The following is a 144179-nucleotide window of genomic DNA, read 5'->3' as shown; positions in this document are numbered from 1 at the left end:
CGCGTGGAGTTGTTTATACACGCTCCCTCGATGGACTGTCTGACGAAGAAATTCAGCACTACCTGTCTGACCAGGGCGTAACGGCTGTTCATAGGGTTATGAAAAGGGTTGACACGAAGATCATTCCAACCCGCACTGTCTTTTTGACTTTTGACAAAGTGCAACTCCCATCGAAAATCAAAGCAGGCTATGAGATAATTTCCGTTCGTCCTTACGTCCCAAACCCTACGCGTTGCTATCGGTGCCAGCGCTTCAATCACACCAGCCAGTCCTGTTCTAATCTGGCCAAATGTGTTACGTGTGGCAGGGATGCCCATGAGGGTGCTTGTCCACCTCCATCCCCTCGCTGCATCATCTGTATGGGTGACCACGCTGCTTCCTCTAGAGATTGCCCAGTTTTTAAGGACGAAAAGCTCATCCAGGCAATAAGAGTGAAGGAAAAGGTGCCGACCTTTGCTGCTCGGAAATTATTCGCCAGTCGACAGCCCACCGTGCCTCAGACAGGCAAATACAGCACTGTCCTTGCTTCTCCTCGGCCAACAAAGGAGGCGGCCATGCGGACTTGCGACCTCACCTTTAGTGCCACGGTCGTCCGATCGGCCAGCGCAAAGATCGCCTGTTCAACTTCACCACTTTCGCCTGCCCACTCTTTGGCTCACCCTTCGTCGGGTTCTGCTAAATCTCGAGCCCAAAAGTCAGACACCAAGTCTTCGAAGAAAGAGCATACTCGTGAAGAGTTTTTACGTACGTCAACTTCACCACCATCGGTTCCTCCTTCCTCTAAACCTCATACTTCCAAGAAGGCTACAAAGAAACCCAGTTCCTCTCCTTCTCCGCCAAGGCGTGTCCCATCCACAGCGCCACCTGGCGGAAATCGCCCTCGGCCGTCTTCTGTGTCGCCGAGGCGCACTGCTGGTGGCCGGTCAACCGGCCGATCGCTGGTGGCAGGAGCTGCTCCTGACCAACCTATGGATCAGGATCTTCTGCCTTCGGCTGAATGCCATTCCATGCTGTCGGTCGCAAGCTCTGAGCAGTCGTTGAGTTGACAGCACCCTTGGTCACATTCCTCCATTTTCTGTTCACCCTATGTCCATTATCCACTGGAATATCCGCGGCATTCGAGCCAATCGGGATGAATTGTCGATCCTCTTACGATCCTACTCGCCGGTCATCTTCTGTCTTCAGGAAACAAAGCTGCGTCCCCATGACCGCTTTGTTCTCCCTCATTTTCAGTCCGTCCGATGTGACCTCCCCTCTGTGGAAGGCACTCCAGCCCATGGAGGACTCATGATTCTTCTCCATGATACTCTCCATTATCATCCAATCCCCTTAGACAGTTCCTTCCAAGCTGTCGCCGTCCGTCTTTCCCTTTCTGGATACACGTTCTCTCTTTGTACTGTATACATTCCATCATCCACACCAATGGCACGAGCTGATCTCCTTCATCTTCTTGGTCAGCTTCCACCCCCCTATTTGCTGGTTGGGGACTTTAATGCCCACCACCCGCTTTGGGGATCTCCACATCCTTGTCCACGTGGCTCCCTATTGCTAGACGTCTTCCACCAAGCGGATCTAGTTTGCCTCAACACTGGGGTCGCCACGTTTTTGTCTGCCTCCACGACAAATTTATCTCATTTGGACCTTGCGATCGGTACTGTTCCGCTTGCTCGGCGCTTCGAATGGTTCGCCCTTGATGATACACACTCGAGTGACCACTTTCCATGTGTCCTTAGGCTGCAGCCTCAACTGCCATATATGCGCCCGCGACGCTGGAAGTTGCCCAAGCCGATTGGACACTTTTTTCGTCTCTAGCGACATTCGATGACCGTCGCTTTCCCAGCGTCGACGATGAGGTCACACATATTACCGACGTTATTCTTACAGCTGCGGAACGTTCAATACCACGCACCTCCGAATTGCCCCGGCGCCCCCCAGTTCCTTGGTGGAACGAGGCATGCCGTGACGCAATCCGTGAGCGGCGACGTGCTCTTCGCATTTTCCGTCACCATCCTACTTTGGCGAACTGTATCCGCTATAAGCAACTCCGTGCGCGATGCCGTCGCGTCATCCGCGATAGCAAGAAGGCAAGCTGGCAATTCTTTATTAGCTCCTTTAACACCTTCACTCCCTCCTCGGACGTTTGGAGTCGGCTTCGACGGTTCTCAGGCGCGCCTAGTTTCTCCCCGGTCTCTGGGCTCACTGTCGCGCATGATACCTTAGTGGACCCCGTCGCAATTTCTAACTCATTGGGTCAGCACTTTGCTGAGATTTCGAGCTCTTCACATTACCCGCCAGCGTTTCTCCCGAAGAAACGTGCAGCGGAAGTGCGACCTCTTGCTTTCTCCTCTCAAAATCGCGAAAGCTACAATACTGTTTTCTCCATGCGGGAACTCCAACATGCCCTCTCTTCTTCTCGCTCCTCCGCCCCTGGATCGGATGGTATCCATGTCCAAATGTTGCTGCATTTATCAACCCATAGTCTGCGTTACCTCCTTCGCCTTTATAATCGAATTTGGACCGATAGTACCTTTCCCAGACGATGGCGGGAAGCTATCGTCGTTCCCATTCCGAAACCTGGAAAGGACAAACATCTCCCCTCTAGCTATCGCCCCATTTCTCTCACGAGTAGTGTCTGTAAGATTTTGGAGCGTATGGTGAATTACCGTTTAGCTTGGTGGCTGGAATCACGCAGTATTTTAACACCTGCCCAATGCGGATTCCGAAAGCATCGCTCTGCAGTTGACCATCTTGTTGCTCTCTCCACTTATATCATGAACAATTTTCTCAGGAAACGCCAAACGGTAGCAATATTTTTTGATCTGGAGAGAGCATACGATACCTGTTGGAGGACAGGCATCCTCCGCACACTGTTCTCTTGGGGCTTTCGAGGCCGGCTGCCCCTTTTCCTTCGCGAATTCATGGCAGAGCGAACATTTAGGGTGCGGGTGAACGCTACTCTCTCCCGTACTTTCTCTCAAGAAAACGGGGTACCCTAGGGCTCCGTGCTGAGTGTTGTACTGTTTGCCATCGCTATAAATCCAATTATGGATTGTCTCCTTCCTGACGTCTCAGGCTCCCTCTTTGTGGACGATTTTGCGATCTACTACAGCTCTCAACGGACCAGCCTTCTTGAACGACGTCTTCAAGGATGTCTCGATCGCCTCCACTCTTGGAGCCTCGAAACCGGCTTCCGTTTTTCTCCCAGTAAGACCGTTTGTATTAATTTTTGGCGACGTAAGGAGTTTCTTCCGCCCTCCTTACATCTAGGTCCTGTCAACCTTCCGTTTTCAGACGTCACTAAATTCTTGGGTCTTATGTTTGACAGAAAACTGTGCTGGTCCTCCCACGTTTCCTATCTTTCGGCTCGCTGTCTGCGAACGCTCAACACCCTCCGTGTCCTGAATGGTACCTCCTGGGGAGCGGACCGAGTGGTCCTTCTCCGCCTCTATCGCGCCTTAGTGCGCTCGAAATTGGACTATGGAAGCATAGTCTACTCCTCTGCTCGGCCGTCTATTCTTCGGCGTCTCGACTCTATCCACCACCGTGGATTACGTTTAGCGTCTGGAGCTTTTTACACTAGCCCTGTGGAAAGCCTTTATGCTGAGACTGCTGAACCTCCGCTGTCCAATCGGCGAGCGGTCCTTCTGAGCCGTTATGCTAGCCATCTGTCTTCCATGCCTGCTAATCCAGCCCATGACCCTTTTTTCGACGCCTCCTTTGATGTAGGGTATGCAGGCCGCTCCTCCTCCCTACTACCCCCGGGAGTCCGCTTCCGTCAACTGCTCCATTCACTTTCCTTCCGCTTTCCTAAAACCTTCTTGACAACTTGGGGTACAGCACCGCCTTGGCTCCGTCCCCGGATCTGTCTGCTCCGTGATCTATGTCAATTTCCCAAGGATGGTACACCTTCACTTGTTTATCGTCGGGCATTTGCTGCTCTATGTGCACAAATGACGGACGCCACCTTTATTTACACTGACGGCTCGAAAACATCATTGGGTGTAGGGAGTGCCTATATTGTTGGCGACGCCCCAAATCACTTTCGGCTTCCCGACCAGTGTTCGGTTTATACTGCGGAGCTTTTCGCTGTTCTCCAGGCTGTCCACTACATCCGCCGCCATCAGCGGATACAGTACGTTATCTGCTCAGATTCTCTCAGCTCTCTCCTCAGTCTCCAAGCTCTTTACCCTGTGCACCCTCTGGTCCACCGGATTCAGGACTGTCTGCGCTTGCTCCACCTGGGGGGCGTCTCGGTGGCGTTCCTCTGGCTCCCGGGACACGCTGGTATCTGTGGGAATGAGGCGGCCGATATAGCGGCCAAGGCTGCAGTCTCTCTTCCTCGGCCAGCTATTCAGTCGCTTCCCTTCACCGATCTACGGAGCGGTTTATGTCGCAAAGTTGCTCATTTATGGCATGCGCATTGGTCAACACTTCCCCGAAATAAATTGCGGGAAGTGAAAGCCCTTCCTTGCGCTTGGACCTCTTCCTCCCGAACGCGTCGTCGGGAGGAGGTAATTTTAGCTAGACTCCGGATAGGGCACTGTCTTTTTAGCCATCGACATCTTTTAAGCGGCGATCCTCCCCCACTCTGTCCCCACTGCTGTCAGCTGTGGACGGTAAGACACCTTTTAATTGAATGCCCCTATTTTAATCCGTTACGCTCCCGTCTACAGCTATCGCCTGATCTATCGTCGATTTTAGCAGATGACACGCGCTCAGCCGACCGCGTTCTCCAGTTTATTAGTGACAGTGAAATGACGTCAGTCATTTGAAGTTTTATCGGGGACTATCAACCCCTCTCTGTAGTGGACTTTTAAGCCTTGTTTCTGCTTTTAGTGTCTCCAATTTTTTGAGTTTCGTTCCCATTTTTGCTGTTTTCCATTTTCAGTTTTTATTATTTCCTCAGTCACGGACCGGGCGCTAATGACCATAGCAGTTTTGCGCCCTAAAACCAAAAAAAAAAAAAAAAAATAGCAACACACAAAGTGCAGTAACATCAAGATAGCACGTATTCTAGTGGATCATGTGAGCAGGTTCTTAATGGTTCACGGCATACAAAACTGATTGAAGATCTCTTAACATAGCTTAAAAACTTACTTTCAAATAAAATACCAACGATGTGAAATTATGTAGCTTGACTTCAAAAGATTCTTAATTTTTACGCCTGAAATAGTGTTAAAATAGTCTCATTTTTATTTAGTGTCATTGTCACACTAATAGAATACGTATTTCAACACCTAGCGATATTGCCTAGTATGGTACAAATAGAAAGTGCGTGTATACTTACTGAATTTATTTCTGTTACTGTGTATCTTCAATTAAGAGTATTCTCGAGTAATGATTAATCTTACTCATGAAGAATGTGTTACCTGAACGACTTCGGTTTTAGTTACCTTCACCTCTTAATTATTTTACAAAGTTTAGTGTACCAGTCGTCTACGATTATAAAAACTTCACTATTGGACAAATTCCGTTTCGTCCAGGATATTCCCTTAGAACGGATGGGTGATGTAAATTTCATCGCTGTAACCACATAGGTACTTACATCAAATTAACTAAGAATTCTAAGATACATATGAACCACATTGTGCTGAGAGTAATGTCGGAAATGTGTACGTCTTCTTGCAGCCGTAGCATGAAAGCGTGACTTAGTAGGTGGAAAAGAAAGCAAGTCAGCCGACAGCAGGAATACGGTACAAACTATTACATCGTCAATAAAAAAAATTAGCAGCTTACTGTGTGAAAGATAGGCTTATATGTGATTTGGAAATGTCCTCTGAGTGAGTCTTTTGTCGACAGAAAATGATCTGTAGGCACTGAAATGGTGCAGGAAAAATAGTATTTGTAGCAAGACCGTTTCTTCTGGCTCGGGAACTGTGTTGTATACTAACATAACGTCATAGTACGCGAAATAAGACACCATCCGAGAACGTCTATGTGCACACCACGATTGCTAAATCTTTGTTCATACACTATATTATGGAGAACCCTAGTCGATCCTTCATTTTCCAGGTTTGAGTTATAATCATATGCAGCACGTCTGATGCATTTGTACATGACTGAACTTGTCAAAGTGTATATTCATTAATTAGTTCATAATGTATGTTAACTAACTTTGTATGACAGGTAACTAATACAACTTAGAAAGACATAGGTGTTGAAACTATTCTACGTCATGTGGAAATAAAATATGCGGTCATTATAAATTTGTAATGAACTCTCCCACAGCTCGGAAGCCAGATTCTTGTGCACGTTATTAGGTCAGACAGATGAACGTCATGTTCCGGTGTAGAGACATAACGATCGAAGGTGAAAATGTGTAATTACAAATAAGAAACAAAGCTACAAACAAAAATGTTTTATTTAAATTAATAAAATGAAACAAACTACAATAAAATTTAAAGAAATGTAAAATAAAATATATGTACAATAAAATATAATCAAATGCGTAATAAAAATGTGTGAACTGATATCAGAGGTGGAGATCTTGTCACGTCAGCTCCGGGGAGTCTTCGTCAAGAGCGAAAACGCCATGCACCTGTAACATCGAAAAGGGGCATATGAGTAACTATTGTTACAGTTCGTTATTAGACGTAGTCATGTCCGCTGGTCAACACACTGTTCCATACCGAAAAGGAAAACGTTGACGCATTCCATAAACCGCCCATCCGAATGAGCCACCAGCGCCTACTGTTTTTAATTATACTTAATTGCGTGGATCGTAAGCTGCAGTCGTATAGGACAGGAGCTGCTAAATTTTCAGTTGAAGTATTTATCATCAAAATGCGAAATTATCGAAAGCAGAAGATCTGAGGCAGGGGCAAGGTGTGGGAACAACGAAGTGGACTTGGAGAGCCCACGCAACACACGAACGCGAAGAGATGACACACACATCGAAATGGATTAAACAATGTTCACATGTCAGTATATACAACATTCTTAGCTTAACCTCTCGGGAATTCTTTTTTCAGTGAATGCCCAATAACGTCAGAAGCAACTCTATCTTTATCCTTCAGTAGGAGTGACTTTTTTCACTGTTAACAAGAGATCATTTAATGAAAAATGTTCTTAGTAATGCCTAACATTATCAAGAATGGAGGAAGCGCCCTATGCCTAGTTTTTTAAAACAAAACAAAATCTAAAAGTCCTGCAACGCCTAGACTAGGTTTACGTACCTAAGATGACTAGGTAGTTTCCGTTGTAACAATCATATTCGGATCAAATTTTGTATTTGTGGGGATCCACAGCCTCCAGATGTTAGTTAAACATCGTCTGTAGTAGACTATAATGTGATTTTCGTTTAATCATGCGAGTAGCTGTAAAACCATCATGGAGAAGCACTACACTGTCTGCATACATCACCATGTATAAGTACCACTTTACACACCTCACGTTAAGGTAAAACATTAGTGCAAAAATTCCTTACAACAACAACAACATGGTAACTGATAATTACCATGTGGTTTTAATAAATTTGTGCAGTAATGTCTTACCTTAATATGAGGTGTTGAAATGGTATTTATACATGACGATTCATGCAGACAATGTAGTGCTTTTCCATGTTCGTTTTACACGTGCTTTACAATGACAAGTACCGGAAATTAGCTAATCGTACAATCAAATAAAAATCACATCACAATATTCAGATCACTCACGTACGAGATAGGGTTCAACACGAACTGAATAGAACATTAATAGACAGCAGGGTGTCACGTGCATTCGTGTAGAAAGCAGCGTGGATAAGAAAAATTTGGAAGCTAACAGCAAGAACAGGACTGAGCTGTTTAACAAAGCAACTGTATTGGTAAAAATCACATCAGTTATTGCTTGCAATTACACGAAACACAAATTTAGTGCAAAAAGCTTCGAATTTAACGGCAGAAATATTGTGAGAGACCCAGCATCCTGGTTGTTAAAGCAGTATAACTTATAACATGGAAAACGATCAGCATTTCATCATGTAACTCGTCGGCGGCGGAATAAAATGGAGATATGTACTGCCGGTCTGACATAACTAAACTGCATTCGAATTCAAAACATAATTCGCTACTTATTGCTACGATTTCTACTGATACAGCCGGTTTGTTAAATCTGGGCCTCGTGAGAGGATATTGTACACCATGGCTAAATGTGCTTCCAATTTTTTTTCTTATTCTAGCTGCTTTCTAGACGAACGCATGCCACAGCATTATGATTACTACTGTTACACGAAGTTTATATTCAATCGGCATTTAGTACGTGCATGATCTGAATAGGGTTGTTACTAGACACTGAAACTAGCTAGTCATCTTCACTATCTTACGTAAATGCGCTGTAGGCATGAAGGTCTTTATAAGTTTTTAATTTTAAGAAAAATGTTTCAGTAAGTTAGTCTTATTAATCCATAAAGGAGGCTGCTCCAGGTATTGTAAATCGTTTAGAATTTCGCATATTTTACGCCTTCGCAGAAAAGGAGAAATACCAAAGTCCTCCAAAATCGTCTAAGCAAAGAAGACAAGGAGTAGAAACCCAAAGGCAATATCATCTACTGTGGAATGAGTGAGCGCTCTGGGAATCTGTTCTCATGTGTTCGCAGACTACACCACACACTCTCCCCCGTTCTCCCCCCCGCCGCACTAAGTACATCAAAACTTTATCCCTGAGAAACCCTGCGTTTGACGACCAGTTTTGTAGACGGACTTGGTGAGTGAACGCCACGGGCTTAAATTTGTATTTGGAATGTTTCGACGTTCCGTTGCGTCAAATGTAAACAGACAGTTAAGCCATTAACCCGTCCTCAACAGCGCCTCAGTAAGGAGACTACTCCTCTTGCAAAAATTTCGCTGTCGCGTTTAGTGAACGGCCTGTCATTAGAATATTAGAAACAAGCACAACACGAAGAAACGTCTCTACTTAGAAACAACTGAAATAGTTTCTATCAGTATTTGGAGTTAAGGGTGAGCCCAGTTTATGGGATAAATAGCCTGACTAAACAAAAATGTGGCTTTAGCTTAGTAGGGCTCATAAGTGGACGCTGCCATCTTCTCACACTAATTTGTACCATGCGAGTGGCAAAAGAAACGTCTCAGTTAATGGATTAGCATATATGCCACACGAATTAAAGTTTTCTTTCTTGTGGTCCATTGAAAATGGGTGGTAACAGGTGAGAGGAAGGGCATTTGGCTACTTGTTAAAATTGACCATCGCAGTTGTGCTCATAACAATGGCGACACTGCGTTGATGTGGGAGAGTCAGGCGAAAAATTGACTGGTGGAAACGTGTCATTATAAAAACACTGGGCTTATCAAATGAAACACCGTGATAGTGCAGCCACAGTAAAAGAACAGTACGCGTGGAAACTGACAGTGCTATGCTAGCAGCAAAGAGCCAAATGCAGCGAGAGGCTCACCTGGCGCCCTGGTACAGTCAGTGTGGGCTCCGCTCCCAGCTACCACCACCCTCCCTCGGCGAGGAGAGCCTCGGCAGCAGACTCGCTGGCCGCGTCCTCGTCTGGCAGCAAGACGGGGACGCAGCCGCAGTCGCCGCCCGTACACTCACTAGCCAGGTGGCCCCACCTGCGCCACCTGCGCCACCTGCTGACGAGCGACGCGACGGTCTAGTCGTCGTCGTCGTCGTCGGGCAGGCAGACCTCGACGAAAGGGCAGTCGTCGCTGGGGCAGTCCCTGGCCAGGTGCCCCCACGGCTCCTCCCCGGAGCTCTGGTCGGCGTCGGCCCAGTAGGCGCGGAACTCGCGGCGCCGCCACTCGGGCACGACCTCCGGCACGTACTGCTCCACCTGTTGGCGCCGCGGGTCGTAGGTACTGCTGCTGTCCTGACGCACCACCGCCGCCTCCACCTCCCCACGGCACTCCACGACTCGGTAGGGCTCTTCGCCTTCCGAGGCCTCTGCACTGCGTTGCCGCTTCGACGCCTTCCTGTCGAAGCTGTTGCGAACGGAAGTTTTGCCTGGTTGCGGGCCCATTGCTCCCTGTCGAATGAAAACAAGATCAGTTAAACATTATTAACAGAAAGTAGCAGTTACATGCACCTATCACAGCTGTAAGGCATCGACTAAATTCCACTAATAGTAAAATGACAGTACAGCAGCACGGCACTCCAGGACTAAAAACAGAACAGCGCAGTCCAATCTTAAACTGTAGATTCACAGTGTCAATCTGTTTTGGCCCGAATAACGGCGTACTGCGGTACTCCCACTGCACGTGTCGAAGAAATTTGAAAACACTCCTCAGACCGCACATTCTACAAAATATTTGAATTTTCTAGAGTTTGCTGGGCTTCAAAACCATTTGAAAAAGAAATTCTCTTAAAGTTAAGAGAAATATCACTTTCGACCAGGTCTAAGAATCACTGGCACTATACGTAGAACATCATCCAAGACACAGATGCAGATTCCTTAAAAGTACTGGTAGCACCTTTGCTGACATGCAGAAATGAGACCTGCACAGTAACTAATGAAGACCAAACAAGGACGAGATCAGCTAAAATGAAATATGTAAGGAAAATGAAAGGATGTGCTCTCAGAGATAAAATAAATTATTCTGAAATGGGTGAAAAAATAGAATTCTGTCCGACAAAACGGAAGCAGCTTAGTGAAAGAGAGGGCAGAAAGAATTTTCACATATAAAATAGACCATTTATACCTGAAGAAAGACGGATGCAGGAAGACAGGTAAAAGGTCGATTTCACGAGGACGGAACAGGCTGTAAGTTTACTGTATTAGGACGAAAATAAGTGACCGGGAAGCAGCTAGCGACAACAGATTTATACAGGCTCATTCCAGGTCCATGGAGCGTAACACCCCACGAAGATAAAAATTATTGTACTGATGACTTCTATTAAATTGCAAGTACAGATACTGTACGTGAAGTACCTTACAAAACTGAAAACAGTGCGATATGGAATGAAGTGCGTGTGGAATTACAAGAAACTACCAAATGCAAACAATTCAGTACCAAACAAAGGGTATGAGGGTTACATAGTGGCACGAACTGAAAATATACAAGATATTTCCAATCGCGAGAATAGACGTAGAAACTAGACTTACCAAGCGTAAATAAGTTGACAGTTCGTAGAGGCAACGCAAATTGTACCTCGAAACTCAGACACATAAAACGAGCCTTGGCTGTATAGCGTGTACTCAAGCACCGACACTGCACAGCAAAGACGAATGTCGCTGAATACTGAACAATGCAGTAAATGTTGAACATACACAACTATAACGGAAATTTCAGAGTTACAAAAGAAAGAACACGAACGCTATATTTGCAAGAGATGGCGGGGGCAGCAAGTCAAAGGAACGGGAGAGAGTACATAGACGCAGGAACGAAATGACGGACTAACAAATACTAAAATGGCCAACAAGCAAAAACGCAACATGGTACTCTACATGCATGGGCAAATTTGTGTTACGAGATAGCAGACAAGATAAAAGCTCCTGTGAATCAAACGGAGAACGGTAAAGACTCCACATCATCACATTACTTCGAATAAATACAATCTGTAAATTACGAACTCACGTAGTTAATCAGGACATCGGAACCAAGAGTGTTGACGTCACACAGCCTACAAGAATCCTATTACGACGCATATGGGTTCTGAGAGAAACACTGAGGCGGATTCGAACGAGTATGAACATAAGTAAAAGTATATCAGATCAGTTGAAAGAAGTAAAAAATCTAAAAACAAAATAGGTGGACATCCTTTCCCCCTGCAGTCTTATTCCAAATACTCGTGCATGTCTACTCCCTGCCTATTCTTGGAGTCCGAACTCGTCTGTCTCTGCACGCACAAAGACGCGAGTTGACGCTCCACTGGCGTGCTTTCCTTGCACGGCGTGCTGAGCAGCATAAGCAAAAATATACTGTTCCTGTTGGATAGAAAGGAAACAAAATCTCACCTATATGACTCGGCCTATGGTGACATGGTAATGATTTCTTCTGGCAGCATGTCAGACCAACGAAAGAGCTTTGGTGGCCGCACTTAGAAGATGGTGGTTAGAGAGGGGGTGGGGGAGGTGGAGGAAGACGTTAGGTACCTCCACAACACTCAGATAAGAAAACGTGTGGTCATTCAGTGGTAGCACTGAGCGGTAGAAAGTAAATGAGGCCCTTGCATTTAAAGGTCTTGCACGAAAGTAACGGCAATGTACCTTTTCCAACGTAAGTTCGCAATGGATTTCCGTTTTCTCAAAAGTAATATATGAGTAGATATTTGTCCATATCTTTAAAAATCGGCCAAGTTCTCATCCAATCTTCAGTTCGGTTTTTCATAATCTACCTGAATAATAACCTCCAGCGCTGTGATGCACACTCCTCTCCCATTTCTCGCAGCTCAGCATCTGCTCACGGCACAATCTCTCTTGTTCGCAGTTTTAAATTGTCTTTCCAAATTCTTTCTTCTCATTGCCATATAATTGCAGCAATCGACTGACATTACGTATCTTAGTTTCACTAACATTTTCAAATTTTAAGTGGGAATTCAATTGACACACACGAAACCTTGTCTTTTGTTTTTCCACAAGTGTGCGCTGCAGCTGGGACACTACTGCATACTGTGTGGACGTTTTAATACTGTAGGCATTGTTTGTGGCTATCTGCTATCTGGCGTCTAGTACCATTTGGTAGTTTTCTTTGTTGAGTAACAATTTGCCGAGTCTATAGAACAAATGTCGAATAGCTGCTTGTTTTTGTGGATGGTTCGATGAGATGCTAATGACAACGTTAGTTATTGTGGATTTACAGCAAACTTCGAATACATCCTTACCTTTTGATGTGTCTAGTAAATTATGATTATGTTCTGCTTCAATTGTAAATTTTCTCTTTATGTACGTTGTTAAATATCAGTAAGAGGTTTCTCAATTTTTGTTTGTAATTCATTTCTTAGGCAGAGGATGTCATCCATATATCTGAATCAGTAAAATGTATTGTAATACTTTGCAACTATTTTTGTGAAAATTGTCCACTTGACATGCTTCTCAAAAAATATTTACTAAAGCTCGTGGAATGGGGTCTTCCTGATAAGATACCCTCTTATAAATAGAATTTACTGTTCAACTAGAACTAATAATCGCAACATTGCTGAGGTTAATATTTCTTTAATCTGGTTACCAGAGGGTTGGCCACAAACAAAAATCTGAACACACAGCCAACTCAATGGTGACCAGATTAATAAAACACTCCCTTCAGTAATGCCTACGATACAATAAAACTACTTCCATTTGAACAGTTAACTTTATTTAAAATGGGATAGGTTACCAATGGGATCAACAGTTTAGACACTTAGTAAATACCTTTCATAAATCATGTTTGACAGATCATTTTCATAAAAGTAGTTGCAAAGTAGTAAACCTTATTGTATATATAGAACACCATCCTCTTCCTAAGTGACGAACCACAGACCGAAACTGAAAAACTACTTGCTGCCTTTTAGGAGGTACATAAAAATAAATTTATAATTGAAAAAGAACATGATAGACAAATTAACTTTCAAGATATAGTAGTCAAAAAACAAGCACATATTGTGAATTTAATATAAACCCACAGCAACTGATGAAATCATGCACCAGTCCTAGAACTACCCAAAGCAAGCAAGACTTTGGCACAGGCTTCATAGATAAAACACAGGGCCAATCAACAATGAAAATTTCCAAAAAGAACTATAAATCAAAGCAGATAGCCAGCAACAATGTATGGAATAGTAACAGTCACCAAGCTTAACAACAAAATTAAAACGGTAAAATTAAACAAACCAGTCACTTCCCCTTCCCAAACACACTGAACAAAACACAGAACAATTAGGGAAATTTAAGAGCAGACCAGGATGGTACACGATATTTTACAAACACAAACTTGCACACAAAATTACCAAAACACAAGGTACAAACAAAGCATATGCAGTAGATAATTCCATCAAAAAAATTCATTCAAAAACCGACAAAATCCGCAAGTTTACACATGAAAGCATACCTATACTAACTACAATGGAACTTACGTAATGGCAGGTATGATGTACAAACAAGTTGACATAGAACGTTACAAGGAACACAAGAGAGCCTGAAAGTATGAAACAAAGCAGTCAAATAGACGGAGCCTTTCGTCTTATTTTCCGTGATTCACGCGCCCCCCCCCCCCCCCCTTTCCCGTAGTAACATCTAAATAAAAAATAGTCATCCAAATACAGTACCTGAAACCTTTTACCCAGAATGAGTTCCGCAATTCGTTCTAAAATCCGGTCGGGAGAAAACAGAAATGAACAGTAATAAGGCTGTATTTGCCTTTTGTACTTCGTAAGGTAGGACCACTAATGTAAACAATTAAGAAAGCGAAATTATTTAGACTTCTGACAGATAAGATTGTTTTGAATGGACACACAAATGTTACTTGAGCAGCAAACTAGAAGGAGCTTTATTTTAGTTACATAAATAAAGACTGACAGTAAGACGTAGTTTCCACTCTTCCATTCACACTTTTAATACAGAATACTGTGGTGGTAAGATGCACCAGAGTCAGATTACATTCGTGACTGGCAGACGAAAGCAATTAGACGTATTCTTGCTCTGCCTCCCAGAGAGCCCTGCAGAAGTCAGATCAGAACACTTAATATGTCGATATTCCCCAGCGTTTACATCTACATGTCTAATTTATGCTAAAGAAAACGTAAACAAATGTAGTCTAAGAAATAATGCTCATATACCCAGTGCAAAACATAACCAAATGGTAGATTTACTGTAACACACACACACACACACACACACACACACACACACACACACACACACACACACACACACACACACAGACACACACACACACACACGACCCATAAAAAAATGAACCTTAAATTCTTAGGAAAAAACTAACAAAAACAGCTCATTTCACTCCCTTAAACAAATTGAAGGAAGTTTTAGGAACTTGGCTGAGAGAGCGAGAATTTATGGAGAGTGGTGTTCATGAACTGTATGTCTGTGTGTCAATAAAATTGGATGTTACGTTTATACTGTTAGACGTACGTAAGATCTGTTTCAACTAGCCATAAGTAATTGTACACATGAATGTATGTAATTATGTATACACAAGTAACTAGTAAGCAATGTACTTACAGATTCATTTAAATAAATAAGTATTCCGATGACTGTGTATGTAGCGGACTGACAAGGCAGCCAGTCCACAGAGACGGGTAGCCGAAAGGGCACGCGTACACACACGCCGACTGGCGCGAAGTCTGGAACAGGATACGTGATGAATGTGATAAAGAAAAGAACGCAGCTACTAGAACACTTAACTTTTATATTGTCCTTTGGTATACAGCATTCTTGATGATACAAGTGAGACTATCTTGAGATGCATGCAATGGTACAAATGGCGCCTTGCTAGGTCGTAGCCATTAACTTAGCTGAAGGCTATTCTAACTGTCTCTCGGCAAATGAGAGAAAGGCTTCGTCAGTGTAGTCGCTAGCAACGTCGTCGTACAACTTGGGCGAGTGCTAGTCAGTCTCTCTAAACCTGCCTTGTGGTGGCGCTCGGTCTGCGATCCTGACAGTGGCGACACGCGGGTCCGACATGTACTAATGGACCGCGGCCGATTTAAGCTACCACCTAGCAAGTGTGGTGTCTGGCGGTGACACCACAGTGTATCTACGTGTTAACAAGTGTATTAGCAACTGGCACTGTAATCTATTATGCACTTTAATTTACTCTAAACGTCTTTTATATATAAAGCTGATATACTGTGTGTAACAGCTGATTCTTAGATGCTGACAAGGCTAGTTGTATGAAGTCATTCTGAATGGCTAATAAGAAACGTTCTTAATTTTCTAAGACACTAAGTGAACACGAAGTTGCGACTGATATCACTCACAGATCTCATAAGAAAGATCTGCAGTTAGTGGGAGACCTTTAGTGGTGTTCCACAACAATTATTCTATGAATTGTAAGAAAACTGCAAAACTGAAAGTTCGTGACGTGAAAATGTCTCGATGTTCTATGAGTGAAATGATAGTGTAAGCTCTAACCTATGACCAGATGAGAGGAAACGTTTATTTCGGTCGGAGAAATAAAAACAGTAATAATATAGCTATGCGAGAATTACGATGTTCACTGTCATTTAATCGATGAGTATCGCTTATAAAAGTGAAACGTTAGTAGTCGATATGAAATCGAATGAAGATGCCTTAATGTGAAAGACAAACGCACCTGGACTTCCTAAAGTACATTACAGGGAGAAAACTGACGACTAATAAATAAAACATATTTACAAACGTGCAAGGAAAAACGGACAGCAAACAGGAGATGAGGAATAGTATCTGACTTAAACCGAGCACACAATAACTGTAATCCTTTCCAAGCAATGTGTTAGAATAACTTACGTGATGACGAGCCGAATTTGTGGTAAAAAGTTGTATGTTAAGTAATGGCTTGGGAAGGTCATTAGAAGAAAAAAATTAAAATACCATACCGTTCATGCATGTAGCTGAGATGCAGAAAACCAAATCGCAATCCATTTTATACTAAGCAAATGGCGGCAACATTAATAAAGAACTCAACATAAGCAGAACAACTGAAATAAATTGTACTAAAAGTAAGATAATTTTCTAATTGCAGAAAACAGTAGTTTAACTGGGTAGGCTGGTGATCAGAAATAAAGTAAGAGTGATTTTGTGATGAAACTGAATCATTCAGTTTGCAAAAGTAGTAAACGCTGAGATACATTGCCTGTATACGAAAAAGATTGCGAGTAAATTTATAACATGTAACACAGAAGAAATGGAGCTAAACGAAATGAAACAAAACATAACATATAAAATTCTTTCCAAGATTCGAATACAAGAGTGAGAGGGTTTTGAGAGACCCACCGAACAAAACATAAGGAAACACAACATGGCGAAAATGATTATATCTCGGTATTTTTCAGAGTATTCTCCGTCGCGTCATGGATTGTGCTAGAGAACGCCACACAGATAAATTCAAGATTTCAGTGGCACGTCACTACAGCATTTAGCTCGCTATATTTGCAGGCCTAAAGTAACACCCTAACCACAAAGATATGTAACGTATTTTTAACTCATTGACTGGCGTCTGCTAGAGCAGATCCCAACGTCTGACACCGTGGTCTACCGATGAAACATCGATCACTTTGTTTGCGGCGATCAACGTATTAACGAAAATAAAACAAAAACGTAATATTGATGAAAAGCATTTCCTGTTCGACGGTGTCACCATATGGTACCTTAGCCTAGCTGGGCTCTGTGTCGCCGGGTGCACCACCATCGATTTTTCATTGTTTGTATCCACGAACCGACTGCACAAGCATGCTTCTGTGGACCTCAGAGCAGGATCCTCCTGCCTCTGTGCCGTGCAGTAGCGATTCCACACAGGCTGTCTGTTGGTGGCCACTGAGTTGACAACCCTCCATTTATTCCTCCTCATGACCGTCCTCCAATGGAGCGTTTGTGGCCTTTGGTCCTGCAAACAGGGTTTACAGCTGCTTTTAGCATTGCAGCATCCCCTTGTAGTCTGTCTTCAGGAAACGAAATTGAGCCCACATGACCACTTAGAACATTCTTATTACTTACCAATTCATTTTGCCCTTCCCCTGAGGTCAGCATTGCATCTCATGGGGGCATCACACTACTCATACGGGATGACTTTCATAGTCAACCCATTTCCCTGACTACCTGTCTTCTAGGTGTTGCAGTTCACCTTTACAACCCAGCCTTACTTTTTTCCCTCTGTACTATTTATGTACTTCCATCATTCAGTGTCACCAGGGCAGACTTCCTTTAGCTTGCTGGGCAGCTACCTCCCCCATTTTTTTCTAATTGGTGACTTTAATGCGCATAATTGCCTTTGGTGTTCTTCCATGACCTGTCAGAGGTACCCTCTTGGTTGACCTTCTTAACCAACTTCACCTCTTCTGCCTTAACACTGGAGCACCTACTATCCTTTCCCACTCCTCGCACATCTATTCCCATTTGCACCCATCCTTTTGCACTGCCAACCTTGCCCAACATCTTGAGTGGTGCTTTCTTTCTGAACCCTACTTGAGTCACCATTTCCCCTGCCTGTGCCATAAATTTGTTTAATCCTAACCCACCTGAGTGCATGTCCAAATGGTAGCTTGCTATGGCAGACTGGCCACTTTACCCATCCCTGGTGACCTTTGAAGAACAAGATTTCTCCAGTTGTGATGATCAAGTGGACTATCTCACCTATGTTATCCTTATGGATGTCGAATGTTCCATTCCTCACACATCCTCTTTAGCATGTCATATCCCAGTCCCTTGGTGGACTAAGGCATGCCATGATGCAATTCGTGCACATTGACAAGTTCTCTGCATTTTTAACAGGCACCCTACACACATGAACTGCATTCACTGTAGACAGATGTTCGCAAAGCCGCATCGCATTCTCTGCGATAGCAAAAGAGCTAGTTGGATTTCGTTCACTAGTTCTTTTAACAGTTCCACACCTTCCTTTGTCGTGTAAGCCAACCTCTGATGGTCACCAAGATCCATTTCGCAATTTCTGGCCTGACAGTCGTTGATGATGTCATTGTGGACTCTCTCGCTGTCTCCAACACCTTGGACCACATTTTTGCCGAAGTTTCGAGCTCTTCCCACTATCTCCCAGCATTCCTCCATCACAAAAGCGGAGATGGTTTGGGGGATACCCTTCTCTTCTCAGCATCGTGAATGCTGCAATACCTCCTTTGCTATGATGAATCTATATCATGCTCTCAGTTCATCCTAATCCTCCTCCTGAGGGCCAGATGCCATCCATGTTCAGATATTGCAGCACCTTTCTCTTGCAGGCAAGCACTTCCTGCTTAACACATACAGCCGCAACTTGGCAGAAGGCACATTTCCTGGATTCTGGCGTGAAGCTACTGTCATACCCATACCTAAGTCCGGTAAGGACAAAAACCTTCCTTCTAGCTACCAGCCCATCTCATTTAACAGCTGCGTTTACAAGGTGATGGTGTGTATAATTCATGCCCGGCTGGTGTGGTGGCTCATGTCTCGCTATTTACCCATGAATGCAAAGTGTGGATTTCTAGCACCACATTCTGCAGTTGACCATCTTGTTACTTTGTCCACCCTATCATGAATGGTTTTCTGCGGAAATCCATGACTGGGCGTGTTTTTAGATTTGCAAAAGACCTAAAACACCTACTGCGGAACTTGAATCCTCTGTACTCCTTACACATGGGGCTCTGTGGGCGCCTGCCCTGTTTGCTTTGGGCATTTTTACAAGACCGAGTTTTCAGAGTGCGTGTGGGTTCTGCCTTGTCGGACATCTACATCCAGGAAAATGGTGTGCCTCGGGATTCCATCCTGAGCGTCATCCTCTTTGTTGCCGCCATTGACCCTGGCCAATGACAGCTGTGGTCTCCCACCGGGCATCTCAGGCTCTCTTTTTGTTGATGATTTTAACATCTATTGCACTTCTCCATGGACCTGTCTTACTGAGCAGCGTCCTCAGTGGTGTCTTGATCATCTTTACTCCTGGAGCATCGACTGTGGCTCCCTGTTTTCCACTGATACAACCGTCAGTATAAATTGCTGGCGCAGCAAATGGTTTCTCCCACCATCTCTAAATCTTGGACCTGTTACCCTTCTGCTCATTGAAACTATGACTTTTCTGGGGCTCATGCTCGATAAGAAACACTCTTGGTACATTTGTCTTACTTGGGAGCCTGCTGTATGTGGTTCCTCAATCTCATACGTGTGCTTCCTAGTATTTCCCAGGGTCTGAACGAACCACCCCCATGTGGTTGCACCAGGCTCTTGTCTGTTCTAAACTCGACTATGGGTTCTATATTTACGCATTTGCATGCCCATCCATCCTACGCCATCGCAACACTACCCACCATCATGGCATCTGTTTGGCCTTGGGCGGCTTTTACACCAGACTCGTTGAGTCTGTATGCTGAAGCTGCTGAACTACCACTGTCTTACTGCTGTGAGTTTCTCCTCAGCAGGTATGCATGCCGTTTGTCTGCGATGCATGGGCACCTATCCTATGCCGCCTCCTTTGATGATTCCTTTGATCATCTGTATGGTGCTCATCCCACTTTCGCCATTTACTACGGTGGTATATCTTTACATTACCTGCAGCATTCCCAGTGGGTGTGAACCCTCACCACCTTGGCTTCGAGAAGCAGCCTATGCTAAGTTTGACCTTCATTTGCTTCCAGCCTCGGTCTAATGCCTCCAATTTTGTACCTTCACATGGGACTTCAAGAGAGTACTTTGTAGACACTGGTCGCTCTCGAAACGACCGTGGGTCTATGTGTGCTGTCGTCATTGGCACCCGTATCTTTCTATACTGGCTTCTGGCACAGTCCTCAGTATTTACACCTGAGCTCTTCGCCTTGTATCAGATCACAGAGTACATAGAGCGACACAGCCTTTCCAATTGTGTCCTCTGCTCAGACTCAAGCAGTGCCGTTGGAAGTATGTGTGTGCTGTACACTGCCCATCGCTCAGTGCAGTGGGCCTGGAAACCTTTCACTTGCTCACTGTTGGTGGAGCCAATGTCGTGTTTCTGTGGGTCCCTGGTCATGTCAGTCTGCCAGGAAACAAGTACCTATACTCCCTCCAATGATCTCTGCATTGCTGTCTGTCAGGAGGTGGTGTCCCTTTGGAATCGCCAATTGTCCTTTCTTCGCAGGAGTAAGTTTCCCTTATTAAGCCTCTCCCAATGCCACAGTCAACCACTTCTCAGTTCTCCCGCCGGGAGGAGATTATTTTAATTTGTCTGTGTATCGGCCTTTTAGATATCGTCATTTGCTCAGTGGTGCAATCCCACCACTTTGTCCATATTGTACACAAATTTTAACTGTCTGCCACTTCCTGCTGGAATTCCCATTTTTTAACCATTTATGCTCCAGTTTGGGTTTGCTGCCTGATTTATCAGACATTTTACCACTTGACATGCGGGCTGTCATCTGCATTCTATTTTTTATCCGCAACAGCAATTTTTAGTTTTGGACGTCCATTACTGTACGATTTTTTAGCATTTCTCCACGTGCCTGTTTTTAGCTGTCTCCTATTCTGTCCATTGGGACTGAAGCATTGTCATTTAACTCCACTGTGTTCGTGTTCTTTAGTTTTGTCCTAGGTCATATGACACTAGCTGATTTTGCGCCTTAAGACAAAGCAAAACAAAATTCTCTCAGATACAAAATGGTCTTCCGTTGCTGCAGCAGGCGTCACAACTAACGCAGAGTGGTGTGTGTGCACTTTGCAAAAATTGAAGTGCGCCATCAAGGTATGTTGCCACAAGGGATTATTCTGTCGCAGGGCAAAGCCAGCCCACATGAAGCTAAGGCTCTTTTGACTGCAGTGCAGATGTTTTGCTGGGAATCCCTTACACATTCTCCATATATTCCCGATATCTCCCCATGTGATTCCCATATTGCTGGAGCCTTGGTGAATGACATTCGTGGCGGTCCATTTGGTTCAGATGAAGAGCTGCACGCCTGGATATATCATAGTTCCTTCGGCAAGCACAATCATTTTTCCATGAAAGCATTCATTGTGATTTTTCGCAGTGCAATAATTGTATTAACAGTTATGGGAAATAATAAACAGTTTGCTTACCTATTGTTCATCTGACGGGTTTTCACTCGACTGTCCCTTACTCTCACTTAGCATTAGCTGATCGGTACTGCAGTCACTTGTCCATATCCTATCTCCAAAGGGGTGAGGGTAGTGGTCTTAACAAAGGGCAGTCGCACACAGAACAGACCACAGTGTCTGCTGTGACCACACACTACCCTACGAAAATCATCAGATTCATTTCCTGAAAGATATTTGACTAAACTAATAATAACTAAAATAATTGAATGTAATAATGTTGACAGTCGCAGTCCTTGCACTTATCAGTTGGAGTAGACTGCTAATGGACTCCAGGAAGACTCTCTTATTCTATTCTGTTCAGGGATTTAAAGCCAATTGCAGGTAGTGTAGAGATACGGCTCGAATCTCAGGACAGGATTGGATTATGAAGGAAATTGGTTACGCCAATTGCAGAAAAAAATTGCAGCATTTATGTGGAGCAATTTAGGAAAATTCCAGAAAACCAAAACTGGATTACTGGATGGATACTTGACCACCAGCCTCTAGAATACGAAGCCAGTCTGCTGATCAATGAACTATTTCACTTGGCAACGTGTTACTGTTAAACCATCTAAGGCATTCAGTACAGATTTCTTCCATAGCTCTAAACAGAGTGAAGGATGCAGCTTAAGTTCCTATCAGCTCTTATAGTTCCCTTTATATAACACCAGTGTTCAGTACTAACACAGACACAATGTGTTTCCTCATCTACCAGATCCTTGTACTTAGCTATCTTCACATTGGTTTGCAGGTTATGTGAGCTGCGTGAAGTGTTACCTATGAGGAAAGGAACCTAGGTGTATTGATCTGTTATATCAGATTGAATTAAATAGATTTTTAATGGTTTTTATAGCACAATTCCAGGAACTTTTGAATTTGTCCATTTGTATGACAGTGAGAGAATCATATCTGTAGTATAAAGGGAGATCTTTCATTAACTGACTGCTGTCCTAACTTATTATGAATTATTTTGGTGATATCTTCATTTTTTTGTCAAGTATCCCATGGGTTCTTAGAGGTTTACATCCAGGTGTGAAGTGTAATATGGCTCCCGTTTCATTTACATGCTTCCTGCAGCTATCTCTCTTCCCTTACTCTTTCAGAATACAAGTGTGATAGTTTCTCTCTGAGATGACCTGACTTTATATAGCTTTGAATAATCAGGCTCCTGAGTGTTACATAGATGTTGTAAACCTACTTCAAGACAGTATTAACATGACTATCATTCATGGATTTCTTGAGCAGCTTTTCTTTAAGCCAAACTACTATCTTGAAATCAATTATATAGTTCTTCCCATTTCTGCCTGACTGAGTGGTGTGTAATTAATGTTTAAAGCTGCTACTGCTTTATTATTTTTATCATTGTTACATAAAAGTTGGTCATCCTCACTTTCTGCCTGTCAGAGTATCAATACCACCACATTGGATGAGAAATGCTGCACACTGTATCGCAGTGTGTGACAATAGTGTACCCAAGATCAAAGACATCACAAGGAGGGGCAGCAGATGGGATTATGGGAAGCTCACATTACTGTTTACAGAAAGATGAGGGCTGGAGGAAATCAGGTCAGTTTCTCTCAAACTTAATTCCAGACTACTGAAAAACAACACAACATAGTACATAACTGTTATTAAGTGGTAATTTTACTATCTGTAGTGTACTTCTGTAAAAATGTGCAGTATATAAGAAATTCACAAAAATTATTTGACTTTCAGGCATTTGGACACATACAAAGGTTTTCTTAATTCACATTATTTCTTTCTTTCAACATTTACTACAACTGAAGGAAATATAAAGAATTGAACACTGGTGTAACCTTTTATAAACCAGATCCATGTGGTAGCAATAGTTCAAAGCATAATACTGGTGGATGGTAAAGTTGTTTTAAGGTTCCATAACAAATATATCTGTATCCTTTCCATATAATAGATTTGTTTAAAATGGTGCAATTGTCTCTGTGACAGGGCAGGAAGTGAGTACATTTTGCAGAGGTCTCAGTTTTACTGGTGGGAGGGACTGCCCTTTTCTAATAATTGCTGGAAAGTGTCTTTGGTGAATATTTTAAAAAGTGGTGGCCCTTAGCTGAAAATGGAGCTTCAATTAATCATACTGGTTGTACCTAATCAAGTAATAAATCAAAAGCAAATAAAATGAGTTGAAACTATAAATTTTTAATCTGCAGGGTTTGATTTGAAGTAGGAGTCCATGACAGAAGAGATGGGCTCTTCTGCAACCTATATTGCTTCTGTTACAGTTGCTTCTGTTGGAAACCTGGAGAATGTATTTATCAAATTGAAGCTGTGCATGAAATACACAGGTCATAATGGGATAACTCAGTTGGAAACAACAATGCTTGTGTATGGCAAGGTGGCAGGTTTATGTCACACTCCCACTCATCATTTTAATTCTAACAATACTGTGGTATTTTCAAGAAGCATTATCAAGGGGGGAGGGGGTAGTATATGCACACCTAAAAAATTTAAAAAAACAAAATTCATAAGTTGTTGTTGAATTATATTAACAAGATACTTTTTGAAAGAGTTATTGATGTGGGAGTAGGGTCATGAATCTGAAAATACGTCTTACCTCACTCTCAGCAATATCAACACATGTTCAGAGCATGTACCACTGACTTCAAAACACCAAAAAAATTTAAAAAATGCAGATATGATTCCCTGTTGTTGACGTTTACTCTCAACACATGAGTATGAACCTGGAAATATTTAATATGACATTCAATGGGTAAACTGATACCTGTTACTGAGAATTAAATTTTTAGATTAAGTTTAACTAACTGAAGAATTTGAGACATATATGGAATTTGTTAGAGAAAATCATTAAAATAATAAATATTTTCTCAGAAATTTAAAATATGACGTAACTGTCCAGATTAATATATTTTCAAGGAGTGATTATAAGGAATCCTCCACCCGCCCCCCCCCCCCCCCCCATCTTGGTATTCTGAGGTTTAATCAGGAGGTGTAATAATGACATCACATCATGTGTATGGGTACCAGTGACGCAACAGTTCTGTAGTACATATGTTACAAATTGGTGTGAATAAGATTTCGTTTATTCTCATCTAACAGCATAGTCATGCTAGTATGTTGTGTGGACAGTCGTAAGTCATAATATGAGTGGAAATGCACTGTAAATACAACATCCCATTTGAAGAAGTTTCCCCATTCCTCCAACCTAGTACTCCAAGGCAGTTAGGAAATTGTTACTAAATTATGTCTGATGAAATATTTATAAAGCATTTGTATTCTCTGACACTGTGTGTCAATGAAATTAGCTCCAGCGTGGATCTGAAGAAGTTAAATTACACAGCACCCATATCACTCAGTTTGGAGTGGTTGTGGAATAGTTTGTATCAAGTGGTCTGTCTCCCTCTGTCAAAATGACTCACTTTCACACAAAACAAAAAATACAAGATTATGAGAGAATAATATGTAAAGATAAAGACGTATTAAGAGTAGACAATACTCAGTTCCTGAGACTGAATATTGATAACACTATCAACTATAGGCTGCATTACACATATCAGAACTTGGTACAAGACTTTACTCACCATCATTTGCTACTTCTCTGGTTACATCATCTTTTGTGAAAGATAACTATTCTGTGGTGATTTCCTTTCAGTACTGTATTCAGGCACAATCAAAAAGTAAAGAGTTTTTACTACTCAAAAGAGCTGGATCACAATTCTGAATAGAGCCCGTCCCAAATGCTTCTACACTGATTATGTCACATAAATTGTTAAACCAATTTCCTGGTAATTTTAAATTCTTTATGCATGTTAAACATTTGCAATCGAATTATGACCTTTGCACCTTTAACCTATTTAAATCTTCAGTTCAGCAAGAATTCTTTTTTATTACATGTAAGGCCGTTCCTCTTAGCTCAAGTAGTTTAGATGCTATGTTACTCACTAGGCCATTCGAGATCTTGCAAACAGAAAAAAACTTTAACATATTGAAAGCCATTTGTAGTTGGCCAGAGAAGTCTAACAGTTTCAGTCCTTTGTGTAAGTTATTAATTCCTGACCTATTTTCTTATATAGTTTGTTTGGCATCAGCGTTGTTAGCTGTTGTAAAGTCTGAAAAGTGACTTTCAACTTCCCATGGAGAATATATGAAGTGTCAAATCATATCCTCAACATTCTGGGAACGTTGTGGCAGTGTGTTGCATTTTAATGATCAATAAGAAGTTTGATGTCTAAAATGGTGTTAGTACAGTCAGAGAACAGATTATTTGAGATACTACTTTGTCACATCCCATTTGATAGATCTATGTCACATAACACACAAATATACATTACCTTACATCATTCTGTACTTTGGCAGCATATTACTGCTACTGTTACTTGAATACCTCTAGTCCCCATTACCAAACTGTTGTCTGCTACTACATGAAATTTGTTACACTTCAAACATTGTTGTAGCAACCCGACTATCCAATGGTTCTCCATCACCAAACAATCCCATTTCAACATCGCCCATAATGTGATTCAGCTGAAACACTGTTGCCCAAGGCTATGGAATTACAGAGTAATTAAAATATTTTGTCATATAAATTTGAGTGGAATGAGTAGCCGTTATTTTTTGAAAGCTATGGACTTGCTGTGTGGCCTCTCTTGGACAGACGCGACAGTTAGCCTCAGAACATGCCAGAACTGCAGTAACACTCACCAGCTAGCAGTGATACTTGTCCCACTCTCAGCTTTTATGTGACTGTGAGTCACTTACAGCCAGGAGGGGACCACGGCTATGCCTTATCTTTATTGTGACATAGAACAGTTGTAACCATGGAGAAGTTTCCTTTACATTTCAGAGAAGATAAACAGAACATAAAAGTAAACAAGTGAGATTGGATAGGTGTGTGTGTGTGTGTGTGTGTGTGTGTGTGTGTGTGTGTGTGTGTGTGCATTCTCAGTTTCTTCCTAGATATGAAGTCAACATTCTGTTTTGTCTATTGTAATCTTTGTCGAGCTAAATTTTGGTTTCATCTGCTTACTGCTAATTAGTATTAAAAACATGAATTTGGTGTCAAAATAGTTTTGAGATATGTGTGACATACTTCTGCTACCTTATTGTTCCAATCACAATACTGCAAGACCCAATAAAATGTTAGTAACTAATCTACATAGAATGTTCAGAGGTATCAGTTGCAGACAGCAACATTGTAAATGCATAAAGTAAGTCATGGAAATACACTCTCAAAAACTTTGTCTGGCAGCGGAGATATTCCATGAAGTAGATTACCATTTGTTACCAAGATTTCTGTAGATACAGTTCCAGCACTGTTACCCTGATATCACACATTGACATCACCCTGAAGAGAGATAAGAACAGAAAGAGTGTCGATTTATTCATCCAGCAGAGTTCATCCTATAACCATTAAAGTAGTAATAATTTTCATTTTCTTCATAACCAATGAATTAACTTTGAATCTTGTTAATGTTGGCACATCAAAGAGAAGTAGAGTGTAAGATAGTTGGGATTTCACGTGATGAGAGGCAAAGAATTTGAAAGTGACAATTATGCTATGACTAGCTGGTGTAACAATACTTTGGTTTCAAACATAAAACAATAGTTTAGCAAGTTCTCAGCATTAGGAAAGGGAAGTGCTGTGCGAAGAAAATAACGAAAATATATCACTATTTTTACAAAGAAAAAGATTTATTTTCTAAGAAAAATACAAACAGGAATTGCTAAATTAACCACTTGACGAAAGACACAACGGTAAGATAATAATAGTACACATAGTGCACATGTCATTCTTTACATTCTGTGGCTCTTTCAGAAACCACTAGTGGCATTTATTCTGTGTGAATGCTGCCAACGTCCTCCTCAGCAGAGCCACCAGGCGACGACACCGCTTGCCCAGCCTCTTCCTGATGGTTTGTCGCCTGGGGGGAGACCGCCGCCCCCCTTCCCCACATCCCACTCTGGCAGGAACCTCCTGATGGTCGCTATACTGTTGTTCTGCCACAGCTGGAGGCACTTCATCCAGGAAGTCTTCATCAGAATCGGAGTCGGAGTCCTCGGCGATGTGCCTCTGGACGAAGTCCTCGAATCTCTCCAGTTCCTTAGTCCAGTCCTCGAATAGCTGGTCCACCTCTGGTAGGTCCGCCACCTTCTGCAGCCAGAGCCGGTGGCTGTTGGTGGTGGCTCTCCTCAGCAGCCCCTGCCGCCTCTCCTGCATCTCTGCGCTGCGCTGGCGGAGCTGCTCTGGGGTCAGCACTGGACTGGGCCTCTTCATCTGAAAACAGCAAGGGAGCTGTGATTTGTAAAGTGGCAGGAAACTGCAAGGGTAGTTACAGGTTTCAGGAGAGTTAATCATGCATAGTTATCATAGATCCAGTGAAACAATTCGTACGGAAATAAACTAACTAAACTGATCAATAGATCTTCAAAAGCTTCTGACTGTGCCACTGCATTTGTAATGTGTTATATTAGAAACTTATAATTCCCTACTAATTCATAATAAAACTTTATATTAAACTAACAATGTTCAAAAACCTGTAGCACACACAAACCGAACACAAAATTGAACACTATGTTGCAGAGTAATATGTAACCTATTCCTTATTTATATGGAGCAGTCAATAGAGAATAGAAAATTTACATCTGAATGACTGCATACCAATATCTGAAAGAAAGGATTATTTTCAAAGATTTTTACAGAGACTTTATAATGTTCTCAAATTTTCAACAGAGAAATTCCCAAAACTAAAGCTAGGGGGTATGAGTCAGCTAGACACAATCTTACAAAAGTTAGAAATAAACACGTACTGGTACAAGGTCCACCCCTTATTATTTAGTTTTTACTTGTTTTGGGAATCTCAATTCAGAAATTATAAGTGGTAGATTAATTTCAAAAAGTCTAATAAGATGTGCCACAGGAAATTCTAAGAAAAACAGGAAAGTATTGAAAACCAACAACGGAATATTGCGAGGAATGTTGGAGGTCTAAATGTTGTAGGGAAGCAATAGAATGTCTAAAGGTTTATTCTAGATGTAGTTTGGGATGAAGGAAGTGAGCCAGAGAGGAGATAAGCATTTTTGGTCAGACTAATAGGCTTATAGATTTAAGTGGAATTTGTTTCATTGTGGATAAGAAAATAGCCTAGGTAATAGAATGAGCTTCTCTAAAGAGTGTAATTGTGTGACGTGTTAAAGTGAATGAACATACTAACGATAAAACTTGTTGGAATGAGAGTAAACCGAAAAAAGCGAAAGTTTTGACATGGGAGGATTAGCTGTAAAAATATTTCTACTAAATATAAGATCCAAATTACGGACGAACAAAGATCAGGAAGTGAAGGACTCATGCTACCAGGGAAGAAAAAAGCACGACGTATGACACAAAGGCGGACGAGGACATTCCTGGCCATAAAAAGTAAACTAATTTAAAACTTGGCTTTAATTCGAAGGAGAAAATTCTGTGAATGCACATTCAGAGCGCAGCGTTGTATGTTAGTGAATTACTGATTGTGGCAAAACAGCAAATGAAAAGAATGGAAGCGTTATAGATGTGCAGGTTTCGAAGAATGCTGTAAATTTGTGTAGGCTGATAAAGTAAGGGGGGAGGTGGTTCTCCACGGAATCAGCAAGGCGACGAAAATATGAAAAACGTTGACAAGAAGAAGGGACATGATGCTAGAACATGTGACAAGGCGTCCGAGATTAGCTCCCACGACACTAGAGTGAGCCCTAGGAGGTTAAAACTGTGGAATATATCCCAAAAATAACTGAGAAATTAGAATGTAGTGTTGCTGTGAGATGAAGAGAAAGTCGTACGGGCCGCATCATACTAATCAGAACAATCTTGACACGATATAAGAAGAAATATGCAAATGCAATGAGTACTTCACAATCCGATATCGAAATTAGAGCTTCCATACGGAAGATAAAACCGAAAATTAAGAATGTATATCGGCAACTCACAAGTGATGTTTTTGCTTTTAATATGTGACAATTTCTTAGGAGTAGATTGAAAAATGAACATATAGGATAAAGACAGCATATCAATAAAACAAGAGTTTCAAAATACCACTAAATGACGACAGCTTGTTTTAAGGATAATAAAGAATAAGTTTCAAAACAATGCCTAACGATAAAAAGGGCGATATTTATGCGATTCTATCTTCAACAGATTGGCTCATTTGAAACTCGCAGAAAAGACCGCTAACTAAAGACAAAGAGAGTATTCCACGTAAACAATGTAAATCTACGAGACACAGGGTAAGAACGCAGACGACGTACGGCTGACAGCATCAAAGAGAGACAGGTTGTTCAGAAAAGCGTGCAGTGACGCTTCTGGTTGCCGTGCTAAATAATCCGCGAGAAGAATGAGATACACGAATTGGTGAGTGCACGGATTCAACAAACAGCTCAAACATTAGTGGACTGTGAAGTCTAAAAGTCGAGTTAGTTTGGCGAAATTTGAGCTGCAATGAAAGCGCTCCTCAATTTAAAAGCTTCATAGTTGTTTAAGAGCACAGTATAACCGTACGCATAGGATGAGCTGCGGTTCTGCGACTGTCTCGTGATGAATTCGTCCAGATGGCTTGTCCTGGAACAGCTCGAGACTTAAGCTGACAGAATCTCTCGTCTGCGCAATCAGTGAACCGTGAGTGGGATTTACCGTTTGTAAAAGCTAAGCATGTAGAGACTTGATACTACGGGCTCTCTTGGTTCCAGAACCGTACAATTTTCTTAGTGTTTGTCAAGTTCCCTTCTTTTGAGGGAAACACAAAGTACGGTAATTCCGCAAGCCATTCCAGCGATAGTGTAACTACGAATAGACTGTTGGATATCCATCTATTGTTTAAAACTGTGGTACAGCGTGATGAATAGTCCATCTCATATTTTTTGATAAGTGCAGAAAATGTCTTGTTCATAACCGGAATGTTCATATGACAGCTATATAGATCTCATTCTTGCCATCAGCGGTTAAGTTCCGACCCTCTTAACAAGAAAATTGGAAATACAGAACCAAGTAAAATGTAATATTGCTCTGACTGTATTAACTCGTCTCTTATTTTTGTTCTTTTACTTTCTCTACACCGATAGTATATTAACTATAAACGACGACAGCTTTTAAAATCCTTCAGCAAAGAGTGCGGTCGTTGTTTTGCATAAAGCGGAGTCATAGTACTGTGCAGTGGAAGTACTTCTGAATTTATATATATATATAAACCACAGACTAGCCTACTAAATCAAGACAGGGCCAATACTGCGATGGACTGTAGCAACTGAAGTATTAAGCAATTACAGCATGTAACAATGCAGGTAGCATCACAAATTTCTCTGCTTCACCTATTACGCTTAATGTTATATCAATACAGATAGTGTTAACCGTTGAAAATTAACATTGAATAACAACGAATTAAATCAATTCATTCATCCGTCAATGATTTACGCAAAGACATGACATATTCTTATAGTTGTTCCCTTATTAATGATAACAATAATTCTGTTGGTAACTATATGGAAGAATAGTGCTGAATGATGTTAAGAAACGGTGTCGAAACAATTTTGCCAACAACTTAGCACCTAGAAGCGTTCTCAACGTCACCTTCTGTAATTAATTCACCATCAAAAACGACGACACACTGTATCACACAATTACAGAACACTGGTGTCAACATTCTTAAATGCAAAAAGGTTTCTTCTCCGCTCAGATACGGTTGCTATAAATTGGGGGAATTACGTAGTTTATCGGTGTGACTGATTTGAAAGAGGTTAAAGTAACGAAAGAAAACTATAACGATTTGGTCTCTAGTACTATACAGCCGACCAGCAGTAAGTGCTACGGCACACCGGACTACGAAATATGAAGAGCTAGAAACGATCAGAAAGACATTATTTTTTAAACGTATCTCTCAGAACGTTACAAATACCATGACTAATGGTTGATAGCTAGTTGAAGACTGTGAAGTTTTGTACAAAACTGATGTCGTAACACGATGTTTTTACAATTAACGAAATGATTATTTCTTATACAATCTTTAGATGCCACACAATTGTCACTTCGTGTGTGCTTCTGTTTACATGGTAGCTCAACACAAGAGTTACAACAGACACTATAGCTAACATGAATTGAAAATAAAATTTCTCAAAGGAAGCAACTATACAAGATAATTCCTCCTTCAATTTTGGACCGCTTGGTTCAACTGTTTCACAACTAGTATCATAATGAAACGTTGATATTTATTGCATTGCTGAACCTGATGATTCCGTAACAGTGTTGCCAGCGGAACGATCTTGCTCTAGTGGAATTCGTTTTCAAGGATGTCAACGCGATGGGACTCCATATGATAAAGGAGAAATACACGGCAGTAGAAACTCACATTACTCACACACACCAACAATTACAAGGAGTCCTACTCACAAAAAAATTTCGCAAAGGCAGTAATTTGTATTCGGGTTATATTTCACGAGAACGGATAACAGAAGCACTGGTTAACCCTAGAAGCAGTAATTGTGGTTCACTGCTGTCACGAAAAACTAAAACAGACGCAGATAAGTCTGTTTCCCAAACTCAGGATAATTCAGACAGAAAGAGCTGATAACAAAAACGGTAAAAAGGAAGCATTTTCAAAGGCAGTCGTGGAAACTACAAAACGAATCATCTGACTGGAGAGAGACAACACGTAAGCGAGATGCGCAGCATGGCCTGATCTCCTCACCTGTCTCATCTCGCGTCGCGTCGCTGGTTCCCCGGTGTGTGCAGCAGCGATGCTGGAAGCCTTCAGCTAGCGATGATGCCGGCGCGAGCTCCTCTAACAGACTGATTGCCGGGGTCGGCCTGTGTGTGACGTCACTACCACCCTCCCCCACCACCACTCCCACCCTCTACATCTCAGTGACGTAGCTACAGCGCTTCCTGCTTTTGTGACAGGCACCACTACTAGCGAATCCGGTTGGGTCACTTCTCACGTGTTCCGTTAACTATTTTGGTCTATGATAATACGTGTCGATTAGAGAGTTGGACATAATTCTTCGTTCATCAAATACTATAGTTCTTTATCGATGCCATTGTCTCACTTGAATTTCGGTTGTATTTGTAAGAAAATTCGAACGTTACTCCCTTTCTTTATGTGCTGTTTAAGTCACGTATTTTGCGCTAAACAGTTTCGATGGCGAGATATTGTTACTTTTTATATAAAATAGCCCTATTTTTCCAACCAACATTAAATTCAGTACCGATAAAAATAATAAAGATGGAACTATTTTAAAACTGAGCGTACAATCAACAGTTACTTCGTGTATGCTCTTAAAGTAACCAAATGAGTCTGAGCACTATGGGACTTAACTTCTGAGGTCATCAGTCCCCTAAAACTAGAACTACTTAAACCTAAGGACATCACACACATCCATTCCCGAGGCCGGATTCGAACCTTCGACCGTAGCGGTCGCGCGGTTCCAGACTAACGCCTAGAACCGCTCGACCAACCCGGCCGACCTCTCTTGAACTATCACGAGTTAACTTACGCTTCTGTTCCACTGGATGTACCATTAGGAAATAGTTATATTCGATCAGAAACTTAAGGAGAATACGTAAAAGAATTATCTGTTTTAAGTATTAAACAGTTTTTTTATCGAGAAGGCAAAAACTTCTCCTATCGCAAACCAGCACTCTTACACAAGTATTACTACAGAGCATGCTGTAGATTCTGGTCAGCAGAACCTTCTCATTGACAACGGAATGACGTTCTGAAGATATCGATACACATCAAAAATATGCAGGTACCAGAATAAGTATGACCATTATACTGCCTAACATTTTCAAGTAATTCTTCTCCAATAAAATTCCACAAAAATGGATAATAGGAGAAATGGTGATCGTCAGCAAGAATTAAGATTAACTTGAAAAGTAAACTGCAATGCAAAAAACGGATCTCTCTCTCTACTTCTAGTAAATCTGGGCAAACGTCCGCAAATAATAGCCTCTCAAAAACGGTGCACTTTCCTTCAAAGACTAGGAGATCCCTAGAGAATCGGGAACGATGTTAAATGGTACAACCACAGAGGGGATGCGAGACTAGACGTGGATCGCACCTGCTGCATCTGGTATTGGGTGCTCCCTAGGAGTCCTCTTTGCAGCGGCGGAAGTGGAGTTTCTAGCAGCCTCTGACTGTCGGCAGGACCACGTGCCATCCCCCCCCCCCCCCCCCGCGCCTTTGTAATGCCTACCCAACCCTTCAACCTACACACCTCAGTTAGGCGGCGATAACGGTTCCTGCATTCCTGTAACTAGCTCGCACACCAGTGAATGCACTGAAGTTACTTATCAGATGTTCCGTCTACTTTCGTGATCTCTGATCACATGTGTCGCACAAAGATTTGGGCAACATTCCTTTTTCAAATACGGAATTATGGGTCATTAGTGAAAATAGCATCTAATATTTCGCTGCAATTGTTTCACTTGACCTAAGGTTGTACACGTAAAAACATTCCCAATTGAGTGATTGTGCTCATGATGTGTTCACTGATCCTTCATAACGCTCAACAAAGACCTGAAAGTAGAAGTGTTTGGGAACTAGTCCTCCATTACGAGGCACAATTTACGGCGTCGGAACATTTCAACACATAAACCAAAGTTTTGATTCAAATAATTAAATCACTTAGTGGTCGCCTAGAAAACTCATTCACTTTTAGTCAAATTCCACAAGCGACATTTGCTTTGTGGCACGCAGTAACCCCAAATAGAATTTCACAATATACAGCTACGTCACGTAATTTGTTCACACTCACATTACACTTTAACAGAATCATTATATTATTCAGTCATTTATTTTTATCTCATTAACGACTCTATTGGAACCATTCCAACGGCCGTGGTGGCCGGGCAGTTCTAGGCGCTTCAGACCGGAACCGCGCGACTGCTACGGTCACAGGTTCTAATCCTGCCTCGGGCATGGATGTGTGTGATGTCCTTAGGTTAGTTAGGTTTAAGTAGTTCTAAGTTCCAGGGGACTGATGACCTCGGATGTTAAGTCCCATAGTGCTCAGAGCCATTTGAACCATTTTTGAACAACCATTCCAAGTATACATTTCACTCCGGTCGTTTTCTGATGAACGGCGTGAAGGTTATAACAGAGATACTGAGTTTTGGGCAGGAATTTACTTAAACAAGTCCAATACCACGTATTATACTGCTGCTCGTATTATGCCAGTGACTGATTATTACCCACAATTTTATTCTCTGCGATGCAAAATTTCAAACACCACTAAATTCTTCAAGCTAATCACGTTTGCTTACACTAAATTACCAAAAGAAGGAAATTACTGTAGAAGTATTAGCAGTAGCACCATTCTATTCTCGCATATCCATAGCTATGGAAGATGTGGTAGTTGTTGTAGAGAAGAATTTCATTACTAGATTAGTTTGGTGTTTCGCTGAGAGATTACTTCAGTTGAGTCATTAATGGGCTAATGCAGTTCTCGTTCGTGTGAACTTACACTTCAGGTAATTGAAAAGTGATTCCCTTTCTTCAAAAGATGCCTGAAGACCAGTACAAAGTATTTTACAATTATTAAATACAGAGAATAAATTTAAATCATAACTAAATGGATCTCAGAATTCTCCTCTAGTCAAAAATTTTGGTTTTACACAATTGTATTGTTGCAGACCAAATATACTTTTTGCGAGTTGTTCTCATCACTGTAATTTATATTCTCAGACATAATATATCCTTCTCTTGATGTCTTACGCGTATAATTATACATGTTCATCTCTGAAGCTAACTTCTGATCACGCGAACGAAAGAAAATAGGATGTGACGAAGCCCAAACAAATGAGAAAACACTCTTGAAAAATACAAAGCGACTGAGATGATTTTAAAATAGCAACGTGAAATAAATCGTATCATCACTTCCGGAGTGGATTTTCGCTCTTCCTTTCTTCCTGGAGTGCTAGTTCCGCAAGGGATGCAGTAGAATATCTGTGAGGGTTTCCAAGGCACGAGATGAAGTACTGGCGGAAGCATAACCACGAGGACGGGCCGTGAGTCGCGCTTGGGTAGCGTTCTCCCAGGTGGAAGTATTTTGCTACATCCCCACAAAACTGCTGATGAAAACTGACGAAAAAACAGAAACATAGATAGGAAAAAAAAGACAGGACGATTGAGCACTTGACCGGGAAAGGTATTTGCACGGTCCGGCAAACAGTTTTAATCTGCCAGAAAGTGTAAGATTACTCTTACCCACTGAAACCATTAAAGTTCTACACAGTAATTCTTAATAACTCGAATGGCATAGGAAGCAGTTTCATTCTGGAGATAGCAATTCATCCCAGAATGTGGGATACGTTAACCGGTTGTCAGTATTATTTCAAGTCTCACGTCCCTTACACTTCACAGCTGCGGAAGTACGGTACACCACTAACACGAATAAAGCCGGACTACAATGGGGACACGCTGGAGAGAATTCATTACTTGAAGTACGGCGTAAATGTGGCCCTGACTGTTTTATAGACGTATTTCGAGAAGACAGAAAAGCCTTCCTGCAAATAAAATATGCTGTTATTATCGACAGATACACCACATGGTCCCTGAAAACGGTAGTTTTTAATGGTGGTCGGAGCAGCTGACTGGTGAAAGAGAGGCGCGACAGGAGAGGGTTCGATTGTGTCTCGAGTTGTAACAGTCCTTTTCCTTGTTTCGCTTTTCCTAATGCGTGGTAAGTGCTCTATAGCGATTAGTTTTGAACTACATATCAACGAGGCTCACTTGACGTGGCAACTATAGTCAGTCATTTTATCCATATTGGATGTTGTGAACTTCGCGGCTGTTAATGATTTTGATGAAGAACGAAGCCAGTCACTAATATTTAAAAATGCTTAATTTCAGTACTACTACCAGTTACGGACTACCATGCCCATCAGTGTAATTGAAAATGTTAGCCACCTGAAGATGGGAACGAGTCGTAGCAGTGCAATGGGAAATTTTAGACATCTGAAGAGTGGCGTGGTAGCCCGAAACTGGTAATGATATTGAAATTAAGCATTTGAGAAGTGTGGCTGGTGGCGTTATTCACCAACCACCAAATGTGACTAAACTGGTGGCAAGGTTTGCTGCTGGGTGTCCTGTATGGGGTGGTTATGAATTCTGTGAAAAAAGTAATAATAGCGGTTTAGTAGTAATGAATTAATTTCACCACAGACTAGCAACATGGCTGATATTATTCAGGCCATAAAACAGCAGTAGCACCAACACACACGTTTTCTTACGATTATACGAGTACTGCAAGGGGAGGCTACACCGCGCGATCCGAAGATTTATTTGCGCTTTAAAATACGATATTGGGGAGAATTCAAAGATTACCGTTGTAACAGGGTTCGCGTCACAAGGCCCCAGTAAAAGCAAGTAGACAATCTGATGCATATCTTTCCATACTGTCGTTCAGGTATTCTCTTCCTAAGAATCGGTGCAGTGTTAAGTCATTCAAAATTTATAAAGATTACGTAACACACAATCTTCTGTACCATGCACATTTAATAAATTTCATTTTGTGTAATAATCGCTGGAAAAGAAACCTGAACTACATTCGACCATATTGTAAAAAGCAACATGCCCGTAAATGGTGAAAGGTAAGAAAATGCCTGAATAATAATAAAAAAAGTTACGCGTTTTGAAAATCTATAGTCGCATATTATTTTATCCTTACCTGTATAATCACAGTCTCTTCTAATTATTACCGCCGGGGTAGCCGTGCGGTCGTAGGCGCCTTGCCACTTTTCGCGCGGCTACCCCCGTCGGAGGTTCGGGTCCTCCCTCCGGCGTGTGTGTGTGTGTGTGTGTGTGTGTGTGTGTGTGTGTGTGTGTGTGTGTGTGTGTACCTTACCACATATTTCCATTTTTTTTTTAGTTATAGCACCCAATAGTGTTTGTCCACAGTTTGATAAAATGTTTTGATCATCTAAGTGGAAAGTAAAATTTAAAAAAATGACCTCCAGGTCGATAAGCAGCCGTTATAATCGCCGCGCCACTTCTTCGGGATAAAGAATCAAAGCGCTCGGACGTGGATCAGCAGGACCAGTCCACAATAAACACATCAATGGGGATGCAGGAGTGGTCTGCAGAACAGAGTGAGATCTCTCTTCTGTATTGGCCTCATTCTGTACCACGCCTCAGCTCAGAGGAAAGCGTATGGCCGGAGAGGAAACGGATCATGTTATGAAATTTCTTGACCCCGAGTGAAAAACCAGCGATGTTTTTGCAACATCGGATAAGCTCAGTGGAGGTGTCATAAAATGAACGATTTATTACGCACCTCGTAAACTCCCTTACTTGGAAAATGCAGACTGTTATTAAAACGGTAGCTTATTGAAGGTATTTTAAAAGCTAAATGAAACCATATACAGCGCCCGTTTGAGGGTCGAAAAATCTTTTCAAGATCTGTGAATTTTTCGTTGCGTCAATTTAGAGGTTTCTCTAACTTGAGCAGGTGCGAGAAGGAATAAACACTGAGGGTTCCGTACAATCTTACCTATGTATATATGCAGACATCCCTGGAATCGAGGATGTGGACGATTTTTGCCTGTTATCGACACTGATACTGGCAAGATACCGCCCCAGACATTCCAAGACTTTCGAGGACGTTTTTATTTCATGTTCGAAGTGGAATGATGAATGCGTGTGGTGTGGTGGTCGTTGTTATCATTACAATTTTCATTTTCGTACTCGTGTAGATCACCAGATACTTTCCCTCATCCAGGTACAGTTTCCACTTGCAACACAATACAGATATCGTGGTAAAGTCATTTTGCAATTGTTTTAAATGTTCGAGAGCGGAGGGGCTTGTTTACTGCTATAAAATTCCTTTTCTCTGTTTTCCTCGTAGACTGGAACAAGGCCGCAACACTGAACTTCTTTCCACTAACATCGATTAAAATGAAAGTTGCAACACATAGCACCTGTTTCAGGAAAGAAACTTCTAGGTGATTGGACGGTAGCAATTTCGAATCATGACAGAGGCACGGTTCTCTCCAAGCACGTTGGTTTTAATAGTAAAATAAAAACGGTAGCGAAATGTAGACAGCTGAATTGGGTTTGTTTCCTCTCAAGAATGTGTAAGACCGACGTGAAGTATAAACAACTGTCAGTACTATTTGATCGGACTGTTGAACGTTCCAATCAGACACAGTGGAAACAGAAGAAACAGCTTGATTAACAAGATTTTACGTTTCTGCCGGCAGACATCAATATTCTGTGTTCGGTACGCTATTTCCATCTACATATAAAAATTTGCTGCCATAATTAAACAGTAAAATATTTTTTCTGAAAGAATGTGTCTGCAGATCCCGTGTATTTTTTCCTAATGCCATCGAGTTACTGTTTCGCACGTGTATGTGATGGTAGTGAGGTTGCTAAGTTATAGCATAGACTGAAGACCTTCTTTAATGTAAATTGATAAAATTTTAGTTTCTTCTCCTTTTTCATGATGTTTTGCACTTACAAATGGTTTTCGAACATCATTTACAGCTTCATTTTGAATACAAAGACCACAACCTCAAGCTAAAACTTTGTCATTTTTAGAGAAGTCTTTTTTAGGCATTTATTCTTTATATCGTTTACACAACGCCAGTAGCCTACATTTTCTTCCGTGATCAATTCGAATAAATACTAATGCCCGACGTAAATCAATAAAGACATCCCTTCGCTGAACACCACGTCTACAACACACAGAATTCAGAACAGTACTTGCCAGTCATAGATTATCTGCAGTATTGGACTCTGTATCTACATCTACATGATTACTCTCTAATTCACAATTAACTGCCTGGCGGAAGTTTCATCAAACCACGCTCAAACTATTTCTGTAGCGTGTTACTCTCGAACACCATTCGGGAAAACGAACACGCAAAACCTTCTGTGCGAGGCACGATTTCTCGTATTTTGTTATGATGTTGCTTCATCTAAATGTTCTGCGAAAGAAATCGCGTTCTTTGGTTCGTGCTCCCTACAGCATTTTCTATGTGATAGTTCCAATTTAAGTTATTCGTAATCGTAATCCCTAAGTATCTAGTTGAATTGACAGGCCTGAGGCTTCTTTTATTTAGCGCGTAACCGACGTTTAGCAGATTACTTTTAGCAGTCATGTGGACTCAGTTTTCTAACCATCCAGGTAAGTTGTGTAATTTCGCAACTAGTTTTGATGATCTGATGACTTCACAAGATGGTAAATGAGAATCAGCATTATCTGCAGACAATGTAAGAAGGCTGCTCAAATTGTTTCTTAAATCATGTATATAAATCAGGGACAGCGGAGGGTCTATAATACTTTCTTGGGGAACGCCATATATTACTCCTGTTTAACTTGATGCTTTTTCTTGTTACTAAGAATTGCGACGTTTCTGACAGGAAATGAGGAATCCAGTCATTCAGCTCCGTAGACAAACACTTCAGAAATCGCTTGAGAAGAACCGTGTCAAGACTTTTGGAAACCTAAAAAAAATGGAATCAATTTGTCATCCGCTGTCGGTAGCACTCATTACATCGTTTGAATGAAGAGCTAATTTTGTTTCACGACAACGATATTTATCAATAAATAGCTTTCTTCGAGATAATTCGTTCTGTTCGAACACAGTATATTTTCCGAAATCCTACTGCAAATTGATGTAATTCAGCCGATTACTCCTATTTCCTTTCCCGAGAATTCGTTTGACCTATGCCACATTTGTCTTTGGGTTCGGATTTTTGAACTATCGATCGGTTCTATACGACTGGCTAGTATGGAGTTATTCTGTGAGCTTACTCTGAAAGGAACCAGTATACAAACTGGACTGGAGGCCTTGTCTTTCGCTACGCCGGGGATATCAACGTCTGAGTTACATATGCTGGCAGTTTTTCTTGATCCCAATTCAGGAATCTTTACTTCGTCTTCTTTGGTGAACGAATTTTGGAAAACCGTGTTTAGTAACTCTGTAACATCGTCGCCAGTTACGGTACTGATTGCGCCTTACCGCTAGTGCACTTAACATACCAAAGAATGTATTTGGGACTTCTGCCATATTTAGAGTCGGAGTTTTGTTGTGAAAACTATTAAAATCCAGTGGGGGGAAGCCACGCACCACAGTCTTCTATCGGCGAAATAGTAAACAGAGAGAGTTCTCAGAGCAGGAAGTGACCTGCCCAGCGGTACATCGCAGGTAGCGGCGGACAGCCTGGTGTGTCCTACTTCTGGAGCAAACGGCTCTGAGCACTATGGGACTTAACATCTGTTGCCATGAGTCCCCTAGAACTTAGAACTACTTAAACCTAACTAACCTAAGGACATCACACACATCCATGCCAGAGGCAGGATTCAAACCTGCGACCACAGCGTTCATGCGGTTCCAGACTGAAGCGCCTAGAACAGCACGGCCACACCGGCCGGCCTTCTAGAACACCCTGCACTGAGGTCCACCACCTGAAGCATCCTGGGCTCGTAGAAATGTCAGCACATTCCATCTGCGTACAAGCGTCACTCCTCACAGGTGTCAGAGTCTTCCTACCTGTCCGATACAGCAAATCATCAGCAGTTCCGTGGCAGTTAAGCAATTCTCGGAGAGTCAGAAAACGCGACCCTCAGTTCAGAACTTTGACATCTCCGACGTCCAGTGACCGTCGGATATATGTCGGTCGAAGTGAGGAGATTGTTTTGCCATTTTCCTCACCATCACGTTCACATAAAACGGCGTATATGTAAAAAAGGAAAGAAAACACACACTCAGGCAAGGGAAAGAAAGATGGGACACCGAAACAGTAGTCATTTGAGACGTGGTGCAGGCTCGCCCTGTGTTTACCAGGAGGGGCCAGTGAGTGTCCAGTGTCCTGGTCACCCACAGTCCAGGAGAGTAGTCTCTCCTGCCTTCCACTGCGGTACAAAGACCGCCACAACTATCCTCCTTATGCACTACATGGTAAGCTGTATACTACCAAGCACTGAGTTAGTGCCACTAAATAAATTATGTGAACTAACCAAATGTGTCACACTATGCGGCTAAACGAATGAATTGAATAAGACAGACTAAAAAGAAATCTTTCGATTGACGGCATTTTTTTAGACACCTGATGCTCGATTTATAGTTTCCATCTCGTAGAGTCATACCCTGATTAGTCAGAACATCATGACACCTACCTAATAGCCGATACGTCCACCTTTGGCACGGATAGCAGAGGCGACGCGAAGCGGCATGAGAGCAGTGAGGCCTTGGTAGGTCGCCACTCACACAGGTCCCATAACTCCCGTAAATCTCAAGGGGGCAACGAGCTCTGTCGCCACGTTTAATGACATCCAAGATGTGTTCGATCGTCTTCAGATCTGGCGATTTGGGGAGCCAACACATCAATTGGAACTCACCATTGTGTTCCTCGAACCACTAGATCACATTCTTTTCCTTGTAACATGGCGCATTAAATTGTTTGGAAAACGCAACTGCTGCTCGGAAAAATGATCGTCATGAAGGAGTGTACGTGGTTTCCAATCAATATACGATACTCCTTGGCCGTCATGGTGCCTTGCACGAGCTCCCTGGAAATATGAATGCCCAAGTGAATGTTCTCTAAAGCATAATCGACCCGCATTCCAGCTTGTCACCGTTCCGCAGTACATGTGTCAAGCAGCTGTTCCTCTGGAAGACGAATGATTTGCGCGCTCACATCGGCTTGATGCAGGTGGTATCGGGAGTCATCAGATCATGCAACTGCCAACAAGGCGTACAGTTTCCGAAATGATCGTGCTGAGCCTCCGGGCTGTCATCAACTGTCCTCGGTCAAACTCAGATTGATTGCGTACCTTCCTCACTCTACATACTAACAGAAAGCTCACTGACACCAGACGCATCGTACGTGTGTCTCACTAACAGTCATTCCTCGCCAGGTGACACCGCTAACGCCTGGTCGGATTTACATCGATAGTAGGTCGTTGTGCACAATGTTCTGGACAATGAGCGTACTTTTTATTCAGAAATGAACGTTTGATGAAATGCACTGGCTTATTACTAAGTAAAGTTTGCATTTGTATTATAATTATTATTCTTTTCGAAGTGCTATTCTTCAGTTAAAATTGGTAACAAGCTAAAATTGTAAAGTTAGGGATGGTGGAGAGAGAATCAGTGGCAAGTTGAAGTCGATAATTGAGATATGATCGGACAGCAGAGCTGGAAGAGAGCTGGTGGCGAGACGGTAGACTCTTGATATGAGTCCCGACCTGTCGCACTGTCTTAAACTCTAACAAACATTCCAGTTAGGTTAATATATGGCTAATGCACCGAGAGTTGGAATAGACATTAAGGCTGAAACATTTTCGTTCTTTGAAGATCACAACGTAAACCATTCATGAACGTCACAAATTCCTAACGTAGATAAGGCGCACGAAGTTCCCCACCTCACTCTCTATCTTCGCCCCTCCCCCACCTCGCCGCAATACCTGTACCGTTAAGTACGCTTCGCAATGACTGGTCATTATCTTACTTTGTTCCGCAACATCTCACTGTGAGATAATTATCCCATTTACGTAAGGCTACTTTTAACACAACTTTTACTGGTTTTTGGAGACAATAACGTAAAATATTTGTTACATAATGGCTGGCACTCAATTAGCATAGGCAGTATCAGATATGCTGTGCGAAAACTAAAAGGAAAGGAAAGAAAATGAAATCGCTCCCGTCACCGAACCCTCACCATTTCCTACAACATTAACCTTCTCACCGATTCCAGGCAGGAACATTTTTGTCCGTTTGTGGATATGAGTTACTTCTATTGTGAGTTACGTACTGATCTACAGTAATGTAATGCATCGGACGAACACAAAGGATCCAAACACTAATTCTGATGGAGGACGGATAGCATCCGGTGCTATACGTTTTTATGTTGTATTTTCGATATGAGAAGAATTTGCTTGAATACTCGTACACCATGGTATTTTTTCTTCTAAACATGAAGCTGTTTGTGGTAAACTGGCGTAGGCTATACAGAAAAGCAAACATTCTTCCGTAGCACGTCATACGATTGATATCTAGCTATAGAGATAGCGATTACCAAGTTACTTTGCCCTTTACTTTCCAGACGAGTCCCTCTGTCTGTCTGGAACACTCTTATAGAAATTTAGACATCCGTACTGTATAGCATCCGTGGCGGTGCGACACGAGTGCTCGCTTGAATTTGTCATACACAACTGTTGTAGATTTATTTGGTTGTGAGTACATGCAGGACAATTCCAAGAGAGACACATCTAATATCGACACAAGCTCAAGACAGTTGTTCTTCAGCTACTGAAGCTATTCATCCCCCATCGTAAAAAGAAACGTAAACCTCAAATTGGAATATAAACGATGGGGGATACTAACATTGTTAAGTCCCTTACGTAAGTGATATATGGTAATGGACTTGAATGTCATCTTGCAGCGGTTCATAGTCAAGACAATCACATCTTACAGTTAATTCTGGTATGTAAAAATGTGTCGCTGTTTATTTTGTACGGGCATATCCCACGAATGAAGGCCTCCGAAGATGTAACGAGCTCAGTCGTCGTCGTAATAGTGGAAGCTTACACGATCGCAAACCACTTGTAATAATGCTGCGACTTCAGGCCCTTTTTCAGTTCGGCGGTTAAAATTTAAGATGATAACATCATACTCTCCAGAGCACGTGCCCAGCTGTAAAACCATAGATGGTGTTTTTAAAAACTCTTCGTAATTCAAGTTGTTTTTAGATACTTTTCCCTTTGGCTCAGTACTTTTAATACCAGAGGATAAGGCTACAGCTTTACATGAGACTGCATTACTCGGATTCGTACCAGATTTGAAGGTTGGAAACACTTTTGTTTTCTAGTCCTAAGTTATTTCTCTTGTTTTTATAGTTCGTTAAAAACCAATTTATGTAATGTTGAGGAGGGTAAATTACTTAACATTGAGGTAGCTGATGGCACTTGAAACTGAATAAACGATTTTGTACGCTTCGGGGTTTTGTCCTGGTCTTGCGCAAATGGAGACACGTCGCAGTTACGTTCTTGTCTGTTGCTTGGAAGTGCTGCAGGTGCTTCAGAACTGTTTCCAGGTGTTCACATAATCTTTCGCCGTTGGATTAGATGCACCAGACTTTGACAGGGACAAGACGGCAGGCGATAGTGAGGTTTGCTCATTCTCCTTCCTTTACACAAAGACTTCACAGGGTACTTTATGGCTGACAAATGAAATGTAACAGGTAATGCTTTTCCTTAACTGAGTCTGAAAGCTACTTCTAACATCGACAATGAAGCAATGTAGAAAAACGAGCACTTTGGTGACACCAGCGTGTTTAAGTGAGGCAACTGCAGCGCTGCGTAACGCAATGGATTGCTTCAGTTTTCGCTACGGTTATCTCGTTTAATAGCCGTGCTTTGCTATCGCGTTTTCTGTGCTCATCATCACAAATTACCAACGCAACGACAGCAGAGGTCGCAGTCAATACCACTGCTGTAAAGCCAACATCGTTCTGGCACGAGAATCCCGCGTGATGGTTCGCTAGGTTGAACACACAATTATGTATATAATAAAGGCAAGACGGAAAATGATCACTTCAATACAGACGTACACAGGCTCGAAAGCTACCAAGTAAGGAGGAAACTCGGATTCGAATCCCGGTCGGTCACAAATTTTCAACTTTCCCCACTGATTTCATCAGTGACTGACTGCTTGCAGCTAGTGTCTGTGATATCTTTCAGTCACGAAAGATCAAATTGTAGGACCACCAAGCAACCTGAAGAAACATGGGGAACATGTGTGGATTACTTAAAGTAACTCCCTAAATAAAAGCGGTAATATTTGGCAAGTGGAGGAAAAGGTAAGAGCGTTAAAAGTTGTCCTCAGGAACGTCTTCAATGAGAGAATGGACGGAGGAAAACTTTAAAGGGAAATCTGTGACTGTACCGTGAGAGGAAAGCCAAAGTTGTTGTCAAAGGACGTAACACGTCTCTACTGTTTTGACACATTTACATCAGCTGTTTTGTCTGCAGTTATATTTGATTAATTTTATTTCATTCCTTACAATAGCGTGAGACACGTCTGTCTAATGTAACAGCAGATAATGTTTAACTATTTCTCTAGTATCTCCAGTAGGTGTCAGTTACACCGCACTACTCCAAAAGAGGTTCGCTGCCTACTGCTTGATTCGTTAAATTGAATTCTCTCTCTTCATGTTTTAATGGTTTCGGCAGAAAAATGATCGATGGTGTGATATCTATACAATTTCCGAAGTCGCTGCCTACTGCTTAATTCGTTAAATTGAATTCTCTCTCTTCATGTTTTAATGGTTTCGGCAGAAAAATGATCGATGGTGTGATATCTATACAATTTCCGAAGTCTAGATTCACTGGCCAACTACTAATTTTCACGTGCGATCCTCTCTTGGACTAGCGTCTCATCTCAAAAGTTTATAGTGGCTTTTCTTAAGAGACGCGTCTGCCAGATTCTTGAGAATACCACCAATTTACCATCATGTGGGTGGTCCGTCGCAACTCCTATAAACAGCCGTACTTCATTTGCAAGAAATAATACCAAAACAGATTCCACACATGCTCAGCTCCAGTTTTTCAACGTAAAGATTCAGCTTGTTTTGCTTTTTGTCTTGGGTTAGCGCCGGGTATCATTATCGTCTGTTGACGGAACATAACGTCATCAGTCGGACAGTAACAGACCTTGAAGCAACTTTCTTACTTGTCACATGAACCAGATCGCAATCCCCCTCATTACTCTGGCCGCTGCGCTCGTTCCCACCTCTGGCGGAAACACGTCTCCCTTATCACCTGGCGGGATCAGAGAGGAGGCGCCGGCCAGCCGCATACCTGCGCTGCAGACTGCGTGGTGCGCCTCAGAGATATAAGAGATAACGGGCTGACGCCGTTTCAGCCGCTAATGGGGACATTCATCTGTCGTCACATGACGTCTTATAGCACGATGTCACTGGAAATTCTTACTGTCAGCAGAGCCGTAACTAATAACTGCTATATAACATTAGTTTCTGTCCAACACGGTGTCATACCACTCTCCACGGAAGCCTCCAGTTCACATTCCACAGCAGTACAGCTGGTGCTGCTCACCGTATTGAGTAGTGGCACTACATTTGTTTTTAAAAAAATCTTCTTCGGATGGCTGTCATTTTTTGTTCGTAAAGAAAAGATTTTCGTTGCTTTCTTGTCTTGCTTAACTTGCTTTGAAACATAAACCAAGAGGATAATTTGCTTGTTATTAATTCATAACATTAATTCCCTTGCACGCTAGGTGAATCGTAAAATATGATCGTTTGACGGGAACTACGTTCCGCCACATTATGTCTGACTTGGAATGAACTTGGACAAATGTATCACATAACTTCTCTAGTGGCCTTTTTACCTGTTATGTTTAGCGAATAGGAATTTATAAGAGGTCGCGATAAAGTGAAAAATCCTGAAGCTATGCTCATACCTATATTTCCGAGAGAAACTGTCAAACACAAAGTTCCAAACTGAAATTTCCCTTTAAATATACGAGTAGAATAGGTCATCTGGGCCTACACATGATTTGGCAAAATACGTTAGGTACTCTTTCGGCACCCGTAGGGTAGAATTACATTACTTCATTATGGGAGACATGTAGTATTAATTTAACAGTATTACAGATGAATTCGATTGATGAGTTACATGTAAATTGTAATAACAAATACATTAAATCATCCCTGCTTCCCGTTTTTGAAGATTTTTTTTTCCATTTTCGTCTGCGTTTTCATTCATTTAGTGCACTCAAATCTACTTTATCTTCTAGAAATCCGTAATGTATTATTGTCCGATGTTTTATTTTTGATTCACATTCACATTTTATAGTAATGTTAGGTAAACAAACGAAAATTAATACGAAACGACATTAAATTTTTTTTGCAAGCAGTACTGAATTCTCGTTGTAAGAGTAGCTTTTGATCTGTAAGTGTAGTGTGAAAGACAATTAGGAGTCGGCCTTTGTGGCCGAGCGGTTCTAGGCGTTGCAGTCTAGAATCACGCTGCTGCTACGGTCGCAGGTTCGAATCTTGCCTCGGGCGTGGATGTGTGTGATGCCCTTAGCTTAGTTAGGTTTAAGTAGTTCTAAGTCTATGGGACTGATGACAGTGCTCATAGCCATTTGAACCATCTGACAATTAGGATCTCCTCCATGTCGAGTGGTTTTGTTCATGTTATGACACGTGTATGAAAACAGATTCTGTATTAAAACAAATTCTGTATTAAAATTATTAACGTTGAAAGCACTGGTGTATTTTTTAAAATGTTGCTGAATACACCTTGTTGTTTGACCTACGTATAAATAGGTAGGGGATAGTTACAGGTTCACATGGCAAACTAAGATACGAGCCTCTTTGTGTTTATCTGTTAAAGTTGTTTGTTAGTTGAAAGTGGCTATTTGTGTTTCTTTTCTCTTTCCATATTTTGGTTGGTTTTTTTTGTTATTCAGACTTGGTGCAGAATACTGAAGAAATATTTGTTCGATATTCCGTGTGTATGTTTATTTCGTGTATCGACAAAGTACTCAATGAAATTAGATTTTAATTAAAATTCTGTATTTTCCATACTTAACACTTGTTTGATATTCCATATAATTTGATTGCACCATCGACAATTAATCCCTGGGATCAGCTACAGCTAATTAATAAGTATCGGTATCCATCAGGCGCTATTTACTTTGGAAAAAACCACATAATCACAATTGTTGGAAGGGAGATGTTAAGCCCTGATCTGTTTCACCAATCAGTCTTCAATTACCCAGGTGCCTTATAATATTCATTCGACCTGTTATCAAGAATTGTTCTTCAAGATGTGGGAAGAGCGCCCGTTACAAACATTACTCCACAACCCGACAGGAAGCGGTTAGCACAGGCCACATCGATTGCACTCTATATGCTGTCGGTGGTAGATTTGCGAGTAGGAATAATGTGGGACAGGAACAACTGAAAGCCCACCAAAGTGCTACGACAGGGAAATTCGAACGAATTAATAGCCACTGCTATGACTAACACAGTGGCAAATGGCTCTGAGCACTATGGGACTTAACATATTTGGTCATGAGTCCCCTAGAACTTAGAACTACTTAAACCTAACTAACCGAAGGACAGCACACAACACCCAGCCATCACGAGGCAGATAAAATCCCTGATCCCGCCGGGAATCGAACCCGGGAACCCGGGCGTGGGAAGCGAGAACGCTACCGCACGACCACGAGACGCGGGCAACACTGGCGCCTGGAAAGTGGATGACGGGAACGTCAAAATGTCGTCTCCCTAAAACTTATCCATGAAGAACGAAGCAAATTGTTCGCATATCAAGTGTGTCACCCACCACACTCTCATGAAAGTCCTCAGCGACGACAGAAGAGTGAAAAGCCGCGAGCCCACCGCCTCTTCACATCGGCAGGTAAAGCGGAAATCAGCCATTACGACTTAAGCCTATGCATCATCACAGTAGAAAGTAGTGAGGGTCAAAGTGTAGAGATATACGAACTTATGGCCACAGAACGCTTAGTTCACTAATCTGTCCTCAACTTAGCCCAGTTTTCAGGCACATCAGCTGATCAATGTACGGCCGCAGCTGAACTGACAATAGCTAGGTTGCTGATGTCCTAGACAGCGCCAACGACTTCAGTGCCTGTTGTGATGATGGTGCGTATTCCGGCAGTGACCGAGTCGAACAGTGAAGTCGTAGTTACCAGTGCTGCTGAGAGTGTCCTACGTCCGAGGACAGAAAGCGTCTGGAATATGCCCTCCAGAAAGAGGTCAGAGAACCAGCACCACAAGTAAACGTCACATCAACTAGGTATGAGACCGTGTTCTAACGCCGTAGTACAGTCACCCAGCAGCCCCGCTGTTTGACAGTTCGAGGCGTGACGTTAGCTGTCGGGAGGGGTCTGCTAGACGCAGCGCAATCCCATTCTCCTCGCTTCATACCCCCCCCCCCCACACAAACACACTCACTCACTCACACCCTCACTCAGAGGGCACCGGATGACCATCATACATTGCGTTACACAAGCACCCATTAGACCATTAGTGCCCAAAGGGAAGGAACTGCAACCCTAGTGACCAGCACAGAAGCACACTACCGACAAGACGTCGACATTATCACAATACCCTGTCTCAAAATTCAGCAGACTGCGCGTCCTGAACCGATTATTAAAAAAAAAGCATTGAATCCTGAGAATTGCGGACACATTTCACCATTATTACATAACTCAGATACACCAGCGTCGCACATTAGTCTGGTTGTGACGCAGTTTAGAGTGTAATTTTGATGTAGCTGGGTAGGAAATTCTATGCTAGATTACAGATAATTCGTGGGAAAATCGAAGTCGTCTCAGAAACAGTAGACAACGGTATGGCTGGGCTACTCCGGGCCGAAACTAGAATACGAAAAGTCAAGAAAGGTAGTAACATGCTTTTGAAAAACGTAAAATCAGTCGATAATGTGAATAAAGAACTGGCACAAAAGTCTAGGGGAACGGCCTGTTTCGGAGGCGACTCAGCCGACACCATTTGTCGAAACGGAGGAAATTGCTATTGCAAAATGGAACAGTGAGAATTTAAAAAGAGAAGCTGAGGGTCCACAAGCGATGGACCCGCCTTCGGCCCTATTCGGATGGAGGAACACGGAAAGACAACGAGCCCATCGGGTGCAAATTTTCATTCAAATGGCGCGACATGATCCGATACGGAGTGAATCCCTGTTAGGGAAATGAGTGCATATTCGGAGTCCACGCCAAGGGTACATAGCTTTATTAGAGCTCCACCCGTTGAAGCAATGCGTTTCCAATCACACACCATTTTCATAAATTTCTGAAATCAAATCAACATCTGGATCAGCCAAATAACTGTGTTGAGGTGATCCACATATATTCGATGCCATTGGTCCATGAAAGATAACACACTGGCTTGGAAAAACCTACGTGGAGGTATTTAGAATAATTCTGTCTGTCTAGACGAGATTGAGCGTGAAGAGGACTGTGCGGGAGTCGCGCACGGCAGATCCCAATATCGGAGTGGCTGCAGTAGCTAGCAGAGAAGCACAAATGCAAAGCGAATGACAGTGGAAACAGAAGCAACCATTACAAGTCGAATTAGTGTAGCCAAAAGTCACGGCAGTTTGAGGAAGAGACGCCTCAAAAATGGAATGTCGGTGCCGCCAAGGGAGCAAGGACATTGCTCTGTGGAGACGATCAAATTTCGCAATTCTGATTCAGCCCGCAGCCGACAGTCCTTACGCGAAGAGAGCAGGTAACGAACGTAACTAAGGGCCGGGTTTATATTCTCCATATGATACACTATGAAGAAGTCAGAGACAACTTGATAGCTGAAATGGAGAGTGCAGACAAGGGAAGCGAAATTTTTTAATGCTCCTTTCCGTTAACATTAGCTAAAAGTTTTCTTCGGTTTTCTCTGTACGTATTATTCCTTTTATTTGATGCCCAGTACGTAAACTTTTTGCTGTATTAGGTTAAATCATGCTTAGAGAAGTTGCTGTCTATAGAATGGGGTACGCGCTTCGCAGATGCTTTAGGCGAATGTGTGTGCGTGTCCCAGTATACGGCGGTCTGTTCATTTTACTTTAATACCAGTTTTTATGAAGATTTGTTCACTGCCAGAAAGCTGATAAGAGTTTTCGATCATTATAGAAAAAGTTACGCTGCGGCGAGCTACCAGAACCAACCGCACTATGTGATGAGAGATGTGATCTTTGCTTTGTTTCAAGATATTGGAAGAAAGGAGCAAACTACCATTTATCGCTCTGCCATACTTATCCTTTTATTACATGTTATGTGGTACCTCATTCTTCGTTCTTCGATTGCAGTTTCCCTGTGTTAAATATTGTGACTACTGTTAAGAGTTTTCGGACTATTAAAGTTGTTGGAGACTGTCGATGCAGGCAGTGGTTGACAGACGTGAATTTTTACATTCACTGAAAAGAGTCTTTGCGATTCGTGATTATATCAACTCTTACTGTCACTCAAATGAACTCCAAATCACGAGAATTCATGTCAGGATGACTGTACCACTTATATACGAAGAGGTAAAGATATTGGAGGAACATTTACTGTATTTATTCCTGTTGCTTTTTATTCACTTGTGAACAAAACTATAATCAAGAACGTCTTTTGCATTTTGCTTTTTCTGTGGAAACCACATTCGATGGTTAAATGCCATAAATTGCGCCACGGTTCCACTTTCAGTATAAGAGTGTTAGCATCTACGTATGGGACTATGATGAACAGAGTGAATGATGCGGCTGTTCAATGAAGTCTATACTTGTTTCAGATACAGCGGCGGTGACCGCGCAGGCGGAAGGTGGATAACTGCAGCGGGACAAGGCGTTTTGACCTTCAGCGAACGGGCGGCAGCCGAGCCGGGGGACACCACCTGCCTTTATACCGAAAGGGTGGCGCGTGCCACGTGTCCGAGGACTGAGGACAGCTGTAAGGGCTCTGCAGAGCACGGCCGTCGGCACCTGGCCACAGGACGCGGCGTTTGGCGTCTTTGCTGTAAACGATGATGTCAGCAACGGCTCGGCGTGACTGAGCTGCGTCTCAGCGTCTTGTTTTTACTGAACCACACACACACACACACACACACACACACACACACACACACACACTCACATAGACCCACTCTCGCACTTAACATATTTATGAATTGTTCTTGATAACCATTTCACTTACAGTACACAACGTACTGAGACACTGGAGTAGATGTTTTAATGTTACAATTTGTTGTGGACTGGCAAGACAGCCAATCCACAATGGACGGGAGACCGAAAGGCACGCGTTTAAGCTCACGCAGGATGGCGTGAGGTCTGGAACAGGACAAATAATGAAGACTAGCAAATAAAGTACGTAGCTTCTGGAATACTTAACTTTAATCCATAAATGGTGAACATCGGTCTGACGGTACATGCATCACAAGATAAATAGAAAATGATAATGGCGCCTTGCTAGGTCGTAGCAAATGACGTAGCTGAAGTCAATGCTAACTATCGTCTCGGCTAATGAGAGCGTAATTTGTCAGTGAACCATCGCTAGCAAAGTCGGCTGTACAACTGGGGCGAGTGCGAGGAAGTCTCTCTAGACCTGCCGTGTGGCGGCGCTCGGTCTGCAATCAATGCTAGTGGCGACACGCAGGTCCGACGTATACTAGCGGAACGCGGCCGATTTAAAGGCTACCACCTAGCAAGTGTGGTGTCTGGCGGTGACACCACACAATTAATTTAAATTTGGTTATTAATGCTTTGATTGTTAGTTCGTTGTGGCCTGTTTAGAAGAAGGAAGCTTCAGGCTGTATGTGCTAAGGTATTCTTTAGGCAAATTGGGTAGTCAGTTCAGCTAAGATTAAAATACTGTTATCATACACTGCTTTCTGCCAGGACTGCATTTTAGCTGAAACTAAATAAATTAATGCAGTGATGGTGTGAATGAAAATCTGTAAGTTGGAAGTGACGTATTGCGACAGTTGGCCATGGAAGGGCGTCGAGAATGTTTTCTTTTTCTCCGCAGCCCTAAAGGCTGAAACCTTAAAAGATTTGACACGGGGAGCGCTAATCTTCCGAATGACAACATGTACAATCATTTAACAATAATAATATATACAGGTAGTCTGAAACCGATTGAATGAAATAGGTGTACCTTATCACGGACCTGAATCTAGAGCTGTTTATCGAATGGCGGTCACAAAGCACGAGAGGTTGAATACTGTCTCTAATATCTTCATACAAAAAACGACAAAGATTCTACTCTAGGCTAGTACGTTGTGCATATTCTTTGCTTGTACATTACCCCTTTTTGACAACAAATATAATTAATTAAATAAATAATTTTCTAATGTAAAAAAATCGAAGTGATCATATGGCATTGTTGGCCGGGAGGCCCCGTTCGGGGAAGTTCGGCCGCTAAATGGAAGTCTTAAATAGTAGGCGACACCTCATTGGGCGACTTGCGCGCCGGTGATTAGGATGAAATGATGATGACAACACAACACTCAGACCATGAGCGGAGAAAATCTCCAACCCGTCCGGGAATGTAACCCGGGCTCGCTGCGTGGGAGGCAAGCACGTTACATTTTCTGATAACACTGTAGAAAAACACCACAATGCAATTAAGACAGATGCAATTATTTTCATATAGTTCCCTACTTCAAATTTAGTGATTAAGATTCTCATTTGTTTTGCATACGTGACAAGACAAATGGAAAAGTAACCTCTGAAGATCATTTCTATTATTGATTTATTTCCTTTCTTTATAATTTTGTTGCTACTATGAGCAGATCACCATATCCTTAAGTTGTCCCTAGTATTAGTATATATTTCTAGCGTAATGTTAATTCACATTTCCTTGTAATACTTAACACGATTTTATAATTATAATATTGTAACATCCCAATGAGGAATCGTGTGAATTTAAAAACAAATTTAGAACCTTGTTCTATACACTGTAACCAAGAAAGTGTTCATAAGAAGCCAGCCTGCCACGTGGCTCAGGCTAGAAAAGAACAAAACTGTGAAGATGAAATATCCTAAGGTTTTAGGTGGCACCGTACTGTCTTTACATTGTAATGCCATGAATTCAGATATACTATGATGCCTTGTTATTTTTATAATAGTTTAATGTAAGAATTTTAGGAAGTTCGGTTTTCGAGTTACCGGAGTTCATTCGAGGTAGCCTCCTCTCTTAAGGAGCCAATACACAAGTACTATCTAGTTACTGCCTGACTTCCGCATGGAACACGCCTATCTCACCACTGACTACTAGTGTTAGACACATACGGTTGCTGTCAACAAGTATAGACCTGAAGATGATGTTATAACAACATCGAAACTAGTCGCCAATAAAACCAACACCTTAATACAGCTGGAGGAATTCCGTCATTTTTAACAAATATTATACTAGCTGACGCCCCAAATCGTCCATTTCAATTATGGATATACGAAGAACATGCCTGTCCTCCCAGACTGCCGAACCAGGTCTGATATTACAGTCGAACCACTTCACCCGCCCTCCACTTTAGCCACGATCCGAAGATCACCGAAGTGCTTCCTCTATCTTTGTTTATTATTCTGCTCGTTATTAATACATGTGAAATAAAAGAATCATAGCACGCTATTGGAGATACTTTAATATGAAATTCAAATAACTACGACGTTTGGTTTGTCTAATATTAACAGAGGATTATCATTTTGACGTGGAACTACCGAACGCAGCAGCCAATCGCAGAGAAGCACCACAGTATAGGGCTTTTTCTCACAATACCCGTACCGAGCAAACCATCTGTCATCGGTGCCTCAAAGCACATTACGTCATCTTGCCACTGCTGCCTTCTCAACTGCTCTAAGACGAGCTTCTTGTAGCCGAATATGATGGCTGTAAAGCAAGAAATATTACAAGTCTTCCTCTTCAACCTGTTCTTCCTAATCAATATCATCATAATCATAACGACCACCACCGGCCACCCTCACTCTACCATCATTATCATCGCAACGAACACCCTTTCATTAACATTATCAGCATCCCTATCAAGGCTGACAACACATAATCATAATTCCATCAGAAATATGATATTCAGTGCTGCATAAAGATCTTTTCTAGATTTTTTTGCATGTTTTAAGATCCTCAGCTATACACGACTACTTAGGTTTGCATGTTTTGTAACGTCATCTATGCATTAGGCGGTCTTTGTGTTATCGTCTTTATTGGAATGCAGCAAATAACGTGCTTCATGTATCTACCATACATTCCCCTGAATGCAATGTGCCAAGCTGTTCACTTACTGCACCACTTCCGACAGAGGGGGTGTAATCTTAAGCGACAAGCGTTTTGTCAGTATACTCGCTTTGTTCAGACTTCTGACGCATGTCGTAACGGAAGATCAGTTAAGAATGGCCTTCCAGGAATTATAAAACAGAGATAAGTGATTTTAATCATCAGCACTTAGCACTTGGTACAGAGGGCGAAGAAGAAAGAATGTGTTAACTTTCAGTCGAAATTACAGTGCAAGAGGAATTGCTTTTGCTATCCTTGGGAGTAGCTGTGATAACTCCTAGTTCCCGAGCACTGAAATTCCATAACATTATTAGTTCTGTTGATATGACTTGGGCGATAGACCGTAACAGAGGCTTAACAGAAAAATTCCCTATTATGGTGACTGGTCTAGTGCAAGAAGTCGTGCAGGCGCCATGACACACGCCATCTGACTGCGACTGCTCTCCAGCGTCCTACGGCAGTGTAGTCCCGCCCCTCCTCGCCTGAAACAACTCCTGGCACTAATTCATCATAATCGAGCAATAAACATCTCTTCCCACTTCACGTATCAAGCGTCAGATAAACAGGAAACTGCATTGTACTGTAATTAACAGGAATCGGTCATCACCCCGTGACTCATTTTTCTCAGTAAGCCTAAAATAAAAGTCCTGTCATTCAAACAAACACACTGCGTGTATTCTTCAGAAACAAAATACAACAAATGCGCTTTTTGAATGAAAAACAATCAGGGCAGACTTCAAATGTTCTCATTTATCTTGACCTGGCGCAAAATACAGAATTACGCCAGCCAGCAACGAACAAGAGACAATGAATGGCGTCCAGTACGAAGATTTAACGGACTCTCCTTATGGCACGGCAGCAGCAAGCACATGCAGACCTGGCTCACGCTCTCACAGTCCAGTTTCTGCGTAGGCTAGGAGTGGAGTGGAGTGATGGGGCGGGAGGGGGGGGGGGAGGGCGGTACAGCTGTGTGGCGGCTCGCACAATAGACAGGGAACATAGACACCTCCCCAAAAGCAATTTAGAAAATGATTATGCCCCACTTTTAGTTATTAGCTCCTCACTCTTAAAGCACTGTGACTGCAACATTTCAGTACCATGTTATTAGCCAACACTTCGCAGAGAAATTAAAAGAATGAATGTACGGCGAATATGAGAATAGGGTCGGATCGTTACGCCTGCTAACCATTAGTGGTGAACAGTAAGGGAAAGAGCTCGGTTGTCCTCAACGGTATTGCCACATGGACCAACCGAATACCAAGCGAGGTGGTGCACTGATTAGCACATTGGACTCGCATTGGGGAGGTCGACGGTTGAAAATCTGCGTCCGCCCATCCTGATTTAGGTTTACTGTGATTTCCTAAATAGATTCAGGCAAATGCCGGGATGACTGCTTTAAAAGGGCAAAGCAAATTTCCTTCCCAATTGTTTCCCCATCCGATGGGACCGATGACCTCGCTGCTTGGCTCCCTCCCCCAAATCAACCAACCAACCATGTAAGCAGCAGACTGAGAAAAACATAAAGAAACCGTAACTTGGAAACTGCAAAGACTAAACACAAACGTTGATCGGTAGAGAACGTATGCGCTTTTCATCGGCTATGTTGAAGAGGCTGTGGTGGCCTCTGTTTCGGAAATTAGAGACTTTGAACCGATTACGGACCTCAGCGCTGTGAAACGATGTAACAGACCGATGATGCTGATGGTACGGCTGGACTCGCGCTGTTTCTTTCCGTGAGCGCACTCCCTGGTGTGGCGTCAAGTGAGACGTCTGCCCCAGGCGTGTGACGGCGGCAGCTGCCTGCTGACCCTGCCGGCAGGGGTCGTGCACCGTCTGCTGGGGCAGACAGCTCTGGACTCTGCCGATCACGGCATATATGGGATAGAAGGGGTCCATGTTCAGATTCAAAGCAAACACGTCACTGAGCGAGAGATGAAGCGATTACTGCAGCTGCGTAGAAGCACGGCCCTCCATCCAGGCAACACACATTAGCTCCGCGTGATCGTACTTGCTGGTGCGGGGGCAGAAACCCCACTGAAGTCTTTTTGATATAATGTTTGACTCTGCAGCTTGTATTCCGCACTGTATGTCGACAGGAGTCTTTCATATCAAATTCTCTCTCGCGAGTGCTGCTTACACTCATAGGTCTACACAATTCCATCGGCTCCAGGCTTATAAGCTGCCTTTGCCACCTACAGGCCCTGGAAAAAAATAAAACTCAGATTGGTGAGGTCGTGTAAACAAGCCAGATTCACAGATCTTTCATCAGTTGCAGTTGGATATCTTGTGGCGGCGTTCACATAATGCCTGTCATGTTGTGTCGTATGTCTTAGCCATGAAACTGCACACACACACACACACACACACACACACACCAAATGACTACCAGCTTTGTGACAATCAGTCTGCTATTTAACTACTCGACAGATCACTGACAGTAAAACGCTAAAATAATTAACCACAGTGTCACACAAGTGCTCTTGAGAGTGCATTGACGCTAAGAGTGTAACATAAATAAGCGGACCCTGGGACAGGGGCAAAGAGCTTCCACGAGATGTAGTGTCGTCAACGCTTGTGTTTCGCATGTTCGCAGATGGATTCACAAGACACGTGAGATGCAAAAGTAAAGCCTCCGAATCCACCCAAGCACCTGACGCAGACCTAAATTATCATCTGTGAAATATAATGCCACGCAACTAACGATCATTTTGTTTTGTGTAAGTCTGCAGGGTTTCGTGGCCATTGCCACTGGAGATAAAATTTTCTAGGCTGTTAAGCCGCGTCATACTCCTTTTCATTTTTCTTTTACAGTCGACGTTTCGACCTTCTTAAAGATATTCTGGTGTCGCTGTTATTTGACAAGTATCGAAGATCAATGTCAGGTTCACAGAGAGGTTTTGTTCTGAAGAAATATGGTTATTCGGTCAAATTTTTCCAGCTATGGGCCATAATCACTGGATAGGTAGCGAAACAGAGAAAAGTGTTCATCGACGTGGCTTCCTGATCGGTGTTAGCTGGCGGGAAGCCTCAAATCTGGAAGCCTATAGTCGTCATCTTTATGGAAAAGTTTATTTTATTTGTTTCTTTCAACTTCCAACCGCTTCTCTTCTTTCTAAAAATGATTCTTTCCTTGTCAAGCGCGCGTTGTCTGAGGTGTTTAATTTTAATTCCTGACCGCAGTTCTGCTAATGATTCATTGCAGGATACTTCACATTTAAACGCGTCAGCCGTTCTGCTTTTACTGTCCTTTTAGTTTCGCCTCAATACACTTCATCAGAGCCACATGTCACTTCAAATACTCCCGCAGTGTGAAAGTAATGTGGTGCGTCTGAAACGACTTTCATTGTGTTCTTAAAGTTTTTGTTTGACAGGTATAGGCTGTGTGTGCACTCTGAGATCCCCGCTCTGTATGTAGAAACCTAGCACGCCGTTACAAGAGCCAAAATAAGATGCCGTAGCATTAGCCCACTGATACAGTAACTATTTCTCGGTGACATCAGAAATGAATTATCTCACGATACTACGCTTCATCAATGAAGCGGCTCATTTCGTTCAGGTCCATTTAGCATGGGGCGCAGACTTCACTGTGTGCTCTGACTGCATGCATGCACCTGAAAATACGCAAAAAATTAACTACGTAACCTTATTTTTCAGGGGTGATACTAAAACTTTATGACCAACCGTCGTATTTACACAGAGAGCTAAAGCTAGTACTGAACCTTCTTAATAGGTAGCTACATTTCCGTCCGTTCGTTCTCAGAGGTTTTTGTCTTCGTTTTCCATTAGTTCTATTTACGTTAATTCGAGCTCTAAAACAGATGTCTAGAAAGAGTTCCTGGAATTTTTTTGCTGCATTATAGTGTAACAGTTTTTTTTCCATTCTCTAGATTTTTGAAGGCTTACTAGATGTTCATTTTTATTATAAGTTCGCTCATTACAGCGCCATTCGGATACAGATGACATTCCTCAACAGCTTCTGTTTCAAAACTTTTCGCTTGCACCATTGATAAAAATAAATATTCTTGAAACTCTTGCATTAGGACTATATGTAGTTTTTAAGTGTCCTTTGGCTTATTATATCAAAACGTTTGCAATATGGGGTCTTTTTTATGTTTACGATTCTACTGCAAGTTATTCCCGAATGGGTGGTTGCACTTCACTTTCACGCAGGAATAATTTCAGTCCGATGAACTACCGAAGTTCTCCTACTGCGTATAACTCATATGGAGACAACCAGTTTCCTTGAAGTTCTACCGAAGTGTATTCTCGAGATACCGCAGTCTAAATGATTTCCCAAGTGCTAGATCCACGTGCTTGTGTATCACTAGCAGACAGTCTGTGTATAGATTAAAATACTCGCCTCATATCTGGAAGGACTGCTGCTCAAATTACTGCCCAAGCATCGGGATTTTTTCTTGTATTCCTTACATGATTCTGACGCGATGCTCAGACGGTTTCTTAAATCTGAAACTATTTCTGCCTTTATTTGTGCACAATCTCTAATGACCTTTAGGTGAAGTTAAATGTTAATTCTCGTTCCATATTTCTTTCCACAAGTAGATAAGTACATGGGTGGAGATTTGTCCTTACGTGGTTGTCGATATGCCGTATCACGCCGTAAAATTAGGTTCTAGAGCTACTGAGGTGCGAAAGCCCTGTCGGTTATTCTAATCGGTGTCTGCGTTCAGCCACCACCAGGCAAGCTGCAGAGCGCCATGACACCGCGTGGGTGGCTGTGACGTCAGCACGGAGGGTCCCGCCATTGGCTGCTAGGCTGACCAATGGCAGCAGGCGTCGCTCTCCCACCCGCTCACAGGAAGCGAACGCACAGCCTGCGTCGGAATGTTGTACTCAGATGACGCTAATCACCACTACCATATAAAGCTGCTATTCTGGTAAATCTAACGAGCTATAAAGCTAAAGCTATAAGCTAGAAACGCTTATCTAAGCTAAAGGAAGAGACAGGGTAGTAAGACGCATGAAGGAATAGTTGATTTAGTAATGGAAGGAAGTTCAGAGTACAAAAGTGGTAGAGGCAGACGAAGGTTTCACTGTAGTCAACAGGTGGAAAAGAAAGTAGGTTGCAGTACGGCAGTGACGCAGAAGTGAAGAGGCCTGCACGGAACTGGGGAGACCACTATGTAGCATCGAATCCAAATATACTTCACACAAGGGATAACAACCTCAACACATGCGTTTTGGTCACAAGCGAAATCTGAACCTGACTCCTCACCCCCCCCCCCCCCTCCTCTTCCTAATTGCAAGTTGTTCCTTCAGTTACGTCACAAACTGATCATTACAACTGAACTAAATTCTATATCCTGATATGTCTTTTATAAGTTGTAAACTTTCGAACATATGTTAAAAATTTCTGATATTTCCTGCTGATTACACACTGCAGTAAAACGTTTTAGGAAGTTTTTGATTGATAAGCCTTCAGAGGCATTTTGCTCTGATTGTTGCCAGCATCATATTTAAAGTACTAGGGAAGCAGGTTACTATCCTTAGTTGGACCAGGTTCCATTGAGTTTTACCCCTAACGGTTGAGGGACTAACCGGGGGATTTGATAGTCTTTGCCGTCTGAGCACAAAGGTGACCATGACTCAGAATACGTCCGAGATGCCCAACCTTATTCCTAACTAACTGCTGTCCCGACTGTCAGGACCACTCACTTGGCCACTCATACGTTGCCTGTGGTTCATGAACTAGGACATGACAACAAGAACCCACACCATGAACCACCAAGAAGAGGCACCAACGTTAGCACTGAATAGGGGATCATGGAGGAATTTCATAAGGGGGATTATGCTCCAGACTGAACGCTGAAAGGCATAATTAGTTTTAGATGGTGGTGGTGGTGGTGGTCACGGATCACGATGATGAGCCTTCAGAGAGCAGAGCCTTCTCGAAATTATGACGACGCAATACAACGAAATGCGTACTGTTCTACTGCATCTGTAGCACACTGTAGCAAAGTGACCGGAACTTAGGCGCAACATTCGGGACACAGAGGCTTTGCTCCCTTTGTCAGAGTATCGAATCATTTTCAGAAATGCGTGAAAATGTTGACCGTCTGCTATGCACGTCCTCTCTCCACAGATACAATTTCTACTTCTCATATTTCTATAAATTCGTCTTGTAGTTGAGATTATACCCCACCTTCCACCGAAGGCCGACGGATAGGGTAAGTGAACCGCTCGATAAGCTGTTAAATCATGTGAATACTCGTACCCTCAAACAGCAGAATATCATAGTTTCATTGCAATAAACTTGAGAATCTTTGTTGATATCTGAGAACTGCAGCGAATGCGAAACGTCAACTGCTTATCGACATTTACGGTCTACTTGCATGTTTCACTCAGACAACTTTCATCAGAGACGACGAACACATGGCGAAGGTAACAAAGAAGGTACGGTACATCGCATCACAGCACTGATTTCTAATAGTAATGAAATTAGCTATACTTTCTGCATTTATGCCACATAGTGACACAGTCGTGCATGTTTAGAGCGTCACTTTCGGGAAGAGTAGCTGCGGCTACTTTGGATCGAATGTGCCCGGGGGATTAACGAAGAGGGTCGCTGAGCCAACGAGCATGGCTGTGGTTTTTAGGCGGTTTCCCACATCCCATGTGCTAGAAAGTTCCACTTCAGGTACAGGATTCGCCAACTTTTCGAAAACTTCCGATCAAATTCACATGATTAACTCTACAAGCAGACATTAGAGGTAAACATTCCCTCACGGAGGGTTGTTAGGCAGGACGGGGGCGGCAGACAGGGTGGCGACAGGAGGGGCACCCGATCAGCCCTTACACCCACCTCGCCTCACCCGTTAATGACCACACCGAGCCTGTGCAGATGCGGTCCAAAGGCACAAGCAAAAGACAGAGGATGATAGAATTTGATTTCATTGTTAACACTTCTCAACGTTTCAAATCTGTATGGAGACGTCTGTATGGAATAGAACAAAATATTGCTGAAATAAAGAATAATTGTTATAATAATTTATAACGCAGCGATATCCAAGAACACACACATCCTCATTATGATGATTTTTAGTAGATTAACTCTACGCAACTCTTAGTGTAGTGGTTAACGTTGCTAGTTCAGGGAGCCCTGGGCTCTGTTCCCGGCCTAGCGGAGATTCTATCCAATAGAGGACTGGGTATTGGGACATCCTCATCATCGATGTGCAAGTTGCCCATGTAGCGTGAAATAGAGAGACTTGCGCCAGGCTGCCCGAAAACCTCAGGTGGAGTCTCCCTACCAAAAGCGCCGTACGGCCATTTCAGTTTCATTAAACGAACTGTAATTTTACAGAATAATAACATTTGTAAGTAGCTTTCCGCATAAATAGGCTCATGTTATTTTGAACTAAATTTTCAAAGTTTCATCTCAGTGTAAGTTGTAGACCTAACAAGATAATTATTTCGTCCATCTTACATAAATGCGTTTATGACGACAATCTAACGTAGTCAAGCACACTAAAGATTTGAAAACAAATCAGCAGAATCAGACATAATGCCAGTTCGATTTTACAAAGAGTACTCGGTGGCATTTGCTCCTTACCTAGGTTGCATTTAACGTGAGTCCCTCGGCAAGCTCAAAGCCCCAAGTGCCTGGTAAAAAGCGCATGTGACTCCAGTATATAAGAAAGGTAAAAGAACGGACGCGCAAAATTACTGAAACTTACATTTGCTACAGAATCCTTTACACGTTCTCAGTTCCAATGTAATAAACTTCCTGAATCAGCGAGGTTTCGGAAAGTATCACTCTTTTGAAACTCAGCTTGCCCCTTTTCTCACATGATATACTGAGAACTATGGATGAAGGGCAACAGGCAAATTCCGTATTTCCAGATTGGCGGAAATCCTTTGACCCGGTGCCCCACTGCAGACAGTTAACCAAGGTACCAACATATGGAATAAGTTCACAGATATGTGAGTGGCTCGAGGCCATTTTAGGTAATAGAACCCAGCACGTTGCACTCGACGGTGACTGTTCATCTGACAAGAGTATCGTCAGGAGTGTCCCAGGGAAGTGTGATAGGACCGCTGTCGTTCTCTGTAAACGTAAATGATTTGGCGGACAGCTAGGGCAGAAGTCTGCGGTTGTTTGCTGATGATGCCGTTGTGTAGGATAAAACGTCGAAGTTGAGTGACTGTAGGAAGATATGAGACGACTTAGACTAAATTTCCAGTTGGTGTGGTGAATGGCAGCTAGCCCTAAATGAGGAAAAACGTTAGTTAATGAGGATGAGTAGGAAGAGCAAGCTTGTAATATTCGGATACCGTACTACTAGTGTCCTGCTTGACGCAGTAAAGTCGTTTAAACATCTGGGCGTAACGATGCAAAGCGATATGTGGGGGAATGAGCAAGTGAAAACTCTCGTAAGGAAGTCAAATGGTCGACTTTGGTTTATTGGGAGAATTTTTAAAGACTGGTTCACCTGTAAAGGAAACCGCATATTGGACGCTTGTGCGACCTATTCTTGAGGACAGCTCGAGTGTTTCGAACCCCCACCAGTTCGGATTGAAGGAAGACTTCGAAGCAATTAAGAGGCGGGCTGCTAGATTTGTTTCCGTAGGTTCGATCCAAACGTAAGTATTATGTAGGTGCTCCGGGAACACAAATGGGAATCCCTGGAGGGAAGGAGGCTTCTTTTCGGGAAACACTACTGAGACAATTTAGAGAACCGTCATTTGAAACAGAATGCGAACGATTCTGCTCCCGCCAACATACATAAGAACCACAAAGATAAGTTACGAGTAATTAGGGCTCATACGAAGGCGTACAGTCAGTCATGTTTGCCTCGTTGTATTTGCTAGTGGAGCAGGGAGGGAAATTACAAGTAGTGGTACAGGGTACCCTCCGCCACGCACCGTACGGTGACTTGCGGAATATGTAGAGGAATCAGATATATCGAGTCAAACTCTTATAGTCGTATGAATTCCTCATTTCTGATGAAATATATGTTTACGTTAATTTTACTGCAACAAGACCACACTTCGCATAGGATAACTGCTTTGAGCTGTTTCGTCATTATGTGATGACTTGCACTTAATCTCGCAACTCACGTAATAAGATAACAGTCTCTTTTAGAAAAGACATATGTGACAATATAGTCATGTTGTAGCCTAAAGTACATAGTTCAGGCCTTGAAAAGCTACACTATATCACGTGTCCACTATTCACGTACCTGTTATATGCACTGATGAACGAAAACGTTATGGAAATGTCTAGTAGCGGTTCAGGTACGCTGCTCACTTTTATTTGGTTGAAAGAAAGAACAAAGAGCGCTGGAGGAGAAAATTCTGGAGAGAGAGAGAGAGAGAGAGAGAGAGAGAGAGAGAGAGAGAGAGGCGGGCGGGGGGGAGGGGCACACGGGGAACTATGGAGATTTTTTATATTTTGGAAGAGGAATGGAGTCTTCTTAGTTGTTATAAAAGAAGTTCTATTTCCAAACCTGTTAAAAACATTCAAAATGCCTACTACATCATTTTCCCGGAAGAAAAATACCTGACTGTGTAATATTTCTGCCTTTCCCTAAAAGCTAGCGGGGAAGGGGTGGCCCCTTCTTCGCCCTCGGGTATGGGCGCTCTTGACAGGAAGAGAGAGGAAGGTTTTCGGTTGTCAGTGTACGATCTCGTCCCCTACTATGGTAAATTAGAGAAGTGTGTCAGAGCAGGGAGTCAGTAGCCGATTTTGGGGGCGAGCACGCAGCGACGGTTAGCGTCTCCACGCTGGAGAGCCGCTGTTCGGTGCCCGGCTTCAGCTTGGCACCCTGTCAGCTGTTCCGCAGTAAGTGTCGCGCTTAGCGCACGCACTGTGTTTGCAAAGCATAGCTCACAATTTGCGAGTCTATTTCGAAAACTTGTGAAAGCTTTTTAACGTCACTCCTCTATCATATTAGGATCAAAAGTCGACGCTATCCAGTATCTGTTCCTTTCGTGTTTTGCCCACACTTTGGAAAGTCATTTCTATCTCAGTCTACAGTGTTCCACAGAGTATTTGGCTGACATCTGCACAGATACGGTATTTTAAAACTGGATATTATCATAATGTTGGTTCAAAAAATCTTAAGATTGTATGTTTATTGCTATCTACATTTTTCGACGAAATTTCTTTAAATGATTCTAATCCCTACCTGAGCAATATTGACTGAGAGCAGAAAAGTATTTTTAAGATAACTTTTCCTCACTCCGTCATTTCCTTCCACTACGATCCCATGAGATATGACCTTTTACATTAAAAACAAATAGTGAGGGGTATTCAGCTTACTGAATTGCAGTCTCAGTGATGCAGTTTCCAATATAACAAAGGCGCCGTTACGAGAAACAGTCATTTCTTTATCCTGAAATGTTAGCTGGGCCCCTTTTAATTGCATGAATTGTACTAAATTTTACTTTGTGGATAGTGATACTTCGTCTGGATTAGCACTCAGCAGCGTAAATAATTATCTATTTAACAATTGTACGATTGTATTGGTTTCCGAGCACAGAGTCGCTTGTTTGGTTATTTGTGCGTTGAGTTCGCGAGTGTGGCAGGTAACTTGTACAGTCGTGGTCAAAACGAGCGAGACCCCTCGCCTTTTCGTTATGCTGGTCCGCACAGCTTTAAAGTCTGCTACACAGCATAACAGGCAAGGCGACGAAGTGCTACCAACATACTATGCAAGTTCCCTCAGCTGATGTACTGAGATAGCAACACTGGAGAAACTCGCGCTTCGAAGACGCCACAGAATCGTCTACCACCACTTCGTGGGAAACGAAATACCTCAAGCATAAGCCAATGTGTTGTATTCGCATATATGTGACTGTGACTTGGATCTAAAGTGTGGTTATGGATAGTTCGTATGCTCAGATTACGAATTTAGCATCATGAATAAAGACAAGGGGAAATGAATTAGGCGTCCTTCCTCTTCCGTAACATGAAATATATTTTAGTTATTCTTTCTTGAATGGACTGCGCAGAAAATCATTCACCAGAAGTGAATAACTTTTTAGCAACACCAGATGATATTAACAGCTTGCCGGCGCGGGTTAGTCGTGCGCTCAACGGCGTCATATCGCGGACCGCGCGGCTCCTTGCGTCGTCAGTTCGAATCCTTCCTCGGGCATGGATGTGTGTTAGGTTAGGTAGGTTGAAGTAGTTCTAGGTCCAGGGGACTGATGACCTAAGCAGTTTGGTGGCATAGTTCTTAGAGCCATTTTTTGACCTTTCGCGTAAATTTTCTTTACATAAACGTTCGTATCTTTAGATTGCGTTGATATAGCTCACTTTTTTACACCACCAAGGGACCGTATACCGCAGGAAGTGCGATACATTTCCGCTTATTATGTCCACCCGTACTCGAGGTAAACGGGTTTTAAGGGTTGGGTAGACAAATAGACGGCCAAGAAAGTGAGACTAGTAAGGTTCCATTTTTACCGATTTACTTGACGAAATCCTAACAACGAAAATAACTATCACAGTTACTGAAGATGAGGGCCGCATAATAATTCCCCCTACTCTTTATTCGAAATGTTCCAGTTGCAGTGGATACATCAGCATATTAATCTTAGCTACGCTTTCGATCCAAATCACGTTTACAGTAATGCAAATAAAGTCCATTTGCCTATACACGTGGTAATTCAGATCCCACTATTAATGCCACCGCGTTTTAGATGTGCGAGCATTCCCATTGGTAGCTACCTTCCGCTAATGAACGTTTTCTGGCTGTGGCACGTCTAATGGAGAATTCTAAACATTGTAGAATACGTTTGGCAGCTACGTCGCCGTTTATTTCCTGGGGTATGCAGAATTATCCTACTAAATTTACTCGCTAATAACAGTTTTTTGTTATTTCTATGAACATCCCGAATGATTGTCACATTAGCGGTGACATAAAGGTAGACAATATGTGTTTTTGAGTCCAGAAAGCTCTATGCAACAGAAACTGCAGATCATTTAGCCATTTTCATTGTGAAATTGCCGGCTTATTCATGTCTGGAGTAATAATAAAAGGGCTGTTTGCCTGGATCGTCTGCTAGCGTAGTGAAAGGTGTTTGCTACTGCAAGGGAGGTCTGGTTTATTATCTGTTCTAATCTCGATGGATGCGGATAGACTATCAGCAAAGGAATTTTAAGAAATTCTCGCGTCCCTTTATTCTGTACCGGCGTCCTGTGGATGTCTATATGAAATTCTTGTAGAATTTCATACTTGTTACTGCCTATGTTTTTCCGCTTCTGTCAGTAACTGAACTGACTTAAGTGTGGCACTGAATGATTTTTAACTGAATTTCGTTATGAATCGTCACGCATTGCTAAATTTGCGCTCTTTCATGGTAGGTCAGCAACGGTAATCCAGTATGACTGGTCTGAACGTTGACACAGACCATTTCGCGGCCGAATGCGCATAATATTTTGCTAATTCGTAACGATCTGGGTTACTTTGTCTTACTAAAACAGTTATGTTATCTCGATAAGCTGAAATTCATTTTTATTAGTACAGTTCGTACTAACCAGCGTTTCTTCTTTCATTTATATCTTATATTTACGTGTTGTGTTTCACACACTAATCAGCATTAATATAGTCTTACACATGATTGAAAACAGTCTGACAAATTTCGGACAGTTTTTCAATTTCATGCCTGTGCATAGTATGTTGGTAGCACTTCGTCGCCTTGCCTGTTATGCTGTGTAGCAGACTTTAAAGCTGTGCGGATCAGCATAACGAAAAGGCGAGGGGTCTCGCTCGTTTTGTCCACGACTGTACAAGTCGACTCGCACGCACGTACAAGTACGGGAAGAGACGTAAAGCTTCAATTAACTTATCGGCCTTTGGTTTCACTTTTACAGCCAGTCCAAACAAATAGCGTCTTAGAAAGTTCAAACAATACATTGGCCTCTTAAGTTAACAATCACATTGCAAACAGTTCGAAAGAACTCCTTTAAACACACACACACACACACACACACACACACACACACACACACACACACACACACACACACACACCCAAATCCAGGTGTAAGAATTACAATTTAATTCCAAATTTGAAACAAATTGCACTATTAAATAATAAATGACTAAATTCTTTGTGAACGGAGCACCAGCTCTATGAAGATCCATTCGGATGTCCTGAAAGGTAGTTTGCCTTGGGGAATTACTCAAGAAACAGTCAGGTTTGAGTGCGAAAATGAAAAAGTGAGACCGCTACGGTCGCAGGTTCGAATCCTGCCTCGGGCATGGACGCGTGTGATGTCCTTAGGTTAGTTAGGTTTAAGTAGTTCTAAGTTCTAGGGGACTGATGACCTCAGAAGTTAAGTCCCATAGTCCTCAGAACCATTAGAACCATTTCCTGGAAAAGTGAGAGCTTATACTCTACACCATGTCGTCTGTCTGAACTCTGAATCTCGTCCTTCTCTAAAGAGACCAAGAAGCCAAGTAACCGATTTTGCATTTCTAAAGGGTCCGTCATCCAAAAGCAACGAATAAAATTTATAATCAGGAGCAGTCTCCCACCCCCCTCTCCTCTAAGATCTATATGTAGTGTTTATTTGTTAATGATCACTACTTTTACTATTAAACTAAGGTATTTGCTATTACTTCCGGGTTCATCATGCAGAACTCGCTCGGTATTCTTCCTCCATAGACGTTTCTGTGTACTGATCATTAAATGACACTTTTGGTCATCGGCTTCCCTCGTGTTCCGCGCCTGCTGGCCTCGCTCGGGGCTTCTGAAGCCCCTTCCCCCCCACCCTCCCTCCCTACCTCCCACTCTCCCTCCCTCCAACTCTCCCTCCCACCCGCGGTGCCACCTGTTGTACACACGGCAGCGGCCGCCACCCTCGCCCTGCACCGTGTTTGGCGATATCGCGGTGAACGCACATTGGAAGCGTGCATTCGTAATCGCCATACTGGCGTGTCACCCGGCGTGATGGTATGGGGTGCCACTAGTTCCACGTTTCGGTCACCTCTTGTTCGCATTGACGGCACTTTGTACAGTGGACGTTACATTTCAGATGTGTTACGACCCGTGGCCGTACCCTTCATTCGATCCCCGCGAAACCCTACATTTCAGCAGGATAATACACGACTACATGTTTCAGGTCTTGCACGTGCCTTTCTGGATACAGAAAATGTTAGACTTCTGCTCTGGCCAGCACATTATGCAGATCTCTCACCAATTGAATGCGTCTGGTCAATGGTAGCCGAACAACTGGCTCGTCCCAATACGCCTGTCACTACTCTTGATGAACTGTGGTATCGTGTTGAAGATGCATGGGCAGCTGTACCTGTACACGCCATCCAATCTCCGTTTGACTCAATGCCCAGCTGTATCAAGGCCGTTATTACGGCCAGAGGTGGTTGTCCCGGATACTGATTTCACAGGATCTAAGCACCCAAATCGCGTGAAATTGTAATCACATGTCAGTTCTAGTATACTATATTTGCCCAATGAATTCCCGTTCATCATCTGCATTTCTTCTTGGTGTAGTAATTTTAATGGTCAGTAGTGTATATGAGTTCATGACATCCAGTCGTACAAATTTCCTTTTTCTGGCGGACACACGTCCAGATCGTCCGCTCTCAAAACTCAGCCATCTCTCTCCCCTCAACCACCACTGCCGGCGGCTCACCTCCAACAGCACAACGCTACGCGCTGTTCACATCCAACTGCCCAAAACTACAATAGCGAATATTCCAACAATGCAAACCAACCACAGACTGCCCACAGCACAGTGATTTTTCATACAGAGCGCCACGTGGCGTTACAAGCATAAAAACCTAAACAGCCTACTTACAAATATTAATTATTAAATACATGGTGCAGTGATAATACCGAGAGATTTGACGAGCGCTAAATTGCTATTATGTTCTCACGCTAGAGAATTTTGAGCCCACTTTTTGGGCCAATGTAAATCTGAATTTCCTTTTTTCTCCGTGTTCGTGCATTTTGCTTTTCTTTCCTTTTAATAAGTTAATTAGTTTTGTAGTTTATACTTTTTCTTCTCTTGAGGCACTCACACCATTTTGCGGAGTGCGCCCTACCGGTTGAGAATCGCTGCACTAAGTTCGTGGGACTCGTTGACAGCACATTGTCCGGCCAGGGCGGTTATCGTCAGACAGTGGTCCAGCGGACGCATTTGGCCAGAACTGAGGTATTTTTGCGGATCGCTGTTCTCAGTCATATTTCTTTGTTGTTGTTGTTGTTGTTGTGGTCTTCAGCCCTGAGACTGGTTTGATGCAGCTCTCCATGCTACTCCATCCTGTGCAAGCTTCTTCATCTCCCAGTACCTACTGCAACCTACATCCTTCTGAATCTGCTTAGTGTATTCATCTCTTGGTCTCCCTCTACGATTTTTACCCTCCACGCTGCCCTCCAATACTAAATTGGTGATCCCTTGATGCCTCAGAACATGTCCTACCAACCGATCCCGTCTTCTGGTAAAGTTGTGCCACAAACTTCTCTTCTCCCCAATCCTATTCAGTACTTCCTCATTAGTTATGTGATCTACCCATCTAATCTTCAGCATTCGTCTGTAGCACCACATATCTAAAGCTTCTATTCTCTTCTTGTCCAAACTATTTATCGTCCATATTTCACTTCCATACATGGCTACACTCCATACAAATACTTTCAGAAATGACTTCCTCAGACTTAAATCTATACTCGATATTAACAAATTTCTCTTCTTCTTGCCAGTCTACATTTTATATCCTCTCAACTTCGACCATCATCAGTTATTTTGCTCCCCAAATAGCAAAACTCCTTTACTACTTTAAGTGTCTCATTTCCTAATCTAATTCCATCAGCATCACCCGACTTAATTCGACTACATTCCATTATCCTCGTTTTGCTTTTGTTGATGTTCATCTTATATCCTCCTTTCAAGACACAGTCCATTCCATTCAACTGCTCTTCCAAGTCCTTTGCTGTCTCTGACAGAATTACAATGTCATCGGCGAACCTCAAAGTTTTTATTTCTTCTCCATGGATTTTAATACCTACTCCGAATTTTTGTTTTGTTTCCTTTACTGCTTGCTCAATATACAGATTGAATAACATCGGGGAGAGGCTACAACCCTGTCTTACTCCCTTCCCAACCACTGCTTCCCTTTCATGTCCCTCGACTCTTATAACTGCCATCTGGTTTCTGTACAAATTGTAAATAGCCTTTCGCTCCCAGTATTTTACCCTGCCACCTTTAGAATTTGAAAGAGAGTATTCCAGTCAACATTGTCAAAAGCTTTATCTAAGTCTACAAATGCTAGAAACGTAGGTTTGCCTTTCCTTAATCTTTCTTCTAAGATAAGTCGTAAGGTCAGTATTGCCTCACGTGTTCCTGTGTTTCTACGGAATCCAAACTGATCTTCCCCGAGGTTGGCTTCTACTAGTTTTTCCATTCGTCTGTAAAGAATTCGTGTTAGTATTTTGCAGCTGTGACTTATTAAACTGATAGTTCGGTAATTTTCACATCTGTCAACACCTGCTTTCTTTGGGATTGGAATTATTATATTCTTCTTGAAGTCTGAGTGTATTTCGCCTGTTTCATACATCTTGCTCACCAGATGGTAGAGTTTTGTCAGGACTGGCTCTCCCAAGGCCGTCATTAGTTCCAATGGAATGTTGTCTACTCCGGGGGCCTTGTTTCGACTCAGGTCTTTCAGTGCTCTGTCAAACTCTTCACGCAGTATCGTATCTCCCAATTCATCTTCATCTACATTCTCTTCCATGTCCATAATATTGTCCTCAAGTACATCGCCCTTGTATAGACCCTCTATATACTCCTTCCACCTTTCTGCTTTCCCTTCCTTGCTTAGAACTGGGTTTCCATCTGAGCTCTTGATATTCATGTGAGTCGTTCTCTTATCTCCAAAGGTCTCTTTAATTTTCCTGTAGGCAGTATCTATCTTACCCCTAGTGAGATAAGCCCCTACATCCTTACATTGGTCCTCTAGCCATCCCTGCTTAGCCATTTTGCACTTCCTGTCGATCTCATTTTTGAGACGTTTGTATTCCTTTTTGCCTGCTTCATTTTCTGCATTTTTATATTTTCTCCTTTCATCAATTAAATTCAATACTTCTTCTGTTACCCAAGTATTTCTACTAGACCTCGTCTTTTTACCTACTTGATCCTCTGCTGCCTTCACTACTTCATCCTTCAAAGCTACCCATTCTTCTTCTACTGTATTTCTTTCCCCCATTCCTGTCAATTGTTCCCTTATGCTCTCCCTGCAACTCTGTACAACCTCTGGTTCTTTCAGTTTATCCAGGTCCCATCTCATTAAATTCCCACCTTTTTGCAGTTTCTTCAGTTTTAATCTACAGGTCATAACCAATAGATTGTGGTCAGAGTCCACATCTCCCCCTGGAAATGTCTTACAATTTAAAACCTGGTTCCTAAATCTCTGTCTTACAATTATATAATCTATCTGATACCTTTTAGTATCTCCAGGGTTCTTCCATGTATACAACCTTCTTTCATGATTCTTAAACAAAGTGTTAGCTATGATTAAGTTATGCTCTGTGCAAAATTCTACCAGGCGGCTTCCTCTTTCATTTCTCACCTCCAATCCATATTCACCTACTATGTTCCTTCTGTCCCTTTTCCTACACTCGAATTCCAGTCACCCATGACTATTAAATTTTCGTCTCCCTTCACTATCTGAATAATTTCTTCTATTTCATCATACATTTCTTCAATTTCTTCGTCATCTGCAGAGCTATGTGGCATATAAACTTGTACTACTGTAGTAGGTGTGGGCTTCGTACCTATCTTGGCCACAATAATGCGTTCACAATGTTTTTTTAGTAGCTTACCCGCATTCCTATGTTCGTATTCATTATTAAACCTACTCCTGCATTACCTCTATTTGATTTTGTGTTTATAACCCTGTAGTCACCTGACCAGAAGTCTTGTTCCTCCTGCCACCGAACTTCACTAATTCCCACTATATCTAACTTTAACCTATCCATTTCCCTTTTTAAATTTTCTAACCTACCTGTCAGATTAAGGGATCTGACATTCCATGCTCCGACCCTTAGAACGCCAGTTTTCTTTCTCCTGATAACGACGTCCTCTTGAGTAGTCCCCGCCCGGAGATCCGAATGGGGGACTATTTTAACTCAGGAATATTTTACCCAAGAGGACGCCATCATCATTTAATCATACAGTAAAGCTGCATGTCCTCGGGAAAAATTTCGGCTGTAGTTTCCCCTTGCTTTCAGCCGTTCGCAGTACCAGCACAGTAAGGCCGTTTTGGTTATTGTTACAAGGCCAGATAAGTCAATCATCCAGACTGTTGCCCTTGCAACTACTGAAAAGGCTGCTGCCCCTCTTCAGGAACCACACGTTTGTCTGGCCTCTCAACAGATACCCCTCCGTTGTGGTTACACCTACGGTACGGCTATCTGTATCGCTGAGGCACGCAAGCCTCCCCACCAACAGCAACGTCCATGGTTCATGGGGGGTCATAATAAACTAATAATCATAAAGTTTAATAATTTTATAATATGCATCTAGCAACTAACTGCTAATATCAACCTTCTATCCGCGACCATCCTCCGCTACTTCTACCCTCCACGGATTCTGAGGATGATACCCGCAGTAGTCTTTCCTCTTCATCTAACTAGGCGTCCAGACCACATCCGTCTTATTTCCTTCATCCTTCGCACATTAGCTTTTGAGTATAGGTCTGCCAGTTCCTGGTTTTTTTAGTATCATCCATTCCTGCGACCGTGTGTCCCTCTTCGGGCCAAATATATTCTTAATATCTTTTTTAAAAGACCAGCAGCTTATGTTCATTTGTGTTCCTTTAAGGAGACTAAAAGTTTCACAGCCACACGGAGCTTCAGGGAGTAATTACACTCCGGTGAAGTCGGATTTCAAAAATTCTCGAAACAGCTCTACTGCACAGCACGTTCCGTAAGCCAAAATATGCTCTGTTTGGCACTGCGATCGTTGCCGTACCCTCAGTTTCTCTTCTGTCTGCACGCCAAAAATCCCTCCCAAATCTTTAAATATGTCTATTCTTTTAAAAGTGAATTCTTCATCTGTCAGTAGGGTACCATCATCGACTACCTTACACATGGCCATGTACTCAGTTTTGTCCTCATTAACTTGTAGCCCTGTTTTACTTGCAATATTTCTGTAAGAAGTTGTCAGGCGTCGCAAGTCTCTGTGGCTACTATTTATTAGAACAACTTCGTCCAAATATGGAGTCCGGTATATTGTGTTATGACCTAGTTTTATTTTTGCTTGGTTTAATGCTTGGAATTCTCTGTCTACCTTTTCTAAAATTAAACTAAAAAGTGTTGGAGCTAATGCTTCTCCCTGTCCAAAACCAGTTCTGAGATCAAAATGCTCCGACATTCCTGTAACGATCCTTACTCTGCAAAAGGTTTCCGCTAAACACATCTGTACTAGACTAGACATAAACTATTGTGGAAACTGAAATTCTTTCAAGACAGAGGTTATTGTGCCTCTACGTATGTTGTCATAAGCTTTTTATTAAGTCAAAAAAAAACCATGTGAAGCCGGCCGCGGTGGTCTCGCGGTTCTAGGCGCGCAGTCCGGAACCGTGGGACTGCTACGGTCGCAGGTTCGAATCCTGCCTCGGGCATGGATGTGTGTGATGTCCTTAGGTTAGTTAGGTTTAAGTAGTTCTAAGTTCTAGGGGACTGATAACCACAGCAGTTGAGTCCCATAGTGCTCAGAGCCATTTGAAACCATGTGCATATCAATGTGTTTCCAAAATTTCTCCGTTAAATGTCTGAACACGAAAATCTGGTCTGTAGTTGATCTGTTCCTTCTGAAACCACAATGCTGCTTCCACATAATTGCTTCTGCAATTGGGATGATTGTCTCCAGTAGACACAGATAGAATTTTGTAGCTTACGTTAAGGAATGCAATCCCTCAATAATTACCTCATACCAGGGCAGATTGTGGCCAGTTTAGAGTCGTCAGACAAACTCCCACATTCCCAAACATTCTTTAGTAAGTTGTTAATTATTTTTGTCACTACAAGTGCCCCATTATTTATTAGCTCTCCCGCAATTCACCGAAAGACTTAATGCTCTTTGGTTTTTTATTATTATTTGCCTTATTTATTCTTCGTTGAAGATCTCTACTTCGCTGTCATGGGATCATCACAGTTAAGTAATATTGCGAAGAGATCTACCAATCGATATTCTGTTTCAGTTTCATTGGCCGGCCGGAGTGGCCGTGCGGTTAAAGGCGCTACAGTCTGGTACCGAGCGACCGCTACGGCCGCAGGTTCGAATACTGCCTCGGGCACGGATGTGTGTGATGTCCTTAGGTTAGTTAGGTTTAATTAGTTCTAAGTTCTAGGCGACTGATGACCTAAGCAGTTGAGTCGCATAGTGCTCAGAGCCATTTGAACCATTTTTCAGTTTCATTCGTGAGAATCTTCCTCTATGTATCTTTAACGAATGATTCTTTTTTCTTATATTTTTGCGTCACTTTCTTTACTTTTTGGTACGTTTGTCTTGTCCTGTGATGGATAAATTACTCTTCTACTATCACTTCCTTGTGATGCTTCCGTTCCTCCTGCGTCCGTATAGCTATCGTTACCTTCATTATTGTGATATGCCTGTGTTTCAACTCCTGAGCGTTCACATCTTCTAACCACTTCTTCCCCTCAAACCTTCTGTCTTCACTGCTTTGCTGGCAGATTTAACTGAACCACACGTTGTGTGACAGCCTTCGTTTCCCTAGAATTTAGGATTCTCCCTGTCTACTGTTTCTTCAATCTGAGACCAGTCGCAGGTTGATATCACAGTCTCCTGCCCTTTTCCTTTCACTTACTTAAGTTTTCTGCCACTGTTGACTCTGATTTTCTTTTAATCTCTCCCTCTTTCAATCTGTTTATATCATAATATGAGGTCTGCCTAGCTATTCCACCCACCTTAAAATTTAAAGTCTATCTTACTTACCACCAGGAAGAGATCAGTGTCACAATATGTTGCTCTATACATTTACGTACAATTGATGCTGTTTGTGTAGCACTTCTGGATACACAGATGGTCTGTCTGATACACGGTTTGCCTATGTGGTACCATACATATTCCTTTATGCATTTTTATACTGAAGCAATGTAACGACGATGCAGATATTCATTGGCGAGTGCGAAATTACTCGTATGCGTGCCATTGTCACTGCTCTCTTTATGATGTCTGGTATTGCCAATCACCGGTTTATACATGACTTCTTGAGCCAGTTTGGGGTTAAAATAACCCTGTACTATTTTAACATTGTGGTTTGACAACGAGCTATGCACGCAGTCCAATACAGCGAAAAATTCCTTCTTAACCAATTTCCTCTTTTGGTTGTTAATGGATTTAAACTCTTTCACAGATTTCATTGCTGAGTCATGTCATGAATGCCAGTATGTAATTCATGGCGCTCACCACAGTCCCCATAAAGGATAAGCCCATTGCTTATCTTGATTAATCCTGTAACCTTCCATCTAATCTCCTGGAGAGCTAAAATTTTCAGCTCGTGTTTCTCTAATTCTTTGCTCCAACGTCCATGTGCATTAAACTGGAATGTGAGTTGTTGTTAATCCTTGTCACTCTCAGCAGTATTTCACGAAAAGTGAATGTAAACCAAGAAATTTTCTACTAAAATAATACAATTTTACGGGTTCCTAGAAAACGAGTAGATCAGACTGGACGAGACGTATTAAACGAAAAGTAGAAACTTAGTAACATTTATAAAGAATACCTACTGTATTGTTTACTAGAATTTGAATAGAATTTAGATGTGTAATTTAGCTATGATAACATGTTTATCACTAAGAAAATATACTATACGTATACTCTAATGAAATGACAAAGAAATTGTTCCCTTAGCATATCACAACGACACGAGACACAAGTAGCCAGTTCGTGCATAAGTGACATTCCGCTTGTATATTTGAAAGTCAGATTAAATTTGCATTCAGTGCTCAGAAGTTAATTATGGCGTGTATGATGCTGTTTAGTAATCAAGCTACCTCCCTCCACATACATATTACCACAAACTCTTAAAATTTCTCGTTCTCTCAACAAAAAAAAAAAAAAAGCCGAAAATACCACGAGAGGGCGAAAGAGCACTTCTCTTCTTCTACCGCCCCATGGCTAAATTCCAATCAATGGGAAATATGCTTCAATTTAACTTTGGTGAAAATGAATTGTTTTTCCTGCACAGAGAAATGTTTTCCTCAAAAAAAAAAAAAAAAAAAAAAAAGAAACAAAAATGGTTCAAATGGCTCTGAGCACTATGGGACTTAACTTCTGAGGTCATCAGTCCCCTAGAACGTAGAACTACTTAAACCTAACTAACCTAAGGACATCACACGCATCCATGCCCGAGGCAGGTTTCGAACCTGCGATCGTAGCGGTCGCGCGTTTCCAGACTGTAACGCCTAGAGCCGCTCGGCCACTTCGGCCGGCATGTTTTCCTCTCTTGATTAATGTACGACAGACAGTTTTGCACTATAGGAATGTAACTAGAAACTTTATTTTAGAGGGAATAATTGATGACAGTATAAAAGACGTAGACTTCTTTTACCAAGATTATCAAATGTTCAAGAAGCATACACGCATACAGGGGAACTACTAGAAACGCAACCTATACGTTTCAGCAACTACCTTTCTTGAGTATTTAGTGCGGGCTTCCACGAGGAGTGGAAGAATACCATGCTCAATGTGCAATGCGTAACAGACAAAACACATTCACTTCCCAGTTACACCATTCCTGCACAGCAACAGTTTCCAGAAAGTAACACGTGTCGAAAGATGAGTCATCGCATTAGCTGCGGCGGCAACCTCACCTCGTTATCTCTTTTAGTAAGCGTTCTGGGCCACGCAGTGTGCGCGCCAGGTATGCGGCTGGTCGGCGCATTGTCTGTCATCTGTAAACAACTGATCGCGCCAGCCGATAAGGAAGTGCAAGTGGGAGCTGGCAACGAAGACTCATCCATTAATTTTAGCATTCGGAAATCGTTCACGCAGGAGGACACTAAAAACATGCCATCGTTGGGCCATCACGCTGACTCCCGCACAGAGGACATAGTAACGGGCAGCCGTGGAGTAGAGAAGAGTTGAAAACAAATAACCCGCCAGGTTCCGTTTCAAGGAATTTTTTTATATTCTAACGGAACAACTTAGGTCAACAAATCAGTACTGCTTTAGAAAGCATCGCTCCTACGAAACTCACCTTGCCCTTTTCTCACATGACATCCTGCGAACCACAGATGAAGGACAGCAGTCATATTCGACATTCCTAGATTCTAGAAGAACACTTGACAATGCGCCCCACCGCAGACCAAGATAAGAGCATACAGGAAAGGTCCCCAGATAAGTGAATGGCTCTAACACATCTTAAGTAACAGAACCTAGTGCGTTGTCCTGGATGGCGAGTGTTCATCAGAGACAAGACTATCGCCAGGAGTGCCTCACAGGAGTGAGACAGGGCCGCTCTTACTATCTGTATACACAGTACATAAATGGTATGACGTGCAGGGTGAGCAGCTGTCTGTGGCGGTTTGATGACGGTGTGTTGTACGGGAAGGTGTCGTCATTGAGCGACTGTAGGGGGTACAAGATGATTTAAACCAAATTTTCAGTTGTGATGAATGTACGAAAACGGAAGTTATTGCAGATGAGTAGGGAAAATAAGCCCGTAATATTAGAATAGTACGTTACCAGTATGCTGCTTGACACAGCTGCTTACATTAAATATCTGGTAGTAAAGCGGTACGAAATGGAAGGAAAATGTAAGGATTGCAGTAGGGAAGGGGAATGGCGGACTTCCGTTTATTAGGGGAAGTTTAGGAAAATGTGGGTCATCTGTAAAGGAGATACGGTATGTAACACTAATGCTGGTGTGTTTGGGATCCCCACCGCCTCGGATTGTAGAAGTACATCGAAGCAATTGAGAGGTGGTCTGTTAGATTCTATACCGGTAGGTTAGAAAAACATGCAAGAACTACGGAGATGTCCGGGGAATTCAAATGGGAACCTCTGGTGGGAAGGCGACGTTCTTTTCGAGGAACATTATTCACAAAATTGAGAGAATCGGCATTTTAAGCTGACTGAAGAACGATTCTATTGCTGTCAACAAACATTACGCGTAAGGTCAACGAAGGTGGGATGAGAAATTAGGGCTCGTACTAAGGTATACAGTCATTTTTTCGCTCGCTCTGTTTGTGAGTGGAACAGGAAAGTAAATGACAAATAGCGGTACAATGTACCCTTCGCCGCGCGCCGTACGCCGCGCGCAGTAGATGTAGATACAAAATCTGTGGACTTGCAATCAGGGACTTGCAATCCCATTCTTGTAACTATCAATAAAAGAAATACTGTTTTCAGAGTCAAGTATTCTGTGGCAGGTGACGTAAAGTTCCATCGACACATGACTAACGAAAATCCGGATGACTGCTTGCACAGAAAATATTGCACATATGTGGGATTGATATCAGTTTTCCTATTATATCTTGCAGATGAACTACATTTGTTTGCAAGAGTAGGTTTATTCTGAGAATCTGCCCACACGTCAGTTTGTTGCTGTCTCCCTAAATAACTTGCCAGATCCTTCCATAGCAAAAGCTAGCACCAGTACCACAATGGTAAAAGTGCTCAGATGAGACAATTATCTTAGGGAGTTCAGTACCTGAAGCGTGGTGGTGGGCAGTCCGGCTGCTTTCGCGGAATCGGTACTGAAGTCGCGTCGTAGAATGTTTTTCTGCCAAAATCAATAAGATTCAAAATGAAGTAAAATTCATTTTCGTGAATGAAGTAGCAAACAGCTCAACTTTTGGTTAATATGACGTCCCGGTGCAGTTAAACTATTATGAAGACAGTACTGATGTAATTAGAAGTTAACCAAGTGCGTCTCATATAACCTTTCCAATAGTGCACTATTTTTCATACTTGTACGCAACAAGCGCTTTCTGAATGATTAACGTGCTGGAAACATCGAGTGACGAGGTTGAGTGATTACTTTTTCATAAGTGCTTATTTATTTAATTATTCATTTCAAAGTATGCAAAGTGATCTTGTTGCGAAGCCACGTTGTTTCGTTCATCACGCATTTGATTCTGAATTCACTGCACTAGTCATTGTGGATATCGACGTTCCCTTTCAGAGACAAAAGCGAAACCCTTCGTACGTCGCAACTAAAGTATGGCGGTCTCACACGCCATGCTGTCATCCAGTGGTGTGAGACGGGTACACGTCTTCTCCAGCACCGGAATCCAAATGTCGTTCAGTTTCACGCCGCACTCCTTCCTGCTGAAATTCCTGAGGTGTTTTTCAACGTGTTTTCAGGTGAAATCCATTGGGCCACGGCATAATATCCCGGAACATTTTATTCATAGTAAAAGGAGCAAGTTGTCCCGCACAATTTCAGTTAGAATCTTACAGGTATCCTATTAAGTGCAGATTATTCTCCGCTGCTGACTGATTTTGGTTAATTTTCTATTCCTAGATCACTTACGTAAATATGTGGCACTTTGGCGTTTATTTAGCAATCGAAAATAGACTTTAAGAATTTTGCCGAGAAACAGTTTCGCAAGATCGAATTCGGTTTTTCGCTCTTGTCTCTGTGATCTCAGGTTGCGGTGCATTTATACTCACTGGGCAAATATTACGTGGTTCATCAGTTGCGTTCAAGTAAGTATAAAATATTACGTAGCTACTGTGCAAGTAATTAAGGCATTACTCCTGTCATTACATTACTAGCACTGGTACTGCAAAACGATCGACAGTAGTTCTGGGTCAGGAACTGTCTGCACTTGCTTGAGAACACCAGTAAAACTTCCAGTGAAAACTTGCCTCATGGAAACAAAATAGCGGCTGCTCAGTGGGATGTGACTACAGTAGCAGCAGTCAACAACCAATCAGCAGGCAGGGAATTTCACGGTGCTGCTACATGGAAGATGGATGGATGATTCATCGCTGAGTCATCCACGTTAGGTTTCTCCAACTTTCAAGGATATTATAGAATAATGAAGACAAAACATATTCTAAATAGCGGTCTGTTTCACGTTGTGCTCTTGGAAGAACGAAAACGCTTTAACTTTACCATTATAATTCATCAACTGACTTGTTTTTAAGTGTGTTGTACATGATGCTAAATTAGTTATGGCTTAACAGCTAAAACACCATCAGAGACAAACTGAAGTAGTGTGAAGGACCGGGACTCCTGCAAGTCTCCAAACTCTCACAAGCAATTTTCTTCTAAATGAACGACTCCAACCCCCAAACTTACCACTTATTTCTTTCTCGTCCTTCCTAACTTCACAGTTTTACCGTTTTAGCAATGTTCAGAGAAAAATAACATATCGGAAGAAAGCTAAATATTACAGTTCAATTCAGATATTTGACACTAATAAATCAACAGAATTTGAGTGAAGTATATAGTTCTCCCAGATATGTCCAGTCTCGTTGTGTGAGATACGTTTCAATTCCCATGACTTCTTCAGTGGCATCAACACCGTACAGAGGAGCACGTTGTTTACTGAGCAGAGGATAAGGAGTACTCAGCTCAGAACTCCTCGCATCCGTGTCGAATGCAGGAGAAACTGCTTTTGCTGGCTCAGAGTCCACCTCGGATCTGTGCGTGTAGAGATACAGGAGACGTCAAACACCTAGTCTGACCGGGCGGAGTGCATACGTTGTTAATTCATTACTCATATTCGAGAGGAGTGGCGTTCAAACCCCGATCAGACCATACACAGTTCTACATTCCTGAATCATTTATGGAGGTTTCCAGTATGGTACCTTTGAAAGACACACCGGCAAGTTCATACCACATCCTTGGCCGTTTGGAGAGAGTGCTACGTCTGTAATGACTTGGATGTTGACGGAACGTTAACTTATAATCTCCGTTCCCTTTCCTCTGCTTTACCTTAAATATTGACTTGTATCTGAGGGTGCTGATGCGAAAATTAAGCGGAGAGTGGACATTATCAGATACGTTGTACCATCCATTGGTGGAAAAGAAAATTGTGAATCTAGTGGTTAGTTTGCTAGGTTTTTGTTTTAATAGACCCATGTCGCGGGCTTCAGCGAATTCGTAAGCTATCGCAAAGACTGCCGATAAATGACACCAGATCAGTAGGTATACAGAGTAAGGGGGCTAAGTCAGGCCACTCCAAATATGTTGTTGTCTTCAGTCCGAAAACTGTTTTCAGCTCTCTATGCAACTATATCCTGAGCAAGCGTTATAATCTTCAAATAATTACTGAAACTTACATCCTTTTGAATCCCTTTACTGGGTGGAGAATGGAACAGTATATTACTGAGGTGCAGTTTTCGCCAAGTTATAGCGCACAAATGGCGAATTTCCTGATGTTCGCGAGTGATTTTTAACTTTTATAGTCGTCTACATTGACTTTGTTTTTGTAATGGAGATATACACATTTTTTTTTCTGTGACATTTGTAAGGAGCTTCTAGGAGAAATTAAATGACCTAACATGTATAAGACATGATCAAAGCTGACAGCACCGCAAACCACGGTCCTCATATCAGGACAATAGGCTCTTCAAACGTCTGCCCTGTTATACTAAGTGTAAGCTAACACGTAACTCAGGTATGTCTCCTCTGTTTACCTGTTAACTTGAAGCCTATAATTCTGTGTTCTGCTATTGCAGCAATAAGAGAACTTGCTCATAAGGCTATTCAGACATTCACAATATGTACGACAGTCGAAAAAGTAATTGCCATTTATGGAAAATGCTGTCAAAATATCAGAGTAGAGGTGCGGTTGTAGGCTGAAGAGCATCCAGATTGTGACAAGCACTCACGACCTGCTTTTGCAAATTTTATAAAAAGTTCTGGAAACGCCAATTGAAAAAAGAAATTCCACGTTGACTCCAAGAATGGATAAAAACAACAGTTTTGGTCCGTCGACGTTTGGTACGCGTTTTTCAAGACCCGCGTTATTGGCTCGTGTTTTATTGATGGGAATCTAAATACAGTCAGGTATCTAGAGCAGCTGATATTTACTACTGCCGCAGTTATTGGAAGACATCCCGCTGGCATAAGGCAGTCAGCGTGGTACCAACATGGTGGAACGCCCTAATGCGAGGACGCCTTATCAACATTGTGGCCAGCATGGGCTCAAGTTACAGAGGTTTTACGGTAGTCCGTGGTGATCGCCCACTTTATTAAGAACCATGACCCTCCCCCCTCCAATCCCCTTTGTAACGACCATGGGAACGTCATAAATCGCAGATACCTCTGTGTAACTTTTGGCTTTGATTAGAAGTCATTCCTGTTTAAAGCATTGCATATTTTTTTTTTCAGTTACCTTCTGCACTATACCATACCAGTTCGTTTTATGTATGGTCGAAGTTTCATAGAGCTATATTACTTGTAGGAATAGATTACGAGGAACTTACTTTCGTCCTCAGTTAGCACTCCAGTGTGTATTCGTGCCTTTATTGAAAAACAACTTCTGTAACTAAAATATTCCCCACTCTTTGACTGGTCGTTCTCATTTTACAAATATACCGTCTACAAAATGAGTGTTTCTCATTCCGCTTCAGAATTTTTCTCTCCTTAAAACTGGTATTACCTCTTCCTTTAGGATGCATACACTAATGTAGATTTCCTATTAATAATCCATTGCCTCTTGCAAAGTTATGTTCTAAGCTGCCCACAATTTTCCATAGTCACAATTGTTGTAACTTGTTCCCAGTCTCACATCAGTATATTTAACTTGGCTTAATTATTATGTTATGTTTACGTGCGATGTTATTTAGAGCAAATTAAGAAACGAAAGAAATTTTATCTTTCACCTCTAATTTCTGTTTTTTTCTTTTTAATTTTTTAATAGTATTTGTATCAACATGGTCCCGGTAATGGCCGTACAGTTAATGTATTAAAAAATTGCGAAACTTTTCCTTCTTCTCCCTTTCACTATTACTGTGACACTCTCCAGTGCAGTTTCATTTGAAAAATTTCTTTCACGCAGTGAAAGGCACTATGTAGCCGCGCGGGATTAGCCGAGCGGTCTTGGGCGCTGGAGTTACGGACTGTGCGGCTGGTCCCGGCGGAGGTTCGAGTCCTTCCTCGGGCATGGGTGTGTGTGTTTGTCCTTGAGATAATTTAGGTTAAGTAGTGTGTAAACTTAGGGACTGATGACCTTAGCAGTTAAGTCCCATAAGATTTCACACGCATTTGAACAGTTTTGAAAGGCACTATGAGGGCACAATACGAAAGCGTGATTAGACCTTTTAGCGCACTATCTGTGTCTATCTCTTTGTATTTCAGGTGTTCAGTTGTATGTGGAATGACCACTTCGTAACTTGTGTGCTTATCTTTGTAAAATTACGACTTGGATAAAATCACAAACCTACCACTATCCCACAACCATTTCCACCTGACAGTTGATTTGGGAAAAGTTAAACAATTAATTGTCAAGAGTACTAACAAATCACACGGACGACCGCTTAGTAGCCTACTTTACTGCTTAGCAGACCTTTGTGTGTCACATGACATGATCCATAAATCACATATAAAAAGCGAGAATGAGATTTCTTACACAATTTATGGTTTTTTATCATCGTGCGATGAATAAGATGATGATTCGTACACGAATGCTGCAGATATCCTAGTCAATACATCCAGAACAATTTCAAAACAGAGACCCTTAAGACTGACCCTAGCCAAAGTCAGATACTCTTCATTCTCTAACGCTGTTTGTTCTGTACCACCAACACAGATGCCATCGCCGTACTGGAGAAAACGAATTAGCATGGTATTTTGCTAAGGCCTATGCTCAGAATTCTCTTTTACGAGTGGCAATTCTTGCGTTAGAAAAGATATTTCGTTGTTAATGCTACGGGAGCACATACCACGGATGAAGGTCCATTGATGGTCGAAGACCTGCGTATTTGTCGTAATAGTAAAATGTGTTGATGATGAGCGCTACAGCGTTATCTATGAATAATGCAATCACTTCGTTTCCTTTTTAAATCACTTTTTAGATCACTTGTCCCTCTTCTGTGAAACTAAATTGTCTTCTTTGGTATAATCTGTTTGATTCTATCCATCACTACCGTTACTAGTATCCCCGACACGGGAAGGTGAAGTTACAGGTCTACATAAGGAGACATGCATGGCATCGTTTGCAGATTCCAGAATGGAAATATTAATTGTGGTTTCAGGTCTGTGACTATTTTGCCATTTTTCCACAGTCTTAACATTAAACAACATATGTACCGCTATGGAGGGAAAACGATTTAAGACGGAGACAGTATATTAATGAAAATTGAGTGAAATATTTTATGTGGTCTTCGGGGTTTTGTCCTGTTTCCATGCAGATTGTAATAGGTTCACATAACGCTCTAATCGTGTAGACTGAGTAGATGTGGTACCAGGCGCTGGTGTGACCATCCGCGGCACTCCTTACCCATGACAGTGTCTGGAAGCGGTAAGAAGGCTCAAAGTGGAGGCGTGAAGCGACGTTAGACAGGAACTGCCGCCTGTTGACGTGCCGATGAACATGCCGTGAATGAGGCCTGGTTTCCCAAGGAGCGGGAATCTGGCACCACGTGGTACGTGATGCGCTCGGCGTAGTGTGTCGTCGTCTTGACAGCAACAAAACAGTGAAGGTGTCTTCAGACGGAGCGCAGTGTGCAGAGCGTCGGCGCTGTAAGTCAGGCGTGACTGACCAACTGTTTCCGGGCGAGTCTAATGCTTACGCTGGGTCTCAGTGAAGCAGTAGCTGCCACTCGAGTAAAGCTCGTGTGCAAAATAACTACAGAGGGTGCTAAAAAGCTATGAGTGAGTTGCAGCGTCGAGGAACGTAATCTGTTAGTTGAAGCAGTGTTAAAAATGTATTGATAACTGGTTTCCTGGTCTTCGCATAAGTCTGGAGCAAGTAATACACTTCTTCATCGTCCCTTATGCGTGTAGCATTCAGCAAAGCAAGGTGTTTTCTTTCGTTTCCGTCCGCATGATCCATCAATACTCCACATTATATCAGCACTTCAGTTAAATTACCAACACTTTCATTGAACAGTCTTCCCAGACAGCACGCGTGGACTCGATAGTTATTGCGCTTGCCGTTTCATTCCCTGGGCAAATCCGCGTTGGGTAGCCGCGCGGTCTGGGGCCCCTTGTCCCTGTTCGCGCGGCTCGCCTCATCGGATATTCGAGTGTTTCCTCGGGCATGCGTGTGTGTTGCCCTTAGCGTAAGTTCGTTTAAGTTACATTAAGTAGTGTGAAAATCTAATTACTGATGACCTGAGCAGTCAGGTCTCATAGGAAAGTACCACCAAATATTGGGCAAACAATTGCGCATCACACTTGAGTTGACCATCCCCGGTGACTCAAAAGGCGCAAAGTTCTTGCTTCTATGAAAACCAGGCTTGAAGTCGTCACATTTGTCGCCGAATCAACTGTAGTGTAATATATGAGTTTGATGAGGTCATTTGTTTCACAAGCGTTCTTCGAACCGATGACTGATGATCGACACTATAAAAAGTTTGTTTTCGTAATGAATTAAATAATCTACTGTCTGGATGTATGTTTTATTTGTGCACGAATGTCATGAGGTGAAAGACACAGCGTATCAGCGTGAGGACAGTGGTCGCATAAAGATCCTAATCGACGGGGTCCGGGGGCATGGTCTTGCCTGTGCTGATTTTTTTATATAAAAATTTTCTTTTTCGTTCGCGTGAGACACCTGTTGAATCTAACACTCTATACTTTCCTGTAGTCTTCGGAACGGTTTAACTGTCCGGCGCCGTTATGTTAAAATCGTGAAATGGAATTGTACTATCCTTTTAAGTCTTTGTGAGTTCGGCAGAAAAAAATATTCGATGATGCGGATTCAGAAGAGATTTTTGCAAATTCGACCTGACCTGCCAACTACTAATCTAAAAGTGAATTACGTTTGGCGGTTCTCTCACCTGAACTCTTTTTATCTCTGTTGATGTTTTTATTGGCTGAAGTGTCTGTCACGTTCTTTAAAATAACAGCTGCAAACTATGATGTGGGTAGCCCATCACAAGACACCAGCGTCCTACAGGCAGATGCATTTAACCTGCAAGAAATAACAAGAAAACTGCTCCCTATTTTCTACGTAAGCATTCACTTGGTTTCTCTTGGCTTTGTCAGCAGTGGTTTTAATTACTCTCCGTGAATCGAACAAGACGTCAGCTGCCACACAATATGTGTCCATTGTTTAAAGCTTTCTAATTTGCCACAAGAGAAGGTCGCCAGCCCCTCATTACTCTGGGCACTGCGCCTGCTCTCAGCCATGGCGGTAACGTCTCCCGTATCACCTGTCGGGATCAGAGAGGAGACGCCGACCAGCCGCTTGCCCGAGGTGCAGACTGCGAGACTGCGTGGTGCACCTCAGAGATTCAAGAGATAACGAGCGGACGCCGTCTAAGGCCGCTAATGGCGACATTAGTCTTTCGTCACAGACCGTATTACAGACTGCTGTTCCCGGAAATTCTAGTTTTCACCAGAGCCGTAACTGGTGAAGGTGAAACAACACTACGTGTACCGCTGAATTCTGTTCAGCATGGCCGCGGAGTGGCCGCGTGGTTTAGGGCGCCATGTCAAGGCTTGCGCGAGTCCTCCCTCCGGCAGGAGTGTGTGTGCTATTCTTAGCATAAGTTAAAGTTAGTTTAAGTTAGTTTCACTAGTATGTAAGTCTAGCGACCGATGACCTCAGTGGTTTGGTCCCTTACAAATTCACATACATTAGAACATTTTTTTGTTCAAGGTGTCGTAGCACTCTTTGTGCAGGCATTTAGTTTATGTTCCGCTGTGGTGTCACCGCCAGACACCACACTTGCTAGGTGGTAGCCTTTAAATCGGCCGCGGTCCGTTAGTATACGTCGGACCCGCGTGTCGCCACTATCAGAGATTGCAGACTGAGCGCCGCCACACGGAAGGTCTAGAGAGACTTCCTAGCACTCGCCCCAGTTGTACAACTGAATTTGATAGCGATGATTCACTGACAAAATACGCTATCATTTGCCGAGACGATAGTTAGCATAGCCTTCAGCTACGTCATTTGCTACGACCTAGCAAGGCGCCATGTTCAGTTACTATTGATATTGTAAATAATGTACAGACAAGAGCTACGTTCAACATTAATGGATTAAAGTTAAGTATTCCACCATCTGCGTCCGTTTTTCTAAGTTCTAATTTCCTTGTCCTGTTCCAGACCTCACGCCAGCCTGCATGAGCTTAAACGCGTGCCTTTCGGCTTCCTCTAAAATTCGCGGGTTCGCTCTCCTGCCAATCCACAACACCGCAACTGTACAATACTGGTATTGTTGGCCGTTTCGAGTAGTTTTAGTGGGTGCTGCTATATTTTAAATTCCATCCGGTGATCAAAACAAGCAAACAAAAATTCGAGTAGTGTTGCTTTTTGTTTCTAAAGGAAAATTTCCCAAAGCTTTCCTGTCATGCTCAAGTCCCATTTTCTACAGAAACAAATAAAGGGAAATGTACTTGTCATTGAATGATAAAAATAATTCACTTGTCTGATATCAGTCTTTGATTCCAATTATGCTATGTCTGGAAATGGAAGAGAATGTAGCTGAAGACGAAATGGGAGATACAATACTGCGTGAAGAGTTTGACAGAGCACTGAAAGAGCTGAGTCGAAACAAGGCCCCGGGAGTAGACAACATTCCATTAGAACTACTGACGGCCTTGGGAGAGCCAGTCCTGACAAAACTCTTTCATCTGGTGAGCAAGATGTATGAGACAGGCGAAAAACCTTCAGACTTCAAGAAGAATATAATTCCAATCCCAAAGAAATCAAGTGTTGACAGATGTGAAAATTACCGAACAATCAGTTTAATAACGCGAATTCTTTACAGAAGAATGGAAAAAAGCTAGCAGAAGCCAACCTTGGGGAAGATCGGTTTGGATTCCGTAGAAACACTGGAACACGTGAGGCAATACTGACCTTACGACTTATCTTAGAAGAAAGATTAAGGAAAGGCAAACCTACGTTTCTAGCATTTGTAGACTTAGAGAAAGTTTTTGACGATGTTGACTGGAATACTCTCTTTTTAATTCTAAAGGTGGCAGGGGTAAAATACAGGGAGCGAAAGGCTATTTACTATTTGTAGAGAAACCAGATGGCAGTTATAAGAGTCGAGGGGCATGAAAGGGAAGCAGCGGTGGGGAAGGGAGTGAGACAGGGTTGTAGCTTCTCCCCAATGTTATTCAATCTGTATATTGAGCAAGCAGTAAAGGAAACAAAAGAAAAATTCGGAGTAGGTATTAAAATCCATGGAGAAGAAATAAAAACTTTGAGGTTCGCCGATGACATTGTAATTCTGACAGAGACAGCAAAGGACTTGGAAGAACAGTTGAATGGAATGGACTGTGTCTTGAAAGCAGGATATAAGATGAACATCAACAAAAGCAAAACGAGGATGATGGAATGTAGTCGAATTAAGTCGGGTGATGCTGAGGGAATTAGATTAGGAAATGAGACACTTAACGTAGTAAAGGAGTTTCGCTATTTGGGGAGCAACATAACTGATGATGGTCGAAGTTGAAGATATAAAATGTAGATTGGCAATGGCAAGAAAAGCGTTTCTGAAGAAGAGAAATTTGTTAACATCGAGTATAGATTTAAGTGTCAGGAAGTCGTCTCTGAAAGTATTTGTATGGAGTGTAGCCATGTATGGAAGTGAAACGTGGACGATAAATAGTTTGGACAAGAAGAGAATAGAAGCTTTCGAAATGTGGTGCTACAGAAGAATGCTGAAGATTTGATGCGTAGATCATATAACTAATGAGGAGGTATTGAATAGAATTGGGGAGGAATTTGTGGCACAACTTGACAAGAAGAAGGGACCGGTCAATAGTACATGTTATGAGGCAAGGGATCACAAATTTAGCATTGGAGGGCAGTGTGGAGGGTAAAAATCGTAGAGGGAGACCAAGAGATGAATACACTAAGCAGATTCAGAAGGACGTAGGTTGCAGTAAGTACTGGAGATGAAGAAGCTTGCACAGGATAGAGTAGCATGGAGAGCTGCATCAAACCAGTCTCAGGACTGAAGACAACATCAACAACATGCTACGTCTCATTGTGTCTGACATGGAAGATGATGTTTGGTTTGTGGGGCGTCCGTACAAATTCCCAACCTCTGCTCAGTCCAGTCTCTCCACTTTCATGAATGATGATGAAATTATGAGGACAACACAAACACCTAGTCATCTCGAGGCAGGTGAAAATCCCTGACCCCGCCGGCAATCCAACACGAGTCTGACATGCAATGAATGTGGAGAAATGTACCCCGTTGCTTCTCTTGTGTCCTTTTAGCTCTTATGCTGAGAGAATGGAAATTTTTTAAGAGTTTGCGATAAAATGAATGATCCCTGAAGGTATTATAACTACCAGTCAGGGATAGAGATTTCTCGGAGAATGTACGAAACACTGACTTGCTAAGTGGACTACGTCATGTTCACATGGACTAGCTTTGTGTGTTAGATATGCAGGTTGTGGCGTCATCTGGCCGACTTTTCTTTATTGTTGCCTTCCAGTGTACAATCAGCAGTACTGTAAACGAATTCGATCACCAAGCTACATTTTAATTCTAACAACCAGTACATTAAATCACATGTTCTTTCGCCTTTTCATTTTTTTTATTCATATTGTGCACTCAGATGTTCTTTATTTTCAAGAAACCACTGTATATCATATTATTGTCACAGGTTTTATTTTGTTGTTCTTTGTTGACATTCACTTTTATTGTAAAATCGGGAAGACTGGTGATAATACGAAATCACATTAAATTTCATTCACAACCAGTTACGAATTCTAGTAGTAAAATTACCTAGTTACGGATATACGAACTGTTGTGAGGGACACATAGGATATTCCGCATGTCCAGCACCGTGTGTTTGGCTTCACATGTCTGAACCCAAAGTCTCTGTCGAAATCATTTACCTCAGGAGGATTGGTGTGCTAATGGTTATTGGATTCTGCTTGTTTTTTGACCTAAGTAGACGCTAATTGTAAGTTCACGGGCCAACTTTAATATGACGATATTTTGCCTTTATCTGCTCGTCCGTCCATGTTGTTTGTTACTAGAAAGCACAAATGGTTTAAATGGCTCTGAGCACTATGGGACTTAACATCTGAGGTCATCAATCCCCTGGAATTTTGAACTACTTTAACCTAACTAACCTAAGGACATACCTCACATCCAAGCCCGAGGCAGGATTCGAACCTGCGACCGTAGCCGTCGCGCGGATCCAGACTGAAGCACCTAGAACCGCTCGGCCTCAGTGGCCGGCCTAGAAAGCACAACCTGGGCGGTAATCTCCTTGAATGTGTTGGCTGTTTCTCGACATATTGAGTAAGGTGCAGAATACCGATATTTTTTCGATATTCTGTGGGCTTGTATATTTCACGTAAAGACAAAGCAGTAAATTAAATCCGTTTTTTTTATAAATATTCTATCTGGTGATGCTGTACAACTGTATAATATTTAATGTAATCACTAATCACCAATCAACGATATCAGATAGAGCGATCTAATATAAATGGGTATCCATTAGGTGTGATTTGCGGTGGAAAAATTATTTAAGACTAATTGTGGAAAGGGAGATGCTTAACTAATATCTGCTTGACAACACTGAACAACAAATTTGAAGTGAATGTGTAAATTGCATGATTTTTAATTATTTAAGTTTATTTCAGTATAAAATGGTACAAAATCATAATCTTCACAAATATTTAGCTCTAGTTTTCTAAAACAGTTATCTACATTTTTGTATAAATAACTAACTAAATATGCATTCATGCTCCAAGATTCAGCATAACAAATTTTAAGTGAATAATTACTTGAATTATGTGTTATGCATTGATAAATATCAATGTCATTCTGGAAGTTACAAAAGTAAAATATTAACAAAAATTGAAGGTAATATTACATGAATGACAATACTTTGTAAGTCGACTTTTTACCAGAACTATGTAAAGCACAAAATAAAATATATAAATTAACTGGTCACAAAGGTATATAATGGATTACAAATGTTAATGTCCATATGTACAGTATATACCATAACATATTTTGTTCAGAGATAAATTCAGCAGATGGCCATTTTAGGTTGACTTAACATTAATACAAATTCTCGGGAACATCCATTATGACAGTCCAGAAGTAATCTGCTACAGTAGTTGGACTCCACTTACCGCCATGCCTCTTCTCAAATGTGGCAATATCTTGATGAAATCGCTCCCCATGTTCGTCACTTACTGCACCACAATTTTTGGGGAAGAAAACAAGATGACTACGTAAAAAAGGCATTTTCAATGACATGTTGTAACCAAGTTTTTCATAAGATGACAACATGTTATCTACAATCTCCTTGTAATTTATTGCTCTATGTTCCCTAAGAACTGTAAAGAGACTGTTTTAAGACATTCTCATATATGATTCTCATCACCCTGTATGATTCCATCAAAAGTATGCTCTTCAAAAAGCTCTCGAATCTATGGGCCTACTAAGATGCCCACATTTGGCGTCACTTAAGGGGAGCCGGAACGATGCATCTCCTCCACGTTAATTTTAGCAAATAGAACATTTTTTCATAAACCATTATACATATTGCTCTGAAATTTGATGTTCAGTGACTATTTCTTTGCAACTTCATAATTCCATGTTAAGAAACATTTATTGGTTTTTGTTTTACAAATTTTGTAAGCAGATGCTTATTTTTTTCTCTAAAATTTTGCTCTTTTTCTTTTATAACCCTTGAATTATACAATTTTTTTACAATTTGCTATAAAAATGAAAGAAAAGAAGTAAACAATATTGTGTAAAAATTTCATGATATACTGTTAGCAGTTTTTGAGAAAATGTACCTCAAAGATGAAAATTTTAAAGCTACAGGAAATGGCTTCCAAAGTTTTTTAATACATACCTGCCCCATACGATGGATTATCAGCATCCTCTTCTTCTTCCAATGTTAATTTCCTTTTCACTGGTCTTTTCTTCCGTTTTGCTGCATGTTGTAGGCTTTTGCCTCTTCTTGCTCCACCTATTAATAGTCTTTCTTCTTCAGTTAGGCGCATTGCGTAAACGGTGTTGTGTCCTGGTAGGAAACCTAAACGTTTCAGAACATCACATTTCATAATGTTTCCTTCATTGTATGTTGCCACTGCATCATATACTCCAAAATGCAATGTTTTCATCTGTAGAAACTCTCTTTTGGGAATCCTAATACAAATTAAATTATTTACACATTCATTTGAATTTTGTGTTTTCCCATATAAACACTTTTCCAATAAACTTGGCTGTGATAAATCTCTGATTATGGGCTTAATTAAATCAATTACAGCATTTTGCAAACTGTTTATACGGGCATATTCCTTTCCGGATTGGTATTTACACCATGAGTCATCACCTGTGGGACACAGTGCATGTCGTGGGTGCTCATTTGTTGATGCAGTATGAAAAAATAGTGCACATATTGCTCTCCTCATATGCTCAATGCTTCTTGTATTTTGCCTAATTGCATACCCATAATACCTCTGCAGTCTATCAATTCCTTCATCTGTCAATCTTCCTCTTCCTCCAAGGGTCTTACCGTCATTAAGCTTCTGGGATCATAATGTCTGCTTTAGTTTGTGCAAGCGAGTGCCCATGTGCTTCTGCACATGTCCAATGCACTCCTGTTTTTTAATGTGAATTTCCATAAACTATCTCCTAGATAGTTAATTATCGTACATTATACCACTCCTGTGATCTGGAAAAAATTGCTTTCACTCACTCTACTTCGATCGCTCCACTCATGCCGTACAAATTTTTTTTCACAACTTTCACTATGTTCGTCCTTGGTATTGCCCTTACATCTACAGTGTTTTGAGAGAATAGCAACATCAGTTACTTTGCAACTGTCTCCACTGGTAGCTGTCACAACTCTATTTAGAGATTTATGACATTTACGTTTCCATGATCCATCTAAGGCAACAGTTAAATATCTACATTTCCCATTAACTGTCACAGGTTCTTCAAGTGCTTTCTTCATTGTTGCTTGAGCAATATCTTCAGCAGAAGATCCTACCAATTCATTATGAAATCAAAACTTGGTTGGTGGTTTTGGCAAGTTCATAATTCCATATAACATTGTCCCTGCAGCATTGCCATTGCCAATGCTACGCAAGCCATTCACTAGCATAACATTTGTATCATACACCTTCTTTCCACTATTACCACAACGAGGAATACTTTTAGAATTAGAAAACGAAACTTCTGCAGCACATTTGTTACACATCAATAACATTCTACATGCCAAACCAATGTGTGAAGTTATTTTCAAATCCAGTCCTCTTTCTTTGCTAACTTCGCATAATACATTATGTTTCAGAATATTAGAGAGCAAGGAAATATTAATAATTTTATTCACATCATTACTGTCACTTTCACAGTTTTCAAATTTTTCTTTGCTGTCGCAATGTTTCCTGTTGGAAGTAGTTCTATCAAAATGGTTCAAATGGCTCTGAGCACTATGGGACTTAACAACTGTGGTCATCAGTCCCCTAGAACTTAGAACTACTTAACCTAACTAACCTAAGGACATCACACACGTTCATGCCCGAGGCAGGATTCGAACCTGCGACCGTAGCAGTCACGCGGTTCCGGACTGAGCGCCTAGAACCGCGAGACCACCGGGGCCGGCGTAGTTCTATCACATTCATTTGGAGTAGTCGGTGAAGCACTCTGATTTCGTCTTCCGTTCATTGTGCCTTTTCGTAAACACTAGATTGCTGAAACGGGGCATATTGATATTTTCAAATCAAATATGTAGCCGGCCGCAGTGGCCGTGCGGTTCTAGGCCCTCCAGTCTAGAACCGCGCGACCGCCACGGTCGCAGGTTCGAATCCTGCCTTGGGCTTGGGTGTGTGGTATGTCCTTAGGTTGGTTAGGTTTGAGTAGTTCTAAGTTCTAGGGGACTGACGAACTTAGAAGTTAAGTCCCATAGTGCTCATAGCCGTTTGAACCAAATACGTAAAACAGGTACGCACAAAATTCGTGAAATACGCAAAATTGAACAGCTAAAGAACACAAGCAAACCCCATAAGTCAACACACACGGCATAGCGTTTATGTTTACCGATATGAACAGTCACTTGTCACAGAGATAAAGCCACACAACAATGGGAAACAAAACCCTCTCTAATTACGCAAAGATACCCTGCTTGCAGCCAGCGAGCGGCGCCGTCAGAGGTGACACACCAAGCCGCTACAGCCGTTTAAGCGGCGCGTCAACTTTGCAGCGATAAACACTTAGAATCCACTTACAAGGGTGAAACTTGATTTGTTTTATTCAGAAAACTCCAAATAATTTTATAATGAAAACAAACCAAAAAACGTTAATTTTGTCATTTTCATCGTTCCGGCACCCTTAAGAGAATTTTTGCTTTAAGTACTTAAACGCGTCATTATTTTTGTTCATTCCCTTAACAAAGTTTTAAGAGACCCAACTTGATGTGCAAAGGCGGGAGCAGAATTTTTTTAGGGTCTACTACAGGTTCACTACTAATGTTCTTTTTACCTGATTGAAGAGATATTCTGGTGGGCCATTCATGCTTACCGTAATGAGATGCACGAGCTCGGCTATCCCATTCCCAGAGAAAGCAGCAATATTTACTATACCATACCTAATAGCTGTGCAACCACTTTCAAGTCACCACAAATCTGCCATTGAGAGTCATTATACTTATTGGCTTCTAGTAAAATTTTCATGGTTTGGATGACTCTTTCATATACACTCTATGCCCAACTTGAATAAAAGGAAGCCCATTACCAATATGTAAAAGCACTGGTTTTAAACTCAACTTGGCCGGCCAGAGTTTCCGAGCGGTTCTAGGCGCTACTGTTGGAACCGCGCGACCGCTACGGTCGCATGTTCGAATCCTGCCTCGGGCATGGATATGTGTGGTGTCCTTAGGTTGGTTAGCTTTAAGTAGTTCTAAGTTCTAGGGGACTGATGACCTCAGAAGTAGAGTCCCATAGTGCTCATTTGAACTACACTCCTGGAAATGGAAAAAAGAACACATTGACACCGGTGTGTCAGACCCACCATACTTGCTCCGGACACTGCGAGAGGGCTGTACAAGCAATGATCACACGCACGGCACAGCGGACACACCAGGAACCGCGGTGTTGGCCGTCGAATGGCGCTAGCTGCGCAGCATTTGTGCACCGCCGCCGTCAGTGTCAGCCAGTTTGCCGTGGCATACGGAGCTCCATCGCAGTCTTTAACACTGGTAGCATGCCACGACAGCGTGGACGTGAACCGTATGTGCAGTTGACGGACTTTGAGCGAGGGTGTATAGTGGGCATGCGGGAGGCCGGGTGGACGTACCGCCGAATTGCTCAACACGTGGGGCGTGAGGTCTCCACAGTACATCGATGTTGTCGCCAGTGGTCGGCGGAAGGTGCACGTGCCTGTCGACCTGGGACCGGACCGCAGCGACGCACGGATGCACGCCAAGACCGTAGGATCGTACGCAGTGCCGTAGGGGACCGCACCGCCACTTCCCAGCAAATTAGGGACACTGTTGCTCCTGGGGTATCGGCGAGGACCATTCGCAACCGTCTCCATGAAGCTGGGCTACGGTCCCGCACACCGTTAGGCCGTCTTCCGCTCACGCCCCAACATCGTGCAGCCCGCCTCCAGTGGTGTCGCGACAGGCGTGAATGGAGGGACGAATGGAGACGTGTCGTCTTCAGCGATGAGAGTCGCTTCTGCCTTGGTGCCAATGATGGTCGTATGCGTGTTTGCCGCCGTGCAGGTGAGCGCCACAATCAGGACTGCATACGACCGAGGCACACAGGGCCAACACCCGGCATCATGGTGTGGGGAGCGATCTCCTACACTGGCCGTACACCACTGGTGATCGTCGAGGGGACACTGAATAGTGCACGGTACATCCAAACCGTCATCGAACCCATCGTTCTACCATTCCTAGACAGGCAAGGGAACTTGCTGTTCCAACAGGACAATGCACGTCCGCATGTATCCCGTGCCACCCAACGTGCTCTAGAAGGTGTAAGTCAACTACCCTGGCCAGCAAGATCTCCGGATCTGTCCCCAATTGAGCATGTTTGGGACTGGATGAAGCGTCGTCACACGCGGTCTGCACGTCCAGCACGAACGCTGGTCCAACTGAGGCGCCAGGTGGAAATGGCATGGCAAGCCGTTCCACAGGACTACATCCAGCATCTCTACGATCGTCTCCATGGGAGAAAAGCAGCCTGCATTGCTGCGAAAGGTGGATATACACTGTACTAGTGCCGACATTGTGCATGCTCTGTTGCCTGTGTCTATGTGCCTGTGGTTCTGTCAGTGTGATCATGTGATGTATCTGACCCCAGGAATGTGTCAATAAAGTTTCCCCTTCCTGGGACAATGAATTCACGGTGTTCTTATTTCAATTTCCAGGAGTGTATTTGAAACTCAACTTGGACGAACCAATAGAGTGTCTCCACTCATTGCGGTTTCTGAGAGCCGTCATTAGTTTCTGAGAGCCGTCATTAGACCATTTATGTCTACACATGCCACAAGACTATATTACATGTTAAAGAAGGAGTCGACTGCTGCTCTTTTCTGCGGCAGAATGAAACATTTACATTGTTTTCCAGAAAACTGCGCTGCTGCAATCTTGATGCTAGAATCTCAGCCTCAGCTTTAGAGAGCTCCAAATCTCTAACTCATTTTGAGACAATTTTGAGGATCATCAGTTGATGATAATTTGGAAGACACTCTCGATCTTGTGATGTACATCGTTCAGGACATTCAGAATGCCCATCAGAAGTAATCTTGTACTCTGTCTGTAGTTCAGGAATTGGCAATCCTTCCCCATGTAGAACTGGACGTATGGCAGGTGGAATGTTAGGGTGGATCGCTGTCGGTTTCTTCTTCTTAGATATTCCCTACTTGATAGGAGGAACCATACAAAAGTAGCAGTCATTGACATTGTTAGTAGGCTCACGCCAGATCATGGGCACTGCAAAGGGCATTCAACGTTCTTTCCCATGCATTCCATTCCTGTGGTTGCTGGCACAAGTGTCGCAGATCACATGTGGAGCCCAGGGTTTATCATGATCACCTATTTTGCATGCAAAATAATAATTGTAAGCTCTTTTAACCAATGTAGTTATTTGCTATTTTTGTGAAGCAAATGTCACTTCTCCACACAAATAGCAAAATGTGTCAGCACTGTTAACACATACTCGTGGAATTTTTGTTCATTTCAGTAGCAGTCAACTTGATCAACTGGTAGTTAATCTGGAAACAAATGTGCAAAAATTATTACATGCATTAATAAAGTCACGGAAGTCGGAGACGTGGGAGACAAAAAGTTCACTAAAATTGGCATCAGAATGATTATATCTAAAATATTGCACACACGTAAAACCAGGGACAGTAATATAATCAATTGGTACTTGTTATTATGACTTTGGAAAAACATTATAATATTTCATTTTAAACTTAATATAAAAATCCGTATATTATTATCTCACCGTAATAAAACAGTGTAAAATGAAAACTAGAGCTAATTTTGAATTGTCTTTGTGATATTCGCGATCAGCACATTAGAATTGATAGGGATTGGCTATTTTCTTTCTATTTACATTTTCATTGGTGCACAGTGCAATTATACTTCCACGAACTAAGTCGTTTAAAGAACTCTGTCGACTGACTGTCGAGGATTTCACTTTGAGATGTGAGAAGAGTGGCTGTTATTGACGCTACAGGACAGGACAGGAGTCGGTCACTTAAAACCGCAGTGGCCGCTTTCGACACAATGCCTGTGGTAGCCCGACCCCTGTCAGTAATATGCGGAGCACATCTGAGAAGAATGAAAATTCGAATAAACCAATAATCACCACCACCTGTAGTACAGTAGCGCCTCGAAAGTGGATGGCGGAAACGCCGAGACGTGACGTCTCGAGTGCGCGCGCACACTCAGCTGTGTTTAGAGGGCTACGTCAGCCTTCGCCAGAGGCCGACGGTGAGTCGCCGTATGCACGCCGAGGGGCGCGAGCGGCCAGCGGACCGTAGGCCCACCGTGCTGGAGAGGGAGGAACCGCGAGTGTAGTGACCAACACGTGTATGGATTACATGCGAGAGGTCGACGTTACTACGACACAGTACCTGATAATTCAACATAGCGCGCGTCCAGAAACGTTCACAGAAATTGCTGAATAACAAGTGGAAGACGTATTTCACAAATACACGGACGACACACATCAGTCTGGCGGACCATAATGATGCCGATGGCTTCCTAAGTGAAATGTTTGCGGTCGATAATGATGAGTAAAACGTGCAATGTACTGTTCATCTCGCAAAGGCGATAAGTACAGATCATAACCACATTTTAGCACTTCACAGAACCTTTAGAATATTTTGATTCACAAAATCTCGGTTCTTCCCCCGTCAGAAGCAAGTAGAGTTGGCGCGGGTAGGAGAGACGATGGGTTTTCCGCTTTTGCACTCGCGGTATGTGGCAGCACCAGTCTGTTAGAAGATGCAGAAGACACGAGTGACGCAAATTCTGTACAAATTGCGAGCATATTCTCAAGTATTAGAAGGAAATCCTCTCGCCGACTGGGTGAGGTAGCTGTCAGAAATTTCTCGAACGGAGTACAGCAGTATCATACAATGGGCATGCAGAGGAATTATAGTTCTCGTATCGAACCATGCGCATAACACATGGCTGAGTTCATTTTTTAAGAAGAAATCGTGAGCTCTGTACAAGGAAAAGTGAACATTGCTCTCGACGAAGAACGAAATGCGTGAACAGAAAAGAAATATCTGAGTATTTTGAACTTCTGACCAAAATGGAAAACCTTGATATGGAATGACGATGAAACTAGATTCGCGATGAACGATGTTGCTGGACAAGTGGTTGCTCGTAACCGTGCAAAGACGTTAAAGGTTTTACTTCGTCAGAGAAAGGGGAAATGTGACGCAGGTACTGCTTTGGGTTGCTGCAATGCAGGAGGATACTTTTTACCCCCTAACTGCATAAAGAGTGGGTGTACGGCAAACCAGCAATTTAGAACCTTTAAAATGTGTCTATCATTTAAAAAATCGGAATACAGTTGCAATGTTGTTAGCATATGTAATTAAAGTGTATTTTTTTCTCTTAATCCCTGACTATGAATATTCCGAGTGTCTATCACGGAAACTAGAGCTAAGGAAATTTTTTCAGTGTCATGATTGTTTCTCTCGACCCAAACTTAGTATGACTATCTCATGAAGTGCAGTAAACATTCTAAAAGTCTATTTTCCCCTAATGAGCACCCTATGCTGCTGCAGAAGCTAACGTTCCTTGATATCAGTGTCGAGAGAGTCCGTGAAGAATACCGAAGATGAATTCTGGCAGCGGCAGTTGTCCGTAACAATGATTGGGTAAGAACTGGTAAACTATCTGAATGAGGAATGGGTCGATTAGAAGAGGAATATTCGTGTAGAGTACTGTTTTTTCTTTTTTTCCTTTTTTTCTTCATAGACAATTCTGACTTTATAGATGGAGTCAAACAGAAATAGCAGTAATCTGTATTGTTAATCGGCTCCTGCCAAACCACAGGCACAGCAAAAGCCATAGGTCGTTTCGTATTTTTTAGCCATTCTCTCAGTGTAACTGAAGATATGCAATTTGATGTGGTGAGCTACACCTGTTGCCTGGACCGACAGCTCTCGAGGCCTGACCGACTGGTGCTGTCCGGTCGCCGGCTAGTGTACCTGCCTGCGGCAAAATACTGTGGGGACTCTTTCTGTGGCTCGCGGACGCACGTAGATTCCGTGTTGGCAGCGCCCTCTGTAGGCTCCGGCTTCACCTCTTGATGGTCGGTCTTGACGGCGTCGTGTCGCACTTGCAGTGCTGGGGCGTGCAGGGGCAGTGGCAGCTACCCGCGTGATGGACTTGGGCGACGGGTTGCCGAACTATTAGGCGAAAGCCTCTGACAGTTCCCTCAGCTACACGACATCTGACAGACGCCCGCAGTCTGGATGTGATCAGATATGTCCGCGACGCAAGTGAAAGTCATTTACTTTGTTCTTCCATATTGTGTTTGTCTGCAGGTATGTGTCTACTTTCGAATACCCTCGCCACATATTCGCAGCACACCGTTGGAAGAGCCTTAACAAAATACCACACACCTTTGAAAAAGTGGGTACCGTGCTGCTGTACTATTGCTCGGTGACTTTGCTGATTGTCCTTGACTGGAAGCATACACCTGCAAACAAAGAAAACATTAATTATGTAACTTTATTTTCCAGAGGTGATATTTAATAGTTTATGACAACCCGTCTCTAATAGAAACCTTCTTAAGAGGGTAGGCCAGAGTGACGCTCGATTTTGGAACCGATAATCATGATTTTTTCGATAAAATAATACACAAATTATACATCTGTCTTTAGACCTTTACTGTACACCTTTAAGATTGTATTATGGCATTTTTTAAAGTATAAACTGGCACCCAGAATCGACATCGACGAAGACCTTCGTGGAGTGCGAGGGCGGTCTGTGGGAATTCTGAACGCCATAATTTTCCCCTTAGATCAATATTTCAGTAAAAGCCTTGAAACCGATGATAATGTCTAACATAGTAGGTAGTGGTATTTAACAAAAATGTTTTTTTTAACAAAATTGCGACCTTCTGAAATAAGGTCAATATTTTCGAAAGCAAAGTCGTAATAAGAAGGTGCACAAAAGCCGAAACTATAACATACCGCAAAAATCCTACGTACTACAAGAGAAAACGCCGACTCGCACGTTTCCGAAAGTTATAGCCTAATGTAGTTTCACGTATGTTTCATGAGTTGGGCCTACAGCTGCTGCCAACTTTTGTTTTGCAAAAGGAAACGTTTAAAGGTTCTGCTTGTGTTCTTTTAATACTGAAATTCAACAAAACTTTATCCGGCTCCGTACAGTTGGCCTTTCTTTCGTCAATGTCAAACACACTCATTTTGACGCAATTGTATCGATTAACTGGCTTCCACGTAGCTTTCGAAGTGTTTTTGGCAGGATTGGGATTAAGTTTCGAAACTTTTGTATGCGTACAAATAAGTTTGTCACTTTCAACGACACGTTTTACTTCGTATAAAACGCAAGCGAAAAGACAAGTTAAGCAGACGCAATACAAGTACTTGGTGTTAGACTCTTTACGATGAACGGATCATGTTATGAAGAGAAATGTTATTGGGAATAGTGTTTTAGTTGATACTAATGCCATCTGTCATGCTATCCGAAACTAACAGGACCTCCACGCAGTAAATCACGATTTTAACATATTTCAACACTTATGGCAAGCTTCATTTGAACGAATCTTGAAAAAAAACACTACAAAGAACATTTTAAGTAAATAAAAAATTAGACTCAAAATATTTCTACCGTGGCCTACGGCAATAACAACTTCTTACTTGCATTTCCGGCCTTTCGGCCTGAGAGTTTTTCGTAAGAAGTTGCTCTGTTTTTACTTAGTTTTTACGTTAATTCAACCCCAAAACACACATGCTTGCAAAAAGTATTTCGAGTTTTATTGTTACATTATAGTATATTTATTTTATTTATTGACACCCAACGCCTTATCTAAGTATGTAACTGTGAGGACACGATATCCTTTTCAGTTATCTTATTAACTTTCCTGTAAAATCTTCATGAATTATTTGATGTGCCATTGCTGACACATGGTAAGCTCTCTGGTTGATTGGCTGGTGATATCCAGGGTAAATTCGGTGCCTCGAAATCTTCGGATTTGCTTTTCAGCTGTGGATCGAAACATTCAGAAAATTTTTGAACAAGTAGCTTCTCTTATTGTCCCTTTTTTAGATCTTGTTATAGCTGAGCATGAAGATCTTTTCTTGTAGTGAAATAAAATGTCGTATGGCTAGGGCCTTTCATCGGGTAGACTGATTGCCTGGTGCAAGTCTTTTCAGTTGTCGTCACTTCAGCGATTTGCGTGTCAATGAAGATGAAATGATGAAGACCACACAACACTCTGATCGGAGAAAATTTCCGATCCAGCTGGAAATCTAACCCGGACCCCTTGGCAAGGCATTCTGCCGCCATGACCACTTTTTTTTTATTCAGATATACTTACAGCAACATTATGAAATTGCTTATCGTAGTGATATAGGCCTAAAGATAATCTTATACATTACTGGAAGCCTTTGTGAAAACAAAGTGCATCTATCTAAGCGAACTTTTCTCGTAATGGTAGTGCGAGTTTGATATACAGACTCATCGCAGGATGTTTCTAAGACATTCGGGTGCTCTTCAATTAACGGCGCAGCATTTGCTATTCGTCAAAGCCCTGTGTATGGCCATTTATTTCGACATAAATAATCGCATCTTCCAGTAGGTTGTACATACTTCGCAATAGCCACCTTCACTGGAGACGGTTTGTTGTCAATGAGTACGGTTTTCTGAAACTGGCGGCGATGCTTCTCTGAAATGACTGAATACGATGCTCCAGAGGCCACAAGAGCTCAGCCTGGTCAGCCATCTATAAGGTTAAAATGGCTCTGAGCACTATGGGACTCAACTGCTGAGGTCATTAGTCCCCTAGAACTTAGAACTAGTTAAACCTAACTAACCTAAGGACATCACAAACATCCATGCCCGAGGCAGGATTCGAACCTGCGACCGTAGCGGTCTCGCGGTTCCAGACTGCAGCGCCTTTAACCACACGGCCAGTTCGGCCGGCTCATCCATAAGGATATCAACGTAGTTCCCCATCATATTTGTAATGGTCGATGGCAGGGGATATTTCTCTTTGGTAGCCACACCTCCAAGGAAAGTAGCATCATTTTATTTTCCAGGCTACGGTGTCTAGGTGATTGGCTGGACCTTCTAAACAGAGAGACCTTGATTGGTGTCAAGGAGAGTGTCCTCTCCAGCGGCTAGCTTGCGACTATGGTAAGCCGGCCAGGGTGGCCGAGCGGTTCTAGGCGCTAGAGTCTGGAACCGCACGACCGCTACGGTCGCAGGTTCGATTCCTGCCTCGGGCATGGATGAGTGTGATGTCCTTAGGTTAGTTAGGTTTAAGTAGTTCTAAGTTCTAGGGGACTGATGACCTCAGAAGTTAAATCCCATAGTGCTCAGAGCAATTTGAACCATTTGACTATGGTGATCTATGCCGTCTTGTAAACACATCACCTTGTCCTTTTTCGTCGTCCTGGGGCTAGCGTTGTTTTAGTCCTACCTGCCATCTTTCTCGGCAGTAGTGTCCTGGTCGCTCGCTGTGGGCACATTTGCCGGTTTCTCGAGAGGCCAATCTTAATTGAGGCATAAACAGAATCCTCACGAAGCATTGTAGGAGCATATATTCGTCCTGACCTCGACTCTTTGTTTTCAATGGAGTTGAACGACGAGAGATTGGAGCTAGCGCCCGTTGCAGTTCTTCTCTTATGATCCATTGCAGCGTCTCTTACTACTGACAAATGAAGTCTGTCAAATATGTTTCCTCCACCATTACAGCCATCGATATAACTTTCGAAGTCGTTCAAACCTCTAGCAGCCAATTCGTTTTTGATGCATCGTCTCAATGTAATGACCATTTTATGAAATCATCTGCTGTGGACACTTTCTAAATCCCTTTCATAACGTGCCCAACTTTCTCTTCCTCCTTCATCTGACGGTTGACAGATTTGCACAGCTCCAAGAAGTCCTGAATGTACGATTATGTGGTTTCTCCTACCGCTGTGCTGTGCATTTTACTTTTTCTTCTGCCTGTCGCTTCTATCGCTGGGTGTCTCCGAAATACTTATGTAATTCCGTCTACAATACTTCCCAACTTGCCAACTTTTCCTCATTATTCTATACCACTGCTTGGCCGTTCCCTCCCAGTAGAAAAATGCATTAGTCAAGCATACTGTTTCGTCCCACTTGTTGAAGTTTGCGATAGGTTCGTATCCCTTTAACCATTTGTTTGTATCTTGGTCGTCATGTCCAGAGAACGCCGTTGTATGTCTTATACGTTGGAAAACGGCTGGCGCCATTTCGGTTATCTAGACTACAGCTGTTGCCGAGATCTTCCACTCAGTAGAGTATGGCTCGGACTCGGTCTTCTCGCCACGTAAACGACGGCTCTGTCATGACCTCATGGGAGCCACGGTGTCGATAACAATGCACGCGATCACAAGTTCAGATATCCAGGGCCTCCACCGGAATAATGTCACGTAGACTACGAGTGGTCTAGGGGTAGCGTCTTTGATTCATAATCCCCGCCACTGCCTAAATTTTGATAAATAATCAGCATTGGCGGCCGAAGACTTCCGGCATAAGTCAGCCTCATTCTGCCAACGGCCTTGTCAAAGAGGGCGGAGGAGCGGATAGAGGTTCAGGGCACTCTCTTGTCCTAGGGGTGGGAAATTGCCCCTAAAGGCGGAAGAATCAGCAATGATCAACGACATGAGGATGCAGAAGGCAATGGAAACCACTGCATTAAAGACACGTAACGTGTATCCACAGGACATGTGGCCTGTAATTGAAGAAGTGTCATGATGATCTCTCCATTGGCAAAAGATTCCGGAATAGTCCCCCATTCGGATCTCCGGGAGGGGACTGCCAAGGGGGAGGTTACCATGAGAAAAAGATTGAATAATCTACGAAAGGATAACGTTCTACGAGTCGGGGCGTGGAATGTCAGAAGCTTGAACGTGGTAGGGAAACAAGAAAATTGAAAAGGGAAATGCAAAGGCTCAATCTAGATATAGTAGGGGTCAGTGAAGTGAAGTGGAAGGAAGACGAGGATTTCTCGTCAGATGATTATCGGGTAATATCAACAGCAGCAGAAAATGGTATAACAGGAGTAGGATTCGTTATGAATAGGAAGGTAGGGCATAGGGTGTCTTACTGTGAACAGTTCAGTGACTGGGTTGTTATAATCAGAATCGACAGCAGACCAACACCGACAACGATAGTTCAGGTATACATGCCGTCGTCGCAAGCTGAAGATGAACAGATAGAGAAGGTGTATGAGGATATTGAAAGGGTAATGCAGTAAGTAAAGGGGGACGAAAATCTAATAGTCATGGGCGACTGGAATGCAGTTGTAGGGGAAGGAGTAGAAGAAAAGGTTACAGGAGAATATGGGCTTGGGACAAGGAATGAAAGAGGAGAAAGACTAATTGAGTTCTGTAACAAGTTTCAGCTGGTAATAGCCAATACCCTGTTCAAGAATCACAAGAGGATGAGGTATACTTGGAAAAGGCCGGGAGATACGGGAGGATTTCAATTAGATTAAATCATGGTCAGACAGAGATTCCGAAATCAGATACTGGATTGTAAGGCGTACCCAGGAGCAGATATAGACTCAGATCACAATGTAGTAGTGATGAAGAGTAGGCAGAATTTAAAGACATTAGTCAGGAAGAATCAATACGCAAAGAAGTGGGATACAGAAGTACTAAGGAATGACGCCATACGTTTGAAGTTCTCTAACGCTATAGATACAGCAATAAGGAATAGCGCAGTAGGCAGTACAGTTGAAGAGGAATGGACATCTCTAGAAAGGGCCCTCACAGAAGTTGGGAAGGAAAACATAGGTACAAAGAAGGTAGCTGCGAGGAAACCATGGGTAACAGAAGAAATACTTCAGTTGATTGATGAAAGGAGGAAGTACAAACATGTTCCGGGAAAATTAGGAATACAGAAATACAAGTCGCTGAGGAATGAAATAAATAGGAAGTGCAGGGACGCTAAGACGAAATGGCTGCAGGAAAAATGTGAAGACATCGAAAAAGGTATGATTGTCGGAAGGACAGGCTCAGCATACAGGAAAGTCAAAACAACCTTTGGCGACATAAAAAGCAACGGTGGTAACATTAAGAGTGCAACGGGTATTCCATTCCTATAGCGTAGGCTACCTGAAAAGAGTGAAATATCTTTATTGATCCTCTGCTCGTGTAAAATGATGTTTAAAGCGTGTTTCCTTTCGATAGTTTCTTGTATTGTATGATTGTGAAGACATTATTTGTTAATTCTTGTGTTGTATGACAATGTTTCTCGCGTGTAAGATACCACTGTGAAATATCTGTCGTAAACACAGTAATTGCTGTTTGTTGTAAAGGGCGATTAACGATATTGGACTATATGAAACATTGATCTGTATTTATTTTAATAAAGAACGGCACATCATTAAGGTCTGCTCGATCCTGCAGAGGAGAGAGCAGATAGGTGGAAAGAATACATTGAAAGCCTCTATGAGGGTGAAGATTTGTCTGATGTGACAGAAGAAGAAACAGAAGTCGATTTAGAAGAGATAGGGGATCCAGTTTTAGAATCGGAATTTAAAAGAGCTTTGGAGGACTTACGGTCGAATAAGACAGAAGGGATAGATAACATTCCATCAGAATTTCTAAAATCATTGGGGGAAGTGTCAACAAAACGACTATTCATGTTGGTGTGTAGAATATATGAGTCTGGCGATATACCATCTGACTTTCGGAAAAGCATCATCCACACAATTCCGAAGACGGCAAGAGCTGACAAGTGCGAGAATCATCGCACAATCAGCTTAACAGCTCATGCATCGAATCTGCTTACAAGAATAATATACAGAAGAATGGAAAAGAAAATTGAGAATGCGCAAGGTGACGATCAGTTTGGCTTTAGGAAAAGTAAAGGGACGAGAGAGGCAATTCTGACGTTACGCCTAATAATGGAAGCAAGGCTAAAGAAAAATGAAGACACTTTCATAGGATTTGTCGACCTGGAAAAAGCGTTCGACAATATAAAATGGTGCAAGCTGTTCGAGATTCTGAAAAATGTAGGGGTAAGCTATAGGGAGAGACGGGTCATATACAATATGTACAATAACCAAGAGGGAATAATAAGAGTGGACGATCAAGAACGAAGTGCTCGTATTAAGAAGGGTGTAAGACAAGGCTGTAGCCTTTAGCCCCTACTCTTCAATCTGTACATCGAGGAAGCAATGATGGAAATAAAAGAAAGGTTCAGGGGTGGTGGAATTAAAATACAAGGTGAAAGGATATCAATGATACGATTCGCTGATGACATTGCTATCCTGAGTGAAAGTGAAGAAGAATTAAATGATCCGCTGAACGGAATGAACAGTCTAATTAGTACACAGTATGGTTTGAGAGTAAATCGGAGAAAGTCGAAGGTAATGAGAAGTAGTAGAAATGAGAACATCGAGAATCTTAACATCAGGATTGATGGTCACGAAGTCAATGAAGTTAAGGAATTCTGCTACCTAGGCAGTAAAATAACCAATGACGGACGGAGCAAGGAGGACATCAAAAGCAGACTCGCTACGGCAAAAAAGGCATTTCTGGCCAAGAGAAGTCTACTAATATCGAATACCGGCCTTAATTTGAGGAAGAAATTTCTGAGGATGTACGTCTGGAGTACAGCATTGTATGGTAGTGAAACATTGACTGTGGGAAAACCGGAACAGAAGAGAATCGAAGTATTTGAGATGTGGAGCTATAGACGAATGTTGAAAATTAGGTGGGCTGATAAGGTAGGGAATGAGGAGGTTCTACGCAGAATCGGAGAGGAAAGGAATATGTGGAAATCACTGATAAGGAGAGGGGACAGGATGATAGGACATCTGCTAAGACAGGAGGGAATGACTTCCATGGTACTAGAGGGAGCTGTAGAGGGCAAAAACTGTACAGGAAGACAGAGATTTGAATACGTCAAGCAAATAATTGAGGACGTAGGTTGCAAGTGCTACTCTGAGATGAAGAGGTTGGCACAGGAAAGGAATTCGTGGCGGGCCGCATCAAACGAGTCAGTAGACTGATGACCAAAAAAAAAAAAAAAAGAAAAAAAAGACTACGAGAATCGTGTGTCCTTAGAAGTAGCTAGTTGGATAACGAACACTAGTTAGAACTCAACGAAGATTTATTGAGAACTGAATTTACAGACGTACACAAGAGCCCGGAGCGAACTACCTCTGGCTGGAAGATACACAGTGCATATCCACTTACAGAACCTTACAGAACATTGCTTCTTGACATATCCAGAAGGCACTAGAAATGATAAATTTACGTATCAGGTGGGTCTCACACACATGACTCTTTGTGTAGGAGTTCCAGTACCATATCCAATGCATCACACTAATACTCGGTTCTTTATCTTCTTCTACATTAATATAAAACTTTGTTTTGTTTAATTCGTCTGTTTGGAACCATAATAAAGTTTCAGATATTGCTGGCCCTCAAAAATTGCCGTGCTTGGATAGTGGTATGTTTCGCCCAATGTTAGGGCCTATCCTGCAGTCTAGCCCTTTTGTGTAGGATGTAATCTTTAAGAATTAATCCTTTCCCATTCTCTTTTAGTTATTTTCATCGTTATTCATTCATTCTACTTAATAATTCTACAGAATATCCGTCTGGTCTGTGCAGTCACTACACGACATTGGTATAGACCTACTCCCTCCGCTGATGTCTGCTTAAAAAAATTTATTTTCTTTTCCATTTTTATGACTTTTGACATGCGTAAAGGACTAAGGCATGAAATCGTAATACACTCTCTAGCATAACTACATCTAGACACGAGTCACACAACGTGGATAATACTCCAGATTCATCTACTTCTATCTAGATGGTGCTACATATTGTAACAATCACTACGACACAAGAAATAAATATAAATAAAGTCTTGCGGAGGTAAATTACCGTTACTGTTCTTCATCAAGCTAAGGATCGAGCAGACCTTAATGATGTGCCGTTCTTTATTAAAATAAATACAGATCAATGTTTCATATAGTCCAATATCGTTAATCGCCCTTTACAACAAACAGCAATTACTGTGTTTACGACAGATATTTCACAGTGGTATCTTACACGCGAGAAACATTGTCATACAACACAAGAATTAACAAATAATGTCTTCACAATCATACAATACAAGAAACTATCGAAAGGAAACACGCTTTAAACATCATTTTACACGAGCAGAGGATCAATAAAGATATTTCAGTCTTTTCAGGTAGCCTACGCTATAGGAATGAAAGCAGAGAGCGGTCTTGGATAGAGACTTCTTTCGACTAGTAATACACTCTTCGTCTGTGCTAGTTTACTTCTTACGTCTTCCTTCCTTGCTCCTCCCGGCATGCATTATTTTCCTTCCAAGGTAACAGACTTACTTAACTTCTGATACGTGGTTCCCAATTTATTCCATTATCAAGCGTGACGTCAAATTGCCTATCTGGTGCTTTTACCTTTTCGATTGCCAATCCGATCGTCATCTAAGAGACGGTCAATTTTCTTTCCTTGTGTATATCATTCTTGTTAGCAACTTGGACGCAGAAGCTGTAAAGCCGATTCGCGTACTTATCCACTCGTACTGTCTTCAGGATTGTTTGGAAGATACGTTTCGATGTCCAGGACACATATCTCCAGTATCACCACTTTCTCCCAGTCATTTTAGAAATTCCTACGAAATAATACCAATCCCTTCTGCGTTATTTGCTTGCATGTCTTCCCAAGCCCAATTAAGCTCTGACTACCGGATTCTCTGTATACTACATGTCGCCTTTGTCCATCGTGTCATATGACAGGTGCTCCCCCTCGGAGGGGCCTAAGGTGTACTATCTCCTCTCTCCTTTGAGTTTAAAAGTAGAATTTCCACTGTACTCTTGATGTTGACGTCACTGCCTTTAATTCCATAAAAGATTGTTTTTTTCTATGTATTGAATCTATCGTTACGACGGCCATAACTTTCTACATTCCTTTATGTTTTTCGTATAACCATTTCGCCTTAGGTCCCATGCACTTTCTGTTTATTTCATTCTTTAGTGGCATTCTCATCGGAATGCGAAATATTTTTTGACGCCCACCTGCGTAGGGAGAAATGATCATTGTGATAAAATAAGAATCACACGGAAATATTTAAGTGTTCGTTTTTCTCCCGCGCTTACCTAAATTACAATGGTAGAGATGTAGTTCGATGGTGGTTCGAGGAAACTTCTGCCAGACACTGAAGTGTGAATTTCAGAGTAATCATTTAGATGTTATAGATGTTGCTGTATTCCTGACTTTCTCTGAACATCTCCGTACTTACTGCACTCGTCCATCAGTCGTAGTAAGTATTCTATTTGTTGCTCATAGGATTATCTATATATTATAAATTCTGAAGCTGGTTTACTCTCCGCTGTTTCTCGACAGGTTTCTCTAACAGGGGATCACAATTATTATAAGTTTTAGAGTGTGATGTTTTCTAGTATTGGAAATACTGCGCATTTTATATAACATAAATGTTTTCTGAAAGGTATTCAAATATAATTCGTGCAGAATAAATAAATAAATCAAAAGACACACAAAATGGCAGTTACTGTGCTATATTTCGAAACAGAGTGATCACAAGGAAAGCTGCACAGTGAAAGATGAATTCTGGCTCCCAGTTCTACCCTGTAACCAAAGTAATGGAGGTTACAGAAGAATAGAACTCCTCTACCATGGTCTCTTACTAAAAGAAAACAGATATTAGAAGATTATAGTATCAATACATTTCACTTTCTTCTGATATATTATTTCCCTAGGTACAATCTAAATGATTAAACTAAAGCTTTGTTTCTAGCTATAGACTGCTACTTAAAAAAAAAATATTCACAAAGGGTGATTCCATTTAAGATCAGAGAAGTGCAGTTGCTGTCACCTCCTGCCCCCATCATTAAATCAGGAACGTACTGAGATATTTCCCTTTGGAAACGAAAGCTATAGATAGCCATGAAACGTGTTTTATTTTTGTTTTGTTACCAAGGGCACAACATAAAACACAGACGCATACAATTTAACTTCTCAAAATGGTGAACAAGACCAGTATTGTACAGTAGTGGAATCTAAACTGAGGGCTTGCGCAAAGAGTGGTATAACACCTCGTTGCACAGAACTCGACTGTACACGTAGTGTTGTATCAGTCTTACTAGTTACGGCTCAGGTCACAATAAGACTTTGCAGTAACGGCGTTCTGTAACACGGTATGTGACGGAAAGATGAATGTCCTCATTAGCGGCGGACGCGGTGTCAGCCCGTTGTCTCTTAAATCTGCGACGTGCACCACGCAGTCGTCGCCTCCTCTCTGATCCCGCCGGACAATGAGGGAGACGTGTCCGCCAGGGATGAGAACGAGCACAACAGCCAGAGTAATGAGAGTGTGCGACATGGCGCTTGTGGCAAACAAGAAAACTACTCCAGCGTCAAGTATTGTCTGGAAGATGAAGTCATGTTCGATTGATGAAGCGTAATGGTAACCATTCCTGACACAAGGCAAAGACAAAATCAACTTTGTGTTTACGCGGAAAATAGGGAGGAGTTTCCCTGTTATTGCTTGCAAGTTAACTGCATCTGTTTACAGAAGGTTGGCGTCTTGTGATGGACTACCCATGTTATAGTTTGCCGTTGTTATTTTAAAGAAAGTTACGGACACTTGAATCAGTATAAGCTTCCACAGAGATAAGAGTTCAGAAGAGACAGCCGTCGAAGAGAATTGACCTGACGATTAGTGAGTGGCAAATCAGATCGAATTTTCAGGTATCTGTATTGAAATCGCATTGTCAATCATCTTTTTCTACGGAATTAAGACTTGAAGGGGAGTAGAACTCAAGTTCACGAAACCTATTACTTTGTTAACATAATGGCCCAGGCAGTTAAACCGTTCTGAAGACACTACAGGGGTTAGACATTATCGAGCGTTGGATTCATCAGGTGTCTCACACGAACGCAGTGTATGAATCAATAGAGGGCCGACAATCGGCCCGGTCCCTGTCGGTTGGGGTCTTCATGCGACCACTGTCCTTACGTCATGTTGGTTTGTGGCAAGTGGTACACCATTCGTGGTAGAGACGCTGGACAGTCTGCGTTGTGCGGCGTTCCAGTGGTTGTCTACAGCGATATCTGGGGGGGCGAAGTACAGTCTCATCGAGAGCTAAGACTTCCTGTTATTTAATCTTGTTCACGTTATTGTTTCGGCACATTGGTCAACCACTTCTGATCCAATTTCTTTCCTCGAAGTGCCGGAGCTACTGCTGAGAGTTAAAGAGCACAAATCCAACACCCAGTTCTCGAAATAGATATGACGCTTCTGGTTAACGACGTCTTGTGTATTACATTCTTGCTTACAATTACAATAACAGTTCGTCACAAGGTAATTACTGTACTTTATTTGATCGTCTCAAAATCATTTCCAAGGACAAAGTCCAGAAACTTTCTGTATTAATTAACAGATTTCGCAGCTGGGCGCAGAGTGCAACGCATTACACTCGTCCAGAAACAGTTGCCTGTCACGCTTGACGTAAAGCGCTGGCGCGATCCGCATTTCGCTCCTCCCGAAGACGCCTTCAATATTTTTCCACTGTCGTGACGACGACGCACTACGCAGGCACATAACGTAGGCTACTACGCGGCGCAAAATTCCTACTCCTAGTACAACCGGACTTCATTCACTCTGTGGTAACGGTCGCGTCCGAACATTCCAGCTAATTTCTGGAGTTGTGGCACACCTCCATGTCGACATATCTGACTGCGCCACTTCCAAACAGCCAACTGCTACACACAAACCAATTCACTACCGTGACTTACGCGGCTGGGGGAGGGTCACACCACCACCTGATACCAATTCTACGCGATTTACACGACAAGAGCATCATCAGAACCTTTCTCCTTCTGCAAAAGAACTGGAGAAATCTCCCAAAAACCACATAAAATATTTCAGCCATTCTTACAAAATTGCACTACCTCGTTCTTGCATCAGTTACCCTCCGTAGCACTAGAGAAGGTGCTTAAAGTTTTTAACGAACTGTTGAAAAATGGAGAAACACTCACAGAACAGAAAACAGAATTAATATTTCCATCCTGCAATCAGCAAACGATTTCAATTCATGCCTCTTCATGTAGACGTACAGATTAACACTTACTTGTTTCCAGTACTATACAACAATGGTCTAACAACTATTACACTTATGGATAGAATAAAACAGATTATTCCCAAAGAATATAGCGGGACAAGTAGCCTAGAGAGTTAACGGCTATAAGCGCCGGGATTGGCATTATTCTTACCTAACACAGTGGCCGACGATCATGAACAGATTCCACTATTAACAGAAAGACTCAGGTTGTGAGATCATCAGGCGACATTTATCAGTGGATTGTGTTCATAGAGCATAAAGCGTGAAATATCTTCTCAAATATATGATTTGCTAATAACAAATAATAATGTTGAGACTAGAGCTTTCGCAAGATACCCTATTTATTCCTTTACCAAATATCGTTAGCTAAGAAACGTTAGTACATCAATCATCGCATAAAGGCTCTATTCCAATACGAGGTTAATGTCTGCTTTATTCTAAAGAACGAACTGCCTTTGGAACTGAATTTTTTTTTCACTTTGGCTAGCTTCAGCGTTGACCGACTCCCTTCGAAATTGTTCTGAACCTGTTGTCTACGAAATCTACAGCATACGCCTATTACAAATCACACGTCATTCATCATAAGACGACCGTAGACGATAAATTCTGTACGAAATATCCTTCTCGCTTTTACGTACGATTATGATGTTCATATGCTTTTTTTTTTACGAAGTACAAGTAAAATGCGGCAAGGAATACGTACGCCCCCTGTATCACAGTGGAAACCGTTATATCCTTATTAAATGTAATGTTGGCAGAGACATCTCTGGTAGTAGTCTCTAATATGTAATCAATGTGGCCGAGCGGTTCTAGGCGCTTCAGTCTGGCACCCCGCTACCGCTACTGTCGCAGGTTAGAATCCTGCCTCGGGCATGGATGTGTGTGATGTCCTTAGGTTAGTTAGGTTTAAGTAGTTCTAAGTTCTAGGGGACTGATGACCTCAGATGTTAAGCCCTATAGTGCTCATAGCCATTTGAACCATTTAATCAAAGTGTTTTTGCACCACCTATAGATAAACATTGTGAGAGTTGAACGTTTTGTTTTGTCGGTTGCAGTTTAAAATAAGTGCAAGATATCTGAAGGGTCACGATGTAGTGTTCGTTATAAATTAGCGAAAGGCGACCAACCTTTCATATGGAACTGCTGTTAAAATTCTTAGAAAGTCAGATTTAGAAAGTCAGACATTCGTTGCGGAGTGGGTCATAAGATATTTAGGGGTTGGAAATGTGGGTGATTTACCAGAGAGGGGGATAAGGTGCCAAGCTATAATCAATAATGGCGGCGATTGGATTAACTTTTAGGTAATTGTGCAATTAGTAATATACATTTTCATATACACATATATTTATAATAGTGTCTCTTATTTCACACTGATAACGGCGTACACTTACTTCTTGAACTGACTGTATATCATTAGTGAAGAGTGTTTCCTCTGGGTCGGATATTTTCTCCGCAGTGGCACTGTGTGTTGTGTTGTCCTTACATTCGCATCGTCCTTACTGACGCTGAAGTTCCGTCAAACACACTTTCGTATCATGTTTCGTCTGTTGAGATGGCTACACGGGCACGAACCGGAAACCTATAAATTAAAAGAAAACAGCGCTTTTGTAAAAGGCCAACTTACTTATTACCTAAAGCTAATAAATTAAAATAAAAAGTACGTTTCCCAGGAGGTCAACTTACTTACTCAGAACTGGATTAAACGCACAGTTGTCACACCGTCGCGGTCACAGTAACGTATGTGGCTACCCACAATTCTACATGAAAGTGGTCTAGAAAAAGACGTTCGGTATGTAAGGGGCACATTAACATAGTACTTGCTCTCCACACAGCTGAGTTTAGATGAAAAGATGTGTAACTGAAGGATGTTTGGTTTTCTATATTAGTTTTTTTGCTGAGATAGTGTCATTTTTATGAGAAAAAATTATGGTTGTACATTCAGGCAAATCCTTCTCACCTCGAGGCGTACTAAGATGTAACACTAAAATGTACCGCACTTCAAAATGGTTCAAATGACTCTGAGTACTATGGGACTTAACATCTTAGGTCATCAGTCCCCTAGAACTTAGAACTACTTAAACCTAACTAACCTAAGGACATCACACACATCCATGCCCGAGGCAGGATTCGAACCTGCGACCGCAGCATTCCCGCGGTTCCGGACTGCAGCGCCTAGAACCGCACGGCCACCGCGGCCGGCTCAGGTGAGCAAGTTATTGTTGTAGGAACTAGTAAGAAATGTAATTTTCAAACTTTTCTTTCATCGCAAGCCGCATTTCTGTCTTCGGCGGTGCAACTTGAGTGTCAGCACTTACGACTTAGAATTTTGCGTTCTTTTTTCGACAACTGAGTAAAAGTTTAACTTGTTTCACAGAAACTCGTTTCTGGCCACAAAACGTGGAAATTCGTGCAGCAGGATCACGTAGAAATTCATCAGCGGTCAGTGTAGCTGACAGCGGAGATAAAACTAGGTTGGGGAAGGGAGTGGGGAAGGTAATACATTCCTGTTGAGTCGCCGACGAGAGGTTTCCATAGCGTCAATGTTTATTAGGAGAAAGATGAAAATGAGAGATACTTCAGACAGTTGTCAGTATTAGGCAATCTCTTTGAGAGAAAGAAAATCTTTCAACCTTGTGGGGGCTGGGGATGGGCGGGGGTTTTGTCGTAGGTGTGTATGGAGACCCGTAAGGACACAACCGCCTGAGGCTGTTCCGCGAAGCCACGGGAAACCAGGACCGGGACAAAGCGGACAGGGGTTCAAAGTCCGTCTGTCAGGAGAACGGGTCCAGCGTCCCGTCACATCTCGCCCAGTAACTTGCTTGATGCAGTTTAAAGACAAAAGTGCAGCAGCCTGTAACTGTCAATCAGGAGGCAGAGCGAAGACTTGCGACACGGCCAGAGGAGAGTTCACAAAGGTTTTCCAGGGCCTCCGACTTTCTTCAGACGAGATGTAGGAGGAAGGAAACACGAACGGAACAGGAGAAAAAATCTAGCAACGCGCTATAGTATTTTCTTCATGAAACGTTTTCTGATACGTTTGGGAATGGTACCAGAACGCCATAGTTTTTAAGGGCAGTGCCGTTTCTCCTGTTTAACACCCTTTCATTAAGAGCATGAAGGGAGCGTAGTGTCTATAGCGACAGTCACAAATCTTTGACACACCATCAGTAGACAGAGAGCACTCCCGCCTCGTGAGTTTCTGACTTAAGCTCAGCCAGACAGAACACCTGTCCCTTCCCCACCACAGCCCTACTTCCCTTTCTCCCTCTCCGTTTACCAACTTTTCATGGCCTGCGTGTTGCCATCTGTACGGTGCCCCAATTATTGGTAGTTTTGCGACAGTTCAGCCATTCGCGGAGAGCCCAGTAAACGCAGCTCTTAAGTTTGACTCTTTCTTCTCTAGCGTCCAGTGACTATCGCGTATGATCGGTCGAATCTAGGAGATTGTTTCTCCCGTTCTTTATCATGTCATAAAACTCAGCTGAATATTTGAATAAAAAAAAACTAAAGCAAAAGGAAGAAAGTTAGCACTTTAAATTGTCGTCGACATTGTGGTGTTTAGAGACGTAGCACATGCTCGGATGGAGAATATTGGTGAGGAACTCGCCACTGTCCTGGTAATTTACAGGCATGTGGTGAACTGTGAGCCCACCAAAGCGGTCTTTCTTGCCTTACACAGGGATGCAAAGGTAGTGGAGCTGCTCCTGCTTATTATTTCTCAGTGAGTTACGTATTAACACGCACTGACTTCATGCCACTAAAGAAATGCAACACATGTGTTACACCCAGTTCACACAAGATCGGCTTTTGGTGCAGTCGCTCTTTATTCTACCTCCCCCACCCAATATTTTTTTACTGAACTTATGACGCGGCAGTCTGTCGATTAATTATAGGGCCAATTCGCTAACGCCATCTTAGCGTTCTTATGCTCAACCGTTAACAGTGAACAAAAACACCAAAATTTGCGGGGAAACGTAAATAATTACGTTCACTGTTCAGTATGTGCCAACAGATACACATCAGCCACTTTCTACACTTGTTGCTGTATGTTGTTTTAACTATAGGCTTATTTTTCTGCTTTACGTACCATCTTCTGCTGTTTAGGGAGATATTACGGACATACATATCTGATTATGTCTCATGAAGTAACAGATGACAATGTTGGACATAAATCTGTTTCCAAGAATCGAAAAACCCACGTAATTGTCGAGAACGTATATACCTACCGCACAAGTCTGTATACCGAGCTTCTACTTCCTTCTTTCTCCATGTTGCTCCGAGTCTACAGTAGTGGTTAATAAATTATCTGAAAGTCGAGAACTCTGAAGAATAAACAATGACACTTGGAGGTCTACCCTTAGCAGTTTAATCCAAATGGGATGACTACATTTGCGAGCGTCAGAATACCACGATGCCTCACATGAAATTCGAGGCCTCGTGGTAAGGCAGTTGCCTCGTATTCGCGAGGATGGCGGCTGAAATTCCTGTCCGGCCATCCAAATATAGGTTTCCAGAGTTTTTCCTAAACCGCTCAAGGGGTACGTAGCGATGGTCTCTCTGAAAGGGCGTAACCGATCCCCTTTCCTGCTCGTCCTTGCTTGTGCTCTCTGACGACCTCGTCTTCTATGGAACGTTGGACTCCACTGTCTCTTTCTTCTTCAAAGTTTCTTCAGTAACCACAAGGAAAGTGAGATTAGTCACACAGTTTGGCAGAGGTGCATGAAGTAGATGCTTGCAAGTACTGTGTGAACAGTGCAGAAGTCGAATAGTACAGAAACCACTACCGTTATTGTACTAGAGATAAGGTCGCAGGAGTGGCAGGGTGGAATGCGAGAGAGAGAGAGAGAGAGAGAGAGAGAGAGAGAGAGAGAGAGACAGAGCGAGGGACGAGGGGGAGGGGGGGGGGGGAGAGTGAGGTGTCGGTGTTACTACCCGGACCTGCGACCTCCAGTCTGCTACAGGACTCAGCGGCTGTTTTCGTGATTATGTTTCATATAAGTCTTGCATTTGACGTTATAACATACAGTTAAGTACGGTGTTTTCTGTAAAATAGCCACAAATTATCGTTTCTTGTCTATGAAAACTATTATTGTAGATAATTTCCTAACAGTAACGCATGTGCCGAATTAAATATTTCTGCGGCATATTATAATACCTTCATATTTTATGTACTACGTACATTTCAACATTTTTATCATTAAGCATTTAAGTACTTTACTATTACAGTGTAATGGCGAAATAAAATATACAGTGAAATGGTTAAAGGCGCATGGGAACGCCTGTTTAAAATCACGCAGAAGACACGAAGGGAGCAGATTAAGACAAAAAAAGAAAATAATTTGGGAATAACGCAACCTCCCTTAAACACTTTCAAAATGATTTATTTCAACGCCATTGCCAGTTTCGAACAACCATGCCGATGTTCTTATGGCTAACATTTCCAGTTACATTAATGGGAGTAATATAGTGGTGTTTGTGTCTGTTTGCTTTATTCCCCAACAATCATTAGAGGCTGCTGAGTTCAAAAGATCCATCGTGGATAAAATAACATGGATCGTATTTACCGCTATAAGTGAACTTCGCTGATTTACAGTTTGAAAACTGTCATTGTGGAGTATTAACCGCACATCATTGGAATATGTCCCATATAATGTGTGTCTCATTCGGTAAACAATAAAAAGAGGCCAACAACTATTAACACTGAATCGAACCGCTTCCATGTCACACCACACTGACGATTCAGCTGCAGTGACCTCCAGCAAAGATTACACACTTTCAGTGTCTATGTGGTGTACGCACTGATAATAACAGCGTATTCTGTTTCCAGAAAATGTTTCATGTCTTCTTGAAATTGGTCTGCAATACATAATGAACCATAATTACCTAGCCCTTGGCGTAATAATTCGCCCTTGGCGTGTCTGATAGTAGTCCAGAGGAATGGTACCATGCATTTCATTTGGAATAAATGAAAACCACTTTTCATTTAGTTGAAGTGTAGCTATACACAAAAGTGAAGTGCATAACCCCATCACGCCCATTAATAACTCAACGGATGCGACATGTACCAGAGAAGTACGAAACCCACTGCAACTACTACGTCCACTTCTGCAGTTATGAGGAAACACGATGGTGCTACTGGCTATATTTTTATAATAGTTAACAAAAAAGTAAGTTTGGTGCTAGTGGGTAAGTGTAGTTTGACGGCTTTAAAGGCGATAAGAACTTTACGCAACACAGAATAAAATCATTGGTAATAAACCATCATTGGTGTGAAAGGAATACAATACATCGTATTGGACCTAGCTGAACAAATTCCCGCTTTTAACTCAATATCTCTGTACAGCCCGAAGTCCACTCACCAGCAGGAAAAAAAGAAAGATGAAGAACTGGATGGAATGGATACTTGGGCTGTTTGTAATATAGTCGTTAGTGTAATAAAAAAAGGTCACAAAAATTTGGTGATTCTGTTACAGTACTATATGAGTGTCAAGAAATTGCGTGACGTGGTTTTACATTTTTTACAGCCTCCTTGAGTCACTACGTTCCAGAAAGCAACTATCGCTTGTGGAATTTGACGAAAAGTGAATGAATGTTTTAGGCATCCACAAAGCGATTTGGATAAAAGTTCTTTCTTCTGCGTTGTAATGTTCCGACGCTGTTGATAGCACATTATAATAGAGGACTAGTTTCCAAATAGTTCTATTTTCAGTTTTTGGTTCCAAGTCTTTATTGGGTGTTATAACAGTCCAGCCTGCAGGTCACAAGGAAATGAAAGGAATTTGAAATTCTGTTATGCGTACAACCCGAAGGTAAGTGAAACACTTGAAACGATGAATTACGTGTTATTTGCGTTATCTATGTTACGTATTTGATAAAAGAATGTTGCCGAAATGCTTGCACGTCACATATGGTCAAAGATCGCGACAGTGAACGAAATACCTCTTAAGCAACTTCACTAGATACGTTAGCTTGTGAGCTTGTTACAGGAAGTCGGGAACCGTTATCGCACGCAGCAGAGGTATGTAATGTAACGTGAGGGGAGGGGGTGCGGGTGGCAGCCACGTGGTCCTGCCTCCAGTCAGAGTGCTCCAGGCTGCCAGCAACTCCACTGCCGCCGCTGCAGAGAAGACTCCAGGGGAGCAGCCAGCGCCGGATACAGCGGGTGAGTTCTACGCCGCGCCTCACATCCCGTCTGTTGTTGTGTCATTCCATGCTGGGTCCGGTTCTCTAGTGGCCTCCACGCTTTGCTAGAAAAGTCTGCACCGTTTCCGATACGTGTCGGTTGGTTATAAATTCGGTAAAGAGAGATATCCGTTTTGGCGCGTAGTTTACGTATTTACAGAATAATAATTGTTTCTAAAGTTAATTACGTATACTGTTATCTCTTTAAGTGTAATATCCTGTGAGAATGAAATGTTCAGTAAGAATAAATTTTATACGTATTCTTTTCGCTGTACATATTTAATATGGTACGGTCGTCTTGATACTTCAAGGAAGGAATTCTGTTACAAATGAAAAAATTCTAGGAGAGTGGTCTGTATTAATAGTTCTGTAGGGGTCCTAGTTTTACGTTACAAAGGCTTTTTCTGTGTCACATAAAGTAGCATGTTTAAAAAAGAAAACTTATTTTGCATTTCTCCTTAAATTGTTGTTCGAATATAATTGCATTTTCTAGTGCAGTAGTCTGTAAAACAGAAGCGTATGTTAAATCGTAGTAGTGAGATAGTGTAAGAGCGTGTATGAAATCATTGTCTATACTGTGATAAGTTTTTAAATAGTTGCATCTTTATTATCACTATATGATGTAGTGTTAGTTGATGTAAAATATCGTCTTCTTTATATAAAATTGTGATTATGTCGCTGTTAAAAATTTTTCATTTGCTTCAAAATACACAACCTCAACGAGCAGAACACAAAGAAAACCAGGAATATTTGCATTTTGGCGCATTTGCAGTGAGACACCGCAATTATAAGAAAAACTCTAGGATTTGCTAAAGGAATAATGCCCAACTCTGTAGTTGGCACTTATGATCAAAGATCACAGAAGCAAACCGAATACCTGTGAAGTGACCTGAGCAGATTCACTAGCGGCGGTTCGTGTCACGGAAGGGCGGGAAGCGTTGTCGCCACGTCATTAAAACGTAGGGGGTGGGAGTAGTGGTGGGGGGCGGATAGTAGTGACGTTACACAGTGGCTGACCGCGGCAATGTCTGCTGCACGAGCTCGCGCCAACATCTTCGCTACAGGAGGGCTTACAGCATCGCTGCTGCAGACACGGGGAGCCAGTGACGCGACGAAAGATGCCACAGGTGAGGGTCTGTGCTGAGTCTCGCGTCTCGTTTAGGTATTTCTGTCACTCCGCTTTGTGGACATATCTCGTGGCGTATCTAGCAGTCTAGGAAGATACTTCATTTTTCTGATACTTGCTCGCTTTGTCTCGATTTTTCTTGAATTCGAGGAGCAGAGTACCCATTTCTGCGTTTACTTTACTTTTTTATGGCAGCAGTAGGCGATAATTACAGCTTCCATAGTTCACCAATGCTTGTGTTACCCATTCTCTTGAAATACAGTTTGAATACGAATTACTGCCTTTACGATAGTTTTATAGGAGCAGAACACCTTGTACTTGATGGTCTGCGTAAGTAATGTAATTTTCTGTTATAGTGTATTACTTTTATTCCTTGTAACGGCCACTCCCGTTGAGATCCCCAGAAATTAATTCCGCTGCTAGCAAAGCCGTTCTATTGGCAACACTCTTAGAGGGTCTTCAGATTCAGCACTGGAATAGATATCGATGCATTGTGATGAGGATGGTCGTTGCGTAACACTTGAAGCAGCCTGTTCAGACTGCAAGGAGAATATATCATTTGTAGTTTCTTCCTTCGAGGAGTTTTATTTCTAATTCACTTTAACTATAGTCTCTACAACAAACAGCGTTTTGTTACCCCGTAGATAGACATGCAGATGAAGTCACAACTTTATGGTGACCAGAGTGAATACCAACTAATCATTTCGTTATTTGTAAAAGTACCATGTCTCCGAAATCTGCGCCAAGACTGCTCTTTTTTTTTCGTATACTCCATAGCCTTCAATCAGTTGTCAAATATTAGTGATGTTATTTATTTAATAACATAATTAGAAATTTGCATTTCTGCGAGACATCTTTGAAAATTAGTCGTTGTTCAACATTGACAGCTCTTCAATTTTCGTAGTCTGGTGTACCGTATCTGTTACTAGTACTGGACTTTATTGGGATACAGCCCAAATTATTGTGGTTTTGATGCATTGCTTTAATCTTACTGAAATCTGCGTTATGTGCCCGGCTTAGCAAGTCGATGTAGTGCTCCATCTTAAGTGCATCGGTCTCAAGTACCAATTAGCGAACTCCACCAATTTGCAACAGCTTACTTAAAAACAGTTGAGCATTAAACACGTTATGTGCACATGGAATCTGCGCGGAAAAGAGCTGCATCGCTGATGAGTCACGCCAGTGTTCAGTAAAATTTGGATTACGAAGCACTTTTGTGTAATACGTTGCGTCATTGTTCTTGGTGGTGAGTTAATTACAGAAGTAGCTACTGAGGACGCGTCTCGGCGCTAGGTCGTTGGAAAAATTATTCCGACAGGATTTCTTCTATCACCATTCAAACCTATTCTTCTAAATCTCTGCGAATATAATCCTTGTATTCATTACAGAAATAAGACAACAATTTTAAAAACATATCATGTCTTTGCATTAAGTATTGATAAGCGGAAGATACTGTTTTATTGTTGTAGTTGCATTTATAACCATTTTCAACAATTACCATTATTTGTACCCAGCTAACGTTAAGCATAATATAGCAGTATAGTTAACGCCGCGCAATTTGTGAAGTTATTGGCGCTGTTACACACAAACTGTGACAATGAAATACTTCGATTCGCACAATCCATCGAAGCAGAGGCTCTGTCTTGATGTTTTTGTATTTATCTTTATTTTTTATTTAATTTTTAATTCATCAATATTTACACTCCCCAGAACTTCGACTCCGCTTGATACGAATAACGACGACTTATTATTGCTAATTAATTTAAAAAAGTGTAGTTATCTTCGGTTAGTTTATTATCAGTGTAGGCAAAGTAAATATTTCAATTTAATCTTACGTTTTATAACATCTGCAGTATTTACAAGCGGTCCGAGTCAATTTTACAGAGATTTTCTAAACGTTAGTCATGACAGTGCCTCAAAATAAGCTTGTATATACGTGCAGTGTTTCAGTTTAATAAAGTTCCATAATTACTTAGCTGTTCTTGTCAGATACATTTTGAGCTTTTAATTACAGTAGATGTTTAGATTACTGGGGCTGGCGCACCAAAATCTAACCAACCTATCTATATCTGTTCTGTGGGGGCTAGGCCTAAGGTGTCTCACGTATTTTTCTGAATGGAATGCATGCACGTTTCATTATAATCCCCTTCCGTCAACAGGCGTTTAGTTAACCTAAAAAGTTAATCATTTTAATTAAATAAAAAGGTTACTTTGTAATAAATGAGTACTACACTCTACTTTGAATAGCTTTATTGTCATAAAACACACTTCATGTACACTAGTGCAGGATTGGACTGTAAGTGTTACTCTGATGTAAGTTCAACAAAGTCTCAAAACTAACGTACGGTACAGCATTTCAAATACAATATTCTCTCTCGTTCTCGTAACAATTCGCGCCGATGACGCAGTCGGCCATTGTCTACCTTCTCGCGGTCGTATGACGGCTAGTTGTGTTCTGTGCGTTGGCTGTATGTCGCTCCAGATGAACACTGCTCAGCTGCAAATAAAACAAATACTGGTTTTTCCCTTACCTTGTACGATGAAGTGTAAGACTATAGGTATCCCATATTACTTTTGGTGACTCTACAAATTCGTTACAATACTGTATTAACTGATTATGAGAGTGAGAATCACTTGGTCTGTTTGAGTCATTTTACATTGTCAAACACTTTTTCTAGTTCGACGACACGTATGAAGGTGGACTTTTCTTTAGTCTCGCTTCCATTATCAAGTGCAATGTTAGATATTTACTGATCCCCTTACTTTTCTTCAAGCGAAACTAGTCACCATCTAACATCATCAGTTTTCTCTTCCATTCTTCTGTATGTTATTCTTGTCAGTAACTTGGCTGCAGACACTGTTAAGCTGATGGTGCGATGTGACTCACACTTGCCTGTACTTCGTATCTTAGGGTCGATGTAGAAGATATTTTTCTGGAAACCTGATGATATATCTCCAGTCTGACAGATTCTACACACCAGCTTAAATAGTCATTTATTTGACACCTCCCTGAATGAAAATAGATATTTCGAAAGAATATTACCAATCGCTTATGCCTTATTAAATCGCAAGTATTCCGGTATTCCGTTAAACCTTGTCTGTAATACAAGATCCCTTATGTTTCCCGTGTCAATTCCAGTTTCTTCATCTACCGCATCAAGCTGTTCCTCCCCTTGTAGAGGCTTTTGAATGCACTTTTTCCACAAATCAGCGCTCTTCTTTGCATTGAACAATGGAATTTCTTACGCAATCTTAATATTCAAGCCTTTGCTTTTAATTTCACCGAAAGTTTTTCAAATGGTTCAGTGGCTCTGAGCACTATGGGACTTAACTTCTGAGGTCATCAGTCCCCTAGAACTTAGAACTACTTAAACCTAACTAACCTAAGGGCATCACACACATCCATGCCCGAGGCAGGATTCGAACTTCCGAACGTAACGGTCGCGCGGTTCCTGACTGTAGCGCCTAGAACCGCTCGGCCACCCCGGCGGCCGGAAAGTTGTTTTGGCTACTGAATCACTCTTCCCGATGACTGTTTCTTTTTTGATTTCTTCACACTTCTCCTGCAGCCATTTCGCATTTTCTTCTCCACGCTTCCTATTTATTTCATTCCTAAGTGACTTACTTTGATTTCTCTCGTTCCCCGAACTTTCCTATGCTTCCTTCTTTTGCCGATCAGCCGAAATGCGTCTTCTGTTACTTTGTCTGTCCAAATTCTGTGATGGTGCAGTTCAGAGATGTCCATTCCTCTTCAACTGAACTAACTATTGTAGCATGCCTATTCATTATCACAGTAGGCACACCAGCAGACAACTTCAAAAGTACCTCATCGTTCCTCACTAATTCAGTAACCCAATTCTTTATTCATTGATTCCTTCAGACGAGTCTTTCAAACTGCAGTCACATTCATCATTAATACACTCCTGGAAATGGAAAAAAGAACACATTGACACCGGTGTGTCAGACCCACCATACTTGCTCCGGACACTGCGAGAGGGCTGTACAAGCAATGATCACACGCACGGCACAGCGGACACACCAGGAACCGCGGTGTTGGCCGTCGAATGGCGCTAGTTGCGCAGCATTTGTGCACCGCCGCCGTCAGTGTCAGCCAGTTTGCCGTGGCATACGGAGCTCCATCGCAGTCTTTAACACTGGTAGCATGCCGCGACAGCGTGGACGTGAACCGTATGTGCAGTTGACGGACTTTGAGCGAGGGCGTATAGTGGGCATGCGGGAGGCCGGGTGGACGTACCGCCGAATTGCTCAACACGTGGGGCGTGAGGTCTCCACAGTACATCGATGTTGTCGCAGGTGGTCGGCGGAAGGTGCACGTGCCCGTCGACCTGGGACCGGACCGCAGCGACGCACGGATGCACGCCAAGACCGTAGGATCGTACGCAGTGCCGTAGGGGACCGCACCGCCACTTCCCAGCAAATTAGGGACACTGTTGCTCCTGGGGTATCGGCGAGGACGATTCGCAACCGTCTCCATGAAGCTGGGCTACGGTCCCGCACACCGTTAGGCCGTCTTCCGCTCACGCCCCAACATCGTGCAGCCCGCCTCCAGTGGTGTCGCGACAGGCGTGAATGGAGGGACGAATGGAGACGTGTCGTCTTCAGCGATTAGAGTCGCTTCTGCCTTGGTGCCAATGATGGTCGTATGCGTGTTTGCCGCCGTGCAGGTGAGCGCCACAATCAGGACTGCATACGACCGAGGCACACAGGGCCAACACCCGGCATCATGGTGTGGGGAGCGATCTCCTACACTGGCCGTACACCACTGGTGATCGTCGAGGGGACACTGAATAGTGCACGGTACATCCAAACCGTCATCGAACCCATCGTTCTACCATTCCTAGACCGGCAAGGGAACTTGCTGTTCCAACAGGACAATGCACGTCCGCATGTATCCCGTGCCACCCAACGTGCTCTAGAAGGTGTAAGTCAACTACCCTGGCCAGCAAGATCTCCGGATCTGTCCCCCATTGAGCATGTTTGGGACTGGATGAAGCGTCGTCTCACGCGGTCTGCACGTCCAGCACGAACGCTGGTCCAACTGAGGCGCCAGGTGGAAATGGCATGGCAAGCCGTTCCACAGGACTACATCCAGCATCTCTACGATCGTCTCCATGGGAGAATAGCAGCCTGCATTGCTGCGAAAGGTGGATATACACTGTACTAATGCCGACATTGTGCATGCTCTGTTGCCTGTGTCTATGTGCCTGTGGTTCTGTCAGTGTGATCATGTGATGTATCTGACCCCAGGAATGTGTCAATAAAGTTTCCCCTTCCTGGGACAATGAATTCACGGTGTTCTTATTTCAATTTCCAGGAGTGTAAATTATGATCTGAACATGTATCTACTCATTAGCACGCCTCACAGTACATCTGCCTTTAGAATTTCTGTCTGACCATTGGGTAATCCGTTTTCCCGTATTTCCAGTCCGTTTCCAAGCACAAGATTTTGTCGGTTAGGCCTATTCAATATTTTTCTTCCAATTGCCTTTGCCGTGGCAGTCTCTCCTCAGAGATCAGATGAGGAACAGATCCGAAATCTTTTGCCAATGGAGAAATAACCATTGCACTTTGGTCATGCACCACACTTTATTTGTCTTTAACACGTGGTCTTCACTGTCCTCTCGCAGCCAATATTTGGCCGATTCTTCCAGCTATTAAGGGTAGCTTCCCACTCAATATGCAAACGGTTGCCCTGTAATTTCGTCTGCTTCTCTACTCTTTTTGAAAAGCCTGCTGCCAGTACCAGGTTGACTTATCATAAGGCTTTGCTGACGATTATTTTTCAAAATATAAGCTGTGACTGGAATTGGACTGGGGACCTAGTACATTTTGGTCTCTCATCAAAGAGGCTACCATTAGACAAGGTGTTCCATTTCCTTCCTATTATAGCTCCATATATTCCAGTTATCTGTGTTTCTTAAAGTTAATTTGTAGAGTTTGAGTACCAAAATACACAGATAAATGACAAGTAATAGTTTTCTAATGTACTGATATTTTAACTTTTGTAAGATTATTGTCTTAACTTTAGTTTCAGGAACTTCTATGTTGAACATTTGGAGAATGTTTTAAAGTCTGTATACTCATCTTTGAGAATAATCCTTTCTGTCAGGCAGTGGTACATACAAATAATATCTCATAAGTTATTGTACAATATATTGTTCAAGTTTGTGTGTGTGTGTGTGTGTGTGTGTGTGTGTGTGTGTGTGTGTGTGTGTGTGTGTGTTACACTAGTCTGAAATTTTTCAGTTTGACAGGCCTCTGTCATTGAATTACTTGGTACTTACAAGTTTCTAATATTAAATATTACATGTATTCTAACGTGGTCATGACTCTTTTCAAGTTGTATAATCAGTTAATTTCTTTCTGTAGTAATTGTTTCACTGGAGATACAGCACCTACGCATAAGTTCCTCTTCAAAAACTGCAACTGTTCGTGCAGTTGCCCGACTCTTTATAAAACACGGCTACCTCGCTGTTTCCAGGTGAAAATGCCCAGTGCAGTGCAGAGTCCAGAGCAGCTCCGCCTGCGCAGCGCAGAGTTGCAGGAGAGACGGCAACAGCTGCTGAGGAGGGCCACCACCAACAGCCACCGGATTTGGCTGCAGAGAGTGGTAGACCTGCCACAGGCTGAGCAGCTGCTCCAGGACTGGACTCGAGAATTGGAGGGCTTCGAGGACTTCATCCAGAGGCACATCACCGAGGACTCTGACTCTGACTCGGACGAAGACTTCCTCGAACGAATGCCTCCAGCTGTGGGAGACCAGCAGCACACTGACCAGCATGAGTCTCCTACCGGAGGGGAATGGGGAGCAGGGCAGCAGCTGTCTCCTCCAAGGCAGATCTCCATCCAGAGGCACACTGCCGAGAACTCTGATCCTGATGAAGACTTCCTCAAAGCAGAGCCCCCAGCTGTGGGGGGACAGCAGCAAAGTGACCAGCAAGAGGCTCCTGCCAGAGGGGGAGGAGGGCCAGGGGGGCGGCAGTCTTCCCAAAGGAGGCTAGCCGTCAGGAAGAGGGTGGGCAGGCGGTGTCGGCGTCTGGTGGCTCTGCTGAGGAGGACGTTGGCAGCATTCCCACGGAACATATGCTACTAGTGGTTTCTGTAACAGCTACCAAGTGTAAATAATGACGTGTGCATGATGTGTACTACTATATGGTTTACAGTGATATATTTTTTAAAAGACCTGTTTCTATTGCTAGTAGAAAATAAATTATTTTCTTTTTTTAAAGTAATACTGATATGTTTTTTATTTTCCTGGCTAATCTCTTCATTTTTCCTAGTTCTGAGAAAAATTTTCTTATGTCTGACACAAAAGTGTGCAAGAGCTGATAGTAACATGATTATTGGCACTGTTAACTTCCTTCCAAATCGTGACTTGAAATTTCAGTTATACTCCTCTTCACTTCTCCTTAATGTGGTTATAGTGACGGGATTCTGAATTGATTAATTATGTTTTTTTTCTTTTTTTTTTCCTCCCTCTCCAGAGGGATAGATATGTGTTGTGGCTAACAGTAATATATCGGCATCTCCATATATTCTGCTAACAAATGGTAATGTATTCCTTGGAGTATCTCTGCTGCTAGATGTTGACTTCGTGAGTGAATTTCTGAATTTTATAGAGCTGCTGTCTATGGCTGTTACATTTGAAGAATTTCTGTTGCTGAGTTCTTGACATTTGATTGTTTCTTGAATTACTGTGACTGAAACAAAAAAAATAGCAAATGTATGTTAAATATAATTCAAAACTATTTTCACTAATGTCACGTTTTTAATACTTACCAGTGGTGATCAGATGAAATGAAAGTGTTACCAAAGATTACTACTGACAAGATTACTACAGACAAAACAGAATATAATGGATATCATGTCTAGTAAAAAACTGAGATGGAAATTTTAATTCAAAGTAGGAGTAAATGTAAAACTACATCAAACCATTTGAAAGATTCTGATGAAACCAGATATCACTGGGTCTTTGCAGGCTACAAACAGATCACAGTGATCAACAACTGACACTGGGAGAAATAATTAATGGGGGGTGAGGGCTAGAATGGTGCTGCCATTTTTTCAGGGTTATTGCACATCTGCCCACAAGACGAAACACTGCATGGTATGGTCCAAAGAATTGCAGTGGCTTATCCAGTTGAAATATCTTGAACAAAGTATTTTAATCACCCTAGACTTCTTCAGCCTCAGACAATAGCGTACCTGAAGAAACCTGTCTGTGGTACTGCTGAAATGTTTGTAGTCATTGGGAAATGAAGAACCAATAGTTGCCAAGGTTGCTAAAAGAATGGTGGTCATAACAAATGCAATGTTTTAGGCAAAAATAAGTTTTGTTATAGAGGGGTGAAGGTGTTCAAATGGCAATAGTAATGATATACTGCAAAGTACAGCTTAACATAATGGGGTGTATAGCTACCTGAGGCAGAAATCTAATGTCACATAGTACTATAAAGTGAGGTATGACAAGGTACTAACAAAAATGCTGTTTTCTGTCTGTGCTCAACACAGTTTTGGGCATAAAACTTGTTATTCACCATTAACATGCTAACACAAATGGTCTAGAATGTGAAATATGATTTGACCTTTTCAATCTCAATATATTCATCTCACCCAGTTGAAAGTCAGATTTCTGATTTTATTACAACTAGCAACACTTATACCACACTAGCAATATCAAAAAGTAGCTCAGGAACTAAAAATATACACTATGCTTTGAAACAGTTGTACTGGCCCAGTACATTCGTCTTGATATTAAATAAGTCTGTCTTGTAATATTGACTGTGTCTCCATTTGCAAGGTATTCATCACCATAGGGAATAAATAACTCAATCTCTGCTGCTGATTATTTAAAAGTTTCTCCTGAAATTTAATGTTTGTATACAAAGACTAAAGTAGGAAAGTTTGTGTTTATTTCACAAATTAAATGTGGTGATTATTTTCCACATTGTGAGTTAATTGGCTTACCAATTTATATGACACAATCCATGCAGAAGTATCTGGGATGAGCACAGCTTTTGATTGTGATGAACTTCTTGAGTAGTAAAAGCTCTTTCTTTGTTGAGATTTAATAACTTTGAATATAGTGTTGAACTTCATAGCTGAATGTAAATAAACACGAGATCGTCTATCACTTTGCTCTTTTACAAATATTGATCTGATCATACAAGTAGCATACGCTGCCGATTCAAATGGCTCTGAGCACTATGGGACTTAACATCTGAGGTCATCAGTCCCCTAGAACTTAGAACTACTAAAAACCTAACTAACCAAAGGACATCACACACATCCATGCCCAAGGCAGGATTCGAACCTGCGACCGTAGTGGTCACGCGGTGTCAGACTGAAGCGCTTAGAAGCGCTTGGCCACACTGGCCGGCTATGTTGCTTAGTTCAGTCTTCTAGTTAGTTCTTATATATGCATTACCCGTTTATGCTTGTTATCAATATCCAGTCTCAGGAATTTAGATGCATATTTCTTTATCTTTACATTTTATGCACACAGAATCTTGCTTCTTTTGTGCTGTGTAAATATGTGAAGTGTTGACATGGAGAGAGAGAGAGGGAGAGAGAGAGTAGGAGAGAGGGAGAGAGAGAGGGAGAGAGAGAGAGAGAGAGAGAGAGAGAGAGAGAGAGAGAGAGAGAGAGAATTTGATTCAAATCAGTCAAAAACCTTAAAATTTGTGACACAAGCAATGTTTAATTTATTTTCTTTCTGATGAAGCTGAAGTTCATTTTAATGATCCAAGGTGCCACAGAATAAAAATGCTTTATAAATATTTCAGCATCAGATATAAAATTTAGTATCAAACAGCTAATTACCATGGAGTCTAAAGATGCTAGGTGTAGGGCTACATCTGCAAATGGGTTAATGTATTTGCAATGTATGTCCACTCATGTTATAATTCCCAGTTTCTGTAACTTACAGTCATAACTATACCATTAGATCAGAATAAATTGGATAGTATACACACTGACTTGTAACATATGCAAGGGAGAACTGTTTAAGCACTGGTTAACATGCACTCATGGTGTTGTGATCACAACAAACCAAGAATGGAGTCGAGTGGTCCTTAAACCTGCCACCTTCTCCTGCTGTCTCCAGCTGAGCTATGTAATCATGACTTGGATTTCACTCACAGCTTCAGTTCCATCAGCTTATCTCTCCATTTTTTCGAGTTGTGATTAGTGGTTGGATACCTCAATCAATAACAGCATTGCCCATAAGAAAGAATTCTCAGTTTGAGTCAGATTGTGATACATAGTTTTAATCTTATCAGAAGAGTCAAAGCAAGGCACACTATGCTGCACAGTGAAAGATGAATTCTGGCTCCCAGTTCTACCCTGTAACCAAAGTAATGGAGGCTACAGAAGAATAGAACTCCTCTACCATGGACTCTTACTAAAAGAAAACAGATATTAAAAGATTATAGTATCAATACATTTCACTTTCTTCTGATATATTATTTCCCTAGGTACAATCTAAATGATTAAACTAAAGCTTTGTTTCTAGCTATAGACTGCTACTTTTTAAAAAAAATATTCACAAAGGGTGATTCCATTTAAGATCAGAGAAGTGCAGTTGCTGTCACCTTCTGCCCCCATCACTACCCTGAAAAAATTAACATCTTTGCAAAGTAAACTCTCATCCTGGCCTGGTACAGACACAACTATCTCATTGCAGTACCAATTTGTAGAAATCAATAATAAACAATGGTTACTGGCCAGAAGCAACTGTGCCCAGACACATTTGAAATTATTGTCCTTGAAATCAAAAATACATGACTGTTCTTGGTTATAGAGTAGTGATCTACCTCCAGTTTGAGATGTTTCTTCTCATGTTAGCAGATCATGTCATAAGTCATTAAAATGTGAATTAGGAACAAATTTTCATGTATATGAATGGCTGAAAGTAAGTTTAATATTTACAAATATCTTATAAACTGTGTATTTTCAGGTAAGTACACTAATGGTATTAGGTACCCTTTATTACGTAGTAATTCTGGTATGTTGTTTTCAGTTACTTTTGAATTTCATTTTGTGAGGAATTGCTCTTAATTTTCTCCCCCTCTTACCTTTTCTGTACCCCCACTGCTCCCTGCTTTACCCTGTCACATTTTAAATCTTGGTTACACTCTTTATAACTTCTGCAATATAGTGTGCCTCAATTCCATTCACTATGATGGTGCTGATCTAATGGCAGGCAGAAATTGGGAATGAGCAAGCTTTATGCAACACTAATAAAAATAAAGCAGTCTGACAGAAATGCCTGGAATGGTCATAAGTTCTAAGGCAGAAATAATTAACACCGATATAAAATGTTGGCATACTGCATGAGAAACATGTTAATAACAAAGCCAGTTTGATGCTGATTTGCAAGTATTGAACAACTGGTTGACATCCTGGAATTGAGTATTTTGGTGAGTGATGCAAGATCAGCTCATTGCAATGGGAGACTATCAGAAGAATACTCTGAAAGAGCAAAGAATGGTGGATAGATGTTGGAAGAGTGCAGATCAAAATTTGGCCATATCACACTTTACATTTAGGTGTAACATTCTGGAACACATGGAAAAAAATAGAGATAGGGAAATGCCCTCAGAATAATTCACCAGAAGGTGAAAGAAGTATCAGTTTTTGAATGACATTCCTTCATGCTTTAGATAAGACACTCTCACTGCCACAGTGACTGAAAAGTTCAAACTTTACTGGAACTGTGGTATAATAGCCAATAAAACAGCCCATTTTAATTGATCTGAGATACCACTGAGCAATAAGGCTATGTCATATCCCTCACAGCTATCATCGTATGCAACTTCCATAACCTGCAAACCACCTAAAATGTGAAGACAGACAGATACAATGATCTGGCAGATGAGGAAACACAAGGCTATACAAATGACCTCTGTGGTAGTATTAGACACTGGAGTTATCCCAAAGCAGACTCTAAAGAGCTTGTAAAGAGCCTCAAACTGCATTTTTTACCGTGTCGGCAGCTGAAGTAGACAGCCGTTCTAAACACCTGTGCAACATTTTGTTGGGTCCATCGAGAAGATACCATAGTTAACTTAATGATAACTTGTTTCTGAGGAGGTAGTACAGTGGTTGACACACTAGACCAACAATTGGGAGGATAAGAGTTCAAACGTTGTCCAGGCAAATGCCAAGAAGTTTTTTTAATTTTTTAAAATTTTTTTGTAAGTGGCATGATGAATTGCCTTCCCTATCCTCCCCTGCCCAGAGTTTAATGCACCTAGCAGTTGATGGGACATTAAACTCTACACATTTATCATTAAAACTTTGTTGTTTAAATAATTATTATTGTTTATGCATTAAGTACAAAAAGTGAGCCAACAGATAATAAATAATAATAAAAACAATAATAATAATAATAATAGTTTTTAATTCCTGAGCAACAGAGAGATGTATATTGTTACAATTGTTCAAATGCAAACATATCAATACACAATATAGAAAACAACTTTTGGAATAAACAATACCACTGTTTTCCCTCCAAGAATTCACAGTTCTGAGTAGTGTGACATTCAAGCCAATGTTCATAAAAAATTTCATTTTACTTTCTGTACACCAAAATGCTGAATATGAAAATGTGGCTTGTAGTTTCTTTATCAGAGAACACCAATTGTGTGTAGTGAGAATTTGTAACTTCTAGCAGAGGCAATAATGGCCTCACCTCTTACACGTTCCGCCCTGAACAGCTGTTAAATCCTGTATTGCTGCTTTCTTTCTCTGATTTCAGAACAGTGCTATTGACAGTGATACCATGTCTGCTGAATTCCATAACAACGTACTGAATGAGCAGCTGTGATACCAGCTTAAAATAAATAGCTGTAGACACTGCCTGCTAGGTAAGTAATGTTACCAAATAATGTATGTTTTGCTTCTACAACCAATGAGGAACTCGGTTGTGACTTACAGTGAACACTTTTGACATTGTGCAAAATATCAAACAAATAAAAAAAAACTGAAAAGGCATACACTTGGACGTTGCAAAATGTTTCAATCTCCTCGCAGTGTGTTTATACTTCCTTAATTTTTACCTATATATTGGTGTGAATCATATTATACTAGTTGCTAAAATATGTTACCTGATGGCCATTTATTTAAAACTACACATATTAATTCATTTACTTGACTAATATATTATAAATACACTTTTCTGATCACGTAATCAAGTATTCACTAAAATTCATAGCCCAGTTTATCTTCTCCATCACTATGTTTACTGTTAACTGTTTTCATAAACTATTTTAACATAGAAAAAATCAGAAGAAAGTTAGAAGGCATTACTCCTCAAAATAGTTAACTGTCAATTATAATTCATTCATATCTAATGAGAGATAATTTTTTAAAAATGGCAGATGATATTTCAACTATTACAAAGCAATTTAAGCAGAAGGGCTGAATAATAAAATACAACAATGGTAGCCATGGCTAAAGAGTCTGTATCAATTTGATAATTTTAGTCATCAAATCTGAGACTGGGCAAAAACAATTTTTGCTGTCTTTGTCCAGCTATACCATTACATGTAAGTTTAGCAGTTAAAATAACATGCTGAAGAGTCTAAAACAGCAAGGCAATTGGACACAGAATGACACATAATTTATCAACTAGGCTGGGAAAACATTAGAGGAAAATTCGTTATTTAGTTAACATAAATAGCCACACATTGGTTAAAAAATCTTTGTTCCCTCATTAGCAAAGAGAATGGAGAATTTTCAGCCATGCAGTTCATGAATTAGTATTTTCATTCGGAAAATTTAAGTTAAGAACATCAGCTGCAATAATAAGCGTATGTTTCCTAGTTATTCATTCCCTATTTACAATTTTTAAGGTAGTTAAATGCAAAATGCTTTACTGCTTCTCCTTATATGTAGTACTGCAGTCCATTATGTAAATATACCTCACTTTAGCCTATAATTCTTCAAGCTCAAGATATCCATTTTAACACAGTTATCAATGACATACAAACATGTTGGTGAGCATTAGCTACTAACATATGTCATGTGTTGGACATCCTCTTGTTACAAGTTTGAGTTATTTCTAATTATGTGACCCCAACAGGCTGAGTGCAACCCATTAGTCCTCCCACCAAGGGAATGTCCCTGGCAGAGGAACTGAACCCATGCCCTCCACATGGCAGTCGGCCCTTCTGACTACTCAGCTAAATCAGTTGCCTGGGCTTGAGAGGGTGCCTTTCTGCATAAAAGAAAAAGAGGAAGTAACTCTCCTTTGATTAAAGCATCTTATCACATGAGTCGCACACTAAACCTTTTTATGTTACAGTTGGGGAACATTATAATAAATAGCCTAATATACTACAGCTTAGAAGAGACATCATCACAAGGAAATAGATGTATATGTAGTGTTACACAATTTTCTTAAAATGGATATAACGACTAGGTAACAGACAAGATTTTTCACTGCTAAATTCATGGACTCAGTTACCATCTCAGTTTATCCATTATTCTGCCTCTCATCCTTCTCCTAGTCCTTGTCTTCATCTCATTTGATCTATGATACCCAACTGAAATTACCTAATACAGTTAACCCTGGAGTCGGGGTGTGGGGTATGGCTGTCACATAGCAGTTTTATATTGTTATTATTTCTATTAAATTTAAAGTTGCAGTGTTCCCACACTCTGTACCTTTCAAGTGGGTGCTTTGTTGATGATCCGTATACAGCTAACCTTAGTTGGGCAGGGAGCACCAGGACACTGCAGTGAGTTCGTGAGCAACTGTGCACTATGTGCCTATCTAAGTAACAATTTCTTGAGGTAGGCGATTTCCTTTTTTTAACGTTTTTCATACTAAATTTGTTGTAAGTACAATATTTAAAAATTTTATTAATCTGAATAAAATACTTATGTTAACTAAAGTGATAATTATACACTCTTCAACATGTACTATAATTTACAGAAACTGATACTCATTAACATGTTCTTATTTTAGTGATGTCACATACAAAGAAAACAAGAGTGGATGTGTCTTACAACCCAGAAGTGTGGATGACATGGCTCGAAGAAGCTGCAGAGAGGGATGAAAATGATGTATTGGACTGAAATCTGAATGAAATGAAGATGATCAACTAATGGAAGGCATTCATGATACTGAAACTGATCAATCAGCAGATGAATACAATAATAATAATAATGGTGAATTTTTTTCCTGTTGTCTTGGGAAGGACAGTAAAGCAAAATGGTCTAATCTTTTCCTAAAAAAATGTAAGAACAAGGTCAGAGAATATAATATATCATCCTGGACCCCGAGCTGCAAGCATCAGAAAGACTTTCTGAAGGTAAGTTATTAGATGTTTTCTTAGCAGCAGTGTTCACAAAATTATAGTTAACTGCACAAATACTAATGTAAGAAATTTTAAAAGTAAATCTCAGGGACATAGAGATGCTAGACTCACTGCTGAGACTGAAATAAGAGCATTTTTTGGTATACTCTATGTAATAGTAACCCTAACTGGTGCTAGAAGAAATACTAGCATGCTGTGGGATAACTCTAGAGGAAACGGCTTAGAATCCTGTTACTTAAATATGAATGAAAAAAGATTTAAATTTCTTCAGAGGTGTTTATGTTTTGATGGTATAAGGGACAGAAGCCTTCAAAAAGAAATTGATAAATTAGCCCACTTAGAGACATATTTGAGATGGTTGTTCAGAATTTTTGAGAAACCTTTGCTCAAAGTGAACATTTGAGTGCCAACAAGCAGTTACTCTCTTTTCGAGGAAAATGCCAATTCATATGGTATCTTCCTAAAAAGCCTGCCAAATAGAGCACTAAGACATTTGCTTTGGTAGATGCTAAAACTGCCTATACTTCCAGCTTAGAAACTTATACTGGCACACAGACACAGTAATTTTCCTACAGATGTAGTAATGAGGGTAGCGGAACCACTCATGGGATTCACCATAACATCACTGGTCACAACTGGTTCAGCAGTATACCACTGACTAAGAAGCTACTAGAAGACAAGGGACTGACACACATTGGAACAGTCTGGAAAAACAAGAAGGAAATTCCCAATGAGTTTTTACCTAATAAGCAAAGACCTCAATATTCTTCTTTTTTCGGTTTTCAAGAGAATTGTACACTAGTTTCATACTGCCCTAAAGTTAGGCAAGCTGTTCTCTTGATATCCACATTACAACATGATGATACCACTGATAAAGGTAAAAGAGATTCACTGAAACCAGAAAATGTAACTTTTTACGATATGATGATTCCAGTTGATTTACTTGATGAACTAATTTTAAAAAATGATGTGTCATGAAACATTCATAGGTGGCCTATGGTTAATTTCTATAATTTACTTAATGTTTCTGCCATCAACACACTGTGCATATACCTCGCAAATTCTAGAACAAATATTTCACTGAAAAGAATGGAATTTTGCAGAAGATGGTATGGGAAATGATGAAACCTCAAATTCAGTACACATCTGTTGTCCCTCAAATTTCCATTGAATTATGCCGGCGTGTACATTTTCTACTGGGCATAAATTCAACAGCTACACCACAACACCATCCCTGAGAAGGTTCCAAAAAATCGTTCAAATGGTTCTGAGTAGTATGGGACTTAACTTCTGAGGTCATCAGTTCCCTAGAACTTAGAACTACTTAAACCCAGCTAAATTAAGGTCATCTCACACATCCATGCCCGAGGCAGGATTCGAACCTGCGACTGTAGCAGTCGCGCGGTTCCTGACTGTAGCGCCTAGAACCGCTCAGCCACCGCAGCTGCAGAAGGTTCCAAAGGTAGTTGCTATGACTGTGGCAGGCAGAAAGACAAGTCAACTAGAAAATGTTGTCATAAATGTAAACGTTGGGTGTGTTTGCCTCATTTGCATACTGTATGTGTTAACTGTCACTGAAATATTTTTTTTTTTTAAATTTGTGTTTTACTTTCATCCCTATACATATTGAAACATAGAAAAAGCAACTAAAGAACATTTGATAATCATTTCAATGAGCAAGTAAGAAACACAAATGGAGGACAGGAGTCACCGTCTCTCCTAACCCTGTAATGATACAGCACACATCTACTGCAGTGTTAACAAGTTCATGTGCACCAGAAATGAGGAATAAAGTAGATTTAGGCTAACTCACATGTGGTAATGCCTTTATGGCTGCTATTTTGAAGTAGATGGATAAAGTCATGTGTGCCAGCAGAAAGTGTCCAAAAAGGGTGAGGTTAAGATTATAAACCATTCGTTTTTTACATAACTGATTCAATTAGAATGAGATCATGCCATGTCCAAATAATTAAATTTGAAGGAGGTACACAAATCTTATTACGTCTCAAACAAATTATGATTAACTATTCAGTACTTTTTGAAGGCATGTTATTATGATACCTGAAGGGTGTTAACAACTGAAAAGTATATTTCACAACATTTTATATTTTTTCCACAATTTTATGGTGTTTTTCTCTGCAAAATCTGAAATTTTTTGCTCATATAATGAAATCTAGTATATCCAAAGAGGCAGTCAATAGAGACTGAAAATGTCCTTTAATGTTATTTTTATTAAAATTGGCTGACAGTTCCATTGGTTCTTGGCAGAATATATTATACATTATAAATCAAAACTGACCCAATATTGGTGTAGTATTCTACAATATTGTAAAACATTACACCAGTACTGCATGTTTTTTAATTCATAATATTTTTAGTCTTATATGGCAAAAATGTTATGTTAAACTAGAAATAAAAATCTGAAATAGTGTAGCACCACAGCCTTTTAAATCTGCGTTTGTAACCTACAATTCAGAAAACAAAAGGCTGCTCTGTGTTCTGCTTCAAGAAGCTGTAAATGGACTGAACTACCATGATGAAATCCTATGCCTTGGCAGTAAATTGAGATTTGTTACCAAGAGCCAACCCCCCACTGCTGCCAGGGTCAGAACACTGCTGATGCAACGAAATATGAGAGCTATAATATACCATTGGTGACCCAGATTACACCAGGTCTGATCCTGGAATTGTGCCCCTCTTGGGGTTTATGTGATTGGAACTGATGGTCTATCACAACAGGCTTTGGCCAAGCAAACTTAAGTACTGTCTGCTCCAGTAATGCAGTATCTATCTTCAGCTGCATCCATTCCTAAGAGGTATTCAACAACAGCTGTAAACCTCATGTGGGTTGTATGGGCCATTGCAACAAGTTGCTGTCTTTGCTAGTTGTGAGTCTGTGTGTTGTGCTTAGTGCTGCTGTGACCTGAATTGGTGTCTTCTAGCCAGAGACGAGTTGTTGGCTGACGTCAATCAACTTCATGGTGACTGCCCAGCAGTCAGAGGTTCCCACTTTCAACTGACTTATTTCTGAGGTACCATGTATCTGTGTGCATCCACTCTGGTACTGCAGATTTGCTGCTACAGGCTGCTGTCTCTGCATCCTATGTCAGGGTTCCAGGTTCCATGTCACAACACCCCTCTTTTATTCACTGCTGATTGGTGCAAGTGCTAAGCTGGCTGTGCTGCACCATCATCTGACTTGGTACCACTGTGGACACAGTTGTAAGACAAGGTGACGCCACAATGTACTGCTGAGTGGGGTGACTGTGGCAGCCTGGTTTTGCTGCTGTCAGCACTACTACCTAAGTCAGGTTGTACTGCCAAGTGCTGACTGCAGCTAGTGGTTGCTCTAAACTGGTGTATTCATTGAGATGAATAAATACACTGTTGGTTTCTCAGTGCTTGTATGGATGTATGATGGACAAATGTATAATGGACAACCATATGGTTTGACATTCTGTTGTCCTGCCCAATATATTGCTCCAACATCATGGCCTTCAGTGAGGTCATTAACACTGAATACAGACTTAACCCACTATAAAAGAAATAAAATTGAGATAACATTTGAGATTTCAACAAAATATAACAAGAATGAATTGATTAATGGTCCGGAAAGTGTAAGAATCGGAAATAAACTTAAGAAACAATTTAAACAATTTTAATGCCATAAATGATACACTTTTCACATCGAAAATCCTACCTGATCGTGGTATATGGTTCATTACATTATTTACATGCCTTCTATTTTTTGTGATGTTCACTGTGAATAACTGCACACAATGTGCTTCAAAAGATTTTTTTTAAAGATTGCTTGGAAACATTGTTACCAAGTACCAGCAATTAATGAGATGAATGTATGGAACCTCACAGAACATCTCTCAAACAGGCCACTAAGTTGCAACTAAAAAAGGCTACAAATGAAAAAATGCTCCTTGTCTCCTGAATATGACACATTATTGTGTTGTCATGCCAACTGGATTGAAAATTCAGAACAGTCACTTTACTGTTGGTCAAGAACTTGTGTGTCAAATTAATTTTTGGGTGCAATTTTATCCAGAATACTGAAGTAATAATGAATTATTGGTATGGAGTTGGTTACTTGAAGTTTAAGATTGTTTAGAGGTTTACCCTGTATCAATTATGCCCCTCTGGAGAATTTTAATTTAGTCATTTGAGTCCAGACAACGCCAATCAATTATTGCAGCTTCTCAGTCGTTTTCCACAAGTCTTAACTGACAAACAAAAATCTTACTAACAAGGTACCAGATTGGTAAGTTCCACATACAGTGTCCCCTCCGAAAATGAATAACTTACATTCTTCGACTTGTTGCATGTTACATGGTGGAGTGATTAGATCCCCTACATGGCTGAATACATTGCCCATATTTTCAGTTACTAAAGCCATTAGTGGGGAGTTCCATCGAGTGGTTGACTAAAGACTAATTAACCAGAAGGTTGTCTTAGAATCTGCACCCTTGTCTGACTTATGTAAACATGTTACCACCTTCTGTAGAGACTGGAAGTTACATAAGTTCAGCAGGGTTCCTTTTCACTTGTCCACTGGTGTGGCTGTTTTCTCCCATCTTTTAGATCATGTCTTGGGTGACTCGAATTTGAAATGTGTGTATAACTATCTTCATGATGTGGCAGTTTATAGTACCACCTTTGTTGAACATATAAAAGACCTGCGGTAGTTCTTGAGGATTTTACTGATGCAGGGTTGACTATCAGACCATCCAAAATTACATTGGTGTATCAGCATATATCATTTTGGACATTTGGTTTCAGCGGATGGAGTTAGGATTGATGAATATCAAACTAGGGATTTGCATAGATTCCCTGCACCCAGGAATAAGAATGCTGTGGCTGGGTTTATTGGTATGGCAAATCTTTTTCATAAGTTTGTTCCAAATTTCACTCAGTTAACTGGGCCCCTTAATGACCTTCAAAAGGAAGGTGGTTCTTTTCCATTGGGATGAGAGTCATTAGACATCCTTTGAGTCAGTTAAAGAGGCCATTGGTAATCCCCCTTGTTTTGGCTGTTCCCATTTCTGAGTGCCTTTTTGTTGTCCTAATGGATACTTGTTCTTGTGGTATAGTGGCCGCCCTTCTGCAAGAACTAAATGGGGAGTGTCACCCATAGCAAATGCTTCGAAGAAATCATTACCCTCTGTAACAGAATATTCTGTTTATGAATGAGAAGCATAGGCCGGCCTCTATGACTTTGAGAAGTTTAAGTTTCATCTTCAGCACTGGGAGTTTCTTCTCCTAGAAATGGACCATCAAGGACTGAATTGGTTCTAATACACTGTGGAAGACTGTGCAAATAGCACAATGGGCAATTAAGATTTTTGCTTTTTGTTCGTAGGTCAGGCATATTATAGGCCCCTGCAATCAGGTGTCACATGCATGTGTGAAGGTGAGGTCCACAATAACCAGTGGCAGAAGGGGGATGGAGGGTTGGCTTCTGATAGGGCAACATGGGTGTTGATGGAAACTCCTGAACTCTTTACTAATTTGAAGGTGAAGCAAGATCTTGACCCTAAAATTGCCTAGATTAAACAGATGTTATTACAAGGGGGACAGGTCTCTGGGTATATCCTGCACAAAGAACTACTTTTTTTATAGTCACTGTGGTGAGTGAGAACTTAAGATTTGTTTACCTATGGAACTTTGTGGTCCCACATTCCATTACTTTGACGATCCAGTGATGGGTGCCCATTTGTTGCATTTAATAAAATTATTGCTAAAGTTAAGGAATTTGTTACTTGGCCTACCCTTTATAATGATATTTAAAGACTGGTGGGTAGTGTGAAAGCTGCAAAAGTGCTAAGCCCAATTGTAACTCACAAAACGGGCTCTTGGGGTTAAATTTGGAGGATTGGCCTATGAAGAAACTTTTTTTCCATTACAAAGGGCCCCTCCCTCATACTCATGCTGGTAATACTGTCGATAGATCCTGGTCGTTGCTGATGACTTTTCCCATTTCTGCTGGTTGATTCTGACCTATGGAGTTACTCCTCCTTTGACCATTTGCTGCCTTCTGAGTTTTTTTTACCTTTGAACAACCTAGGTCTCTTGTGAGTGATAAGGCTCCTGCTTTCACTTGTTAAGTGTTTAAAAGGTTTTGTTTTGAGAATTCTGTTAACCGTATGACCACCATTTCATACTGTCCACAACCCTTCCTCTGTGAATTGAGTCAATCATAAT

This window comes from Schistocerca nitens, chromosome 1 (genome assembly GCF_023898315.1).
Source record: "Schistocerca nitens isolate TAMUIC-IGC-003100 chromosome 1, iqSchNite1.1, whole genome shotgun sequence".
Classification (NCBI taxonomy): domain Eukaryota; kingdom Metazoa; phylum Arthropoda; class Insecta; order Orthoptera; family Acrididae; genus Schistocerca; species Schistocerca nitens.
This window is presented reverse-complemented; position numbering follows the sequence as displayed.